Source organism: Struthio camelus, chromosome 8 (assembly GCF_040807025.1).
Source record: "Struthio camelus isolate bStrCam1 chromosome 8, bStrCam1.hap1, whole genome shotgun sequence".
In the NCBI taxonomy this organism is placed as follows: domain Eukaryota; kingdom Metazoa; phylum Chordata; class Aves; order Struthioniformes; family Struthionidae; genus Struthio; species Struthio camelus.
The window spans coordinates 14,006,513-14,150,691 of record NC_090949.1 but is presented as its reverse complement, the minus strand read 5'-3'; positions in this window follow the sequence as shown (position 1 = coordinate 14,150,691).

The window sequence follows — 144,179 nt, the reverse complement described above, 5'->3', positions numbered from 1 at the left end:
TTTGGTTTGGTTTGGTTTGGTTTGTTTGTTTAGGTCTAAGCCCTGGAAAATCAATTATGAAAAAATATAGCAGTGATGTTAATTACATTCAGCTAAGTCTAGTCTAGAAGTGGCTAACACACCAGTTATGAAGTTGTTCTATGAAGTTTCTTTGAAATGCACCCTAATTATAGCCAATGGACACCTTGTTTATTATATTATCCATTGCTGCTAGCACTATGTATCGTGCTAAATTTTATAACCTGATAGCGTGAAGTCAAAGTAGGGAGAAGAAAGGTTAAAAATAATTCACCTAAATAAAATTAACATTTCCGTTTCTGAGATAAAAAAACTCAGCATTTTGCCTGAAAAATTATATAAATTTGCACATTATTCTAGTCATTTGAAAACTACAAATTCCAAGTAGCTTCTACAAATCTAGAGTTCAAGTGAGAGAAGCACCAAATGGTTCTAGGGATTATCTGAATACTTTTGGATATTCTCACACATCAGCTAGGCCTATGATTAAGGCTTTTCTTCTTCTACACCTTCCCCTCCTTTAGTGAAAGCAAAATCAGCAGCTGACCCAATTGCTTATATCTTTGGTAGATGACTTACTACCTTTTCTCTAACAAATGTTTTCCAGGATTATCGCAGCCTTTTAATCAACAAAATAGAACAAATACCTTTGAAACAGGCGATAAGCCTGTTTCAGAACATTCATTCACATGTCTTTCAGGTCCAGTCCACTGTTCCCATAAGGCTCGTAAATGCTATTCATAGCATTTTTTCTACACAAACCTTTTCACTGTTTTCATTCACCCTCAAAGGCCTATCTTGAGAATTATATCTCAAGAGCCTTAGCAGCCCCTCACCTTCCAAATTCTTTGCGCACGTCACTTTTTCATCGCTATTACTGCAGGATATTCCCTCACCACGCTCCAACACAGGCAGAGTAACTTTGAAATTCACTCAACACGATATAAGATGACCCGCGACAATATGACATATGTGAGTTTTACCTATGAGCCTGGCAAATAATTATATGGCTAATAAGAAGTGAAATAAAATATGTGGCCTCTCATGATCACAAAAGGTTCAGCCAGTAAAGACATTGTTTCTGTAACCTTAGATTTCTCAGAGAATGAAATACAATATGAAAGACAACCAGGTGATCTTTACACTGAGCCTCCCAGAAAGCCTGCAAAAAGTTTACACTCAAGGTTTTTCCAAAAAGCTACTTTTCATTAAGTAAGAAAAAGTGTTCTGTTTACAGAGTATGTGGAAGCAGTGCAAGCAGTGATTTAAACTGCTTGCAAGCAAGGTGTTTTTCTGCTCCAGGCCCAAAACAAGCCAATGAAAATGCTTCCAAACAGCACATCTTCCCACCAACTGAATACGTGCACTGCTGTGATGGTGAAGGCTTACCTTTTTTGAAAGGGCTAATTGTTTAGAACTTTGGAATATTTCGCCTCTTTTACTTTAAAAATTCTCTTGGAAACCCGTCAGCAACTTACTGTGGAGGGAAAAGAGAAGCAAATTACCAGTGCTAAAATAATGCCTGCCAAGCAGGCTATAAGATGAAATGCTTGGTCATGTAATTGGTGCTCTTGATCCCAAAGCTTAAGCTGGAATCACTTGTCAGTGATTTCATAGCCATGGTCAGTGCATCAAAACAGATGGAGAGAAAAGATATGAAAAGTAGGATTACTGGTGACTTTTAATCATGGTAAAAGCAGACAGACATTCTAAGTTTATTGTTCCATCATATTTTGTAGATTTCTTAATGGTCTAGATAAAGGCATGAATAGAGATATACCCAATTTTCCCAAAGTTATTTGTAAAGGGAACAAAAAATTCAGCCTTTCAAATCGTTTTACAAGTTCCAAAAATGGTCTGAATCAGAACAAAATCTCAGAAAAGTCAAATTCTCTGCTAAATCAAAATACTTGCAAAAATGCTCAGGGTGTCACGTTCCCCCTGCTCCTGCCTCAAGGTACCTGGCCAGTTTTCTAGTTTGGCTAGTATCCTAATGCCTGGAAAGCTGGGATACCTCCACCAGGCAGGCAGGAAAGATGCTGGGCAATCCAACTTCTGCTCTCCATTGGAAGGCAACACAAGAAGCAGGTCCATAAGGGAGTCTGCTGCCTGCTTGCTTCACAGCTTGGCCAGCCGAATGGCTAAAGAGTCACTTGTGCAGCTAGGGGACTTGGGAGATGAGGGCTCACAACCTGCTATCCCAAAGGAAAAGTTCTTAGGAACAAAACAGCTTGGGAAGTGGCACCTGGCACAGTCACCACTGAAAAGGCTGCCTAGGAACCATGCAATCTAGCCAGCCTTCCTGCCAGGCCTGGTTTCCATCAAATGTTTTGATATAATCTGTATTCCTGAGAAATGTTTTGATTACATAGAATCCAGGGAAAGACCACATGATAGAAGTGAAATTCAAAGTCCATAAACACAAACTAAGAGAGAGAGAATTTAAAATTCATTGTATACCTTTTAGGATTCTCAGGTCACAAAGATCAACACAAGGAAAGGACATAAGTGTCTCTGTGAACAGTTCAATGAAAATTTCTCTCTAATACATAAAGAAATCATAAATCAAAGAAACCTTAGGATGACCAAAGAATGGGACAGAATATAATATCGAAACTTAAGCATACTTTTTGATAAAATCAGTGGTCTTGGCACCACCTGAAACATTCTTCTGGTCACTTTATCTAAGAAAGGTTATTGCAAAACTGAAGGAACCACAGATTTGGAAAGATGTTCACCTGGTCAAACATTAAGGGATTAAAATGATTTATTATAGAGAGCACAGCAAGCTGATGTGGCAATACATCAATGCATGCAAATTATTGAGTGTCAAAGAGAATCACTCACTAAATGAAATTAAATAGTGATAGTTTCTGGTAAAAGCTTGTAAACAGCAGATGAAGAAACAGCAACCTAAACACATACCACCAGAAGTTTGTTCTCTTTGTACTTCCACCCTCTTCACATGGAAAGTTTTTGGCTGCTACAGGAGGAATCATTCGGATCTGAGTCTCAAATCTAAAACTAAATCTCATCTTAAACAAACAAACAAGTTAGCAAAAATCACCCACCAACAGTCACCAGAGAGAGGCCTTTGGGAGTTAGAGCTAAATTTTCCAATCTCTAATGCTGCTTCTTATTCGATTCATGCCACCTTTTAGTCTTTACTTAAGCTGTAGTTTCCAAAGGCCCAATTCAATGAAAAATCCCTAACAACCAGTCAGGTAACAAAAATTGCATGGTTTCTTGAATGCAAGGCAAATGGAAAAATTCACATGTAATCTGAAATGCTCATCCAAATCCAATAAGCTATAAAAATAGAAGAGCTGATAAGAAACTAAACTGGCATTGGCCAGCTAGAGGAAGCTGAGACTGAATACTGACATTTACTGCTACTGAAAGGACAGCAAAAGCAGCCTTTTCAAACTTTCAGACTGAAAGTTTTCTGTTTCATAGCCTATGGGTTATAGAAGTTACTCCAAAGACCATTTAAACCATATTTTCAGAAGAGCTCAGCATCTAAGAAAGCAGTAAAATAAGTAGTGAGATTTGCAAAATAGTTCAGTATGACTGGGGATCAATTCTAGCTTTCATTTATGTACTGAAATTAGGCGTTATTGCTTCTGAAAATTTGTTACTATTCGTGGTGTGGAACATTTGAAACTTTGAATTTGGAATTGTTTGCCCTTCTTCATATTTTACTCACATTGGCATCAATGTCAAAATCTTTTAAAATGGCTACAGTCTTTGTGTCCAATGTTTTACTTTATCAAAAAGACTAAAAACATACGATGATCTGTCTCCCTTTTTCTATGCTTGCACACACATCTGTGCAAATTGACGGCAGTTCAGAGAGGCTAACGCGTTAGAAATAAAGAATGGTAATACCTAACACCTAATAGGCAGCGATAACTACCATCTGGCTGGGTGCTCAGGAGGGCTGTGGGCAGGTGATGGGGCACTGCTCAGGCCCTGGTCTGTGGCACACATGACCAAAGAAGACATGCGAAATTAGTGGACTTGGCATGAAAAATCACTGGACATGGCAGATAACATAGTGAGAAGCTGACAGAAGTTACAGATAGTGCTGGGGGAGATGGTAGCATTTTACCCATGGTTAAGGGGCAGCTGTGTGTGAAATGGCCAAAATTCACAGATAACTGAAAGGGAGAACTGGGGACCGTTTGGAGAGTAAAAGCTTGTAAGGCTAACAACATCTGCATAACCTTGCCAGTAATGCTATATGAGACCACAATTACCTAGGTAATGGCACCAAATTTGGGTACAAACATAGCAAACTGGGACTAATGGGGAAAAAGTAATTAGTGACAAGTTATTTATCTGGGAAGAAACCAGGGAGGAGAAAAGGAGGGACAAGGGTGGTGATAAGGAGGGCTGAGAAACAGAGATATATACGATATGCAAATGATGTAAACAGAGCTGTCCATGGGTACTTGTAGGGCAGCCCTGCGCTTCGTTGCCACAGCTGGAACAGGATAATAAACCAAACCACTTGGTCTGATCTTTCCTCATGAGTCAAACCCGCTTCTATGGTCGGGAGGATCAGGAAGAGGCAGTTTTCCCTTGTGGGCACAGGAACATCTCGGACAGACAGGTCAAGCATCCAGGTATCACCCTGCTGATGTCTGTTCTAGGTGTGACAGCATCAGGATCTTCCCAAGCATTTCCTAGCATGCTCAGCAATCTGGAATTTTACACAAAGCATAGGATTTTATGTAGGTGCCGGACATTTTTCATCAAAATTCATTGTAATTGAAATTTCATCACATTGTAAAGTGGGAAGCAGTGAGCTACACCCAAAGTATTCCAGTTCAGAAAAAAAATCTACTGTAGCATCTTGCAGTCTGTGTGTTTCACATTTTCCTTAGACAAACCTTCTCTCTGAAAAAGAGTAACTGTGTTATATGAAGGAAAACACAGCATGGGAAATACTCCTCAGCTAGGAGCTCAATCTATAGGTGAGAACAGCGATACAAAGCCCAAATTGTCCTATGGGATATAGCAGCGGCATTTTCCACACTTTTTCTTTCTTTTTCCTATCTGATAGGGAGAGTAAGGAACAGAATGGGGAAAGAGTGGGAAAAATTACGCCCAAACCCACCACAAGAAACAAAACCCCTTTATAGGATCACCCCTTAACTAGACAGAAGGTTCACAAAATAAAGCAGGGGCTGGTGCTATTTGTTAACCTCCTTGTGCTTACAACATAGTTCTTGGTAAAGGATTTGACAAAATGAGCCTTCCAATAGTAGCACCGCTATTAGCTGAGGTAACTATAATAAATGGCTATTTTCCTTCACCAACACTTGTCATAAATGCAAAGAGTGATTTATAGCAAAGGAATAAAAAAGTTTGGTTCAAGATCAGCCATAAAGTTCCCTAGATATGTAAACCTGCGACTGGCCCTTTGGCTCTGATGCACATGATTACAAAAGAATCAAGAATAAAACCTTGCTATAGGGTTAAGTGAAGCCCTATTAGCATAAAAAAACTCCTTATCTCATAAACCGTCACACATTAAACTGTTTGCTCTTGAACTGCTCTATATTTGCTCCAAGATGAAGAATTTCTGATTCTGTTTCTAAGTAATGAAGTGCTGACTGCTACCATCCTCCTGTCAGTTGCTTTACATGACCATGACTGCCCTCCTTGACACCATTCAATTAACCGATCAAAGTCTACAATCAGAGCAGACACACAGCAATACACGTTATAAATGGCTCTCCTGCATGCTCGCTCAGCTGCTGCAGAAGTAACAGGCAGACCTCACGTACTAAGGGCACACATAAGGACTTTATTTCTTTATCCTTTTTTATATGCTTAAAACCCTCTCTGTAATAACATTCGTTATGCCTTCTCAGCTCCAGCAATTCCTCTTCAATCAAAACAAGTGACCATACAAAAAGCATATTACAGTTTTACACAACAGGTAGCGGACATGTTTGCTGCTATTGCTTCAAGGGAAACTCTGAAAATGATCATTCAGTTAACATGAATACAAATCATTTCTCTGCCCTTTTCTTACCATAAAATGAATATTCGCTTAACCATTTTGTTCATATAGCATCATGCAGTTTACACAGATTTCTAAATATTAATGAAATCAGCTCTGTTCATTGTGACAGTACAATTTACAGTAATAAAACATTTGAACCTACTAATGATCTTGACATTCAATTTCTTTCTAACTTGTAACTGTAAAAGGAAAAATTTCATTTAAGTTAGATTTTAGGTCTGTCACCCTACCAGCTCTCAAAAATACTTGCCAGACACAGATATTTCAAAGGAGAATGGGGACACATTCCTGGATGGCTTCAAGGACATTTGTGGGTCCATCTTCCTTGCTACCCAAGACTGACATTAGAGATGTTACCACTCAGTCACAACACCCTTATGCTTCCTCAAAAAGTCTAAGATACAAATTAAAATGGTTTACACTATAAACTATGGTTTATACTATCCAAAGAATAGTATCCAGTGGGTGTTTGGAGATAACAAAACTGTTCATTAAGGGAGAGTATTAATCATCTGATTATAGGGAAAAAAAATCACATCCTGAATTTGGAGAAACATGAACCAGGTTTTCCTATTGAAAAGACCATACCTTCTCCCTCTCTTGCAGATAACACCGATCCCTGTACGATAGCAAATATACTGGCATTTAGAAAGCGCAATTAATATCGAAACAATGCAGAAAACAATAAACTGTATTACTGAGATTTAGTGAATACATTATGAATATCACTATGCATAATAGATTAAGATAAACCACTCTGCCATGAGCCTCCTTATTTTTCTATGTTACCACCTTAACAATATGAGGTTTATTGGTCCCTCCCTTTAGAAAGAATTTACACAGAACAAGAGAGAGGATCAAATTTTTTTTAACCAAATTATCTTATGACAATGAACTCTAGGAGCGTTAGCCTCAAAAGTTACCAAAGCTTTCTGTTCTGATGATGCTCATCTCCGATTCTGCAATGCTATAATTCATTACTTTCTTCTAAAAATACTCTCTAGCAGCAAATTTGTAGAAGCAAATTTGTACAATTGCCCCTGAAATTGATAATCAGTGATAGGGGTACAAATCCCTTAAAAAGGGTCCACAGAAAGCTTTGCAGCCACACAAGAAAGCTCTGAAAGATATTGCTTCTCTTCACGTTGTTCTTCTTATTTCACAAAACTAGACACAAACTACACTCCAAAACTTTGTTCCCAAAGGGCCTTATCAGTGTTGTAAAAGTCTGCAGACTGCTGAAATGATTCAGCCAAAAAATTTCTCACAAGAACAGTCCCCAAAAGTCTTTTCTCACAGGATTTATGCTCAACGAGAAACAGCACTAATTAATGCCAACCTTCCAGCGGCCAGGAGGTGCCATTGCAAAGAGACAGGAAAAGTGCAGCAGAGATTCAGTAACACACCCCATTGACGTCTGAAGACATATTCCATGTCCAGAAGAGCAAAGATACCATAGATACTGTAACAGTACAAACCTCAATGATTAGCCCAGGAGATTAGGTTTTTGGAAATCAAAATCCTTTTTCAAGATCCTATTTTATTCAGTATTATATCATTAGGTTAACTTCTAATACAATTAGTTTCATACGCACATGGCCCAATAAAACTGGTACAGTTTTCATATAAACATGTACACATCCATTATATTTACAAGGGAAAATGTTTGATTTATGTACACAGTAAATCAAAACTTTTTATTGAATAAGCTGAACTCAATTTTTAAAATGAATACATTAGAATTCCAGGATTCTGAAGAATTCATCATTTCTAGCTCTTCATAACGTATTGCTATGTGGAATAGACCATCACATCAGCCAGTAACATCTGTGAACTACAAACAGTGATGTATTACTTGTTCCTCTCTGTGACAGTTAGCAGATAATGTAATTGGTAACCACTCCTAACAGCAGAATGTAACAGGAAGAGTTAATTGTAGCAGTTCATGATTTTCTGTTCTGATGATGCTTTGCCCAGTCTCCAAAGTTTGGGCAAGATGGTTTCTATCAGATGATTATGTAAAATATTAATGGATAGGAGCAGAAGGAATATAATATGTTAAATCTCAGAGATTTGGAAGAATATAGAGAACTTAAAACAACATCTTTTAAAACAATCAGTGTACAAGAATCACCAATTAAAGAAAGAAGAGAGATCTAAATGCAAAGAGAAATTTTGGACTCACATATCCAGACAGCTGCACATCCCTACAAAGATTTTTCTAATCAGCAGGAGAGAGCTGTGAGTATTACCTAATGATGGGGCTATCAAGAGACACAGTATTAACAATCCATTACCTATACCAAACAAGTTTTAAGCAATTATGTTTATCAGTCCATTCTTTCCAGAAAATTTGTGACCAGGAAACTGCAAATGCTGCTCTCAGATTGGATAGGATAGTTCTGATGTAAGGAAAAATATAAAGTTTCTTTCTGGAATATTTATTCAATGAAAACACTCACAGTTTAAATATGAATTTCAGTTCAGCTTTTCTTTCACATTGTAAAGGAATCATTTCCTAACAGAAAATAGTTTGCTTTAGTGTGAGAGATAGTCGCAGACTATGGCCAAAGGCCTTGCCTAAGAAACAGGAAAACAACTAAGTTTTGTTATCATCGAGAGAGAGAGAGAGAGACAGAGACAGAGAGAGAGTTAAGCTATCACAAGGTGCACTGATACATAACGTACAGAACTGTTACGATACACCGAATTTTTGAAAAGTAAAATTTTGATGAAATGCAGTCTAACTTGTAACAGGCTTTTGACAAAATTCTCATTTACCTTTGAACTAATTTAATTCAGTTAGGTCAACACCTTCTGGCACAGAACAGTCCCATCTTCCAGAATTTCTCCGTGACGCTACTTTCCTCCTGGATGCAACGTAACGTATTTGTGAAAATGATGTTAATGTAGTTATAATCATGCCTCATGGATGTGTTTACTACCTGATTAGGCTATAACCATTCCCCCAGCTGTAGCAGACAGGAAACACTTTCACCACATTATTCAATTTGATGCAAGGAGGCTAGGAACAAAAGTCATGTACAGAGTTTTAAAAAATACTTCAGTTTTAATGTCATTGGTAGCCACTAAAAGATTTTGGTTTAACAGATTCATAGTTTGCAATACACATACATAAGATCACAGGATATTAGAAAGCTGACATCATGCAAAGCAGACTAAAATCTGAGGCCCTATAAAAATTCTTATTTTCTGAACTGGTTTTGTATACAAAAAGGTTATGCAAATTCCTAAATGTATCTGAAGAACATACTTGGACTATAGGAGAATTTTCAAGGAGAGCGTCAGGTTGTTAGGACCATTATCTGTGTGGTAAGATGGATTCAGAAGTAATATGGTGATGTCACTGTGTTGAGAACATCCTCCTGAGAGAGCCTGCTGGCAAAATGGCCTGACACTATAGTCAATGTTCAAATGAATAGTTTATTTGCTAAGAAACATAGCTGTGAATACATTATTCTCCTAATTCAGTAAATACTCAAATTCAGTAGCAAGTTTTATCAGAAAAAGGGAAATATTTTAAAAAGTAAAAAAAAAAAAAAACTACTTTCAAAACATAATATTTCATTCCATTGTTCAGTCTTCAAATGAAAGTAGCAGTTGTTCATATGGGAAATATTCTAATCGTTCTACAGGAGGAAGAAAAACCTATAGCAAGAAAATAGACTTGCATTCCACGCTACCAAACCAGAGAGAACATAAAAAGTAATTCCAGACCTCTCTTTTATCCATCAAGGGCCACAACCACTGAAAACATTAAAAATTATATCACAGTTTTCACCTGAAACAAACTTTGCACTTCATCCACTGAATTATTACGAGGAAAACACTTTGGATGAAATCCATAGCACCACTACAACATTACATTTCAGACACAAGATGTTGTAAACCCTCATTTTATCCTGAAATCCATTAAACTATACTTTACTTGTTCCTTGCAGCATCTGACCAAAATGAGGAACAAGGCAGAGCAATTAATGCCAATTAACATTGTCTGTAGCACAGAATGATTATTAATCTTGGCTGACACTAGCCAGAAATTCATATGCTCACCACAGGTGGAACAAGTCCACAGGCACAGTGGGGAACCTCCAGGCATTGCTGGTATTTTTAACTTCAAACATTTTAATTAAAGAGTGGTGCCTTTACCATAAATATTTAGCAACAGTGCACCAGAGCCTACTTTCTGCTTAAAAATGAACACATTTTGGTTATTAGCATTCATCCTTGAAGTTTAATTGCCTTCCTTCATTCCACTTACATTTCTGTAAGCCAAGCACTTTTGGTTTGCATCCAAATTCTCAAATATCTGGACAAAAGTAAGGTTAACTAAGGCTGAAGTCAAAATATTCCATCTCATTCCCTATGATTCCTAGGAAAAATCTCACAATGGCTTACCATGAACTGCTTTTGGCTCCTCAGCCTCACGTTCTTCTATAACTGCATTAACTAAGAGTAACATGAATTTGTTCCTTTGTCTTTTCTATAGCCTGAATAGATGTAGATGTAATAAAATACTACCAAATCTTTGTGAAAAGAGATCAATTTATTTTTATAGCCTCAATGTACAAATGCACTTATAGCCCATTACAGTGTTAAAGATAAAAAAACCCCTATATATTCATAACAACCAATATCACAAGCACAAATTCAATCCATAAAACACATTTTTATCTTTGCATAGTATTTTATTCTCTGTTCTTTAAGTGTTTTCACAGTGACTGCAGATCACTGGAAAAAATGAACATCAATTCACAGTCACCAAGCACCAACTGAAAGAAGTGCTCCTGCTATTTTCCTAAATGATTAATAAATTGCCCTATATGTCTGCCAAGGTTTAGGAAGAAATGTTAAATGCGTATTCTTACAAGTTCAAAGACATGCAAAGCTGATTCATCAAAGCTGAGCTGTGGAATTGGCCTGCACTGGAGTTTAGGAAAGTGACATTCTTCCTCTATAAAAATTGGTAAAGCATAATAGATGTCAGAAAGTTTTAGAGCATCAAACCTCGGCCATCAAAAATTATTTGAGACAAGGGCTTGGACTGCAAACAGTAACTTCTAGAAAGACTGAGCTGATAGACACTGCTAAGCATTTTATGAAGCAAGCAATAACATGGCCAGAAGACTGCTTCCAGAAAGCTGCAACTTTGGGCTTCATCAATCCTGCAGTTTTAATGCCTAGTGTTAGCTGTGAATATGACCCACTCAAGGCATAATCCTCTTTCCTCCACACACAGACGAGTGTACCTCACATGGGCGTCTAATCCTCTGATGAATTAGTATAAAAGCATCTGAGACCACAGTTAAATTTTCTTATTAAACTGAAAATTTGATGAAAAATGGATGCAGGTGGTCTCTGAAATCTGTTCTAAACTGATAATCTTGTAAATGGGAGACTGATGATGCGATAGGTGATATCAGGTTAGAAGAAATGGACGTGCCTTTCCCTTTCTTATTCTAGACTTCTACATTTTCTAGACTTCTACATCTAGTAATAGCAATATCCTACCTTAAATTCCACCTGATACAATTTCTGTTTATTAATAGCATTTCATCTTCCCTGGAAAGATTCACATCAAAGCATGCTTTCTGACCACATGGTCAGACCAATTTTGAAATTTTATGATTGGAATTACCCTAATTACTTTCTTTTGAAATGAGTTTCTGCTATGGCAAATTTTACCACAGAATAGCTACAAGATATAAATACATCTAAAAATATTTAACAAGATGCTGCTTAAGTTTGAATTCAAACTGAACCCTTCTGGAAACTGCGAAGATTTAACGCTTGAAATAAGCCAGTACATTAAACAGCTCACAGAAAGAGTACTATATTTTCATTAAAAACATACTTTTATTAAATATGCATTTCTGTCTCCCTCAGAAAGAAAGCCTAATAAAAAGATTTCTAAAGTTTTTCTAAATGAAGTATTATACAAAACATTTAAGAAATACAGAGTTTGTAACAGACCACAGTCTGTGATACACACGAACATTCAACCCAAATGTAATCATAGGCTGAAATAAGGACAAGGAAAAAGATATGGGAGTGCCCTCCCCTCTACTAACAGCACTTAGCTCCCAAGGAATCACTTCTCCTTCCTCCTCTTCTTCATCCTCATCGTGGCTGGGAGACTGGGAACGCCTGAGGCAGAGGGAGGCCATGCTCTTTTCTCTCCTTGCTCTGTAACATGAGTACTAGGCACAGGTGATATCAACACCAGAAACATGCTCCAGTCTGATATATCCCTGGCACTAACGTTTTCCACTCCACACCAACACATGGATTGGGTCCATGTGTGCACACATCTCCCCCTCCTGCAGAAGTCAGAGGATCCTGCCTGCCACGTTAAGAGGGGGAAGTCGAGGGCAGATTGAAAAAAGGGGAGAATGAATCACGCTGTGGATACACTCTCAGCAGGACCACAGGAGTGTTTTGAATACAGCATTTAGATTGAGACTGTGAGAACTTTTCATAGTGGCTCACAACAGACTCAACAGCTGCAGCCATCAGTAGGCGATTTCCTTTGTACAACGTCAGCATAGCAATTATTACTTTCAGGCTGGCTAACACAAGTGTGCTGTTAAAAATACCTGCTTCCTGGGGAAGCTAGTATAATTATTTTTGGTCTTTTTCCCTTAAATTTGGTACAGTTTGTTTGTTTTGGTTTGTTTTTTTTTAAACATATTTCCAGTCACATCACTACGTATCATCTACAATTTGTGATCATTTTTCAGTCCTCGTCACCTGTACCTATGTTTCTGTCTCTTCCATGTACCCTTGACTGGGGTCAAGCAGTCATTAGTGAGCTGAGGGCTGTATCCAGATCTCACAGACTTATGCCATGGTACATCAGTGTGACCTAACAGAGAGCATCTGAGTGACAATATATTGACCATTACGCACAACGCAAAATTAACTCTTCATAAGCACAGAATCCAAGAATTACTTTTAGAGGCAGATTTTAAGTCAAAATATTGGCCTTTTGCACTATGCAGATTACAGTAAGAGTTTGCCTAAGTCACCTGTACAAGAATTGCCTGTGATAAAATAAAACTACATACTGCAGTAGCGTTTTGGGTGAGCTAGGAGTCTTGGCCTTCTCCGCTCCCAACAAGATAGTCACTCACCGCATTCAGGGGAACACAAAGGACATAGTGTTGTAGCACAACTGGTATACCCAGTTAAAGTATGGGCACAAACAGGAAACTGCAGCAAGGCTGGAGACTGACTTGAGAATTAGGGAACCAAAACAAGCCCCATAACAACTCTCCTCCGGCATCAGTGGAGAATAAAGAGTTTGGTATTTTATTGGGAATCTCAAGAAAGAGAATTGCTAAGCAAGCTACTGAGTTGCATCTAAAGTTTTCAACCTCATCAGACTACACTGGCACGATGCAAAAAGAATCCAGTATAGAAGGAGGAGCATACAGTGCATTACTTTAAAACCTCCCATAGGCTCTTGCTAATCATGCCAGACTACTGCTCCTAACTTAAATTATTCATTGGGGAAGAATAAAAGTTCAATCAATAAAACCAGGGTCACGTCACCCATACTAGAGGCTCAGAAAAAGAAGATGCCTTGAAACTCAACGCTAGAATGTTGTGTGTTTTGAATGAAACTGTAATATCTTCTCATGTTCCTATGTTCATTAATAATAATAAACCACAACCTCACCTGACCTTTGCCTTCACAGATTTGAAAGAGAGTTTATGAAAACCCTTAGTGCTACTGGAGCTCTTTACCACTGCTTCGGCCCTTAAGGTACCTTCAAGAATACTTAATGTTACAAAGACAGCTCTTGATCTCCCTGCCGAGCTATTTGTAAAACATCAGCTATAAGAGACAAGCTTCAAAAGAGAGTAACATACATGTAAACCTGGTCACCACTGTTTACGTTTTTGCCCTCTGTATTGATACCAAATGATACAGCACCAGATTGCAATATGTATTGATACTACATCCTGTCATAATTGACAGGGCCATAGGCAAGTGTTAAGTTATTCTATGTTGCTGTAATCATAGTGCAGACCGATCTTCCTCCAAGCCTGCAGGAAAAGCTGGCAGTTAAAGTCACTGCATACAGCAATCATAACAGCACTGACAGGCTGCTGTCAAATACGCAGGGGCATTCTGGAGACAGATAGCAGGAATGCCAAATCTAAGACAAATGCTCTTGGAATATGTAATAAATCATATTAGCTGTCTGGTGCTTCTCCTTGGTGTATTGACTGTGATTAAAATAAACTAATTAGAATCGTAATCATCATGCACTGAAACAGAAAACAAAGATGCAAGTTATGTAACATAATCATGAAGCATTTTTTTTTTTAAACAATCAAGCAGGATCAAGCCCAGGCTTCTTCACCTGTTTGCCAATTATAGGCACTTGTACGCTCTGCATCGGGTTACGGAAGTGTCACACAGCAGCGTCGATACATAACACTTGCCTGACAGCCTATATGTGGATGCTATATTAAGGTCTCCAATTGGGCTGCAGTTTTGGGGAGGAGCTACCCCAGCTGTTTTGACACCAACTGGAACAAAGCAGATGACACAGACAGACCTGCTGCGTCCTTGCTGCCAGGGCGAAGGCAGGAGGCACGGACATGGCCACGGCCTCTCTCACATCCCACAGCGCCCTGTGCCAGGAGCAGCAAACTCAAACAGTAGATAGCAGCCAAACCTGTAGAGAAGGCGCAGGAGTCCTCTCCAGTGCAAGGAACCCGTGAGAAGTCACAGTGTCTTGCAACAGAGGTTTGCCTCTGCTAGTTGACTAGTTAGTTATACATATGTGTAAAGTCATGTTAACCAGTGTAAAAAAGTACCAGTCATGCAATCTGACACGCAGGTGCTTGTCCTTTCTTACCTTAAAATCTGTTAATTTATATTTTAATATATTGTGATGTATTTGACAGCTTTGTGACTTCATATATTCATCCTCTAAAAAACAAAATATTTAACACTTTCCCACACGGCATTGTGGAGAGGACTATATAGCATAAGCATATTAAAACGCTATGTATAATCAGCTAACCAAATATACTTACGCATATTGGGAATATCGTGATAAGTCCAGATCGACTTTTAGAACTCCTAAGACAACTCCCAAGAGCTGCTAACCCTTTCGAATTTCTAGCGCTCAGATATTTTCAGTCCCTCAGCATGAATATTCAACATACACAAAACACAAGGGTGTCCCAATGGAAGGCTGAACAGAACCAAGGAGCACCTTGCATCTGGAAACAGGTGCCACGCAGCAGCCCTGAGAATTCTGGCATTTAATGGAGTTTATATTTTGCTCTGTACCAGTGACTCAGTATTACATCGTCATCCCTTCATGCCAATTTTACACTGGCTTAACTCTATTAATTTCCCCTTTACCTTTAAATGGCTTATTTCAGATTCTCAGTACAGTAGATGACACAGCATTCAGGTCCTTCCTGGGCACGGTTCCTAACACACTGTTGATGCTGACACCAACAGCTTAGAATAAATATTTTATAATTTCATTTGACTTGACTCTTCATGTTATCTACCAAAAGCAGAATACGAAAAATATCCAGATTAACACTCAGATTTACCAAAACGTTTTAGAAGATCTGTAATACAAGTTTAATCTGTGGTAAATGTACATGCAGGAGAATGGTAATATTAATGTTAATCCATTCAAACATCTTTAGCTATGAAATTCTGAAAAAAAAATCATGTATACTAATTTTCCAGCAATTGTCTGTTTTTATAGGGTCACAGAATTTCATCTCTGTCTCTCTGACTTAGCCTCATTGTATCAATGAAGACAATGTGACTTACACAACACCTTAGAGCCAGAGAAGATAAATTAATGTGCAGTCATTTTGTAGGCAAATATTGGTAGCTAATGTATTTTGTATGCTTGGCCAAAATACTCTAATTCATCTGCCTTCAGGAAGGAATATTCTACCTATAATCCACATTTAGACACCCTCAAAAGCTGCTGACCAGTTAAGTGATTAATATTAATGTCACTTACTTAAATTGCTAAATTGGATATAAGTGACTAAGTGAAGACAACTGTATTTGAACTGCTTGGGTCCAAATCTAACTCCAGAATAACTGGCAACAGAGTGGAAGATAACTGCAACTAAAGAAACCTGTAAGGACCTAAGACGCTGTGCAATTAAGACAGTGGTAACATTCCGCATAACTCGTCTAGGCATCACATGCAGATAAAATTGAACCTTAAGGGTATAATTATGGGTCCTAAGACAGCGTAACACTGGGAAGGAGTACAAGTAATCCTACCTGATTAGGGTGCACAGAAAGCCTAAATGTCCCCGAAGAAAGGATGCTTTTTGCCATCCTTTCTATCCGCTCCTGACAACAGCCCTCCTGGAATACCGCGTGGCAGGCTCATGGCTCCGTCCTCACCCTCACCCCTTTTGGGGTCCTGCCAGTGCCGCTTGCACGGGGAATTCAGCTCCCAGTGCTGAAAAGTCAGATGCCCTGATGTGTCGGAGAATAAAGGAGTTTACTATGTGAATATAATTTAGCCCTAAGAATACTGACACTGACACTAATCTTAATGTTGTTTGTGGTAGTTAGTGATGGTTCAACTGACATAAGAAAAATCTGTGACAAGGGTAATGAGGTTGATTAACTCGGTGCAAAATGACTCTGTGTGGAATACACATGGTTTCATATATATCGCAGGTTCCTCACGATCATAAAATGAGCTGTCCCGTGTGTCATGGGAAGCACCTCTCTATAAATGAGCACTATGACTTTACAATGGTGTGGAACAGAGATACAACGCAAAAATCAGTTCGGTATGGGTAATTTATTAGGATCATGTAATAAATTTAACTAACGTAAAGACCTACACTTTGACCTTCATCTATCATATGGTGAATAAAGGAAACTGGGAAGATATAAGAAGAAATGAGAAAAATGAAATTAAATTTATATCTGCTTCTTTAGCATTTAAAAGACAAATTTTTCTGATACACTTTCCTTTTGTAACTGTAGACTTTATATTTGACATCAGATTCATAGGTGGCAAGGTTGAGGTCAGTGAAGCTATGCTGCCTTATACCAGTTAAACAGCTGCCTATAAGTCAAGATAACCACAAGGGCATAATTCTACAAGCAATTACAACGAAATTTGAACCTTGCGTCTTCAAGGTTTGGTGGTTTGGTTTGTTTGCTTGCTTTTATCCCCCAGAACATATGAAAATTCCATAGATAAACATGCAGCTAATTAATTTCAGCTAGCAGATCAAATTTGAAACTTGAAAATCAATTTTCATTTGAGAACGAAAACACTTTCTGGAACATCTCTGGGGCTTCTTTTGCATAACTGTCCTTTAAACATAACCAAACTCCAGTTCCAAAGAGTCAACAGGAAGATTTGGACAAACACTGACAAGCGTAATTCTCCAATTGTATATTGAAGTGCACTAATACTGAGGTATTAGAGTCTGAGTAAATTAAATACATACTATTTTGCTTTGTTCTGTAACTTTCCCCTTAAGCCTTATTGGCTATATTGAAATGAGAACTAACATTCCTCATTTATTACTTATGGTGAGAAGGACAATACGCTTCATGGGATACTTCAGAAAAGCTTGTGTTAGGGAAGCTTAGCAATTCTGTTTGAAGACTAGGACATCGGTCACTACAAGACGCAGAATTATTACACCAAAACCTGTGCCCCTAAGAATGGCTTAAAAGCTTCAAGTACCATACAAGTTAACTGTTTTTTAAAAAGAAAGTTCTTGATAGATGGATTATTCTCTAATAAAGAAGCAAATATGTCAGGTGTTAGAAAACATCTGCAAATTGATATACCTATACGACCAAAATATTATTTCCATTTTTCACTCTCTGATACCCTTTTTTTCCACTTGCTGAACTGTCGACCCAGCATTTAATTTTCTGTTTATGTTTTGGAGTGTGTTAAGCACTGATATTATAAGGAGGAGAGGAGATGGATTTCCTTTCAACTTAATCAATTATTTTCCTTGCCCTTTTTTCCCTTTTAATCTTTCCCTTCACCTTTCTTTCCTCACCCTTTAATATGCTATTAAGAAGAAATTTCAAAGAAATCAATGACGCTGTCCTTGCCAATTGCTTCTTTTTGCTCTGGTCATTTAGGAAACAGCTGTGTTAAAATAAGTAATGCCCATCAGTGCATAAGAAAACCAGACACTAGCTGAGCAACAGCCATGCTCTAGGATGGCTCTTAAGACTCGAGAGTTTTGATTGCCAGCTACAGATTCCAAATAAATGCAGGTATTCCCAGCTTCAAAATCACCGTGAACAATATCAGCTGGCTACAGAGACACTTTACTTCAAAGACTGCAGCTGGGCACGCGGAGGATGGAGGAGAGAGGCAAAAGGAGCAAACGTTAAGAGAAAGTAATGGTACAAACAGCAGCAAGGCAATGCAAAATTTTCACTTCAAGGATCCCACTAGAGTATGTTTCAAAATATTATAACTTAAAAATCTATGACATATGCATGATATCACAAATCACACATGTTCCAAATGCATCCACAGCACCTGAACCTTATTTATTTAAGCATCTGCATTTTTCATTGGCCATTATGAGATGATTATCCCCAGTGTAACTGTTAACTACTGTATTATTACATAGTGAAAATTTAACAAAAGAATCCTAGATCACACATGGAGATGTTCACTCCCCCATCTCAGAGTTTTAAAAAAAAAAAAAAAAAAAAAAGCACTCTTTTGATTACAAAAGGCTTTTTGGCAGAGAAACTGAATCAATAATCAGACAGTAGGTGGGCCAAAACACATCCTTACTCCTAACTCAGCTTCCTGGCTCCCTACAAAAATATGCACAGTGGAAAAAACTCAGATGTATACATCCTAAACCATTGCATGTGCAGGGTTTTTGTCCAGAGTTTTTCTACATTTCCTTAATGTACAGGCTAGTGTTTACTGCAGATTTCTTTTCCAAAGCAAAACCGAAGAATTACAAGAGTATATGTATCAATAAACTGCATCAGGATCCAGGTATATGCCAGAGGAAATCAAATATATATGGGAAAACATCCATTTTTGTGCATTAGTGGGCTAATTGCACGGTCAAGGTAGTAAATTATACAGGGCTGTTTTCAATAAAATATTAATACACTTTCATAAAAGTCCATTCACAGCTAAAATAAAATGCAGCACAGAGCTGACAAATGCTTTTTACCTATGCAATATTTCTCCTCCCTCAGTGTAGCTTTTTACCTAATTTTTCTTTTAAAACATTTTAATAACCTTTCAAATAGAAAAATTAAGGGACATAACATAGTTTGCACGTAGAAAATGGGTAAAATGTTTCAATCAATTTATGGGAGAATAATTAGAACATACATGACACTCGAGTCATGTTCTTCAGCTCATCGCTAACAGGGTCTCAATATAATGATAGTTCGCAAGTACAGAGAATTGCAGATGTAAGTTAGCATCAGGAAAGATGCATATATATGATTTATGGCATTTAGGTATCGTATACCATACGTGGAAATGACCTATATTGCATCTAGAAATAGTCAGAGATACAAAGAGACAAAAATTACAAGCACAAAAGGGAGTATCTGATAGAAGTTAAGCTTGTGTTTGTGAACAAGTGAAACTTTCTGACAGCAACACCTCACTTGAGAAAATATGCCCTATATAATAGACAATGTGAAAAAATGCTTACTGTTAAATACACTTAATCACTAACATGATTAAATATTTATATCCAAATATTCCATATAGTGTACACACACGATCAGCTTCAAAGAAAAAGCATTTCAGAATCAGCCAGATTTGCCATTTCTCTCATTGTTTCTTTCCATGCAACCACATTCTTTTGCATATAATTTTAACATTAATCTTAATATTTTTTTTAAGACAACCTTTGTATTAAAGGGAAGAGAACAAAGAGAGGCAGAGAACTTGGTGTGGCCCCTGGCTGTGATTTTCAGAGCCAGGTACCCAATTTTATTAACATTCTTTAGCAGTTGGATATCCAGCTGCTCTTTGTGCCTCAAAATGTGAATATAAAGTTACTTTTACTAAGAGTATAAATATTTATTTTAGCAAATATATACTAAAGATATCCTTGAAGACTAAAATGAACTTGTAAAATCATAATCACAGGCTAACAGAAATTAGTCTGCCTTTTCACAATGCTCGCTGAATAAGTCACACTATTAAAAAAGCATACATTTAAATACTAAGCTGTGATAATTTCTGCATGAGAAATTATGGTAGAACCAGTCATCTGATATTCTATTTGCTTTCTTTTTAGTGGTTCCAAATGCTTTTATGAAGACCAGTTTCCTTCCATCAGCAGATCTGGAATACACAACTTGTGGATGCAATGCCACTTTTTCCCCCCATCCAAAGATGGCAGAGCAATAAAAAAAGAAATTAGTAGCACTATTTTCTAGCTTTACACTGATCATCCAAATATAATTTAAAAAAATTATGTTTTTTTCCAGTGATCCCAAAAATACATCATTCAGCACTTTCTGAGAGTAGAGAAAAATATTAGCTTGTTGCAATTGAAAAGATCTAGCATTTTCACTCAGCCATGGAAACGTTACGTGAATAACCAAAAACATACATTCCTGAAAAAAGTAGGCCATTATGAATATTCTGTATGTTGCAATATGTCCATAAACAATATACCACAACATGAGATATTATGGTAACTATTTGGGTTTGAGATCACTGAGATTTTCTTCCACTAAATTACAAAATAAATATTTACGTAAAATATACATTTTTAACTTTATCAGCTAAGACTGATGAAAACCTGTTTTTTTCTTTTTTTTTAAGATTTTGTTCCCTTCTCCCATATGACATATTTGGATGAAGCACTTCCTTTTGACTCAGCATGCTTTTCTTAAGTCACTTACTCCATAATGTATAAACAAACAGGTATAATTTAGCACAAAAAGCTGAATTTAGGAACCACTGAAGCAGATCCTCTACTTGGAACAAGCTCAGGATGGGCTTGTTTTGCTGAATAAAACAAACAAATCATGCATAAATGACACTAACATTTCTGAAGGAACAGGTCCTGCTTCAATCCACAATATATTCAGAATGATTTTGCATTAAACATTTGCTAGTGTCAAAGGCAAGATGGTTCCTAAAGTACTGGTGGAAGAGGCGATAGCTACAGTGTTCCAACATTCATCTCTTGACAAGCATGCAAAATATAAATAAAAATATGTAGATTATTGCCTTAGCTAAAGAAGAGAGCAGAGAAATTGCTGATTTGTTTTGAACTTAAGAAGAGAAAAGGAGGCAACAAAATGTTAACATAAATAAATAATTGTATAATGGGAAAAAAGTTAGGTTTTTGTATTGGTCCATATAATTGAAATTTATTTTTAAATACCAGGCCTATGAAAGAAGATAATCCACAAAAATGACTTTTAAAAAGTATTACTATTCAAAAACTATATTTTCGAGGTAACAGTCAACTGTATTTGAGAAGTTCTCTTTGAAACAACACTAATTCAGTAAGGTTGCTTTAGTTACATAGTGCCACAAACACTAGACGTTTCTGAACCTACTTGCAGAAAGCAGACATAACGTGTTTATGAGGAAATACTATTATAGAGGAAACCAATAAAGAAATTGGTCAAAGTCAACAAACTATTATCGACTCTTGAGTGCCTCTGCATATAGCACGTACACACTCGCAGATACAGACACATCAAAATAAAAAAAGAGATGAAAGACAGACAAACTACCCACGCCATTCAGCAAACTTTTTCTCTTACTGTTAGTTAATTCGTTAAAATGCACTGTGTTCAAACAGGAAAAACAACATTAAAATTAACTTCTCTCACTGTTCTCTGATGAATACTTTGAGTTTCACACCTATCTTTCAGGCTGACCAAGCACAAACTAGCTTATAAAGAGGAAAAATGTGGCAAAGATTTTTGAAATAGTCTGGTAGGTTTAGATGTACATTCTCCCTTAGAAATGCTGAAAGATATATTTTGATTCCATTAACGAGTAGAACATTTTAATTGATGGGTGTCACGGAACTATCCGGCAGTAAAAGCTTTAACAAATCTACAACTTTTCAGCATTCCAGACCAGAAAGGTTGGCACATTTTCTCCCAAATTAGCGTACTGAATCTCATTTCGTGCTCTTTCACTTGACCATAAAACGCTGAATGCTTTTTTCTCTGTATGAAACAGGATACTTTTCTACACAGGATAACTTTTGTTTAGTCAGCCTCCATTATCCCCAGTGGTTTCAGAAAACGTTCAGGTGTTCTTTCAATAGTTCTTACTCCTTGTAGTCTGTCTTTTTAAAAATGAAGCAAACAGTTAAACAGGGGCTGATCTTGTAGAAAGCCTACGTGTGATTTTTGCAGCACACGTTTCCAGCTGCATTTCTTGCTTTTCCACGAAGGTTATGCGGCCCAAGAACTCACGGGCCCAGAAGCCACAATCGCTTGCTGCGTTACAGACTTACTTTTCAAGGTAAAATTGACCAGGGCTCATGTATATGAAAACAACAATTCAAGACTTCACAATTCACTGTCTCAATAGTTTAAGGCTTAAGCGGCATGCCACGCTGCCCCTCAGCACAAGGCAGAACATCATCCACACAAGATTTAACATATTTCTATGTTTCATATTTCTACAGTTTGCATTCTGTCTCATATAGAATATACAATATACTTTTTTGATATTTTAAATGATCATTGATATGCATAATAAAGGGCAGTTACTGCTAAGATTTTTTAGGAGAATTATCAGAAGACTTGATGCCTCATTTGCTGGATAATAAATGTTTCATCATGGTAATAATTCCAGGGAAGAGTATGTTTCTGAAACACTTTTCTGGCTGGAGAAATGGATTAGAGAGATTACCATTTCATCAAAGTGGCAGAACAGTTGAGAGGAAATATGGAAGGAAATTTTTGTATAATTTCTGCAGAGTTGCTATTTGTCAGACCCCACTAGCATCAATCATGCTGTATCTTTTCTTCTGATGCAATCACATCAAAAAAGCGTGAAGTTTCTCTTTAATATGCATGTGTTAGAGTTAAAGAAGAAGAGATATACCATGGCAAGATGTGGATGTTTCTTTGAAATATACTATTATCTAGATAGGAAGAAAGGTCCAATATGCTAAGCAGATGATACTATAATTTTAATTTTAGTTTATAAACAAGTCCTGGGAGAGTCTTTGCCAGCGTTAAGGAATTGTTTTTTTTTTTTACCGAATTTTTTGTAGCACATCTTAAGCTAAAGATGTACTACAATTTCCACAAAGGTACCAGATCCTATGTATTAAAAAGGAAACATATCCATCCTCAGACATGAAATTCACATACAGAAAACTGAAGTAGTTTGAAAAATTTCAAGAATAATAGCGATCAGCATGCCTGGATGGAATTCATTCAAGAATAACGTCAATGAACTTTGGAGAAGGCACCGCTATATCAACCCACACAGCCCCGTTGAGAAGTCACTAAAAGAACAAGAACTATCCAATTAAAAGATTTGCCTCAAGTAGAACAATAGCTGCTGAATTAGAACAGGGGAGCAAAAAAGCCAGATCACAAGTTTTTTTGGTACATATCTTTCCCTATGTTTTGTTATGTTCTATTTCTACTTAATCTCCTCTCCCCTCAAGTTTCAAAAAGAACACTTTAGAAAATATTTAAAAAAAAAAGCTCAAAATACATATCCAATAAAATACAGCTAGCTGCAGGATGATTCTATATGTTGCTCAAATGAGATTTGAGACACATAGAGAAGCTTCACATGATGGAAATCTTGCCTGCTCTCAGTGGTTTTATGTCTATTAGGACACGTAACATCTGTGGCTGGAATGTAGCATCAAAATAGCCAAGAAGTCTAGAGTATAAGAGGGGAAACATGAAAAGAAAATAAAGCATAGAAAATCAAAAGCTTAGCTCTTCAGTGAAAGTTCTGAAAAATCAACATATAAAATAGCTTACCTGAAGAATCACAGCTCTCACATGCGTTTTGGATTCTCCATGCAGAAATTTGTATGCATACTTCTGAAAACTGGACATCAAAGAACAAAGACTGCAGTTTCTTTGAAATATTCTTAATCATAAAAAGGATTCAAAAAATTGTAGCATGGGGCAAAGTTACCTCTAAATAGTGTTTTTCAGAGTTTTCTGTGAGGTGACATAGGTCTTTAATTCCTCACCAAAAGGCTACAGTGCATTTGTTCTTAGTTTATTTACATAATGTAAAGATTCTACATAGCATTTAACGTACGTAGATTACATCTTAGCGACACTTCTCTGAAGTGAACTAATTCTGTGTTCCCCTGCAGATGTGTTTGTTATTGTGTCTATAATTAAGCAGTTATTCTATTTTTTTTTTCCTGAGGCATCTAGGTGACTGTCTACAGGCTTTAGACCTGTATGCTTTCCTCCTTAGAGAGGATGTTCCATACTCCACAGCTGCAGTTTTCCATTTCTCTCCGTTACTCGCAACCTAAGCACAGAAGAATAAAACCCAGACGGACCCCACTGCACAGGGTTATCAGCAGGTAACACCATTACCTCCCAGTCCCATGCCATTACCAGGATTCCAGGGGAGTTATCACACATCTAACATGCAATATTATCGTGCTTTATATTTTTATGATTGTAGATTATGCCCAATAGGAGGGGACTGCATTTTGATCCCTATTCCACGCACTACCTTCAGTGACAGATTTGCAGCAGTTATAAGCAGGACTAGCCTGGAAAATGATATGTTTTTGACTGCTGATAGTCAGATGAAAAGGTTAGATGACTAACAATGAAATTCATGTCACTGTATCTGACCTCCCCCCAGTATTACCAGATAACGTCCAATCTTAAAATCCTCAAACTGTCAGAAGGCCTTTATCTTATGTTGTAAATGCATGCTTTCTCAGAAAACATCCAGCCTAAATGAACTTGTAAGAGGACACAATTTTTTTCTTCTATGTGCCATACAACAGATGAGTATTTTAAGGGATGAAATTATAGCAACTTGATACTATAGCTGACGGTGCTATAGAATATATGTATATTTTTTAACTACAGGACTTCCCATCAAAAAATCCTAACAGTGGAGATCACATTGTGTTACATTCTTGGGATAGTTTTACAACAGTGCAGTCATCCATGCAAAGTCATTGAGTTGAGGTGGGCTCAGCTGGCCCCATAGGTCTCTGGGACAGGAACAGAAAAGAAGCCGCCATTATCCAGGTGTGGGAAGTTCAGCCTCAGTCCCTTTGAGAGACTGCTTATTTGGTGCCCAGTAGTTCACCCCCAAATGAGCTGGTTATCAAAATAATCACTGATTTTGGACTGTCAATACAGACTTTCCTTTGAAACCAGTTGTAATGTATCAGTAATTTATGGTGTCTTCTGTGCCAGAAGACATGCACCTAGATGGTTCCATATTTTCATTGTCCATATAATTTTTGTTGTCAAATTACCTTAAGTTTTTAAATCATAAAATGAAATCAGAAAAAAAAAAAACTGAATGCAATGTATAACTCAAGCCAAATTTTCTTGTTCAAGTAAGAACTTTGGAAAGCACCTAGGTTTTTTTTATGTAGCTGTAGTAACAGCTACTAGATTTTCAGATCTCTCTAAAAAGGAAATTAGCTCTAACAAAATTAAGAAAAAGGGTTATTAGAAAAAAGCAGGTGAAAAATCAGACATTTTACACAGCTTTGAGACCATAATTCCTCATAGCTTTGAGAAAAAAATGTGTTTCATCATATACTTTTCATAATTTGCTAACATTACGTATTTACCATGTTCCTTCTTCATTCCTTTTGAATCCACAGCTTTATACAAGTGTCTAGAAAAACGGGCAGTTTTGTTCTTAATAAAACCAATGCTTTTTTCCTTGATGTTAACACTCACTTGGGAAAATATGTTTTTGCTTCCATTAACCAGCTGTATGTTCCAATAAGCTTTATAGAAGGGGAATGCACTATGCCAGGCATATGCAGAAAACATTTCAGCAGACATGCAGAAAACATTTCAGCAGATATTCATTTCAGCTTTTGCCAAAGTATATTATCTAATTTTTTTATCTTGTGCTTTACTTCCTATAATCATATCCTAGAAAACTCAAACTTATTTCAGAGTGCATTCAGGTGTATGGATTTCAGGGTTCTGTGCTGAACATGACACCTTTGGATCTTCAAGAGCAGAAAACTTCTGCAACCCAATTGCAACCTCATTTTATAAACCACCTGTGTCAACAGCTTGGAGCTAGAGGAGTGGGGAGCACACAGGGCACTCCTAGCACGTCCCAGAGTAGCCCCTATTCATGAAATCCTCCACAACCACAGTTATAGCTCAAGATATTTTTCTAGGAAATAGAAAACTCCTCGGAGAGAACGGTCATGCAAAGCCTGCCAGGCCCTCCCCGGCTCCTTCCACTGCATGGACGTGCCACCTGCCTCGAGAACAGCATATGAGCACTCAACTACCAGGGCGGATTCAAACATTGATCTCATTTTCCAAGATGAGACCTATGAAACATGACTGAAGCACATAAAAAACACTTACTATTGCTGCATATCATTAATCTATCACTGGTCCACTGAGGCATGCAAACACTTTTGAATTCTTTGCCAAGACAGCAAAATTGCAATAAATATAACACTACCAACAGCCTGCATGCTAGAAAAGGGGAAAAGAGCAAAGCTTGAAATTTTATAACGGATTTCTTGGAAAAAATACTCCATTTAGAAAGACCCACAGCACAGGTTGTGGCGGCCGGCAGCTGCCTGCCTGGAGAGCTCCTGTCAGCTTCACTTCCTTCCTCCAGGCAGAAACGCCACTGACAACGGCTTCCTAGCTCAGCTGGCAGACAGGCATCGGTTCTGCTTTCCTAATGTAAAGTCAGTTTGCCATGCAAAATGTTTCATTTTTTCTTGTATGAAATTTCTATTCTTTGGTAGGATATTTGCAGTCAGCATGTTATTCAGCAGAATTGCTCATTACTTAAACTATTACTTGCAACACTTAATACCTCCTCCGGAACCCGTTCAGACTGTGGCTGTCTCAAAAGGAGATTATGCCTTATTGAATGAAAGTATTTTTAACCAAGAGCCGGAGATTTTGGAATATCTTTGCTTCCCCAAATTTGCCCCTCGCAGATGATAGTTATAAAGAATTTCACAGTTCCTAAGCTGCAGTTATTCTGTCTGTAACAGATCTGGACTAAGAGGTCACAACACTCAACCATTTATTCCTGTCCTCCCCACCCCGCAGTACTGACTGCACTATGTGTGTGACAGCATTTCAAAGATATTAACTGATACAGTTAAAAATAACCAAAGACAACTTCGTTTCTATTAAGCTACTTTTAAAGCCAGATAATTTCAAAATTTAGATTACAGAGCAGTGCAGAGGACATTAGCTTCACTAAGAAGCTGGGAGCCTTTACTTGGATCTACTGTCACCAAAGAAGTCATATGTAAACATGGCCTCTTCTAAAATCCTCTAGTTCTGATATTTTGCTTTGCTTTCTCTCTGCGAAAAGGTTTCCAAGTCCTCCTTTAAAGTATAGACTTCCTGTAACTGGAAATGTAAACATGTGGCTTATGGGAGCAATCACGAGGAAGCCATACAGAACGGCTTTAAAATGTTGAGTTTATATTGATCATTAGTCTACAGAAAAAGTAAAATTTGAAGTGAAATTCCTTTAATTGCTGCCTCTGTAGTTAGCTAAAAATTAACCATATTTTTAAGGCTAGTAACCACTCAAGAAGAATTGAACACCAGCTGAGAGAAGAAAAGGAAAACAAATTTGCCCAAAGGGATTATGAGGACCTCAGCTTCTAACATAAGCTATGAATAGGATTAAAGGATTAGTTAAGCAAACTAGCAATGGTGACAAAATGGTTGAACCAGCTTTTAAGCAACTCCCTAAGGAAAGATGGGACAAATTGGCTAGAAATATTACAGCCTTAATGACAAGGGCTGAAACACAGAACACTGCTATCTGTCAGCTCTGGAGAAGGCAGACCTGGTTAGGATGTCCAGGAAAGGAGAGTAACAAATGTCCCAGTCTTGTTTGCACAAATTAAATGCCTGAACGACCATTTGAGATTGTTTTAATATTGTGGTGACTGACTGTAATCTCTTCCTGCATGCATATAGAGAGTCAATAAATGGTTAATCATCTGCTTCTCTTCTTTGGGGCGCATCAGGTCATGAACACAAAAACATAGAAGTATCTATGAAGAACTAGTCGACCTCATTACATGATCAAACACATGAACCTTTGAAAAGAGATCATAATAGACGGTTTCTTCCTCAGCAAAACCAGGGACACATATGCATTGTTGGGAAACTGAGTAGTCCCTGGAGCTTCTATAAACAGAAGAAAAGCTAAGGGAGCTTGGTATTAGGGCAGGTGGGAAAAAAAAGCCCAGAAAATAATCGTAAGAACATTTGAAATATCATTAGAAAAACAATCTCCTTCTAAAAAAAAGTAAAAGAACAAAAAATACACTGGTTATTAACATATTATTTCCTTTTTACTTCAGCATTGAATCACCAAGAAACACACCACAGATTCGGTAATTTTTCTGATATGCTTTCCTTTATGCACTAAAAGCCAAATAATTCTGCCTGTAGTTCCACCCATCTGGATGGCTGCACAAAATAACATGACCCTAAAATACAGTACTAAAAAGGAGCAACCCTAACATAGAATAATAAAACCAGCACCCTAGCAGAAAGTCAGACTAAAGAAAAAAAAAAAAGAGAGATTTAAAAATATCATAAATAAAACCAATGTTAATACTTCAAACACATTAATGCACGAAACTAGTAACATGGCTAGTTATCAAGGGTGCCCTCGTTGTGCCAACTAATCACATTGTGACTGCAATGCCTTTTGGTCCTGCCAGTAGTAGTTTAAAGTTTGTCAGCATGTTTTCCATCTGGCTGATGATGACAGAATTAAATCATACCCAACATGCTTAAAACAAAGACATTCTTCCGATTTCACCTTCTGGCAGGCCAGACAGTATCTCACTCACCTTCTCCAGGGAAATCTTCAGATCATAGTTGTCCTTTGTGTTCTTTTCCTGTTCCTCCTCTTACTACCACAGTTTAATGACAAAGATGCCAAAAGACAGTGGACTTTTACAGAATTAAAATATAGGCACTTGATGGGGAACAATGTATCCAGTTAGATTTTCTGACTTTCACTCCACAGCAAAGTTGGAAAGTATTAACTTTATGGCAATAACACCAAACAATACAGTTGCAAAGATCTCGCTCAGTTTTGCAAAGTTACAAAAACCTAGCAGATTTAAATAAGCGATGAAATAGTTTCCCCACGCGTAACTATCAACGTCTTACAGTATAAAAGTGGGCCATTTTACATAGAATCTCAAGCTATTAAAACAGTGATGAAAGACTCTTGAAGGAATTGATTGTACTCTTTTTAAACAGGTATTGTGCTGGTCTAATTTTCATTTCCACAAATATTAATTAAGGAAGAATTATGATGTAATTGTATACATACTCTAACAGTACACAGGACTATCTCACTGCCAGCAGATTTCGTGCTACTGCCCACTGCTGTAGTATCTTAACACTTTCCATCTACAACTGACAACTATGTGACCTTAACTGAGTTGCATGAATGAGCTCCCCCCTACATAACGCTATGAAAAAGTCTCTTTGCCATACTGTAGCTTGGATTTTTCGTAGGGTCAGGTGAATATCTTCGGTCCTTCCCCCCCACCTCGTATATGGCTCCAAAACCCACAGGCTAATATGCATCAAAAGTGAAGCATCCTTATTTCATGCTGATCAGTAGTAGCTAGATTCCTCCTTTAGAATTATTTAAAGTTTCTAAAAGCTGTCAAGGACACTTCACAGACTCCAAAATCAAGTATGGGGAGTCATTATCAGATCTGGCTAATATTAGACTTACTGCCCTGACCTCTGCTGTTTTCCTCTTTTCTAATATGCTCCACTTTCAGCACTTCCCTCCTAAGCAGAGGCAAGGAAATTACATTTTTCATTATAAAGATATATATTAAAATAATTATTCTTATTATGTTAATTAGAAGTTTTCCTCTGCCTTGATTGGGTTATTTGATATTTTCAGATATAACTGTAAAATATAAGAATATATGCTTATATTTTAGCAGCTTATTTTATTAATTGGGATGCGCAAATGAATTGAATATATTGATGAACTTACTTCCCTGTTATACATAGGAATGTCCCCAGTCTTAATGTCAAAAAACAGTGTTTATTCAGACAACAAACATATTTATTCAGAATGTTAAGAGACAGCATAGAGTTAATCACTCCATCTTGCTTTAACTCAGTTTTACAGCATCTTTCAAGTTATATTTTGAAAAATACAGATAAGCATTGATTGCTGGAGTATGTACTTTGTAGAATATATTTAACAGGTATCTTCAGTCCCATGCTGTAAACATAGCACACATGGGAATTTGTCAGATCAGTAATAAGCTGTTAAAAGGGTAAAACCTCTAAGATATATGCTTGTCTAATATGCTTATATCAAACAAAGTAACCTTGTTAATGTTTTTGTCTTAAGGACAGTTCCAAACATAGGAGAATATACACATCTTGTATTTAGGATCAAAAACAAATATATGGCTCAGAAGATACCTATAAAGTAGGTCATAAAGTGGACCTTTTCCTATTTCCACTCCTTTTACAAGGCAGATGTTCTAGCTTACAGCTTTGAAAACGTTAAAAGTTTTCTTAGTACACACAAGTACTCTAGAGGTTATCACGTAAAGAGAAATATTCCCAGCTGGAAACAGCTGCTTGCACATCTTCCAAGGGTATCATCTTTACACCCACGGAATGAAAATTGTACAGTGAGGTGCATCATTGCAAAAATCTCATAACTTTAATGCAAACCGTGCAGGACAAGAGATTCTGTACAAGTAGAAGCCATATCTCCACAAGGATTTCAAGATGAGCATGTATTATGATTTGGCCTATCATTTCTTCTTCATCTTAAAAAAGACTGAAAATTCACCACAAAAACAAAACAGCATTGTTGTGAATTTGAAATACCTCTTCTTCAGTGATTTGCATAGCACATAGGACTGTAATTATTATGCTTTCCTGTTTATTGCTTATTGTCAGAGAAGAAAACCTTTTTCTGTTCCATTTTTGGGATCTTTCATGTCCACCGAAAGATGACAAAAAGGATCTCAGGATGCAGGATTTATCAGGTGCTGTCTACCTTTGAGGTTCAACCATTAAGCCAGAAGGAAGCTTGAACATAAGAGGCTTGGATTTACTGGTCACCAGGTTTGCAATCAAATCCTGGGAACATAGTGCTCCCACTAGGCTCCACCTGGAGGTCTCAGCAGTTTCACGAAGTTAGCCTGCACAGTGTTTTTAGATGCTGTTCACCTAAACAACTGTTTCTATTAGTACTTCAGTCTTCTGTGGACTAGGACTATTAATTCCATTCTAAAGCATTCCTAAGGTTATGTTTTTAGAAGCATTTCATCTCTTTCAATTCAGTCAGCCCAGAAAACGTTACATTGCAGCTCTTGTAGGTTTCAAAGCAAACCTGATTTTTGTCAGTGCTGACCAAAGACACTAAAGCTAAGTTTACTTGTCTTTTTTCTTTTTTTTCTTTTTCATTTTGCCATATCCCCAATGGAAGTCAGCTAGTTAGAGATTTCCAAACCATGAGCAAGAAGTCTGAGGGACATAGGAAGGAATATGAATGCTTTCTGAAACAAAGAGAGGTGGTGACAAATGCACTCTCCTAACAAAAGCGGCTCTAATTCCTCCTCTTTATTCTGCCTAGGAAAACTACTTGCTCCCTCTCTTTTCACCTCTTTCTCACTATTGCAGCAAAAGCTCTGTAAGTGAAGACGCTTGCTGGATACAAAACATCCAAAAGACCACTGAATAAGCTTTAAAAAAATAACATAAAGTAATACCATCAGTTAATGTATGTTCAACTCCTGAAACACTTTGGATTACACTCCCTTCTTTAATATAACAAAGACTTCCCATTTTTCAACATACAAAGTCTCTTTTTGCCCTGTAGAGTCTCAAAGGACATCTAATGTCCTTGCAGATATTCCACATAACCTTAATTCAGCTCAGAGATATGAGGAGCCTGACTCTATCAGAATCAGAAACTATACTATCTTCCAAAAAAAATGTCAAGTTTATGACCTTATGCATTTTCTTCAAGAGTCAACAAGTCAACAAAAGCTCTTTGTTGAAACACTGAAGCTCAATAATGCACGGACAAGCTGGACGATGGACTCAGTTTGTTCTCTGCCTGTGGTGATGTAAATCAAAACAAAACCCAAATTTAAGAACATCTTCAGTTTCATCCAGGTATCACTAACAGTTTTCAATTAGCAAAACTTTAAGAAATGAGATTTGCTTTCATCGTGTTCAGATTCACTTTCATCACTTCAAAGATCTATTTGAAAAATCTCATCTTCAGCCAATTCTATTCCACAGAAAAAGTCATGAAAGCTTCCATACCAACTAACTCCCCGTGTGTGCAATAGCTATGTGTTTATAGCTATACAGCAAGTGGTTGCTGTCTAGACTCTCAAACCAGTTTAGAGAAAAATCTCGACAATGTTTCAGCTGTAGACTACCAAGTCCCTAAGGTTTTTCATTTTCTTCTTTGAGATTCAGATTCCTGATAGGTCCAGTGCGTTTGATCTAAAGCAACCCGATAGGCCATCTCTACATTTATGTCGCTAAGTCCGTTTAAGCAGACTCTACAGTTACTTTATCAAAGTGTGGGTACTCTTCTGAAATCAAAATTTCAATTACCATACAGCAACCAGTTTCTCAGCTCCACCTCTCTGCCGCTAACCCAAATCCTCCTCTTAGGTGGCTCCTGCTGTACAGAGTGCCTGTATTGCCCTGGCTCCTCTCACTCAGCAGCATATACAAATTCTTAATCATTTTACTAGTTCAGTGCTATTACATGCATTATATCTTGCTTTGGTTTCAGAACTATCTTCATCTGTGTCCAGTCCGTGGATCTTTCCCTTCCTGTTTCTCTCAGGCAACCCTGCACGCCTACATATCTTTGATTAGGGTTCTACCCTAAAATAATCATGCTCCTGCCCAGCTCCTCACCTAGTTACCTTCATTATCTCTGTCATTCTCTGGGTTTTCCCCCTTATTCTCACAGTTGTCAACTTCCGTATTCTTGCAAAGAACAAATTACACCAAAATTCCCTTTCAAAACTCAGAAAACTTCCCCTATTTCCTCTTTCCTGTTCCAACTCCCAGAGGCTGCTGTTTGTTTTTAAAGGGTTTTACTGCAAGTCAGCCCTAGCTATCTAATTAGTCTCTACTGTGATCAGAAGGATGAGCCTCCTCAGCAAAACTTTTGTCTCTCACTAAGACCACAGAAGATAGTGACACACAGACACAAATTTACCAGTCCCTAGTACACATAAATTTCCTTCATCACTAGAGGACTGACAGATCTCAGAAGTAATGATGGATAATCTTCTTAGCAAAAAAGAATAATATCCTTCCACCTTCCACTGGTGTCATTTCAAGTTTAAAATATAAATAAGAGGAAGTCCCAAAAAAATCTTCATTTTTTGAAATCACACAGATGAATCAGAAAATGGAAATACTGTATATTGAAGGAAATAAATTAAAGGAACCATCTGTTTCCACAGGAAAGAAATAAGCTATATTTAATATTTAAGATAGAATATGCTTCTTAATAGAAATATCACAAATTATGGTATGTAAAGCATAGAGAGCAAAAACATCAAAGGTTTCATTGTGTCCAGAATACAAATATCATTAATGGTACCACAGGTGTCTCAAAGAAAGGCCAAAAATAGTTAAAAATCCTAAATAATAATCAGTCTCTTATATGTTAAGAACTACAAAAAAGAATGAGAACATATACTTCGTCCAGCTAAATGCTTTCTAATGAGAAAAATAGATAGAGCACGAGAAATTAATTACTTCTTGCTGCAAACCAGGGAAGAAGTAGAGATCACAGCCCTAAAGAAATGTCTACTGTGTACATGTATTTCATATCTTCACTTCTCCATGGCTGTGATGATGAAATTTACATTTTCTATAGACTTATATAGTCATTTGAGATGAGGTGACATTTTTGGAAAGATTCATTACTAGTTGATTACGGGACAGCACAGTACCCCATCATAGTATACCACACAAACATGTATTTCAAGAAATAGTTGTGGGGCTTGCTCGCGTTTTTGGAAGGGTTATACTTAAAAATGATGAGAACTTGAAAGAGTACACACACACACAAAAAAAGCTTTCTATACTTTTTGAATATTTTATACCTTTATACTTCCAGGGGCAGATTCATAAGTGCTAGGCACATAAAATCCTGGCCAGATTTTCATTACTGCTCAGCATTCAATTGTTGCTATTTATGGCACTTACAAACAGATTTTCAGACTGCAAAATAACTAACTTATTTTTGACCATCAATAAAAGCTGTTCAAAATCCTGACCCCAACAAGCATCACAATTCTGAATGAAAAATTTAATTATTTGTGTTATTTGAAAAACAGTGGGGGAAGAAAACTGCCAGATAACAGAACTGTTTCTGTTCCCTGTTTTTTTAATGAAAGTTAATTTTAGCTGAAAACTTCAGACTAGTTCTTCTCATTATTCTTACTGGTGAAAGGCACAACACTATTCTCTTTCGTTTCAAGTGTATTTCTTGGAGACAAGTTCTAACAGGACGGCTGACTCAAAACTTTGGTCTCATTTGTTTTACTTTATACTAAAAGCTTGTTTTTATTTTTAGAATGAATTACGCAGCTACTCTTCATTTCACATTAGCGGGCAATAGATCAGGTCGTAAATATGTGATGAGCACATATAATAGTAAATAAACTAGCATTATAAGGTACAGAATCGTTGATATTTTCAGCTTCACAGTTCTTCTTAAAAAAATTGATCAACACACATTGGCTGAAACACTGAAGACTTGGGAAAAACATCCAATTACAGTGAGTGATATTTAAAGTATCCCTAAAGTAATAACGTTAATTTCATTGCACTGCACTACAAATGAGCTTAGCCTCTTTTATTTTTAGACAATTTAATACCCAAGTCGCTTCAGTCAAAAAGCCCATTTCCTTTCTTTACTTGGTTAATGAGACCCATTCTACGACAGCCTCCTATGACATGAAAACAAAAGATTTTGGTGGGATTTTATAGAGTTGCATGCAAAGTAAGGCCTTAAATCTTGCAAATAGTTATATAAACTAATAAAGATGCAAATAGTCCAACTGAAGTTGAAACTAGTGACTTAAGGTTCATTCCTGTTTCCAGTGAACTCTGATCATCTCTGCTGTAAGTCTATAATTATCTATATCCAGTCTTGGATACCCTTTGGTCTCTTCCTGGATAGCCTGTCATTACCTTCAACTCTACATACTGATTGCTTAAGTTCAGCTTTAGTACTAGTTACCATCCTCATCACATTTCTCAGCCAGATCCATAATTTGATAACCTTCCCCATATTCCAGATCTTCATCAAAACCCACAGTGTACCATGCATATAAATACATACCCTTAAAAATTTCCTGACTGAGTGAAATTCTCCCTTGCCACCATAAAAAAATCTATATACCAATTAAATTTCCAAAATAGGATACTGATATTACTGAAAGCTGTACATGTTTCTGCTAGCCTTTCCCGCACGTAGGTGAATTTCTCCCTTTCATGAGTTTTTCCCCTCATCCTTAATCTTAGCTATAGCCTGTCTAGCCTACTTATATCTCAGCTTGTACCCAACCAGTCTATTCAAAAAGCTGCTGCTAAAATTATCCCTTTCATGCTGCTCAGACATTCATATTCAAATCATCAAACCCTTCATCCTCTACTTCAAGTTCAAGGTTCTTCTCTTAAATTCAAGGCCCAGAAAAGACACAACACACACCAACAGCTTTGCTCTCAAATTTCTCTGCTCATTTTAAAACCTCCCTTCTCCTCATTATGTTCTTTGTGCTCGCATTCACATCTGTTTTGTTTTCTATGCTCTCCCTGAAGTTTAGTAATCTCCCTTGCTGCCTGGATAGAAGAATTCCTCTGTCCCTAACTTTAACTCCTTCCGTAAAATGCACTTATTTGAAGGGGGGGGGGGGGGGGGGGAAGGGGGGAGTGCACGTACATATGTGCGTGTGCATGTGTGTTGGAGAAAGTGTTAAACCACCATCTCTCTTTGAGCCTACAAAAAAATACAGAGAACGAGTCACAATTACATTGTCTTATAGATTTCACTTCACTTCTGAATGTTTTAACTTTATAAAAGGGAATTTTACCATAAATCAGGATAACAGCCACTTACACACCCAAAATCCAAGTGATCCTACTTAAAAGAGAAACAAAATCCAAACAACTTCAGTCTAAGATGGTTCTGCGTTACAGTCTTAATTTTCTAAAATATTGCAAATCTTTTGCAAAGCTGTCTTGTAACATAAGGAGAGGTGGCTCTTTGCCTTGCAGGGTATGTCCTTTGCTTGCTTTTTTTTTTTTTTTTCTAATTGACTGAACAAGGTCCTTATTCTGGCAATCCACGGAGAGAGCTGTTAAAAACTGAAATGACAATCCCTATTTTGGGCCTAATTTTATACTGTTCTTCTCTCATCTCCCATATCTCCGAACTCAATTAGCTTGCATCTATTTTCATTTAATCTATCTAATCTCTCAGCACTCAGCTGAGACCAGCACAGGGCACTGTTGCCATTACCCTGCAACTGCCACTTGCTCACCCACCACTTTTTATCCTTTCCATTTCATACCCATCAACAACACAGACATCAGGACAAAAAAAGAAAAGAGACAAAGATCAATTTAAAAAAAAAACAAAACAGTTTTATGAAACTCCCCACCTGCTAATGTTTGTTCTCAGGCGCTGACTTACATGTCAGAAAGGCTCTGGCTGACTGCTTCCCAGAGTTACCACAACAGCACGGAGAGAGCCCACAGGTGGTACTCATCATGATTTTAACACTAAAAGCCAGAAGGATGTCTGTTCCTTGACTACGCTTCACTTTAATTATCAGGTCTCAATTAACACCCTGCCACTCTTTGTTTGCTCTGCTTTACTCCATTTCCTGCAACCTGATAAAAAAAGAGAATAAGACTCTCAGAAACTTAGCTTATCCAATCACAGGACTCTGTATTTGAAAGGAGATTTTTCTCTTTTAATTCTTTTTCTAATTAGTTTCTGTGCCCTGCATTCAGCATTCCCCACAAGTTGCCTATCAATGACATAAAAAAGATTATCTTTTTCTTGTTGCCAGAAGAGTTAGGGACCTTAGAGTTAAATCCAAACTCTAAAATGACGCTTAAGCCTCCAACTCATTTCCCCCACCCTTTTTTTCCCTCCTCTTACTGCCTGATTTCTGATCCCTCTGCATTACAATGCTGTTCCTGAATGCCTCATGTGAATAGTTAGTTCCAGATATTGAAAGCAATTTAATACTTAAGTAAAATTATCACATATCATTAGATTTCTACCTTAGAGAAAACCTTTAAAGATCTTAAGTTGAAATCTTTAAAGTGTTAACAAATGTGTTATCTAAGGATCAAACATCTTTTGAAAAATGATAGGTAAAGCACAGCAGAATCTCTGTTGGCATCAGTTTGCAGAATTTCTCTTTAACGTGTCATATTTTCCTGCATAAAATGAAGGCTTATAAACTCTCAAAACCACAGACAGCAGGGCAATGTAATTCACTAAGCTTCTACAGCTTCTACAGCAGGATGAAGTTTTCAGAGGTCTGCAAATCCTTGGGAATTGTTCCATAATTCTTATCCTTATGGATCATAGGCAGGAAGTAATAGACAGTTTAAAGAAGCACTACTGGAGAGAGTCCAGCAAAGGGCTACAAAGATGATTAGGGGACTGCAGCATCTCTCCTATGAAGAAAGGCTGAGAGAGCTGGGACTGACCGTTCAGCCTGGAGAAGAGAAGACTGAGAGGGGATCTCATCAACGTATACAAATATCTAAAGGGAGGGTGTCAAGAGGATGGGGCCAGACTCTTCTTCATGGTGCCCAGTGACAGGACAAGAGGCAATGGGCAGAAACTGAAACAAACACAAGCAGTTCCACCTGAACATGAGGACAAACTTCTTTCCTGTGAGGGTGACTGAGCATTGGAACAGGTTGCCCAGAGAGGTAGTGGAGTCTCCTTCCCCGGAGATATTCAAAACCTGTCTGGATGCGATCCTGTGCAATGTGCTCTAGAGGACCCTGCTTGAGCAGGGAGTTTGGACTAGATGATCTCCAGAGGTCCCTTCCAACCTCAACCATTCTGTGATTCTGTGAAGGCTGGTACACAGTAAAAAAGTCCATATATAAAACCGATACATTAGACAAAAAACAGATACACAAACACATGTGCATATAATAGATATATTCTATATGTATGAGAAAAAGCTACAGCAAACTACACCTCTTAATCAAGTACAATATTGGCTCGTCATGTAGCCAGTTCTATTTCCCTGCAAGGTAGGAATTACAACTGCCGTGTACTAATCAGTGCTCCCTGGTTCACTTCACATCAGCATGTTCTACTTTCTGAATATGGTCTAGAAATTGGTCCTAAATGACTCACTCTAAATAACAGTGGTAGACAAGACTACTTTAAATAGGTAGAAATAGTGCCATCAGGATAGGAAACTAATAGATTCATGGTGGACAATGGTCCAGTGAGAAGAAATTCGGTTTAACTGTTTTGTTAAAAAATTTGTAGCATCCAAACAGAGGGAATATCTTATTCAGCTCCCCTTTCTCAGGTCAGTTGTCCCTCAACGTGTTTAAAGACTTTATTGGACATAGATAATCAGCTCAATAACTAGAAGCATCAGTAGAAATTTCCACTCAGAGCAAATATATCTTCCTTGAATGTGTTTTCAGAATTTCATTGTGTCTATATATTTGACCAAAACCTGTAAGATGGTTGTTAGCCTTTCAGCTACATTTGGTGCTGAAATGGACTGAATAATGCAGAAAGCCAACAACCAGTTAGTCTTTCACAGGGTAGGGTATAGCTGAGATATTAACGTTTGGGCTCAAACACCCACATTAGCTTTGTCCCAGTACAAGTCTTTACTGAAATCCCTCCCTCAGGTATTTTATCTTTACTGTTTCTGTACTTGACAGTGAAGAGGCACCTCTCCTGGCTCCTCCTGCCAAGACACCTCCTAGTTCTTCCCCAGCTGGGCACTACCGAGCCCAGCTGCCCTCCAAGGCACGTCACTGGAAACCCTCCAGTAGATGATTAGCACACGAGGGTTTTAGGCCACAGTGCGCCCAGAAACAGGATGGATATCAGACCTTGTAAAAGCAAAATCTGCATTGTAAGTCATTCTGGGTTTAAAGCATCTCAAACTCAAGCCACAAACTGTTCTGGGGGTTAAGACTAAGACCAGGTTGACAGCCCAAGTTATCTGCGCTATGTAGACATCCCCTGTGATGCCAGGTTCATTGCACGTATCGTTTCCTTGTCTCATCACTCCTATTCACTCACAGCTGATTTTTGACACGAATGTCATTTTTCTGACATGTTTTTATGTACAATTTCATTTGCAAGGCATCCTGTGAGAATTCTTGCCATTTAAAGAAAAGGTAGTACTACTGTTTCTTATTACAAGTCAGATGTTTATGATAATAAGTGAGTAACTACCATACTTTAGAAATATCCAGGGGTGAGTTAGCTGGCCAGAGACGGAAAGTGGCACTTGTTTTAACGGTGTAATTCATTCACAGAAGTAGGTAACAGGAGGACACCATTTGCAACTGTAATCTTCAGAGAAATTAAGTTGAAAGGACCATTAGCATAACAATACTTTTCATGTTCTGTGACAATAAGAAATGACAACAGGGAGACTGTCTTAAAACATTATGTTGGCAGAATAGAAAGGGCAGGGAATAATTGCAAACTCCAAATGAGAGTATGATTTTTCCGCTTCCTCCATGATGGAACACTACACCAAGACATGATGTGAAATTATACTCACTATTTACACAACTTCATCAAAATTCATTAAAACCAATTATTGTTTTGAAAAGTAGGTTTCACATTTAATCTACACCTGCTAAGAAAAAAAAAGATCTGAAGTTACTCACTTGTAAGGAAAAGTCGGTTACCGTCTTCAAAAAAAAGTTAAAATATCTGTAAATACAAAATATATTATTCTGGAATGGCATCTCACTTGCCATTGCTGCTTTGGGATCCATAGTATGAAAAGCAATACATCCCTAGAGAAAGCACAGCATATTTTCCATGTAGATAGGCACCGCAGACTCACAGATCCAAAGACTAGCATATATTGTGATCATTTAGGTTTTACTTGGCTCCACCAGCTTGTATCTTTCAGCAGAGCCGACCAAAACATTTGCCTTTCATGTACCACGCACTTTAACATATCATTTCATTAGGTAGTTTCCTGTGCAGCCTTCTCTGTGCTCTAAGCTGCAATAGAGATTTACTAAAGACCACATTCATTTTGTAAAGTGCTCCTTAATCATTAAAGTCAAAACTAAATGCTGAGTAATAAGTAACAAGAGCTGGGCTTCCCAATGGAAGCCTGGAAGAACAGAAACACCCCTTGAGACATCAGTGCATGAGCCATGACAAGAGGCATCTCCTCATACTACTCAGGGCTGGCTGGCAAACCTGTGCAGTCAGTGCTCCCCAGCAGCTTCCCAGTGCTCCAGTTCGGCCCCCTGCCATATGCATTAATGTACGGGAGGGCATGTTTAAATCCACTTTGTCAAACACAGGGAATGCAGAGCTATCTTGAGCCACCTCCTGAGGGCCTGTCTGTCAGAGTACACCTCTGTGCTGAAGGTCATCCAGCATATACAGGGACAGAGCCAGACTTCAATTTTGTTCATAAATCAGATCAGCAGTATTTGTCCCATGTAACTTTCCAGTATTCATACACATAAACGTGGATGGGTTGGTATGCCAAAGCCTTGTTGGACGTAACGTAATTTATGTTTCAGCTGATGAAAAAGCCAGTCTGCTCCAGAACTCCCAGAAACTGCTATTCTGACAAGCTAGATGACACCAGAACATTCAGGAATTGGAACTTCACAGTTTGCATCAATCTTCCTATAAGTAGATGCCTTTAAAAGTAGAGCCTTGGGGCATGAGGAAACAAGAATGAGACCAGTCTCCACAGTCCAGTGGTTGGACTGTAAATCAGAAAACTCCTACTCCACTTGATCACTGGACTTCCCCTTTTTCCAAACTTCACTCTGAATTAGAGCATCTTTTCTGTTATAACGTTCAAGATATATTTTAAGCAGGAAAGAAAATCAGGATTCATAGTGCCTATTTGATCCATACTTTAACTTTTGCCATATATTATCTGAAATGTGGCAAAGAAATTGTTTAAATTTTCCATTAGAAACCCTTCTTCAGTAGTTTATGACTTTTCATGTTGAATAGTTCAAGAAAACTTCAGATAATTTAATTCATTATCAAGAACATGGCTGAGGAAGAATCATTCGTTTTGTCCCTCCTCAATTGATCTTTGAATAGGAAATTTGACACTGGATGAGGCAGTAAAAGGCCTTTCCTTCTGCCTAGAATACTCCTCTTGCCATCCGCGTAAAAATGCATCCAACTACAGTCACATTACAAGCTTCAAAAAACAATCCTGTTTGCACAGAATCACTGCAACTCTGCACTCCTGCAAAAGCAAGGCTCACTTTGCAAGAGCTGCAGCTCCAGCAGCCGGGCACGGCCTCCTCTGTACTTACTCCTCCCTGCTGCAGGGGCACCTGTGGCGGCAGGGACCTGCGGTCTTCAGAGCTGGTCAGTCCCCCAGCCACATTACTGATTCACAGCAAGATAATAAGAGAAAGAGAAAGCACACTGACTGGAATAAGGGAATAAAGGTAATGGAGCAGAAACAAAATAGAGAATATGAGACATTTTATTGTTGTTCCAATTGCCTCTTTCCAGCCTTTTTGGCCCCACACTTGTCTTTCCCAAATTTAGACCTCTTCTACATTAACAGAACTTAATCTCCAGTAAATTTCAGGGTGTATGTGTCTCCTTTCCTCTAGGGAGCACTGTCCTCTTTCTAAGAAGAAAAAGATAACCTAATGTCAGTGTGACAGAAACTTGGGAACTCAGCTCCGTCTTAGCCAAATCCCCAGCTGAGATTAGAACTGAGTTTGAACCTCTAAGCAAGGGTAAATCTGAATCTGTATCCTTAGCTTATACTGAAGCTCAGTGCAGACAGCAAAAAAATCAATGCACTAAAGCTAAAAGCTTCAGTATACTGACTCCCCCCCAATCACCTTGCTCCTGATTTTTTCGTCTCTTTTTTGCTCTGAGCAGTGCTTTTCGATCACTAACATACTGGTGTCACAGGAGGCTATATATCCTGACAAACAACCCTGAGGACCCTCATTAACCTGTGGAACTCATTTTAGATCTTGTCCATTATGCAAATGAGAGGTACAATTTGTTCTCTCTTTTTATATAGCATTATTGATTTATGCAACTCCAGGTTAGACTAAACAACATACTTTCTAATTAGCAACCAAACTGAGGTTGAAGAGTTTTCTTTGAAAAAAAGAAGAACGGAAAACTTAAGCATACTTTTTAATATAAAAGAAAAATCATGCACAGCTGCACCTAACAGCGTGACCTGTTTATTATATGGACCACACAACTTGTACTCCATGCTAATTACTGAAATAAATTAGTTGTAATGGATAATGAAGTACATACTGTCCTAGGATTGATTATATAAGCAAAATACACTTATTTCGATATTCCAAAAACAGATTGTTCACTGGGAATTTTATTTAGTGATAGAGTTTTAAATACTACAAACTGTAGCCCTTCCAAACCCCATTGTGACAGGTCCTTCCAAACAGATTAGTTTTCACCAGTCCATTCCTGCCCCTCAGACACAGATGTGACTCAGCTGCCACACGGTAAATGGTGAACAGTCTCCAGCTACACTCACCAAGTCAGGCTCCTGTTGGGTCTGCCAAGGTAGCTCAGCGACTCAGTAGGCATCTCCAGTACCTGCTGCAGTACTACTCCAGACTCCTCCCATTTCCTTCAGATAACATGAACAATCAGCTGAGGAACATGTTAAAAATCAGATATGTAAGGTCAGACTTCCTTGCAGCTCATAAACGTTGACATTCGCACATGGTGTGCCAGTTAGTCAATGGCACACCTACAAGATCTGGGACTTCTCCCTGCTGCTGTCCAAGGAGCAGGGCATGCAGGCAGAGACAGGAGGGGGAGACCAGAAAATATGGAAAGGTAGAGGGAGAAAGAATCCTTGAACATAAAAAAAGAGCTAGCGTAGTCACCGAGGAGAGGACAGGGCTGAATACTAACATGAGACAAGAGAAGGGCTTATTCCACTACTAACACAGAAAATGCATCCCAGCTTCCCCTTATTTTTATCTTCACACAAATGCGTTTCACAAAGGCATGCTTTGTATACAGCGGTTATGCAGAAGATTTTACTCTATGTTTTCATGAAGATTTCACATTCTGGATAGTAAGTAGACAGTAAGTAGTAGTGCTCACGACTGTGGTTACCATGAAGTTTCCTCAGAAACCACATTGAAAAAAGGCAAGAAAGACATATAAGACCACCAACTAAAACAGATAAAAACGTACCCTCATCTAAGAGAGATTAATGATTTGGTATGTCTTCTCTTACTAACAGAAACAACTCCCTCTGAAAAGACTTGGAGTAACTAGAAAAGGAAGATGTTTTAACAAAGATGATAGTTCAAAAAAAAATTTAAACAGGAAAAAAGTTAGCAATTTTAAAAATGCAGAAGAGTGCAATTCAGTCTCAGTTCTGAGCAATCTATGAGTGCCTGTTGTCAACGTGCAGACCTGTCTTTTTTTTTTCTGAGTAACGTTTCTTTCCTACTGCCATACCCCCAGTATTGCGCAATGTGGCCCAAATTCAGTGTGCAGGGGAAGGTGATAGAGAAGGAGTGAAGACCAAAGCCAGGGCTGGAGTTTAGTGCAAGGACATAAAAAGATGGGACCAGGAGGGAACAGTAGCAAGGCTGCATCAAAGCCAGAGGAGATCATCAGAGAATGAAGTGGGGAATGGTACATCCTGTTAACAACAGGTACTGTCCCACGTGATGAACTCTTTTCGTAGTAGCAGAAACAACGGAGGTGGGCCTTGCTTCTGTTGTTAAATCAGCTAGTTCCTATTTCCTTTACTGCAGGCAAGAGAAGCAATCTATCACCTTGGACAGCTGCCTGCCTCACTTGATTGGGTTCTGTCCACAAGCCCTTAATGTTCTTCCAGCCTTTCAGAAAAATCATCAAAATCTCTGTAAGTCACTGCAGATCATCCATTTAGTTCAGCAAATGGGAAGCCTACATGCAAAGGAACTCCAGTGCGTCTGCTGCATGAGTTAACTCTGTTAGTTTGATCCCTGCTGTGTACTGATCCAGAAAACTTTGTAAATCCAAGGTGCATTCAATTTCAGTTTGCCAAAAAGCCTTTGAAAGTCATACAAACGGCAATTGCGGGCATGCAAGTTAGATGTTTGCATTCACTTCTCCAGAGTCTGGGTAGCTTAAAAAGCCAAGCCTCTTGTTTTCCAGACGGGACTTCAGACTCATTCGTAACCTCCATATCTCATCACACACTTCAGTAAATGTGGGTGGCTTCCTTTTCAAGTATGTTGATTGATATGATTACCAGGCTCATGTAACCGGTTTGAGAATTATTACACACTCTTCAAGAGAGAAACAATTGTCATCAACAAGCCCGTATTTCTGATGAGAAATGAAAAAATCTGGAAAAGATCGATTTATTGTTTGCTTTGCAATATAAAGTCAGATATCAGGGCCTTTTAGTCTTTCTGTAACAAATTCAAAGGTGTCATATTTTCTAATGAGACAAATCACACCATTGCAGCTAGAATTGAGTTTGGTTTTTTCCCCCCTAAGTGCCTATTGTAGACTTAAAATACTTCATTTTTGACTCCTCAACAGGAAAAATGGAAATCTTGAATTGGCTAACATACAGCAGTTACATTTGGCGTAATTAAGCTTCAAACAAAGTAGATATAGTTTTTTCCTGTAGTTAATTTGAACAAATATTTTATTATTATTTTCGTTAACCACTGCAGAAAGTGTTCAGCGCTTATCTGTAGCTTCATATAATTGTCATGTGAGTATATCAGCCATCTTACTAGGAAAAAAGATGTTTTTAATTAACCTCAAGTTGAGTTAAATAGACGAAGAAAGAAAAAAAAAGACAAGCTAAAACCATATAAATCATTTAAGGCCTGATCATATTTCCCGTTATGATCTCAAATATTCTCCATGCAGTACTGCTTGTTCTGAAATCGTTCTGTGCTTTTTGACAAGGACATTCCAGTTCATTAGCAAATAAATATGGTTGGAGTCATCCAGGTCACTGTATGTAAATTCAGCTGTTGATATTGTATCATTCCAACAGAATGCTACGCAAATACTACTGCATGCATACACGCATCAGTTCTTCATTTTCAATGTGCTGGCCAGATTCTGACCACTAAAAATTTGGCTTTCAATATATTTTTAATAGATTTTTTTATAGATTTATATATATATACACACATACACATATAAAAATATGTGTGTGTGTATATAAGTAAAAAAGCCTGATGTATATTAAGATATCTAGAAACCGATCATTTTTCAAAATCAAGTTATTTGGCCTTCTTAAAAATGACTTTTTTTAATGCAGAATTGATATTTATGGCCAATTTATCCTGAATCCTGATGAAGCTATGAGAAGTTCATTTACAGTAGCTTAGATAAGAAAATACAAACAGCTACCATAGGGTTATGAAATAACTTACGAAATAAGAAATGTCTCATATTGAAATGGGAAAGATACAGTGTATATGATCTATTTATAATATCCTGCTAAGCCCAGGTTACAGTCCCATTGCAGAACCCCTTTGCTCTCTGTCAGTTTTGCTTAACTTCTCGGGTGACCAAGAAAGGGCACTGGAATGGACAGATGAGCATAGGTATACAGGCAGAGTGATGGGAATGCTTCACTTCTGGGGTAATGCAACTGTGGTTTAATTAAACTTTTCGCAATGAAAATTTTCATTCTTTTCTCCACAGTGAAAAAGCCCAGAGGGGCTGTGAAATCTCCATCCCCAGAGATATTCAGAATTTGTCTGGACACAGCCCTAAGCAACTTAATCTATGTTGAACCTGCTTTGAGGTGAGGAATAAATCAGATGACCTCCAAAGATCCTTCCACACTAAATTATTCTGTGATTCTATGAACTTTGGATGTTATAATGTAATAAAGCAATTGACTCAAGCATTCATACTTGTCTGTAGCTTTAGAAGATTATATTCTAGACAGAGTAACTCTGCATGTTATCAGCCACACTGAACTTGGAGCACCTCTCAAGAGACAGGCTGGCTCAAGGCCAAAACTGCACTTCACCTGCCTGCAGCAGGACAAAATGGTTTGCACCAACAGGAATTTTGCTGAGGCACCCAGAGCTCCTCTTAAAAGTCTGTCGCCTGTTCTCCTGCATGTGGTTTCAAGTTTAAACACCTCTTAAATATAATTTTTCACCACAAGAAAACACAATGCAAAAATGTGATATTTCCCTTCCCTGCAGTTTTGAAAACGCAATGATTGTTTTTTAACTCACTGAAAGCTCTGAATGTTTCCCATAGCATTTTATGTCTAATGTCACTGGGAGTTCACTTGACCCACAAGTTCAACAGTTCATTTTAGAGAGGTTTCACATATTAAGTGGTTACTGTTAGATCAGTTAGCTAATGGGTATATCAGCCCAGAAGGATGACATACAAGATGCTGCTACCCACCCATCTGGAAATTATTTGGACAAGTAAAACTGTCCCACACATGTGCCTCCAAACCACATTAGGCACAGAGGCGTATGGATCAGCTGGGCAGATCTCCAGCAGTGATCTCAGAAAGCACCAGCCAGGGAGCAGGAAAAGGGCCAAACGCATGAAGCAGTTCCCTTTGGCAGCATCCCCAGAAATATTTTACTGACGTTTCATGCACTAAGATGCTGGCAGGTTTACAAATGATAGATACTGAAGAACGCACCATTCTGATACAGTGTGACAGCAAAGAGCTGGACTAATAGGCTCCCAATCACCATCTGATTACTTTAGCTATCAGAGTCATCTCCATGGATCACGAGCTCTAAGAAGGCAAATCTCAACTTCTCAAAATGTGCGTGTCAAACTATTTTAAATTTAAAAAAAACATATAAAGCTACTGAAACCAAACCTTTCCTTCAAGTAACTAATAAGATGAAGCAGATCTTTGCTGAAGAAGATTGCTTAACTCTTGGGCACTTTGATTGGGCAGGAATAGTGCTTACCTATGTTGAAAATTACACAATAGTGTTCTCTAACATGTAAATCTCTTTTGTCACAAGACTTACTATGGAAAGCTGTTCAGTCACAACAAGGAACTGCTAGTGTTTAAAAAAAGGCAGCTGAAAGTTCAAAAAGAGTTATAAGGTATGTCAAACACAGCCAGTGCATTAACCAGTCACTTCCCTTACCCTCTTTGAGGGCTGTTTTACTGCAGGAAGAAAGAGACTAGCAATACAATCTTTTCATCTGCCTTTGCTTTTTGTCTGGGATTTAATCCTGCATATAGATGCACAATACTATTCCCAACCAAGCTATCTGTTTTGCATCACAAAATGAACCATTCCCTATTTGAAGGGGCTGTCAGTTATCAGTGTTTTGTTAAGCACAAAGCAATACTTGCTATTTCAAATCCTGAACTGCTGACAGTGACTTCTTAGGAATCTGAATAAAGTAACTTGAATTATTTAGAATAGCAAATAGATTGGATTATTCCATTGTTCTATTTCTACAATTAAATCAAGATACGAAATGAGCTTTCAGTTAAGTAGATGCTAGTATTTGACCTTGATTAAGAATCAAGCAGATTCAACCCTTACTTCTTCAAGGAATGAAATATGATATTCTAGAGTGAGAGAGGTGAAATATAGGGTAATATGAAAAGAATTTTAGGAACAAGAGATGAGAAGTTGCAAGCAAATGGGACATGTTTAAGCAGAACATGAAACGTAGCTGAAGCAGAATTTTATTGGTACAGGCCTGCCCAAGAATCCATCTCTCAGGTAGTACTGATAGTAAATGTTAACAACTGCTGCTTACTTAGTACAGAATTAATATAAGCCTTTCCAGAAAGCAATTCAGTAAGCTGAGAGATAAACTGTTGTTTTAATCAGGTGTTTATTCTTTTCATTCAGAAGTCAAGAGACATAAGATATCCCTATATTCTTCTACAGCACAATACTTCATTTCATGTTACATTCTTCTTTTGCCATAGTCAGCGTGGCTGATTCACTGAACTATGGGATGCTTTGTGTATACTCCAAGTAGGAGTAATCGTTTATGAGGGTTTTTTTCCCCAACTTTCTTATTTTTAAAAGAACAATATATTCTGTTTTTCAGAGAAAAAAAAATGTCCTAGAACCATTAGTAATTAAATGTAAAGAGTTAAAGAAAGCCAGAGTAAAACCTGTCCATATGTGCCCCAAGATGTAAAAGTAACAAATTCTCAAGAGAAAGCATCATAGCACTACAAAATGCTTCAAGGCAGTTCTGAAACTCTCCATTAGTTGAAATTGTGTTTAAATGGAGCAATACTGTGAACGAGAAAGCTGTACAACCTGTGCACAAGTTCTGTTCCATTAAATCATTAATCTATTCAGATATATTTACCTCTAAAGCATCCTTCTTTCTGACAGCAAAAGCAATTTTTTTGCTTTATATGTTACCACCAATGATGGAGGAAGTATATAATATAAGCATCTCAAAAGCTAGAGTGAAGACTTACAAAATAACCACTGCATCTGGAATCATATTTGATGGGTAACTTCTCACTGATTATTTTGAAGTATTCAAAGGATTACATCAAGATATACCGAATTTGCTGAAGTCGCTTTTACTAGATAACTTAATTTGACTGGGGTTTTTGGCTACCTTCAGATAATTGTATTGTGAGTCAAGATGAGTCTTTGTCTTGCCACCTGTTATTGTTCAAAGGTAATTTTGTGCAACGTTCCAAAAAAGATCAGTGGAAACACCAAACTTCAATGAAGTCATCAGATCTTATCTTCAAAGCACCTGTTGGGCCTGAGTCTTAAAATACACTAAAAAACAATCTTTGAAAGCACGGACAATTGTGTTCAGTAATTCTGCTTTTCAGGAACAATGGAATTTTCTATGATAAAGATGATTTTGGCAGCAAATGAGATTCCTTAGAGTATAACAACAGTACCCTCAGATTGAATTCTCAGAACAACTGAGATCCACAAGACACAAGCTTGTTCTTTCTTAAAGCCACCTTCTCTAACACATCCATAAATAACATATACATTTACAAGCATAAACCAAATAACAGTATCTTACCAAAAGAAAGCATTGCAATGTTTATACAAATTTCTCATCAAGGAGAACATGAGCGAGAGAACATGAGAGAGAGAACAAACTGTAAGTAACAGATTAGTCACAGTGCTAAGTGGAACACTCTTGGGCCACTGGGGAACACTCTTGGCCACTGTTAGAAGAATTAGATATAATAGTCCAGGTATACTGCTTATCTAATAAAACACAACTTCAGGATTTTTAAAATATATTTTTTCTGATTGCAAGAAAAAAAGCCCCTAAAAACACACAAAAAAAGGGATAGACAGAGAGTGTAAGTAAATATAGTATGATAACAGCCAAGTGAAGTAAATCTTGACCACCAGGGAGCTGAAGAGGAAGCTGAGTGGCAATGAATATCAAATTTCCCTAACTTATCCCAATTACAGAGATAAAAATAAACTCTGCCAGTCCAGAAAACTGCAGTGTGTCCTATGTTATTACTTCTTATACGCAGGTGTGACAGTTTGGAGACTATGCCTACGTCAACTTATAAATTCCGTAATTCCATTCTATTTTGAAAATAATCTTCAGTATGGATTTAAGCATTCATTCTTTAGCAGTAGTTTGACACTCTGGCAGAGACTATGTCTGGAAAGCTCTGACAGAGAGATGAGTAGCCCCAATTACTGAATGGCTTAACCCCAGTAAAAAAATGGAATTACTACCAGAAAAGCCGTTAGCTTTTTGGCTAGTTTCTTCATAGAGACTTGCATGAGAAATCTAAGGGACTGCAACTCCTGCTATACATGCATAAGTGTGAAAACTGCAATTTCTCCTATTGCCAGTCCAAAATCAACACTGCAGAATCTGTTTTAAAGGCTCCCTTTGAGGCAAAGAAGGCAGTTCCTTGCTAAAAACAAAAGCATGGCAGGGGGAAATGTGGAGAGAACCAAACCCAGGATCCTACTCTGAGGAATATGCAGCTTTTTCTGAGAGTATAAACAGTAAAGTCAGGACATGGGACATCACAACCAAAAGAGTAGGTGGTCTCTGAGGGAGTGATCTCAGCAGCAAAGGAAATCAAGAAAGCTAAAGCGCTGGCTCTAGAGCATCTGCAGCCACGTGTAAAATCCCCAGAAGGACGGTAGACATAAAAAAAGGCTCGTCAGTTCATGCATCACGCATCTTGGAGAACCAGAACTAGAAACAGTGACTAGGTTGGGAGTACGTGCTCAGCAGCTGGATTCAGCTGCTGCCTTTCCAGACAACAGGATGGAGTTAGTTGTAAAAATCATCCAGAAGGCTACGTTTTGGAAGAAGAGCCTTGCCTCCTTCACTTACACAGGGAAAAAGTTCCCTGAAACTCATTTTCACTGGAGCTTTCACGATTTCCATACAAGTGCATAGTTTCTACTATTATGTATGCTTGCCTACATTTTCTCCATCCTCCTCAAAGCAAACAACGTTGTACTCAATTTCTCCCAAAGAACTGGAATCTGCAAAAACAATTAGCTTTCATTTTGTTGTTCAGCCAAAGTAGCAGTTACTGTTTAGTATTTTAATACCATGTTGTTTTCTTCTTTTTCTAGAAGTTTGAAATGATTCTTTTAGATCACAGCTCTTAGCAGATTGACCAATATGACTAAGTATTCTATTTTAACAATTTCAAAAGTCGGTGCCAGGTCCTTTAACACATATTAAGTAAATCTGTCTACTATGCATCTCTCATAAAAATTTAAGCATTTGAGCTTGAAAAGTATAAGCCCTTAAAAAAAAAAAAGGAGGGGGGCACCTACAGGATAAAAATGATAACAGCTGTAAGAATTCAGGCAATTCTTAATCTCTCTTGGCTTTTTCAGTTATGGCAGGTTTGGGAACAAGGGATTCAACTATTCCTCCAGCAGTCCACTCTGCACGTAAGGCAGACACAGAAAGTCATTAATACTGAGAGGAACAGAATTTATATCTACAACATGCTCTCATACACTTGGCAAGGAACTATGTTTTGCTTAATGCTTAACCTCTTATGCAACTGTGTATCACTTGCAATAATATGCCCCAACCTTACTCTCTGTTCTGTACAAAGGCTTGGCAAGTCCATGGCCAAGTGTTGACTTGGATGTTTATTGTGAAAATTACAGTAATAATTATTTTAAAAATAGTAATAATCAGGTTTTCCTCTTACCTTAATTTACAGAGTACAGTTTCCCAGGCAACAGACTAGTCCAGGGAGTTTATAGACCTGTGAAAAATTTCCACTGAAAATATGAACCGTTATATGGACTTATGTCAACCGATAACAGGCTTGCTTTTCTTAGACACCCTGTACATTCTGCTTAGTAGTAAGTCACCTCGCACGTTCTGCTTAGCAGCAACCTTTGTAAGCCCAAGGATCTACACCTTATATGTTGCAAAACCAGTACGCTAGTTGACTTTGACTTCCCAAGTCAGTAGCAACCTTTGATTGGTTAAAAGAGTACAAAAACGGGCATACACAGCTTTGAAATCCACCCCACAGGTACAACTTTCCCAACCACACACCAAAAAAAAAAGATCTTTCACAAAGCCCAGATTTGACATCTCTTAAGAAAACTTTGGACTGCACTGCATAGTTTCTTCTGTCCCATAAGATCAAAGACTACCTATAACACTGTGAAAGAAAAAAAGTTGAGAAAAATGGATATTTCAGGAATTTAGAATCTTCAGATCACTTAGGCTTTTCTAAGCATTGCAAAAGAAGCGATGGCTCTAGAATTGTTATGCTTAATTAGGACCAGCAACAATGTTAAAAAGGGGAAATATACCAATTTTGTTATTTGTGCTTTCAGCTCTGCAGAACATAACTGAGGAGAAAGCTATTTGTGAATCGCAAAAAAATACATAAACATCTATCTTTGCTTCCAAATTGTTTTTTGTGGAGAGTTTGAGATGATAAACCAGATCTACAGTATTGGATTTCACTGCTATTTGTCCATTCCTCAGCCGAGCCAAATAAGCATCACAGACAGAAAATACGGAACAACAAAAGAGCCAGTTAGGTCTTCCTATCCTCAGGAAATTTTTATCTCTTAGGACTGATGCAAACTACGCCCTCTTGAAGCCTCAGGTGTGTAATAACCTGGAATAATAAGCAAATGTTGGTCATGTGTCTTCTTCACAGTCTTGTCAGTGCGGCACTGCAAGAGCCAGAATGTCAGAGGTTCCTCAAAGGAGTTAAATTCCCATTGGGCTCCATAGGCTGCTGCCTGTCTCCACACACTAAGCTTGAAAGTCAATTCACAAACTGTAAATAGTTTACTAAGATCTAAGTTCAGCTAAAGACTAAACTTGGATTTCTCCTACAAATCATTCACACGCACAGTCTTTGGCATAAAATATTCACATTTACTAAATGTTCCCTACGGAAAATTGTCATCAATAGCACGACTGAGTACTCGCATTTTGATTGCAAGTCTATCCTACACAACACTCACCTTTTCGTGGCAGTCAGCAATGCCTATTTACAAATTACAAGTTATAATTAAATAACTTGTAATTTAATTGCAAGTTAAATTTATTGTTGTTGCAAAATTTATTTACAAGTTACAAATAAAATCCCAGAAAAAGACAATAGAAAACAGGTCAAATAACTATTTTTTCTTATTTGTTCAGTTTACCAGTGTAAAAATAAGGATTCTTGTCATTACTTTTATATTTTCCTTTATCTCTGTAAATTCAACCTCAGATCTGATAGTCACCTGGGATCCTATCGGCCTTCATCATCACCGTCCCAATGTAAAACCTTTAGGCTAAGTTTGGCCTCAAAACGCATTCAGATTCCTGAAGCAAAAACCTGAGGAGAAACTTTATGCATCTCAGGATAAGTTTGTATGGATTCACTGGACGTAAATCAGAGCACTACTTAATTTTTATTTAACAATTTTGATTGTGCTGTATGAGGTAGAGAAAATCTAGCTAATGTTCTCTCTTTTTTTTTTTTTCCTGTCTTTGTAAGGATAACAGAAATCAAAACTTTCCCTTCTCACCTGCCTCACCCCCAGGTCAGTCTCTCACACTGCATATACTGAAGGAGTCTTGTGGAGGAGGAAGGCATCTTATGGACTCAGTTACTTTTTAGAAGTGACTGCTGTTCAACTACACCGAAATTCAGCATGAGAGAGGTTTAGAGTAGGGTAACCTCCATCTTTTGGGTATAAAAGAGAACAGCAATAGAAGACAATGTGGTATTTCCCTCACCCCTTTTATAATTAGCAGTGGGTTTTCCCAGTGTAATAGACACCTCAGAACAATGGTTGCCAAAGAGTTAAAGGCATGAGAGCAATTAACAGTTTAAATCAGATGTGTTAGCACACAAAGGTAGAAGAAGTGTGAACTTCTGCTGTGCATCCTGAGTTTCTACAGCTGCAGAGTTTCTGTTTTCCCACTTCCTTTTTTCTCACCTTCATATTTCAACTGCAGGGAGACAAAGGATGAAAAATTTAGCATGTGATCACACCACACTGTTCCTAATCAAAGCACTTATCTACATCATGGCCATCTATGTTTTCCAACAATAATGTTAATATTAAGAAAATATCTGTTTGGATTACCAATGACCAAATTTATTCTAAATTCACAGATTACTATGTGGAGTCCACTTTATTATTGAGAGGCATTTTATGAAAAACAAAATAACAATGCATTGAGAATTTGTGGAAGAATTCTTGACTCTAAATTTCTTTCATTAGCATCCTGGGTAAGCTGAGAGTATAAAGCAATACTGAAATGAAAGGGAAGGGAGTCCTACGCACAGTTACAATTGTATGCAACACCTACTACTCTTTACAGAAGTTGGAGCTACTGAGAAATGCTCTCATTTGAGAAAATGACAAAAAAGATGCGCAAAGGCTAGTCTTTCAGGAACTAAAAAAGAATGGTGAGAGGCAACCCTGAAAGACCACTGAGGTAAAAGAACTAAGCAAGACAAAATGCAAAGCATGAAATAAGTGGTTTGCTTGTCAGAAGAGCTCTATGTGGCAGTACGCCGCTAGTCTGGGAACCCCAGGACAGTGTGAAGCATGGACCAAATCCATGGTCTGAGCAGCCTGACTGGGAGATTCACAGAAGTTCTGAATATCCACAAAGTCATGGGTCAGCAATTGTTTTTCTTACTTTCCTTTCAGCACCTGTCATCTCATGGGTATATCAGCCATCCCTCTAGGAGAGGGCCGACATCCTTATTAATTACGATATGCTCTCTTTTAGGTCTTATTCAGATCTGTTTTACTATCTGCAGTATATGAGATGACGCTAACGGTAGTAATCTCAGTCCAAGATTGTAAACTGTCTTCATGTACTATGGCTGTTTCAACATGTTCATGACCTCTGCAAAAACGCTAATATAGCAAATGCAGTCATGACTGCTCAGCACTCTCAGAGGAACCTCACAGGCACCCATGTCCTGAAAATTTGACAGGCAGGGAGACAATCTGGTGTTCATACCACATGACACATGTATGAAACACTTCCACATTGGTGACAAAGCTGGCAAGCAAGAAAGATCCCAGCTGTTTAATAAACAACTAGTATCTGTCCTGCTTGTCAAAACCTGTATTCATCTGCATGTCTTTGACTAAGCATATTAACACACTTCCCTAGGCATTCATAGATTTCAGTGGATTGTCTGAGACTGTTTTCAGACTACTACTTCTCATTCTTTTAAAGAGTTGACCATTCTTCTCCAGGGAAATAATAGTTATGAACTAGGCACAGGAACTGTAAAAAATAGTTTCATGACTTCAAGACATGCATACAGACGCAGTACCAGATGCATCAGTGATAACCCTGACTATGTTGTCTAGGCACTGCAGCCTTTCTCCCCCAAACTGTTTCTGCTCCATGTTCAGTAAGCATAGATTGCGTGATGTCAGTCTACCTTCAGTGCATCATACACTTCAGCAATATAGAGATGTAAATGGTAGCAGTCACATCTGATTAAGAAATCAAGATTTTTATCCAAAATATTTCAAGAAAAAATAAAATTGTATTGTTCCATGTTTCTTTTCATCTAAGAGAGAAGGCAAATTTTAGTAAGTCCTTTAAAAACTCTCTAAGGAGTTCTGTGTTAGTAGTTGCCACTTCTGCTTAGGCATCGAATAAAAAGACTTACTAGTAGAGCTATTTGGAACCCAAATTTCAATTTTTTGTTGAGATTTTGATATTCTGAAAAATATCAAAATCTCAACAAAAATATTTACAGTGAAAGCACAGTGCAGATTTCTGATTACAACAGAGTATTTCCCAAAATACACAAGAAATTTATATATTCACCAATAGCCCTTTTGCCCTCTGTATTCACATAAGATATGAAAGATCTATTTCTCCAAAACTCTATCTAAATTTCTATTTCATTGACCAATATCAAGCGGAACTTTTATAACAGGATAATTGAGGCAGAGCCTCAACTAAAAGCAAGATATATAAAGCCCATCTAGGATAGAGAAGAATGTTAGAGAATTGAACTTGTCTCATTCATGCCCTAAGAAAAAGCTTTAGTCACTTAGCTTAAATCTGACACTTACTGAAAAGAAAGCATAGTAATTCCAGGACAACGAATGAGACACCTCCACTACAGGAATATGAATCTTGAACTCCCACATCTTTTCCAATAAGCGCAGTGTTGGGAAATAATCCAGATTCATTCTCTCCTTTTTTCTGGAGGGGGTGGGTGGGGAGGAATGGAGGAAGGGAAGGAAATAATGATTCAAATTCAATTTCACACTAAGATGAAAAAGGAAGCATTTTGATGCACTGAAGATTTTAAATAAGACAAGAAAAATGTTATCAACCATTTACACTAATCAGCATTCATAAAGCTAACCTGCAACAAAGAACTAAAAATTAGCAGATGCGCTAAGGCCGCTACCTTTCTTAACATAAGCTACTGTCTTGAAATAAGAGGTAATTTTAAGCTTTTATCTGTAGTTCATTTCCTGTCAGTTGCTTAAACAGTTCCTATTACTTCAAGGCATTTCACTGATGATTCAAAAGGATTCTTTAAGCTGATGCTTGATCAAATGACATGAAAGATTGCTTCACTCTTCCCTCCACTCCTTTTGCCCCTCCAAAGGCACTCGCAGCTCCCCTGGGCTTCCCCAATATCTGTCTCACTCTTCTTGGGAATTTGCAAAGTAAAAATAACAAGCTACAGTCTGCTAATAGTTTGCCTGCCCAGCTCTTAACAACCACTTCTGGCTCTCCTCGCACGCTGTCTCCCTGTGGCTCATGAGATCCAATGAGTCATTGCTCAGAAACATATACTCTTCCTATAATACAGACTGCTCTTCAAATCAACAAGAATCTGCACACTGCAAATAAGAGAAGCTCTCTTCCATAAGATGTAAGAGTATTTTCTGCCCAGTCCCACTGGTTACTTTTTTCCAGTTTTATTGCTGTTTCTACTGTGTCATTCCCTCTTCCTCATCCCTGAAAATTATGAACATAATTAAACCTCATTTCAAATATCTGCAAGCGAAATTTCATTTTTATAATATCAACAGGCAAGTTTTACAGTTTGGGCAAAATAAAGCAAAAAAAAAAAAAAAAAAAAAACACACCTACATACATACAAATTTTCTGCTTAATCCATGTACACTCCTGCCACCCCATACCTTAAAAATGTAAGTTATGCTCTTAATGTTTTGGTAGAAATAATTGCCTCTGCACTGACAACTTGTCAAGTTTCAGGATGATGCAATATGAAAAGGCTGAGATATAATCTCACAGTTTTATAACAGAAATACTCCTCACAGACCCTTAACTAGTGCAGTGGCACTCAGTACACTATACATTGATAGTAAAAGTTATACTATCTAAAGTAAAAGATTTTTTTCCCATAGAAAATAACTTTAAAAATGATCCATAACAGAAAAAAATAGAAAATCTAATTCCATACAAAATAAATGATTCTCAGAGGGATCTTCTATATTTATTCATGACTTCAAGATATGCAAACAGATGATTTCTGTTGTGGCAACGTTTGCTTTTTTTCCCTTTATCTCCCTCTTTCCCTGGCCTTCACCAGGACTTCTCTACAAACCTTTCATCCTCATTATACCAAATAAATAAGCAGGTTGCTATAAACTGAGCATTTAAAATATACATATATATTATATACATTTCAGTATATACCTATAATTGATACTTCCTAAGGTATACTTCCAATTGTGAGAGTATGCAGAATCCACCAAGTCCCGGTAAGTCTTTGTAAGGAAAGAACTCAAAACTGAGTACAGACAACTGAAGATTCCTACACGAAATATTCTGCCGTCCCGTCGGCTCTCCTGGGCAGAGGGTGGACATGCAGCCTGGTCAGACACCATTAGCAAATGTTACCATAAGCCACTGCTGAGCACATCCGAATGTTTGCAGTGGGCGTTATAAAGCCTCCTGTACCACGCAGAACGCTCTGCCCAAGAAAATCAGTGCTAGCGACAATTACACGGAGGCACGCATGTCTTCTAGAGTACAACACAGATGGCTCCATAGAACAGGAGCGAGAAAGGAAATCTATCATCGTGCTTTGCATCTCTGAAGGCAGACTTCACACAGTTCAGCAAAGCCTTTTGCCAGCAGTAGAAATGACTCATATTCCATGGCTAGCTAGATCAAAAATGCCACAGAAGGTTAATCCCTGTTTCCAGAAGGCCATGTGCACAAAGGGATTAAGCAGTAATCGCAGCAGATTTTTAAAATAATATAATGAAACAGATTCAGGTGTTGAGGCATGCTAGAAACAAAGCCAGTACTAATGCCCAGCTTAAAAAAAATACGTGAAATATGAGAGACTATGTGCAGATGATGAAGTATTCAGCAATTGGAGGAAATGCTGCAAGCTCCTAAAAACTCAGCTCAGTCTCAGAAAAGAATGAATCAGATCTGCTCATTTTTAATGCTAGGAATTAGATAATAAAGACCTAGTCTTGCTTCAGTTACTGAGGGCTGGCCTATGTGACTTACCAAGAAACTGAAAGAACATTTTTCCCAAGTCAGGATACGTAAGAGATGAGGCAAAAACGTTCAAGGGTCAGTGCAGAAGAATTCAGGTGATTGACTAATAAACAGGAATTTGAACACAAACATCTTTTCCTGCCTACCCACAAAGTAACAGTAAGGCAGAGCTGACAGTACATAACACAGTGCACCAAGAAAAGCTGATTAAGTTACTGACATTTTCTCTCAAAAATATCCCTTCATTAAATATCAGAAACATGACTCTTTCCACAACAAGGTCAGTTTCAATGTATCTCACAGCTAAAAAAAATAATTAGTTAAAAAAAATATTACATATCTCAACCAAACTTTTTCATGCTTTATTAAATAAATACAATGACAGTATCTTTCATTCAGGAAATGCCTGACCCCTTATTACCAGATCACAGGAGGATATTTAGGGCAAATACACGTCTTTTTTCCTATAGTTTTTCCTAAGTGCCTGCTTATGATCTCTGTTGGAGAGATGGAGGTTTGATCTGAGCAAGCACAGAGACATAGTGATGTTTGGTTAGAAAGTGCCTCCAAAGGCCCTTAGTCTAACATCTCACTTGAAGGATGACTACCAACACCTGATTAGGTCAGCCATAGCTTTATGCTAAGCCCTGAAAACTTCCAGGGATGATAAAAGATGCCACAACCACACTGAAAAACCTCTTCAAGGGCTGTACTACCCACCTTGTGAAGAAGCTTCTCCTAATGTCCCATCTGAACCTCCCAACTTGCACCTTGTGCCTGTCATCCCTTGTGTTGCCATCTAACATTACTAAGATTAATTTGGCTCCATCATCTCTGTAACTCCCTTCCTGCTTAGACTAAGCCAGGCTCCAGTTGCTGGAGAGGCAATGAGGGATGAGTATATTCTACATCGCCTAAATTCAAAGCAGGCAGAAACTCCCTTTGCTTGCATGCACCTCTGGCTGCACTGCTGGTGTAACTGTGTTTATGAATTCTCAGCCTCTACAAAAAAGCTCAGCGGGGTATGGGAGCATGCTAACATCCCTGTACATCTTTTTGGCTCAGAATTAGCTCCAGTCCAGCTGACCGAGTACACAGGCAAAAGATGCACATATGCACTTCAAAAATGCTTCATGGGAAAATCCTGAGAAAGAGTTGCTGTTTTGCTTCTCTGTCAGACAAATTCAAAGAGAGATGAGATCTACCCTTGGGAGCCTGAATGGTTACTATTGGAAGTCGTTAGCACAGAGTACACACAGAGCAGGGAGGTAACAAAAAGGGAATTACAGTCCCCTTAGCTTCGCAAGAAACTGAACCCACTAATGGATATACCAAACTGCAAAACTGATCTTTGTAACTATACAGCTGTACCAGAATGTGAAAACTAGCTTCTGAATGCCTGCTCCTTTCAATTACTGTCCATACAGTTAGGCTTATGTCCAAGTAATCCAAGAAGGGGGCTACGTACACTGCTTACAGCTGCGCACAAACTTGGTCTTTGCTAGACCAAGTGTCAGGTGTCTCCTTTAATATCGCCATATCTGAAAATTATGATTACCAAATCAGAATATTCAGTTTCTCTGCACTATTGTATTCCCCGTTACACAGAATGCAACTTTTACTAATTTTAGCCAGTGTTTTTATTCCTAATACTAGATTTTATTATTGCCTATCACAGTGCCATTCAGGCAGACGGCCAAACTCAAAAACAAACTTTTATTGAGGGATTAAAAGAACAGTCAAGAAAACGGGTTCTTCAACAGCTGGGAACCTGTTACTGTATGACATATTTATAGTATATAAAAGATACTTGTGAACGGAACAGATGGTAACTTAAGAATTTACCTGAATTTGGAGTTTGTCCTTAATTTCAATAGGTCCTTGTGAGTTGGACATTTGGTAGTTTTATTCTTTTGATCTCTTCATTTCCTTTTCTAATATTGCTCACTATCAGGTTTTGTGTAAAGAGATGCATTTACAAACTCTTCAAAAAATCTTTTAAAAAGGTTAAACAATTGCTCTAAACTGTGAATCTGGCAGGTCAGTAGATTTCTCATAGGCAAAGTTAGAAGCAACTGCAGTCTCTCCCACAGAGGTGATACAACACCTTATAAACACATGGCTTCAAAATATACTAGTGTGACAAACATATCAGCTCTTCACCGATATATTTCCTAAGTTATTTGAAAATAATCTCTTGATTTAAAAACCTTTGAAGTTACACTAGCTTTGCAAATTGAGAACAGCTTCCTAATCAACTGTACCCAAGATACAGTTTACTGTTCCTTTGCGAGGTGACTAGTGGTTTCTACAGAAACCCATCAAAGCCTTTCAGGGCTTGCATCATGATTTTTAAACATACATAGTATGTACCAGCTCTTTACACAAAACGATGCATGACTGGCAACATGAAACTCAAAGGAGAGATTTCCAGATGGACATGAGGCTTTCCGATTACTTCCAGGCAGAAAGATAGGCACTGAAAACTGAAAATCTCCTTCACAAGAATTACATTTATTCAGAGTCTGGTGAACACTCATGGAAGAGGTCTATACCGCAAGGTCTTTTCACCTAGAATAGCATTGCTTGAAGATTATCAGTTCTACCTATAGCAGCATTTTAAGGACCATATTGTGGAAATTCCAAGTTAACGTAAACCTTCATTACATTTGACGTCTACTAAAATGTGCTATATTCTACATATACATAAAATACAGAAAATAATCTTAGGCTCAAAATCAAATTTAAACACAAAAGGCAAAATGCTTTTATAAAAATTATCTTAGTTGCATAGAAAATTTTTAATCTGTCAGCTTTGGTCGAGTCTGTAGTTAAATTTTACGGTTCAATACCCTAAACGAGTCTACCATGGCTTTTTACGCAAGCATAAATACAAATCAGTGTATTGGAAATCACATAACATTTGTTTGCTCTGTTTTGCATATAGCCACAATCCTTTATATTAATAAACTGAAATATTTATTATAAATTTGCTCCTCAGGGACCCATGGGCCTTTGCTGTGGAGCCGCAGAGTCTGATTAAATGTGAGAAGGAAGTACATTGTATTTATCCTTTGATTCTCAGAGGGCTACAAATCCAGTGAGTTCCCCCTCACAGCACAGCTCTTAACTTCTACAATTTGGCCCTTGTTTTCTTGAATTTCAACACTGCCATTAAGGCAACCACTATATGTTACCAGTCAAATCTGGCTTGAACACACAACAGTTGAAGTATGAAGTCTTTCGTCAGGAAACATCTCGTACGTGCAAGTCCAGGAGAGAATACAAGGCAACCAAACAGAAATAACTCAGTGACTTCCAGGCCCTTCCCAAAAATTATGCTTTAGCTTGCAATAAAGTTGTATCAGAAAGATGAAGTTGAGAACCGGAGCTGAATTATTCCTTAAGCTTGGTTCTATTTAGATTCTAAATTAATTTCAGACTTTTCCTTTATCATTTAAAGACTAGCCTTCTAAATCCTGATGTTTTCAGAATTAATCAACCCTCTTTTACTAAACAGGAAATTGCTATCTGGAAAACCTATGAAACTGTCTCACCTTTCTCTCCTTCCCTGACTCACATACTGAGATTTTTAGCACCGATGAAAACAATTTCTCCTCAGTGTCGATGAAAGAAATATTAAAAAAAAAGTACAACATCTCAGTTCCACTGAAATCACTGTGCACCAGTTTCTACAAAGGGTTTAAGTACTTAAAAGGTAGGCGCTTCAGGGCTTTTCTTTTCAGCATCTGACCGTGATGTGAACGTAGTGCGCTTTGTTAGGCACCATGCAGTCCGTGCAGTGCAGTAGGGAGTTGGGTGCCTCACGGGGGTTCAGAGCAGCCAGGCCACTGAGCAAGAAGTTGCCAAAAACCCACCGCTAGGCTTTGGGAGGCACTTTGGGACAAGCACTTTCACCAGTCAGATGGTTTGCCCAGGGCCACACCAAAGATCGCAACAAGCTTCTCTTCCCACACTCACCAGGTCACGCGACAGTTAGACTAGTGCCCACGAAGCCCTAGCTCCATCTCTCTCCCTTCCCTGCAAGGATCTGGCTTTCCCCTTCATATCCCAGAGAGTGCCCCGCAGTGCCCTACGGCTGGAGCCGCTCACCATGCACCCTGGGGCAGCTCTGCCTCTCTTCAGGGAGGCTCGCTGTAGCATGACCCTCTTTAATCTGGGGGTCCACAAACATGGTGTGGAGAGAAGTTTCCTGCGCCTTTGACCCTGACTAGCTGTAGGGTGCATAGACCCCGGTATTTGACCTGCATTTGACCCCTGTATCTCTGACTGCTACATCTGCCTCAGATGCGACGCTTTGGGGCGTGCACAGATGCACGACTGGATGTGCCTGAGAACGCCACAGCTCAACTGGAGGAGCTTCATGAAACTCGAGTATCTCAAAACTAGGGAGTAACTGGGGCCTAAATTCAAACAAGAGTCCTGGAAATCCCAGTTTGATTAGTCCCTCGTCTTCAAATCCAGTGCCACAACAGGCTTCTCAGATCTTTCCCGACACTGGTCCCAGAAGCCAGACTCTAATCACCTTTGCTCATCTTGAGAATACTTTTCATGAGGGGAGTTCACTATATTTAGACTATCTGCAGCGGCAGGTATTGCTCAAAGTGAGCAATGGAAGCAGAATCTATTCCAGAAAAAAGTGCAATGGCAAACGCTATAAAAAACGTAACTTGGGCATTTTTTAGCATCAGAAAATTTTGGAGGCTTCTGAATAAACTCATAATTCAGAAGCATTTGAGAGACAGCAATGCATCAATAATAGATTTTTAGTAGGTTATATCCTTGGAAAAGGTAGAAGGTATAGCGGGCAAAATAAAGTTGTTGGTGGCCTAATATGTTGCAAGTGGTTTGTCACCTAGAGCACTGCATTCTTTAAAGATATCTAACATACATACAGAAAAAAAGAATCTCTCAAGTGAATTTATTGACTAAAACCAGTTCCACAGAACCAATTAGTATCTTACACAGGCTGCCCTGCAAGGCTTATGAGGCCATCCATCACTTGTCCATTTAACTATTTAGCATTTGTTCCAGCAATTCGTCACGCTGTCAGAATGGTAGCATTTCAGAATAGGAGTTTTTGGCTGAAAGAAATCTAACTCAGATAGTGCAGATATTTCTTTTTTAATAAGACTTACACAAGATTTATGTTTCTATTATTTTTAACCTTAAGCATCTTGTCTGGAGGGTGAGGTTAATTCTTTGTATTTCAGATGTTCCATGCTTAAATCAATTGTTTTATATGAGAATTTAAAAATATCATGCAAAATGGAATTACTTCAAAATTCATCAACAATTCAAAGCTCTGACATCATACAGTACCTTATCTTACAGCTGCAGTGATTACATTTTTATCACTTTTCCCATCTAGTCATTTGATTTTTACATTCATTTCTGGTGACTTTCTTAATTTCACAGCACTAAATGAATTGCAAAAAATTACCTTTCCATTTAATGAAAGGCACAGTATCTACATAATATTAGGTTGTCTGCTTCTAAGGTATTTTAGATTTTTCAAACTCTGTAAATCTAAAAGGAAAAAGGATTATGGCAGAGCTGCAGTTAGCCACCTACAGATATTTATAAATATAAATTAATATGAATTTAGAAAAAAATAAAATGCAAAAGAAACCCTCAAGCTTGGCTTTTCCCTACAGTGTGCTTAATATCTATAGCACAGGTACTGGGAATTGTTTCAAAATGATGGTATTCAGCTTACAAAAAAAAGGCCAGGGCGTCTTGATTGAACAACATGTAGGAATTAGACTTAACACAGTTTCTACATTAAATGCAAACAGCTACACTGAGTGTGTCAGGCAACCTGTTAACACATTGTCAGAGGAACTCTTGCAGTCCTAATGTACACAGTTGTACATCCAGGCACCTGCTATTTTGCCACTTCATGGATTTCATGGAAATGAAAGCTATTCAATAACCTTTAAATTTGTTTATTGTTTCAGAAGCAGGACTCAGTTTTTAAATGCAAGACCGTGCAGATCAGAGGTCTGTTTTCCTGATACCCTGCAGGGTTTCCTGATTTAGATTTCTTATAAAGCGGATGCAGCAAAGATGCCTGGGAATCAAATGCCATCTCTGCATCTGAATGCTGTTAAGCAGCTCCCATGGCATTTCTCACCGACTTTCAGTGTGCATCTGTCACTAAGCTCACTCCCAGAGATAAAACAGCAAATGTGAACTCCTGGGGGAAAGAGCGTTGAGTAAAAACCTTTCTTGAAGCCCTCCAAATGCTACAGCTCAGTCACTCATCCGGCCTTCAATCAGTGGGCCCATTTCACCTTGTATATAGAAGGTTTTGCAACATACAAGTGTTAGGTAGGCATAACTACATATTTAATATATAGAAAGCACTATATAGCACTAGATTATTTGGTTTTGCTAAAAAAAAAAAATTTGCTGAGTAATCTTAGTCTTAAATGCCTGAAAATATTTGAAGTATATATGTCAATTATTTTTTCTACTCATTTGTGTCTATTATTTATTGCTTCCGTCAATTATGTTGTTATCTGTTATCACTGTTATTTTAGCTTGTCTGTAGAGGATGAATCTACCTTATTTCTAGGTTTTGCTGTCCTGCAAAAAATGTTATTCCTAGTTACATTGAAAGATTACTATATCAATTCTTTCAAGATCGAAGAAACAACAGACAAATGGCCAGAAAGAAAGAACCCGAAGGACAGACCACAGGTTAACAACAATTGCCTAGCATTAGTTATTTGGCTATCGTAGCCCAGTGGAGAACGAGAACAGAAAAAAAAAGTCCAGAAGGCAAAGGGAGATATGGAGCTCAGGAGGCAAGAGCTTCCACTTACAGAATTTGGGTCTATGCAATAGTTACTTATTTATTTGTCTTTGGAAAAGGGATGATTTGCTTTTCCAAATATACCTATAACTAACATGACAAAGCATAAAATAAACAAGAGGAATTATTCCAGAAAGCGACACTGACATAGAAAAAAAAATCCCGAAAACAAAACTTTACTGGTGTTAAACAAAAGCCTCTAGGGAGAACTGCCCACAACTAACAATGGATTAAATAAAAAAAAAAAAAAAGTGCCTGCAACTTCTGATTTGATTTTCACTCCTTTTTGTAAAGGAAGTCCCATAAGTTGAAGAAGCATTTTGGGTTTAGTAGTCTAGAGCTGATTCTCATTCATTTGGCAGGTTTGGTACAGAAGGCAGGTCAGAATTAATTTCCCACTTAACCAAGGCTGAAATTCACATTTACAGTATAAAAAACTATTGCTGCTACTGAAGTCTCATTCAGAATGAGATGATCGCATCAAGAACTTGGCCTGAATATAAAAAGCATTCAGAAACATGTACTGTCTCAGGAAGTGGGAAGGAAAAAAAGGAAAGAAAGAAAGAAAAGAAATAACCCAGATTCATCACAAACGGCCAAACACACCTCTGCCTCCCTGTGCAAAGCTACTGTCAATGACGAGCAACGAGCTCTCAATCGCTACTTCTCTCTCAGTCGGCACTCTGGGCAACTCAGTGCTCAACTGATTGAAATCACATAATCAGGTCACAAAGGTTTCACAATGGCCCTAAATATGGTCGCTAGCAGAAAGGATCTCAGAGGTGTAAAGATCAATTACTATGTAAGTAACATTCAGTGATATATGTTGATGCTACTATTAAGATGTAGAAAGGAAAGTAGGACTGAGGAAACAGTGGCAGGATTTCAAAGTGGATATAGCAGAGCTTTCCATTTTAACCTTTGTGGAGAAAGAAAACACTGGAAATAAACAGGACAGAATCTGTAAATATTGCATTAAGGATTACACTTTCCTGAAAAGAGAACATGAAACTATGAAGTTCATTTAAAACAAAGCAAAACGAAAATACTGAGCAAAAAAATGCCCTATCCTAGGTGTAATTCCACAGGCTACAGGTGCTTTCCAACAGCACCATTGGATACTGAGCCAAGGAAGAAGCTAAACATATATGAGATGCTATTTAATAAGAAAATAGTTCCATATGATTTGCATCTGAGGTTGGGCAGGACCTAACATATCTATATGCAAAGACAGGTCGACACGTATTTGCTGTTTGCAGGTGATTGCTCCCTATCAGCTTTGTTGAAGCAATGCACAATATTTTACTAGGTAACATGCAAACTATTAGCCTAAGATACAAAGCTTCACATTTTTCCTTTCAAACTCTGCTTTCTCCTTCTGATGTTTGTGGGGGTTGATGTTGCTCTGAGGGTTGTCGAGAGCATGCTACACGAGAGCTTTCATCTTGCATGTACTATCCCAACACAAACTATGTAATAAAATCCATGCTTTCCAGTGTTCAAACTGACCTCAGGGATGCATTGTTATGGCTACAGCCCAATACAGCTCAAAAAAATAAAATAAAATGCAGCTGGAATTCTAAAGAATAACCAGGTATCTACACGTTTAACAAGTATTTGTTCAATTATATTGGAAAACGGGAATAGATTCCCCAAAAGTGAAAGATTTCAGAGCTGTTAAAAACAAGTGCTAGATTCACAAACACAAGGGATTTTTTCCCCCCATACTTGCTAGCATAAATGCACAGAAGCACCTTGGTGCATAATCACTGGGGAGCACTCTGCCTTCTTGTGATTTAACACCTCTTTCACTTAACTCAGCGAGCTACACTACCCCAGAAATCTGCAACGTGTTTGGCAGCCTGCAACACAAAGCATGAACCACACCTACCCGCATCTGCCAGTTATCATGATAAAATATTGTTCATTTTACAAGCCAGACAAGTGTTATTCAGTGCTTCCAATTCAATGTAAACATACTCAACCAAAATCCAAATACCACAGTTAATGAAGAATTTTTAAGAATGAAAAAAGTAAAGGATCAGTTTGGGAAGAGAATCCCATAAACATCAGCAAACCTACCCAAAGGTCTACCTACAAATCTTTACCCTCCCACTCATTTTTGTTCTGATGCCTTTGAAAAGAAAACCAGACAACAGCTAGAAACTTCCTTGAAAATGGGAATGCCCAATTTCAATGAAAATGCTCCTTGCTTTCCTTTTACTACCTCACCTGCCCATTTCCATCTGTTGTTTCTTCTCCCAGTGCTGGATTTTTAAGGCACTAGGAGGAAGAAGCTACTCTTTCCCATTTCCCATTATGTCAGATTTAAAGGAGTGTGCACAAAGTAGAAATGTTAATTATGCATTTCCATCCTAAAATGTCATTCTGAAAATCCTCATTTATTTCATGCCTGAACCTAAAGATACTTAAACATATAGGCAAGTTGTTTCGACTTTCAAGTTCTCCAAGCACTTCTCATTACCTAGTCCTTGTTGGGATCAGCTATTTCAGCACTTCTTTGCCTGTCTCTCCAAGAGGGCCCATTTAATAACAGTCCTGGATCACACCCACTACCAAGCCAGACATGCATAAATCGTCCTTTTGTGAATGCAGGCAATGCTTCTGCTTGTTCTTACCCACCAGCATCCTCCCATTCAGGTATGCAAAAAGTAAGTGGAAAAGCTAACCCTGAAGCCAATAGCGGCGTATTTACCTACAGACAGCTTGTGTTTAAGCAGGTCCTCAAGTTTAGGGTCAAAGGAACGCCTGAAAAAGATTAAAGTGGATCAGCAGCGATGCTTGACGCATATGTCAAGAACAAAGCTGAAAGTGTTCTGCCATTCCTCATGGACATGGAGGAACGCTCTTAAAAAGGAAATGCTAGTGGTCATGTTACCATTCTCCTGTTTTTTCCCCTATTCTTCTTCTCTCGCTCACTCTAACCCCAAACTACATAGAGCTCACTGACTTCTTGACATAAGATGGAGAGAAAATCCTGAGTGGAACAGGAAAACCCACAAAACCACTAATGTAGGCAACCACAAGAGAAGCTAACTGGAGTTCATGCTATTTCCAAGGACTTGTTAAAGGCATATGACACTACTTAATCTGGAAGCAGATAAACTACGTAAAATGTGGCTAAAGGGGAGAGTTGTGTTCACTCAGGAAGCAAAATATACTGCTACAGGCATTCTTAGACTGGTTTAATTGCATCCATACTCACGAGTTGTATTTTTATCAATGCTTCTATAAAGCAATAGGAAAAAAAAATGTATAGACAAAACTGTATTTGGCATCACTTTGACCAAGACAACCTGTATGTGTAGTCCACCTGCCTCATTACTGATGGAAAAAAAATTGTCCTACACTGAAAGGTCATTGGCTATCAGTGAAGATCTCAAAGCTGCAAAGTCCAATGTTACCACTTTTCCTCACACTGTTCTCATTTTCCGGGCTGTCAATGGCACTCTTACTAGCAGATGGATCTTTCTATGGCTGCTGTTGAACTTTCCAAGCTTTAATGCTTGCCTTTACAACAGAGAAGGGGGTTGTTTTCCAAGTATTACTAAAGTACCAAATATATTCTAACAGGATTGAAAATGTTACATGCACATATTCAGTAAATACAGTCAGTTTACACCATCTGAAAAGTCCCAAACATGCATCTATAAAAGCCTAGTCGAATTTTGACCAAACATTGTTACACAAATCAAATGAAATAAGTGGCATTATTCCAAAATCATAATATTTTATCTGATAAGCATACGTTTTGGTTACCCAAAACAACATTTTATGAACATTATACTGAAGACGAATACCGGCCTCCATGAAAAACCTGGGCAAAGTACAATGGTCTATAAAATGCTTTTCTTCTAAAGTAGTTTTCTCTTCTACAGGGTTATTCTGGCACATAAAAGTGGATGAAGCTATGCAGTGGGGCAGCTGTGTTTTCTTACGTCACAAAAATTATTCTTCTCTATACTCTTTTTCCTTAAAAAACTCCAAAGAAAATCAAACGTTGGCATCCAGTATAAAATGAGATTAGTTAGAATTTTTAAATTGTGTTGAAATTATTGAAAGTGCTTGGACTTTTATTTTATAGTTCTTTAACTGAAAACCAAACATGTTGTTCAAAGACAAAGCCTTAAAAAAAACCCCACACACATACTTTCCATTTAAAGTCTAGGGACGTAGCCAATCTTTTCTCTATGTTCTCAAAGAGAGATTTTTTTTTTTTTTAATACGTGCAAAATTGTTCTCATTTTCTTTATACGTTGTCATGGACGACAAGTCTTCATGAGGAAAAATGTAACATTTCACATTTCTTTGGGTCACTTTTCAGCAATAATAGTAACACTACAGTTTTTCTGGAGCTAATGCAGACTCTGATCTCCTAACGGTTTACCCAGAGGAAATACTATCTACTAAATGCTTCATGTAAGGCTACTTAGGGGGGAGAAGAGATTGAAAAGAAATTGTGCAGCAAATGAGTGAATAAAATAAGCACAACTATTTTATTACTCCTGCATTTTCTGATTTCCTTCACAACCTATCATCATCTTTAATTAAACTCACTGCAAGTTTGGAAGCCTAGTAAAGCTAGGAACTTGTTTTTAACGCGGTTTATCAAAGCTCTGAACAGCTTCTGTTATATGGCTCTGGATTTAATAATTTTCCTTTAATAACCTGTGTAGCTAGAAGCATTTTTGCCAATATGACTGATTTAGTACTAGCCTCAGAATCTCCCTGCAAGCCTCCCTCAAAGCTCATGATTAGTTGATGCTGGTAACAATATTAATGGTTTCAATGGATTCTTGAAATAAAACATTATATAAGTCTTATCTTTGCATGTTATTGGTATCCAGTCTTCTCTTATGTAGAATGCTACAAATTTATAAGGGACTTTGTCCAGTTGACGACTACTGCATTTAGCTAGACAAATATAAAACTCATTAGATACAAAGAACCACATGGATTAGATATGGATACGCTATTCATTGCAAATTTTATCTGCCACATTCCATTCATTTGTAGACAAACTGTAGAAATACATTTGGTTTTTCAAAGTCTTTGACTAATGCTTAAAGCAAAACAAACTGAAACCATGGATTCCTTATAAATTATGTGCATTACTTGTTGATGTATTTGTTAAACCAGCTGAGAGATTATAAGTGTTTCAGGATTGGACTATCTTTTTGCTCTATGATTTTACAGTGCCTAGTTCAAAGGAGTGTTGATCAATGACTGAAATGACCCTAATGCATGAATATTTGTATTGTTTCTGTTCTTTGATCACATAAGAAACTATGATAAAAAGGAGAATAGAATGGCTCGCTTCATAGCTGACTACAGGTTATTTGTAAAATTAAGAACGGTTATATTGTTAGGATGAAAAGATGTGAAAATATTTTTCTTTAGGAAACCTAATTGAATAAAGCGTCCCCTACAACTTAAGATATTTTTCTACCAATGGCAAGACCTTCTATCTTAAATTTAGTTTTCACTAATCACATTCACATAAACTGTACGCATGCTGCAAACTATGCCACAAAATCATTCTGTTTAATAGTCATTGTACCCAGGCACTAGAAGGAGTTTTACAGGCTTCTTGACAGGAAAGAGAAAATAATCTAGTAATTTTGTTTCTTTGAACTATGTAACTAGGTATTTGGGGAAAAGCTCATATTAGAGCTTAAAAATAAAGTACTAAGACTGCAAGTTGAAAATACTGCTCCTCCATCCAATGCCTTTTCCCAAAACACGGTAAATTATCAGAACCTTTGTGCACATAGCTGGCATGCACCGGTGGAAAAGATCCTCAAAGTAAAGAGCCTTTTGTTTCATGTCACAAGTCTGCTTGCCCATTGCATCAGTTCTAGTTTGTCTTGCTTGTAACTGCGTTTTGAAGCCGGTGCTTGCCATGAGGAATAAGTAGCAGCGATGAGGGACAGGAAACTAGCCAACAACCCACGTAGTACGTTTACAAGTTCATTCACACAGTGAGGCAAATGAAACACCTGGCCAAATCTGCTTCATTTATCATTCCAGCCTACTACTCCTGCCAGTTCATAATGACGTGCTCTGCTACATTAGCCTACTTTGCATATTGTAACTGGGAAAAGCTACCTGTCACAGACCAGTTTTATGTAATACTGCCAGTGTGGCATGCCCATTTGCGTGTATGGAGAGGAAGCTAATACTACTTCACAGGCTATCAAGATGTTCTGCAGTGGCTGAGTAAGTATTGGCCATCCTGTCAAATAATCCTGTCATTCTTCACATGCTGAGCTGGGCTGTCTGTCAGCTAGGCTTTGTCTGGGAACCCGGACGAGTACACACGCACTGTGGGACCTTAGGATCGCAGCGACCAAACTGCCCTCCTCCAACTTCTGGTAGATGAAAGAGAGGAGCTGTAGAACGGAATTCCCTTTCAACTTCTGTGGCATTACCACTTCCTTGAAAGGCAAGATTGCACAGTCTGTCCACAACTTGACATAAGGCCCACAATAAAAATATCAAGCATGGACGATGCTTCCTCTTTTGAAACGTTTTTCTACAGCTTAAATCTCCATGTTTTGAGAAAAACGTCACATGCATTAAATAAGCTTGCAAAAATGAGTCTAGATGTCTACATTTAAATACTTTTTTTCTACTCTGTAAAAGATATTTGCATTCTTAAGCTGTTTTGAATAATTTTAGCAAATATAAAATTATACATTAATTAGCTAGTTAACTAATTAGTTTCCATCCATTGAATCTGCAGAAGCACAGCAAGTTGCTGTGCGAACTAATAGCCATTTCACTTCTGTAGAAAAAAGCCATAGAAGTGCCATACCGATATTATTCTAGTTTGGAAAATTTCTTGATACGTGCCAAAATGCCTTCCTCCACGCAATATTTACAAGACGACCTTAACATGTTTATTGGCGTTTCACAACAATCAGAGGTCTAAACTCTTTTTGCCAAGTGAAAAGTGGTGCTATTTACCTGCTGCTTCTCCCGCTCCACTCTCATTTCTTTCACATTTTCTCTTCTTTTTCTCACCGGTGTCCCTTTCACATTGTTTGTGGCTAAAATTTATCCTTCTTCATCAAACCCACAGATGAAATTCCAAGATGTTGCATTCCTGTCCTTTAATAAGTCTCGGCTATTCGTTTGAAATATTGTTTCTACAAATATTCACCTGAACTAAAACTTCACTTTCTATGTGCATGCATATGAGCATGTACAGACCACTCAAAAAGGGCTAATTTGCCAAACTGTTTTTGCCCCGCACTGTCAGGGGTCCATTTCACAAACTGAAAGAAATCTGAGGAAAATATATTAGATCATGAAAGATATTAAAAAACATGAGGAACTCAAGCAGCAATGTGGTAAGGGAAGAGAAAGGAGTACTACTGTTTTTAAGAAGCACAGGCATTTATAAGAAATGTACACTACATATTTACCAAAGCAAAGTGAAAAACCTTGAGAATATTTTTAAACAGAATAATGTTTCTATGAACTGAAGACTGCTTACTACGGTGGTGAACGTAGAACTAAAATAATTCTCAGTGAATGTGATTAACCAAATGAGTTAACGGATAAGTGCTATTTCTCCACCTAAACTAAATGCAAAATTCTCTTCAGGTATGACACAAAATAGATACCTTACAGAAGGGAACATGAAAAGAGCTAGAGGTTTCTTCTGTTCATTTTTCCACTGATTTCAGTGAAGTTGCTTGCACTGAGATAACACCCCAATCCTAAAAGCCTGAAAAAGGAGATGATGCTCTTAGAGTTTAATTTTGCAAACTTTTATGCACATTGGGAGCTTTACTTATGTTAATAGCACCTCTGAAGCAAAAGGAACTTCATCTCTGATGTTACTAAAACAGAGGTTTTTACAGCATATGGACCTCCAGGGTCTATTGTCTAATAGTACTCACTAGCCATTTTGATATTTTATCTTTTAAAGTTGCCCAGGCGTGGAAACAGAAATAAGGCACTGCATATCTCACTCTGATCCCTCTCTCTACAACCTGGCAGGCTCCAGATCATTGGAAGTAACAATGTTTTTCTAGGAAGCCCGTTTCAGCTAGCATAGCTTCCTCCTACTCTTAAAAGCAATGCTCCAGTCAAAGTAAAATAAATAAGTTACTCCCTTATACAGAATGCCTTTTTTCCCTTTGGCTGTGTAAAGGATGCTATCCATCTTTGTCCATGAGAATCTAAAAAGCAAATCTGCTTTCCCGCATAGACCCAAGAGTTTGGGAACAAGCTGGCTGATAAAATGCTTATGGTTGGCTGCCAGCTTAATCCTCAAAATCCCAAAAGCTTAAGCATGCTTGGAACCACTTTGGTTTTCCAGGATTTTTAAAGCATGCACAGAAAACAGATTCCTTTAAAACAAAAATAAAAAAAACACCACTCACCTGTTATGCTGTTTCAGAAGGTTTCACCTATCAACACCTAATCCAAACCTCTCTGAGGTATGTCCTCCTTGCCAGAGTCCTTCTCTTGCCATTTCCTTTGACTGCATTTGAGAAATCTATGCCAAGCACACATACCAATTCACATATGCAAGTTTTAAAGTAGCTATTCATTGATTTTTAGCCATTCCTCCTTATTACAGAAGTCATCACACACAGCCAGGAATCAAAGAAATAGAAGGTAGATTCATATTGAGACCTAACACAACTAAGACATCAGGCTTTCTATTAAGTATCTGTTTAGCATCTTAGAGCAAACACGTATGTTGGCAATACATAATTCCACTTTGCATATCCAGCTGTACAATTAAAGGATGGTTAATGGACATCACTGAGATCCAGAGATAAGCACAAACAAAAAAATTATTCTTTGACTGGACAAAAAGAAATGATTACTCTGTTCATTGACAATTTCCCCTAGGAACCAGGGCTTAAAAACACAATAACACGTCCCCTGCCCCCTCTCCCCGCTAAAGAAAACCACAGTGGAAATTGATGTCCACTTAACTGACTGATTTCTGTGATGGCTTTCTTAGCCCCTAATTTCTGTTAGTATTCTAAAGTAATTCCCACGTTCAGTTCATTGCATAACAAGAAACATTTCCTCATCCCCATCACAACCAGGGATTCATTTCCCTTTGGCATTTGACCCTCCTTTATTACTTCCCCAGATGACTTTCAGCCAGTAAGTTCAGGCACAAGACTGAAGCACTGGGGAAGTCTGGGCTTGAATCTCAGCTACAAGTGAGCAGTTCTCTAACGAAATGAGTTTTCATCAGGAAACACTAATCAAACACAATTCCTGAAAAGTATTTCTTTTAAAAACACCTCTTAATTGCTGTTGGAAATTTGCTTGGTTTCCCAAAAGCTCATATAGTAAAACACCCAGGTTCCCAGGGTCTACAAACTGCTCCTACACTGTAGAGCCAAACCTCACTCACTCATCTCTTGCACAGCTACCTCTGCCTCTGCTCTAGCCTCCCTCAGTGCTGCTGGGTACTTGGACCTCAGAGTCCATAGCTCAGCTTGCTTTAAATTTGTTAAGAAAAAAAATTAAACATTTACAAAATTAAAAGTATTAACGTTCTGCTTCAAAACTGCTATCTTTCTTTCCACTACAGAATGTTTTTCCCAACCAAAAGCAGCTTTAGTCTCAACTCAACCTGACGTATCTCAGAGCAATGGGTTTCAAGCCATTTCAAGTCCACAAAGCACTCAGGGTGTGCAGGTATGTGTAAGGCTAACTTGAAAAGAAAACATTAAAAATTCAAGTCAATTGTCAGTGGGGCTTTTACTCACTATTCAGAGGTCTGTATCTTCAGTGGAAAACGTTTAGAGGTTTGCAGATCAAAAAAGGTTGAAAATTACAGTTCCACAGAGCAAAACACAAGAATGTTCAATCTTGATAAATTCAGACCCAGATCTGAATATTATTCTTCTAGCCACAAATGCAATGAGCTTCTCTCTCATGTTTCCCCTTTGAGCTACACATACAGCTATACTACAGCAAAGAAATGACTTCAACTCATATATAGACAACCTATGAAACCAGTACCTCTAATCATATGGAGTGGGATCCTTGTCCAGATGACGTTACAAAAATCTATCAAGATTCCTTCGTCTTTGCTCTCTCCTGCAATTCTTGTCCAGAAGCAGAAATAACATCAGAAAATTTGAAATGCACTGCATTTTCTGATTCAGGATGACCTCTTTTGATGTCAGGAGCAGCATCACAGCAGACCATTCTCTCCAAAAGCTGTGCAGGTTGCCTCAGTCACCTGCCCACTGCCACAAAATCCCTGTGACTTTCTGTTCTGGAAAACAAAATACTTACAGCTCAGGCGTGCATCATCTAGCTCCAGATGACAAGCCAGGGGAGGAGGGCGTTTGTATTAGACCATATATAGGGGGTGGGGGGCAGAATTCTTAGGAAACTATTGCTCTGGTAGAAGCAAAAGCTTCTTTCCTCTCATTAACAACTTCAGGCACTCTCTGCCTGTATTTCTGCTGTTTCTATTTCCTTCCTCTAATAGCAGTGATGTTGAATTACGACGAGCCTCAGCGCTACAAGTCCAAACCCAGGCCCTTGCATTCATTTATATAGCAGGATTCCAGCACCTGGCTCCATATTTTAGACATAAATGTTACCAATAGTCAGGTAACATTCTGGGAACTGTGCGCAGCTGTAGGGATTTTAGTGTCAGCTATGGACTCTAATAAACACAGTAAAGATGGAAATGGAAACTTTTCCTACCAGTAGAAACTAGAATGTTGAATTCAAAGAAAAAAAGCCTATGAAGAATCAGTATCCACAAATGACATATATATTTGAAATAAATATTACAGAAGTTTATGGAAAGCAATTTACTGATATTCCTCTGATAATATTATTGTCCAGTATAATCGAAATTACATTTGTTTTTTGATGATGCAGACTAGCAGCCCTGTCTGTGGAGAAAACTTTCTCCTGCAATGATGTTTTGCGTCACTACATTCAATAACACAACCTTAAATTGTAATAAATATTGAAGTGGGTTTTCAGCACATGGGAAAGTCAGCCTGCATCCAAAACTGTAAAGCATTTCTCTAACGTGAAGATTTAAAACAGACCCCCCCCCCCCCCCCCCCCGCCACAAACACACACACGCATTTACCTGGAATAGGGGAAATGTTTTGGTTTTTACCACTGTTTTCAGGCTATAGTTGTAACGCTAATTCTATAAACAAACCTGCTTTCTAAAGCATTTTGCAACCTCCCCCTTCCCTTTTAACATACCAAGAAAACAATAACGGCTACTAAAGAATTGTGCTGTATAGATTGAGCTAAGCAGTGTTCTGGCACTGTCAACTCCCTGGGTCATCACCTCTCTTCTTCTGATTGGCATCTCTGATCTGTCACAGCTCTGCTCGTCCCAGGACCAGCCACTTCCCTCCCTCAGACCTCCCAAAGGCAAACCCTTGGACTGCGCTTTGTCCGACAGTTGTGCTCCTCAGGAGCAGCTAAGCATTTTCATGAGGAGAGGACAAAGAGGTGAAAGAAAACGTCAGTCATCACTAGAAGTATTGGAGTCCCAGCTGCACTGACAATGAAGGAAGAATATCATTTATGTGACTTCTGCATAAATACTTTTATTTTATTCTTCCTATTTTCTAGGGGGAATAAAAAGTGCAGAAAGGCAAGGGCAGCTCTGACCACTGTATTCACTGAGTTTAGTTACTGCTCCAGTGACCCAATTTTCCAGTAGTAAAGAGACTGAAAAACAAAACCTTTACTTTTCAAAAACAAGACAACATATAGGGGATAAATACATTCAATGTGATTATCGAAACACTTAGAAAAACATACTTCAAAAATACAAGCTTCCCTGCCTGTTAGCATCTCATCTTTAGGTTGTTAAATGTCAAGAAATTTTCTTCCTTTTTTTATTGAACATAAAAGTCCTTTTTCTCCAAAGTATATATTATCCATAGTATATATTACTGAATCCAAAGTATATATTATCCATTACATTCCTTAGCAGCCAACTAGAAGAAACCAGAGAAAGGAACCTTCCCATGACCACCCAGGGCAACGGCAGAGCTTTTCTGAGGGCAACGTTTCAGCCAAATAGGGAGCAGAGGAGAAACGCAGGGAGGACATCTCTTCCCACCTTCTGTTCTTTTGCATACCAGTGGCCCAAGAGACAGAATAGCTCTGAGCAACTGGATACCATCACCATAATGACATCTACAAAATTTCTCTTCCTTTCCCATGACTATGCAATTGCTCTCCCAAAAGAAGACCCTGTGAACCAGTGACAGAAGAGAAAGGACATGCTGCTTAACCCATTAAGCCTTTCAAATGTTAATGTTACAAATCAGAAAAGAGCAGAAACATCAGACAATTTAATTCTTCCATGGTACAGCAACCAGGTCTACAACCACCACTCTGCAACAACAACAACACTTATTCCTCCACATAATTTTATTCATTTTCTGCTGGAATTTGATGTTTTATTAAATGGTTTGAAGCCATAGAATAACTTAGATCATAACTTTTAATCAGTGTTATCATCATTAAGAAATTATAACTCAGGGAAGAGAAGGAAACAGTTATTGCTTTTTTTTTTTTTTTTTTGCAATGTTCCTCTGTAGTTGCTATCTGTTTTATTTTGAGCATTATCCGTATAAAGTGGTTGTATAATATACAGAAGACAGCAGGTAGAGTGATTGACTGAAAGTCAGATGTTAAATTGTCACATAGCTGTTGAAAGGATAAAAATATTTCTCTACCTCGATTCATTCCATGGGGAAAAATCCTCTCAGATCTTATATCCTGTTATCATTTTTATATTTAAAGGTTTCAAAGTGAAAAGAAAGTTTAAAGGGTATTGTTTAAAAATAAACATACATATTTTCACAGCTTTGGGTTTTGGGTGGGGGGGTTAAAGAGGAATATAATATTGAAGGAGAAAAGTCTTCTTGCTCTCAGTTAGGTTTACTAAATCAGTCATGAAGGCAGCTGATCTAAAATGCATCAGCTGTCACCTGTTCAGTCTCAGCTTGACAGTTCAATACCTCCTCATCTTCTGAGAATGGCAGCGCAGAGACCTGAGTAAACTGCGTCTGTATGCAAACTGTCAAAGAGTTCTTGGCATATCATTAGGCCTGACCTCCATGGCTGCAGCGACAACAGGGAACATTACAGCCAATTGTCATCAGAGCTAAAATGAATGTACAGATCTCCACATTCAGCAACATGCAAAGCAAGCCCCACAAGCGGTGGCCAGCTGATGAACTACATAATTATGGTGAGGTAATCTTCACCTTTGGAGAATGCAAATGTATGCCTCAAATTCGAGACACATCTCTCTACACAACTGTTGGTGTATCTCTCCCTCAGTATTTATTTGGACTGAATATGACATATAAATGTCAGTGCACTATAGTTATCAGCTTTGGGCAGTAAAAAATAGTATCATTCAGGGTCATGAAAAGACGGTCTAAGGCACATTCCCTGTGTGACAATCAGGGTCACACAGGTAGTGGTTAAAAAAGTTATACCCCATCAATTCAATAGCGTAAATCAAACACATTAACATGGTATCTAGTGGTAGATCACAAGACATCTTCTCACTCGGAGATTCTGCTTTCTGCCCTCGCCCTGGCCAATGACAGGGACTGACACAGCTGCAAAGCAGTACTTCTGGCAGCAAAGGAGCCCTGGGAGGAGTGAGGGCAAGCCAGCAGCTGTGTCCCTATATCCCCAGTCCTTACTTGCCTAGTTAGGCTTCTTAACAGGTAGGAAAACATGTTTTGAATAAACAGAAAATGGGCTTGCAAAAGATCAAAATGTATATTCAGACCCCTTCTCACTCACTGGTATTATTTACAACGTTAACTTTGCTTGCAAACACTAGTAAAGGTAGAATTACTTCTCTGTTTCGTATTACCCTGTGAATTTCTCTGCATGACTTCATTCAGATCACCACCTCTTAACTTGTTTTAAATTACCAAATCTGAGTGCAAAAGACCCCGATTCTCACATGCTGCTGAAGTGTCTACAACCTTTCACTAACCTAGGAATATACGCTTTAACTGTCAAATATAAATAACCTGGCTGAACACACTGATTTAGAGTCCCTTTGGCTAACGCAATCATGAAAAGCAGCACACAACATCAAAACCTAATCAGCCAGAAAAGCTACCAGACATTTTTCCATGCTGGAAGAACCCAGATTTAGGGAACAGAATCCATACTTACATCTCCTGAATATATAGCACACTTTTCAGAAGAACCACCAGAGGTGTAGGATAGTCATCAGAAGAACAATTACGTTTGTGTTTATGGCCCAGTATTGATCCTTTTATCCACTTTTCTTTTCCCCATAACCTGAAAAAAAAAGATGACAGTTTAAAGAGCTATACGGTCTTTGCCATTCTTTTCCCATTTTCTCCAGCCATCCATGGCATAAGCCTTGTCAGTTTTGGGAATGTTTTTGATCTCTTAAGAAATACTGCTGATGCTTATCTGACTTCCTCCCCTGAGGCTCTCATGAAAGAAGCTTGCATCCCATGAGGTTATCCTAGAGAGCAAACAATTTCACATAAAACATTACATATTTCTGCAGTAAATTCCAAGGGTTTTTCATTGTCTTTATTATGAAGAAAAGCTGTATTTACATAACAGTTTTCCTTTTCAGTGCTTCACTGGGTACACGCCTGGAAGAAATAAAATGCTGCAGTGAAAATACTGAAGTACTACTTCCAATCAACAGAGAGGCTTGTGGAAGTAGTCATGTCAGAGTCTAATAAAAGCCTTAATTAAAAGGTAGGTTTTGCGTACCCTACTCTTTCTTTCCACAGTGGAAGAATTCCTGGTAGAAAATGACAAATTCATACTTAGCCTTTGCATTTTGGTGGCCTTATGAAGAAGAAATTTTGAACATCGTTCAAACTGATTAATTGTATGAGTGTTAATAAAAGTCACAGGAAAAGATCTCCTTATGTCACCCATGAGGAAAAGAACAGTAATAAAGGTTGGATTTTATGAAATGACTTCTTTTACATAAGCAGTTTCAAGGTACTTACATCCAGCTTGGTATAAGAACCATGTTGCAGAGATCTGTCTGACAGATACAACAGAAAAAGTACTGTTTTCTCTTCTCTGCAGAGCTCTCCCCAGGAGATAAAACACTGCAGATCATCCGAAAGAAGTTTGCACTTGCTAATCTTTTTTTTTTATATATATATATTTTATATCCGCTAGTCATCTGGCTTGTGCATAGACAAAAAGTCTTTAAAGAACTTTTTCAGAAGCTAAACCCTGACTATGCAATTGTTTAACTACAGATCTTACCACATTTCTTAACAAAGATTCAACTATGACTTCTATTGGCTTCATCAGGCCTATGGAAATGCAATTGAAAAATATCAAAAGCATTAAATATGCTTGTATTAAAAACCAGATCTTGCCCTCAAGAAAAGAATTTATGTTTTAGAGCAGTTAATTGTCTAAAGTTACAGCAAGGACAAAGTGTGAATGCTCATGAGCATCACCTGATAATTTGAGTGCCATGGTGGTATTTGATCCACTGTGCCAAACATCATTATTGCCTTACAGATTACTTTCTTCAAATAACAGTAAAGCAGCCTGTACCTCCACCTACACATGGTTACTCTATTTTTGTTCTTGTACAGTGAACTACAATACATTTCTTCTAATCTTAGAAATTTTGCTGTGGATAGAACCTGGTGAAAAACAACCCTACTTGTTAGGATGTCCCCGCATAATTCATTCATAGCTCTACTTCATACTGCCATTCATGATTTAAAGGTCATTTCTAACTGGAAAAATATTTCATCTCATGTCATCTCTCTGTCATATTTCTCTATACTAGACTTCTCCACTGGTCAATCAATAGTAAAAGCAGACACAAAGACCAGCAGTTCAGCAGATATTTGAGCTTTTCTACAGCTTGGATTCCCTTATGAGTTTGGTCATTTTCTATTGAAGTGAACTTTGCAAATAGCCCTGGGCCCCACTTGCATGGTTTGTATAGCTTGGAAACAAAACATTTCCAGCAGAGGGCCTTTTGTTAAGCCCCTTCAGAAGTCGCCACCATTTCCAGCAACAGCTTTCACGCACGCACCCAGCCCCATTTCACCGCAAGACCGTACCACTCCTCGCAGGATGCTCGGGTTCCTAGCAACCACACTTCCCCAGGCTTGATACTTTCTTAATGACACACCATTACAAGGGAGGCAACAGAAGCTGAGGTAACAAAAACAAACAAACAAATAAAAAACAACCTGAGATTCAACACAGTCGAAAACAGCATTTTTAAAAGGAAAATGAGTATTTACATGCATACATCTCAAAAGAGGTATGGTTAGGCTAAGGCAGGTTATTCTTTTAACTTTGATTTGATTTGCAACAAAGTATATTGTGAAAATGTAAACCAGAGGCACGTATGGCAAACGTCTAGATTTGGGAAATGTTTTTATCCAATTCCTAAGAGAAATACCTGACAAGGTGAATGCTCTTTTAGCACTACAGTCTCCATTTCTGGTCAGCTTACAGCCCTGGCCCTGGCTTACAGCCTTGGCAGTTAGCGGCTTTCAACTTACATAATGGCAAACTGATATGTCTTCTCGCTTTGCTTGTGTTTTCCCCAAACAACAAACATTTTTTTCTTAGTAATATAGTAAAATAATTGGCTGATACATACTGAGTATTAAATCCACATATAATAAGGATCACAAAAAGAAATAAAATTGCAATAATTTTAATAGCTTACAACTTTCTCTTCTCTCTGTTTGAAGTATCCAGTCTTCAACACTGATGGGGAGGGAAGGAATTCCTGAAAAACTACCATAACTCTTATTTAACACCAGCATCAGGAGACTCAGACGCGTTTTACATTGATGCGACAAGCAATTAACAAAAGATTAATAGTTTATTAATAGCTGGTTTACTAAAAAGTGAATCAACAGATTGTTTGACAAGTTGCTTACAGACACGTTGTCTAACCATTGTTAACGCCTTCTACTGGTACTGATGAGCACTATCCACCAAACATAGTACTCCTCTATGTCTGAAAACCTGCATACCTGTTGATCACTGATAATCCTTTATCAAATATTTATAAATGGACTCTCCCCAGCAGGCAGTTTATGGGGCAAAGGGCCCCCAGCCCCAACCGATCACGATGACAGCGGAGCAGATGTACCCGTCACCGCACATGCTCCACAGCCAGCGTCAAGCATAACCAGCCACAAAATCCTTAAGAGAAACATAGCACTGACTCATCTACAGCTGGATATTGAGAAGTCATTGGCCAATAATGCAATTCACAGTAGGGGAAAGGCATGGAACAGACACAGGCCACTACTCAAGGACCAAGGAAACATCCCAAAGTACCCCGTGAGCCAAAGCAGCTGCTAACGCTTTTGGGACTCTACTCAGCTGTTAGCAATGAGCCTGAAACTTTAATTATGCATCATGAAAAATAAATTCTTTCCCTTTGTGATTTACAATCCTTTTTCTTTCTCCTTTTAGAAAAGTTTATAGAAGAAAGCGTTCACCTTTTCCTGCTACATATGTATCCTGGTTTCTCTTTTGCAACTTTAAAAACCTCTGTTGATCAATCTCCCTTCAGTTTCTCAGGCCTTTTTTGGTATGAAATAATTTTCATGCCTTTTGGGGACTTATTTCAGTTTCCTTCTTCTACTTCAGCTTTTCTTTTTAGAAATATAGTGCGCTCTGTACTGAACAAAGGACTTCAGCTGAAAGCAAACCATCAATTTACATATGTAATGCAAATATATCAAAATATTTTAGATCCCTTTTTGACTGAAGCTGGTGACTGAGCAGACTCTTTAATAATAATGTACCATTTCTTTTTGCTTATTTGTTTTTACAGATTTTAAAATCCTTTCAGGCTCCACTAAAGTTTTCTTTGTTCCCTTCACAATACTCATTACATTTTAACTGCTACTCTGATTCCTATTACTTTTTATTCTGCTAGGTCCCTCTTCATTCAGTCTCCTTTAACCTCATGTGAACAAATACTTTTATGACAAAAAATGTTACCGTTTTCCTGTCTTAGAAGATAATTAAGAATAACTGTCCTAGAACCTAATTTCACTTTTTCATTTCTGTAATGGGTATGACAATCATCAGTGAAGCCCCCATACCGAGAAGGGCTATCCTGTAAGTTTCATCATTAAAGCAAAGAGAAAAATTCAGAGCCATTGACTTGTATCGTTAGGCCTAACATATAATTCCCCCTCCCCCTTTTTCTTTTTCATCATGATGTTTTGGACAACTCGTGATGAATGAACACTGCATAGATAAAGTTTTTATCATTGTGAATATTTACCAGTTCTAAAAAAATGTAGATCACTAAATGAATGCTATTCCAAGTATGTCAAAACTTTACATAATTTTCAGACACGAACAACTTTGGAAAATGTCACATGAGCTATAGACTGAAAAGATAATTACAGGGTACTGAAATGCAAAGTTGAATGCAGTTAAATGCAAAGTTAAATATATGCAATGAGAAATCAGTATTGTTTTTATGTTTCAGCTGGTTACAAAATCACCACTTGAGGCAGCTGTAGTAATGTGCTGGTTATATCATCTCCGTGGTGCTTGGGCATACAGTCATCAAAAAAGCTTTTAACTAAACTTTGGACATGTGTCAGTTTCTACCACGAAGCTTGTGTAATATTTTTCGTGTTATTAGATCTCCAGTAGAAGCAATCTAACACTTTATATACAAAATAAACGCATATGCGGTTATCAATACTTTGCAGTGTGATGGGTGTAGATTTGTTATACTCATGCATCTTCTAAGTTGGGACGTCACATCTTCCAACTCTTCAGACCAACTCAGCTTCTAGCCTCTGGCTTTATTTACACTCTTTCTCTTAAGGGCTGGACGATGCAGCTGCTATGGTAAAAACCCTGGCTCGCACACAGCCTCAGTGTTTTACTTGGACTCTCGGGCCTCAGCTTCAGCTGCGCTTGTCAGGAGCTGCACCGACACAAAAGGCACAGGGCAATTCTAGCCTTTCTTCCGCCTTTTTCATATTTCAAACTTGGTTTTGCAAGCTACACAATTGCACCGATGCTGCTAAAACCTCCTTTTTCATATTAATCCCTTATTTCATATCTGTCTGTTTTTCCTGGGATTCATTAGCACCCAGATAGCCATTAAAAACTATTATGCAAACACCTTAGCAAATTTATGCTATTCCACTTCATCAAAAATAGATACATACACCATTCACAGTTTCAAGAACAGTCAATAAATAATTTGTAGCATGTACATTATTTATGCACCTATTAAGATACAGTTAAAAATGCACAGATTAGGAAACATATTTGGAAGATAATTTTAAGTTCTGGAAAAGTATTTGATACTGGAAAACATTTTAGAAATGGACAGCAGTAGGCTTTAACAAAAAAATTTAAATAAATCATACAACGGCAAGATAAAAATCTTCAATAGCCTGACAGTTTTTTAAAGCAACGCGCCTTTCACTGAGAACTCCACAGGGAAAATTTTGGCCCCACTGCAGATAACACTCCATGCCCTCAGCTGAATGCAAACGTTTATATTGTTATTACTGCCAGTAACAAAATTTCACTGTAGAACTGTTAACAAATGGATCTATTTCACTATAATTATGTACTGTCATTTTCTGTTTTGTTTTAGATTTTTCATAACAGAAGTAGCAGGGAGGCTATCTGCAGGTTTTTTCCAGCTCTTCTCCGTGAATTTAGATTTCAGCCTTCATAGTGCAATTGTTTTCAGGAGCCTTGGTTTTCCAATAATTCTTAAATAATCACATATATTATTTCAAGACATTCATCTGATTGCAAAATTTTGATCTGTATTAGAATTTTAAAACAGCTTATAAATTATTAATAACAATTAACAGATTTAAAAAAATGCTCCAAGAATTTTGGAATGGAAAATAATACAAGTCCTTTCCCAAACATAAAAGTGTGTATGCTTGAAGCCAAGGTTCTGGTTACCATTCAGAGGCGGACACAGAACAGTAGCTGAGGCTCTACCCAGTGAAGAGCGGAGAAGAAGAATTGCTTTCATGTTTCTTATCTATATTTCCATTTACACCTAGCAGTATGAGATCTGCCTTTTTCAGACCAGCATGACACCATTGATTCTTACCAGGAAAAAAGGCAACCCAAAGGAAGCCCTTGTCAGGATGCACTCTCCTCCCCAGTAAGGCAAAATTTGTTTTAAGCTGCTACTACAATAACATGAGTTTTTAATGTTATTGTTAAATGGAAGAATGGCATTCTCTAGAATGAGTTGCATCTCCTTGTCCAGATCCATCTTCTCCCAAATTCCATGTAATAAATTAAGACTATGCCTTCAATGTTTTTGTTCATCTATCACCATGTCCACGATTATTACACTGTTACAAAACAAACAACAAGAAAGCTTAATTTCAAGGAAGATTTATGGTGAGTGAAACACATACAGACTCGACTGAGATGAGAGCAACCAAACAAATCTGAAGCTTCCTCAAATAAAAAGATTTTACAGCAAGAAGCAATCAAAATACAAGTTTCAGATATCAGTGCTGAAATATTTGAATGTAATTGCCAGCGTAGGAAGAAATAAACAGTGGTTAATAAGATCAGAATGAGATACTTCAGCTAGATAAAAAGACTATCATCCAGACTATCCAGCTGTCATTATAGGTTAGCTGTCTGCAGTATGACCTTCAATACTGTCCAGCCAAATTCTACATACCTGCAATGTCTTATATGCTCTGCAATTCAAAAGCAATAAGCTTAAAATAACCTGCAGTGTAAGAATAGTAGGTTAGAAAAAAACAAAATCACAGTAAAAAATCTGAAGGCTCACGTTGAATTAAGACTTGGTCATTGTCTCTTGAAAAGAGGAAAACTGCAACATCAAAACTATTTTTTCGTCCGAGGTTTTTGAATTCTCTTTTCCTGCTTTAATATATAAAATAGTTCTTTTTAGTTAAGTATCACAATATCAGCATGATGGTGAAAAGGTGCCAAATATAAAGAAATGCCCGAAACGTGAATCTGTGCTCTAAAAACACAGGGGGTGTCCACACCAGGGCCTTAGTTCAGCATCTCTGTGTGTTTTAGTACATCCGCACACAAAGCTGGGTCTTTACTTCAGCCCTCTGTGGATGCTGCCCATATTCCAGTGAGGACACAGGCAAGGTCATATGAGTGCTGATTTTTTTAATAGCTTTTCTGTAATTTCTTCTGAGAGCAATATGCTCTCCCACAACTCAGTAGTGTAATAGAAAGCAGGGAGGGACCTGGCTGCACAAGGGCAGCTGCAGCACCGACAAGAGTTCGCAGTGTGAGCTTAGCAATGGGAGATGCTCACCTGGCGCAGACGAAAAGTATGGCCAGGTGGAGGTCTCAGTCACTACAGCTAGCTGTCAAGCAAATATATATGGTTAGTAGCATAATGCAATGCCACTGCAGACAAAGTTGTATTAGAATTAATACCTGTTTTCAGCTACGAAAACCAGATTTCCCAAGCTACAGAACTATAATGATGGTGCTTAACCTATGCTTCCTACAGCACAAAATGTCTGTAAAGCAGTGTGAGATTTACTGTTTGTGATGAAGAGCTTCACACCTCTGTAAAACTAGCTCTGCTGTCTACTTTTACCTTTCTTTTTCATAAAAGTAAAGTCAAAGGGACAGCAGAGAGAGACAAGCTACAGCCTACATAGTAGAAAGCCACTTCTGAAAGTGAAAGCCTGTATCTTTTGTCAGTGGCATAATAGAAAGTTGTCTGAAGGTTGTGAAAAGACCACAAATGCTTTCCCTTTCTCCACTGAGCAGAAGCAGAATTCAGGTGCTGTCAGAAGAACTAAGCCCTAGATTTAGGCTCCTTCATCCTCATTCAGTCATAGGCATACAGATTCTAAGCCTGGCAAGGAAGCTTTTTAGGAACCTGAAAATCAAATCTTAAACCCTGCACTGGTTTTCAAACCGCATTGACCCATGCACTGTGCATTCACCTGCATTAGAATTCACCTGCACTCTCTCTTCAGTTTAATACCTTGTCAACAAGGTACAAAAACTGAACAATATCTCACTTTTGATTCTGAATCTCTTAAGGACTAAGCTACTCCAGAAATCCCTTTTCACAGAGAACAAAACCAATATTGCATCATCTCTGCAATCAGTTAGCCCACGTAGTTTGTCATTCCTTGGTAAGGGGTCTTAAATCTGTCTGCAAAGTGGGTTAGACTGCCCTTAGAGCAAGAAATTTTTGTTGGCTGAGATATAATGAACAAGACTTCAACCCAGTAGGGTTTTTCTTGTAATGCATTTTGCAAGTCCTCTGCACCATAAGATAAAAAGCAGAAAAGATGAATGGGAGAAGCATGTAAGAGAGGTGGAGAACTGTTATTTATGTTTCTTTTGTACCATTCAGACACCAACCTGTATCAGGCACATAGAGCAATGGAGAAACACAGAAAAAGCTCTAGTGCTATAAAAGCAAGACAGATACTGACATAACTGTAGGTACAACAACATAATTTTAGGCAAAACATACAAACTGTAGAAGAGAAAGTACTCTGCTACATCATCCTCCATTGCACAGACTTGCTCTAAGTTTTGAAAATTCATTACTGTTCACATGATATCATAGGGCTTGTTTTACCTGTATATAGATCTTTTCTGACTCCAGCAGTGTTGAAGAGGTATAAGAGATGCTCAGTCTAGAACATTGCAATGTTATTTAAAAAAAAAGAGGAGAATTTTTAAAGCCAGAATTATCTGCATTTACTTAATAGATTGTCAAAGAGCTTTGAAGGGCAATGATCCGTGAACTAAAACTTTAAGGCCTTAATGTATTATATGACAATGAATCCAAGGATGCAATAATGGACTATTGAGCAGATAATTACACATTCATAATAGGCAGTAATGGGGATTATGGTCTATTATGTCAATGTGGAAATTTATATAGCAGAGGTTTTGTTTTTTTTTAATCATAGAAATAACAGAGGATAAAACAGGTCCCATGCTACCTTCTGCTTCCATAAGAAAATAAGACAGCACAGTGAATGCTATTCAGTGACAAAACTGCCACCCTCACAACATCCCTCTTCGTTCCAGCATCCACAATGGCCCTTTGAGAGGTTATGAATGTGGGCAGATATGAACAAAAGAAGCAGCACCACAGAGATCATTAGCCCCAAACCTTCACACGAGTATTACCTGATGACACATCATGCAACATGCCTCAATTAAATACGCTCCTACTTTGAGAAAACTTCTTGAGAATCACAAGATTTCCAAGTTTCCACAAGAGCCATGTTCCCCAGGATTTCTATACCTGGAAACACCACAGGTAAACTTGTAGAGTTGCTGTTTCAGGAGGTCACAATGCTTACTAAAGCCAGCCTTTGCCTTTTCTTCTGTAATATAATAATAAAGCAACACAACATTTCAAAAGCATGAAATATTACTCCATCTTCATTGGAGAACTGACCTCAATGTTTAATTTTCAAGATTAATTTAAAACCCCCTCTATTTCATTCAAAAACAGGAAAGTATTAGAAAAATCTAGATATTTCATGTTAATATCATCTATCCTTTATTGAAAATGTTTTGGTTTATTTGTCTGGTTTGCTTCCTATGAATTCAGGAAAATAATAGGAAATTCATAAGCAATCAAATATACAGGAATGTGTTTTTTTTCCAGCCACAAGAAAATCATAGCAGAGAAAAATTTCTTATATATGAAAAATACCCATACTAAACAAGGTTACCTGATAGGACACACTCAGACAAGTAAATGATATAAGGCAGTTTCTGCAAGCGTTTTATTCACATAATACATTCATTAGTGAGAAGACAGCCTGTTTTTAAAACCTGAATCATTTTGCATTTCTATTTGTGAGGGGAGGATCAACATCGGTTTTCTACCGTCTTAGCATTAATCATCCTGCTAAGTAAATCCTTTATATTTTAAGAACTATGAAAGTGTGATTTTAGAAAAGTAAAATCACGTATGATATTGAAAATTTGTATTTTTAATAACTTTCTACTTGTGACAAAATTGCAATTACAACTAACTGTAGCCTTCTTTTAAAGCATTATAGAAGTTGTCATTGTTTATTTAACCAATTCAGATTCAGTAAACGTGACCTACCATATCCTAAGGGAGAGACCTATTGTAGCAGTAAGCAATACATCTCTACACACTTGTAATTCAAAGGCACTGAGGCAAAAACTGTCAAAACATTACTAAAGTCGACAAGGATATATGGTTCATTAGTCTAGGAACTGATGTGTTATGGACCTGTTTGTGATCAGCCTGATAATTTAAATCAAGTTGCAAGTTTATGTAAAACTACTAGAACTCTATTATTAAATTTCAGATCATGCCTTTAACAAAGGCACCCATAATTGTAGACATTTATCACAAGGCCATAACCAGCCCCCTATCATGTCAACTTAATCAATAATCAATTCATAAAATATCATTACTTTAATTGAAAATCTCTAGCTATTTCCCTTGTATTGACTTTGAAGATAAAACTGCAGTGCAACACCAGTAAGCCAGTCTTTGTTCATTAACACAGAATTAGACTGTAAATGATTCAATAGTTACAAGTGGTTATATGCTACAGAAAAGAGTAATCTAGGGTTGCAAACATAGCTGACTTCTCAGCAATCTTTCCCATGCTGCCTTAAGCCCAACCAAGCATGCATGAGGTGCCCAGCTGTGCACTCCTGACTGCTGCTCCCAGGAGGCCCTCGCTGGAGTGCACTACCTGCTAAACAATTCTCTTCATGTCACAGGGCTTTACTCCCCTCAGAGCGATATTTAAAACATACACACACTCCTCACGTGTTACTTACCTACTGCCCTTATTGCTGAAACAAAGGCTTGTTCTGTGCAACTAGCTTAAACAGAAGGTAAGGGATTACAGGGCTGGACTTAAGATTGCTGGCTCAGTATCTCATTCTTCGAATTAGGTCATTGCAAAATAGGTAAGTTCAACTCTAACGGAAATGCCTGCATATGTGATTTCAAGTGTTTAATAAAATTTTCTTTGAGACATCATCACCTGTCTTCAATGAGATGACATACCAATACCTGTTCTTATGATTTCAGCTTTTTATCTGGAGAAATTAAACAGAAGTCAAAGAGGATGACATGCTAGTTGACTGTAAACAAACACTACTACGTAATGGAAACATATAGTTAAAAAATATGCTTGATCCTCGATAAAACTGCAGTTGTGGTATAGTTCATTGCTTAACATTTAATACTATTTTTTCTGCATCTCAATAAGTATTTTATTAATACTACCTCCTGTACTTCAGACATAGAGGAACATAATTTCAAAATTTGGCTTATCTCAAGTTTACAAACTCTAGTGAAGCGATAGCCATTGCTTCCATTCTGCAGCCTCAAGAAGACAAAGAGGTGCTACATATTGAATCCTTAAAACTTTTCCCACTTCAGGTTCTCCTTATTATGATACACTGGAGCTCACTTTATTAATCACAAGTTTCTGTCTTTATACAGCTTTTTATTCATTTATGAAAGTTACTGCATGAAGATGGGAAGGAAGATTAACCTGAAAACATATTTAACCTTCAAAGAATTTTTTCAGCCAATTTATACCAACGTACAGTATAAACAATTTCTACCCAGGTACAGTATTGAGTACTAGATTTAACTATTTTACATTTGAGTGAACTTTCCAAATTGTCCTTAAACATTTATTTCCAGAAGCAAGTGACATAGCACCAGAACAAAAATTTTACAAGAACTACCACCTCCATATTATCTGGTAACCTCATGTTCTCTATTACAAAGTCAATTTCTGCAAACAAGAGCATGCCTAATGACAGAGCAGATGATGAGGGTGTGCTAGTTCGGCCATAGGACCACATTTTTCTGTCTTTCTCTTAAGACGTGCCGTGCTTCTAGACACCTTTTTGTGAAAAAATTCTCAAACAGATAAACTAGACAAACCAATAGAAATCAGGATATGTGCTGCCTCACAAAACGCTTAAATACCTCACCCAGATTTTACTCTTGTTTCAAATGTTCGGGGGGAGCACCTGACTAAGGAATAGCCCCTCTTTTATGTGCTGGGTAGATGATAACCTTTGCAGGGAAGGCGTGGTGAGGAGCAGATAGCTCGTGACCGCAGACATCTACTCCCCATCAGATCTGCTCGTGCTACGACAGAGAAGACTGTCTCTGCACAAAAGCCACATGAACAACACAACAAATTCAAGAATGGCAGCACGCTCCAACTTTCCCGAACAAAGTAACTTGCTGCAGGACGTGTATTTTCAAACTGCAACTCTCAGGGTCTATCAGTGTGTCAACATAAGATGTCTCACACTTCAAAAGGCTTATTCCAGTACATGTAATGCCAAACAACCATTAAAAAAAAAAAAACCACAGAAAAGAAAAAGCACCTCTTCCTACTTAATAGCAAAATACTGCACTTGCAACTTAACCATAAGATGAAAAGCTCAGTGGCCAGTGTTGCTTTTCCAGCTGCAAGATTCATTAGCCAAAGATCGGATGCTTGCTTGTGTCTGAAAGGTTTCAGATTGCCCCCAAAATGCCTGGGAACAAATCACATATTGTCTGGAGCATCTCGTTTTACTGAATGATGAAACTGTTTGCTAACTGCAACATTTCACAATACTATCACATAAATGACAAAACACGTTTCACTGCGGGCCACGACTGGAAAACACTGATGTAAAAGGACCTCTAGAAGATAATGGAGAAGACAAGAAAGTGAAACACTTGCTTTTGCTGAAGGGTTTCCATCTATTAAAGTCCTCGTATTTCTACCTCTTTCTATCAAATGAGATTGTTGTTCTTGGACGCTATTAGTGCATTCCTTTTTTCTTCTTTTGGAGATACTCCTCTGAATGTCAGTTATTGTGGAAAAGACATATGCATGCACAGAGTAGGAGAAAAACTAGGATTTGTTTTGAGATGTATCATCATTTCAGAAGACAATCAAAAAAGCTTGATCTTGATTTCTTTAAAGTTGTTCTATATTCTGTGCACCCATATTGGTCTTTGACGTCAATCCCCAGGAAAACAAATATAAGTAAACACTAAAAATAATAATAAAAAGTTAATAGTAGGCCTAACCCCTTTTCATAACACAGTGACAAGGCTACAATGACATAGGCTCAAGCAAAAAGTGTACCTGCATTGAAGCACAGTAGCGCATAGCAGAAGTGAGGTATTATTTAATGATACAGCTCAAGACAAAAAAAAAATACATATATATGAGAGTTTCCATATCCTTTAACGGTCATTAACGTTTTTCACTTGGGGAATTCATAAGAAAATTTCTTTTAACATATAAGTACATGTTTTTACATCAGGTTTTGATTTGAGTTCAGGGTTAAAATAAAACCAATTTTCAAAGTAAAACAGTTTAACTTTCCTTTCTCTCTATCAGAACTAGATGACACAATGAAGGGTGTAAGGAAGCTTGTCTGAATTTCTCCAGAAGATTTGTGAGATTTCTTGCATATACTGAAAAAAACAAGAGGCAACATCATGGTTGCAATAATGCAGCATACTTGCTGAGTTTTACACAGTTACAGGTTTTGAAGCAAAAACTTCATATAGATCTATGCACATGAATACTGGTAGAGAAAGTCTAAAGGAGATAATGCTATATTATTAAACATGTCACATTGCAAGGTATCTTAATAATTAAACAACATCATCTTCTTTATGCAGAAAAGTACTGGCTGAAATTTAAATATAGGTATTCCAAACAGAAATCTAAATGAGTAAACATTTGCTGTAATTAATTGAGGACTGCAGAATCACCAGCAAAAATTTTCTTTTAATACATGTTTTTCTCCTGCTGCTTAGATAAAATCTGCAAAGTTACACATTGATCAACCTCAAACCAGAATACTGGAGAAGTGAAATCTTAAGAACAAACAACACATAAGTTTGGATTTAAATTACAGGTCTCTACTTTTTTCCTAGATCTAGTCTCCTCTTCATCCCTCCCCCCTCATAGACCAAAAAATTTAAAAGAAGATGGAGATGATCATTTTCACAAGCAAGGGATAGAATCTTTTTGTTCAGAATCCCTTTTAGGACTCCTCTGGTTTCCTGCTAATTTAATTATTTGCATTATTTCTTTTACATGAACCTAAGTATAGTGAATATACATACCAATTAAAATTGCCTACCTGACTAGCGTATGTAATTATAATTGCAAAACCGCTTACAAGAGTCTTATTTTTCTCACCAGCAAGTAGACTCCTGGTAGAAATAACACATTCAAATTAACATATTTGACTGACTCAATGAAGTGATCAACATTTTCATTCAAAATGCATGGAAAAAACCATTAGCAAAACCAGAAAGATAGAGATATTTGCAATTCTGTTCTTCTCTAGGACTTAGTCTTCAGCTGGTGGGTTTAACTTTAAAAGATACCTCAAGGGCCATGAATCTTAAGATAAGCCTTGAGAAGAGAAGGAAAAAAAAAAAAAAGGAGGAGGTCAAAAATGGATAGAAATAGTTTGTGTCCCAATAAAATAGCTGGAATACTGACACTGAAAGAAACCTTAGTTCAAGTCTCTCCTATGTTTAATTTGATCTCAGCTAGCATCTTTCTCCTTTCATTGTGCTGCCTGGTATTTTTACACCTTAAATAATCATCAGACAAGGGTGTTTTCAAAAAACTCAATGACAGTCTCTAATCTCCTGAGTGAATGTTGCAATCACTGAACTATCTACAGAAAGATGTCCATGAAGAGGTTCACCTTACTCTTTTTATGCTTTATGTAGGATTCAGTCCCACAGGAAAGGGGCAGGAGAAGGACCATGCTTAGTCAGTTAGCTGTCAGATGCCTTGGTCCTACCAGCACTGAAAAACAGCAGAATGCTATGACAGCAGAAATGTAGACTTCAAAGAACATTAGTGTTGGAAACTGAGGAGGAGCCTAGCCTGGGCATAAGCTGAGCTGAGACAGAAGAAATCCAGTTTTAAATTTAGATACTTAAGTGTCTAACAGATGCCTTTGTCCCTTTTGGAATGAAGTTTTGTGCTGTTACCACAGGATTAAGTTACGCTATTTCCACTTGATGGATAACTGTAAATACAGCATAGTTCCAGTGATCACATAGTGAAACGGTACTTGTACTGCACAAAAGGGGCTGCGTGTTTTACACCTCTTTTAAAGGACGTATTAAGCATCAGAGATTTTCATTTGTGAAAGCTCTGAGACATACGACAAAAGGATGTTTCTTCCAGGTTGTCGACTAATGTAAACAGGGCTCCCCAGAGTCCTACAGCGGAGCCAGTCAGTGGGGAGATTGCATTAAGAAAACGTGATCAAGAGCTGCGAGCGTTCACACTAAACTGTGTGCAGTTTTTAAATCAAAGTTGTTTCTACAGGGAAAAGGTTGGGACATCACTTTTCACCTGTCTCTTGCCACGCTTGCTTCCAACAGAGAACTGCAGCTCGCACCCTAGACAGGACAAAGAGGGGCCGCCCTGGTCCTGTTACCTGGCCACACGGGAAACGTCCCTCTCCTCCTCCAGCCTCAAGCTGGCTACTTGCTGTGCTGCCCTAGTTGCCCAATTCCCACATCAGGAGTTTGCAAGACCAGGGGAGCCCCAGCAGCTTTACCTGGATATTAACCCTACACAGCCAAGAATACCCAACATGCTCAAAATCTTTAGGGGAAAAGGGGAAGCACACCTCAGATATAAGGCCAAGAATTTAGTATTAGTATAACTGAAATTTTAACAGGCTAATCAAAGAATTGTTATTAGTATAGATTTATTTATTATAGAAAAAGAAGAGAGAGAAAGAAATATATTATTTAGGAATATATATTTATATTATACAGTTAAAATTGTCACAGCACACTTCCTGGCAACTCCCCCTTTGGTGTTACGCTCATCCTCTCACCACCCCAGGGGCCAATGTTGCTGGTGCCCATCCAGCGAGGGGGCGTACAGCCAGCAGCATCAGCATCCCGAGTCCTAGCCATCATGCTAGGAGGAGCATGATGGTGATCTTCATGCCAGGGTACACTTAGAGTCATTTTTAGGCATTTTCTAACATGCTTTTAAACCCTGCTCTTTCTTGTTTGGTCCACATTTACACTATACGGTGCATTTTACATGCTAGGTACCTGTTCTTCATGCCGGCCTGTGTCCCACCTCTCATCATCCCAAATCCGTTCCTTCTCCACACTGCATCCTGTGTTTCTCCTTTCAAGGCTTCTGCTGCCACACCAGGCCTGTATTTCTCTACACTACATCATTACATCAGAGTCATAAACACCTCACTCTACACAGAATAACTACTTGTTACTACTATCTTTATTAAAAAAAAAACTATTGTACAATAGGAGATTAGCAAAAGTAAAACAAATTAGGTCATTAGAAAAATTGCTGCTACAGCAAATGAAAGTATAAAAAAGGCTCCAGGCAGGTCAGGACAAGTTCATTCAAAGCAAGTGTGGCAAGCCTCAGCACAAAGCCTGTGGCCCCTTGCTAGCAATAGCAATACTGTATTTACCAGTCTACAGGGCTACATACCCCTTCCCCTCTTATGCAGATACGCTAAGCAGCCCAAGAGAAGTCCATCCAAACTTCCTAATGCAGCTCATTGCCATAAAATGATACTATCACAGTACCGGCATGCTCTAATTTGGTAGCCACGACTCCCACAAACCACATGTCAGCTAGCAGGAGTTAAAGAGCAGCAAGTGCCACTCATGCACTGTATCCTTGTGCCAGAGCACACAAGGAGAGATGGGCAAAACCCGACGGCTGGCTCAGCTGCCCCAGGCATCCCGCTGCCAGGGGACGTACAGGAGGGGAATGGGGCAACAGCAGCGGCATCGAGAATAGTGCCTCAGCATTGCCCCTTTGCTGAAGGGAGCAGACAAAAATATCCTTTATGAATTTTGTAAAGTTTAGGTTTTTTTAGTAAGTTATATAGTAATTCAACTTGACTTCATCTAAGTGCCAGCAAAGCATTAGAACCACAGGCTTTGACCAAAGCTGTCAAGGTTGCAGAGAAATAAAGTCAGGTGACAACCTGCAATGACAGTCGAGTTACTAGATTTCTGAAGAGGCTGCAATCAGCCTCTGTTCAAGAAATAGCACAATATACCAAAGAAGGAAGATGGCATAGGATGCAAACGAAGTGATAGCAAAAAAAAAAAAAAAGAAAAAAAAAGACTTAACTTTTAATTGGAGGAGGGTTTTGTGAAGGGGAAGGAGAGAGAGAGAAGGAAGGGTTTAAGAGATACTTAAGTATTAAACGGCTGCACTACACTTGAGGAAGAGGCAGACACAGAACGTCCTCCAAGAGTTTTCAAAATGCTGCTTTCTACTTCTACGCCATGCAGCAGGGGGTATTGTGCAGAGGGCACTGTTTCACCAGTACTTTCACCATGGCAGGAAACCTTTTAACTACTAAACATCACTGTGACACCCTAACTATTATGTGCACTGGCTGAGGCAGCAGCCAGTTTTTCCTCCAGTTTTTAATGCCTTCGTAGTGCAATACCAAACAGTAGCCAGCAAAGATCAGATCCTCTCCGACTCAGATGTCTACTACTTTCAAGGGCCGTGGATTAGACTTTTTGCTATTTTTTGGACACACATTTCCATATGACTGTTTTTGCTGGTATGCCACTCCATTCAGTGTAACGCAAAATGATGTTTTTAACACCTCTTTAAATATTAGGTATTCCTAATCTGTATGAAATTCAGGCCCACTTACTCATTTGCAAGGCATAACAGAATTACAAGACCGATACCTTAGCACTGCAATACTAAGAGTCCTATTGGCATTTTGAGCCTTTCAGCTATTCTGACGTTGCATCCGGTCTTTCAAAAGCTTTTTCTTAACATGCAGATTTGGCCCAGAGCCACCTTTCTCCCATTACAAGTCATAAAAACTGTGGGATTCCATATTTTCAAGACCAGTTTCTCATAGAAATAACACTTGTCACTTCCTGAAAGGTTCCAGCTTTTAGCCAAACACAGACTTCCATATCAGTCCTTTACTGCAAAGCTCAGTGTTTCAAACACTGCAAAGCTGGGGAACAGGTTGCCCAGAGAGGTAGTGGAGTCTCCTTCGCTGGAGATATTCAAAACCCGTCTGGATGTGATCCTGGGCAATATGCTCTAGGTGACCCTGCTTGAACAGGGAGGTTGGACTAGATGATCTCCAGAGGTCCCTTCCAACCTCAACCATTCTGTGATTCTGTGATTCAGAAATACATTTAAGATTCACCTGTATTTATGGTATCAGAATATAACAAAAGCCAGCTTGTGCTTCTGCTGAAGAAATTAACTTAAGCTTTCCTCTGACTCCACAGCAAAGTATATCTCAACACTTTTGGTCCTTACCTAGGTACTTTAGAGCCAAGAACTTCATATTCGGGGAGGGGGGGAAATCCACACTTTTAGCTATATATTAGCCACAGAAATAACTCAAAAAGTAAAGGATGGTCTAGAGGTCAGCCAGATAGCAACAATACTTTGAAAAAAAGCAAACGAGCCTAAAACACTCTCATTTTGAAAATAATCCAGTTTAAAAACAAAGAAACAAAACAATATGTGTATTGGTCACTTACAATTCAGATCATTTACACTTAGTATTTGTAATATTAATACTTTCATAAAGAAGGAAAAAGAACCACCCAACTTACAGCTCACCAGAACAAAAATACAATCAGAAATTGATTTTTAATTAAAGGTTTGAGTCATACACCATGCAGCAAATAAAACCGTTGATTTCAGTTGGGCTGATATCCTTCAGGGAAATACATTGTATATATCAAACTATTTGTTAGATGAGCGGGAAATATAATGTTATGGGACGCCTACTTTTGCTCATGCACTTCAGGCAAAGGAGGACAGAGATTCATAGAGACTGTGATGTCTAATTTAACCCACTGGATCAGGGAAACTCCTTTCAGGTCACTGTTTAAAGGTCACCAGAGTTCCAGTGACCATGCATAGGAGTCCTACCCTGCCCAGAGGGAGCAAGGAATATAAATGAAGTCTTTGTCACAAGGTGAAAAGGTTTCCATGTTTTTTCCTTGTCTTTTGTTCCTACGCCATTGCCTGTCCTTCATTTTTACCGTTTTCTAGTTGAGGGATATACAGGGAGAGGTTTGCCCTCTCCTCATGTTTTATTTGGAAAACAAAAGAGCTGGAAATTTCCTGCAGACACAAGGAGCACTGCAACTGAATGACTTCATGCTCAGAAAGAAGAACTTGTGCAGCAGCCCGAGATCACTGAAACACTATGAGAGCTATGAGAGCGTGAGCTGCTTGTCATCTGCTCAAGAAACGAAAGAGAGCTTTCCTAGCAATTCAAATGTAAAAATAAATAAAATACCTGGAATGATCAAAAGGGTCTGGATTGATGAGTTTCTGCTTTGATCCTGAGGTGAAGCAGAGCACGTTATTTATACCATGTTGGATTTCACTGTAACACTCCTAAATTTTATCACATTGATTAATGTAAAGAAATAATTGCACTGTTACTAGTCCAATGTATATTTTGGGACACAATCCAATATAACAGGACCTTGCAGAAAGATGGGATCTTAAACTACTTTCCTCATAAAGACTATACTTCAGTTTGCCAGCTTCTCCCAATGTGTTCAGGAGAAAAGCACACGTGGGCTAGGATAAATTTAGAGTAAACTTGCTTCAAAGCATAAAAATCTTTTTCAGGCTTCTTCAAACCTTTAAATATATAGTTGAGCATGATAGAGCACATTTAATATCCAACTGAAATGATACTTTGCACAACTAATTGGCACGCATATTTCTCTATTATATGCACTTGCCCACTGTTGCATGCCACTGCCTGCAGTTGTAACTGCCTACATTTTGAGTACTGAAAACAAATTTGAAATATGGATGGATAACTGGATATCTACTACTACTTTACTAACATTTGTTTCTTTTTAACAATTACTTTTATTAGCAAAATATAGTTAACCCCAAGTTACCTAGTTCAAAGACAAGCCTCTGACTTCAAATATAACATTTGTGTTACAACAATCATTTCTTTAATGAAAGTCAGAAAGCAACTGTGACTTAAGGGACACTTTTTCCTCTTGTAATGACTGTCATCTACAGAAAGAAAAAAAGGAAAGGAAATGGATAAACATTAAAGGAAAGGCTTATGAATGAACTAGCATGCACTTAGCAATGCCCTGCAATAGCTTTAAGATTTTTTCTCTAAATCTGTGCTCACATAAAAGTCACTTTAAAAAAAAAATCACTATATTTATACCTGTACAGACACCATATAAAAGGCAGACATATTTTAACCTATTATCAGTAGTGACTCTGAGACACAGAGGACAGAAATGATTTATTGAAACTACACAGTATCAGAATGATAAAAGTGGTATCAAGACCCAAGGAGCATAGTTGTTTTATCTACTGCATAGCCTGTTTAAAGACACTCACAGATTGTAAAAATATTGATTGTGCACATTATTGTTCTCAATAGGAAGCGTTAGCTTGCTGTGCAACAGTTCACAACACTTGGAAGACTCCTGTGCCCTATGTAACTTAATTTCCCTATTAATTAAATATAATTCTGTAACCTTGCAATGCTCATTTTCCATTCCTACAGATGAGAAAATGCATTATGGTAGAGCTACTGGAAGAATTCATAGGAATTACAAGTCCATTGTACAGAGAGAGAAACACAAACATTTCCTAGCCTTTGTAAATAAAACACAAAAAATTTTGCTGCTATGTTCCTATATCCTTTGCCTCAAGAAGCAGCTGTGTTGGATGTCTCAGTTTGCACTCAGCGAGGATTAGTTCTATAAACAAAACTGTAGTTTACATCTCATTTCCCAAAGTCACCAAAAAGTTTTTACATGGCACCAGGAGGACAAGCTGGAATAGCTGACACGAATAAGATCAAGTAAGCCCACTGCGCTGCACGATCTCAAACTTCTGTGCTACAGATGTTGCTTTGCTAAGTGATACTTGAGTACCTGTGTTTTAGAACAGTTGAACCAGCACAAGTGCCACTTCATTCCTATGTGATCTTTTCATTTGACAGGACAGGTGCTCTTGCTGCACAATGTCTCAAAAAAGAACATCTAAAATATGCATTCACCAACATCTGCCTTGCTTTGACTTAAACACATACTTGAGTAGCTTCTTTAAACACAAGCAAAAAGTTTTCTGCTTTGACCTTTTAAAGAAGCTTCATGGGGCCATATGCCAAAAAAGCACTTTCATAAAAAAGCAACCTCGACTACACAAAAATAAGGGGCACTGGAATATGAGTTGGTAGAAAAAAAACCCACTTAAGCATCTCTAAAAATAGAGAACAAATTAAAACAACATATTTTTCAACTGACAAGATTTTGGAAGTTTTTTAAAAAGGAGATATCACCAATATGTTGAGTATATTTATTTTTCAGTTATAGGCTAAAATAAAACATGAGCTTTATATGTTTATACCTATGTCAGAAATACCATAGCTTCATTTGAGGAAACTTTTTTTTTTTAATTCTATATGTAAGTACAGCTTGTACAACTTGAATTGAGCTGCAGTGTTTCACATTCTTCGTAAAAGGCTCTGTTAGAGGTGGAGAAATAAATTCCTTACTTATCTGTCAAATTTTAACAATGTAGTTTTACATTTCATTTATACAACAGTATCCACCCCAAGATCTTTTAAGAATTACATGCAAAATATTTTTCATTATTGAGCAGATGAGGAAGAAGAACTGCATAGAAGAAGATAGTACCACGACCAAATAATATTAAAGGAAAATGAAGGAAGAAGGCCATCTGAAACTGAAGAGGAACTTAATAAATGCCATAGCAGGTTATATGCTAAAACTATATATAATTTTTTATAACTGGAAACTTGGATTACACAACACAGACTAAAAATGATGCTTTAACCCCTTCAGAGCATGCTAGTATCTCAAAGAATCACCAATACTACTCTCTGCATTCATACCATCCATGTTCCTGGAAGATATTATTTTCATATCTATATAGCGAGGCAAACCCACAGAAATACATGCTTAAAGAAAAAAGCACAACCAGCCCAGCTCTACTTTGCATCTTCAGTTTGACAGAAACACAGCAGATTTACTCTCCAGAGTAAATCGATCTCTCTCATATTATTCACGTGAAAATATGAGGATTTCTCAACTTCCAGGGCTCTTTCAGTTGTTTCACTAATGCCAATATTGGAAACAATTACTGAAGAGCTATTAATTTCTAACACTGGATGCTTTTGTATATTGCTCTTTTTTTGTGAACCTAAACCATGGCCAGAGAGAGATAGGCTGCATCTGGGTATCAGTGGCAGAGAACTGTCAAGATAACAGCAATTCATACTGTTTCTATATGTGTGATTTCCTGGAATTAAATATATAGTATCTTTGCATAGCTTTATGTATTATATGACTAATGATGGTCCCATTGAAGTTCATTGCAAAATCCCTTCTTTCACTTGCACATTTTTGCTTGTTTAGACATACCACTAATGCAGTGGAAATAGAGTCATAAAGCAGAAAATGAATTAAAATCATGCCAAACTGGTCATGTTAAATTTAGCCAAAAAATGCTTTATGATCTACAACAGTCTTTCTCAATCCATTAATGTAAAATTCAGAGAGTTTTTCAAAGGTAGGATACTGTAATGCAGAATGGAAATGCTGAATTGCTGATATCACCAAGCTCTGGATAAAGAAATGCAAGGACCCTGCTCTCTCAGGAGAGTTCCTGGAAGATATAGCTTTGTTTCTATTGATTATTCATCCCACTTTACAGTGAGAATGAGAGTTAATTCATCGGTGAACTTGCTGCATCTTTGGGAGCAAAAAAGTCAAGATTTTTCTCAGCATGAAACAGTAAAGTTTAAAGTCTCGTGAGAACTTAAAGGGGCATAGTTGATTCCATAATGATATTCTGAGAGTTAGGAAATAGACATAAATATATATTCAGAGCCAAAAAGTGCCCCCCACAAAATACTAAAAGATATCATCATCTCATCGATCTAGCTTAGATGCGCTAACTACACGCTAAACGGATTGTATAATAAATGTAATGAACCTGAAGGCTATTGACCTTGTTCTAACCTAACGCCCTTGGAGCAGCAGTAACAGATTTGTTAATTATATTTGCAATCACTTCTATATTATAAGCGTTGGTTTCACCAAGATGACAAAAATAATTAAAAATATAACAAATCAGAAATACTGACAGACGTTAGGAAATTATATTCAATGAGAAATGCGAGTTAAAGCATGTAATGGAAAGCCAGATATGCAATGCAAAGGAAATTACATAGGCAATCTTACTGAAGGATGTTTAGAAGCAATAATGAATAGAAAAATTAGACAAATTCACAGTGAAATATGGCACTAACAGAGGTCTATAGGAAATAGTATGTGTTTTTTTTTAATTGTATTGAAGTATAATAGTCTTCACATCTCCAAGTGTCATGACTACCAAAAAGAGAGGAATTACTTGCATACTTAAAGATTTTTCTTCCATTATTTCTATAGGAAAAAATGGATTAAACACTAGGAAAGACAAGCCGTTAGCTAGACTTATCTACTAAAGATAGATCTAAAGACTAATCTACTGAATAGTCTTTCCAAAAATTGTTAGGAATTCCTAACTTGGATAATTTTAAAGTAGATTAGGCAAAGCACTAGAATCCATACGGTACTGTAAAACCCTATTGTGGGAGAAGAATCAGAAAACCTAGTAAGTCTTTGTCCTTCACTAAATTTTAGAGAAATTACTCAAAGTATAATATAAATAGCATAAGAAAAAACTAAACAATTACTTCCCTTACATAATCAATTTTTTGAATTCATCTTCTACGAAACATTAGCAAGTACTGGTATGCAGTATATACATTAATTGATTTTTAATACTGTTACAGACATTTGAATATTTAGAGGGCTACATTTTCATTAACAACTGCAACAACAAAATGATTTCTTGCAAATCAATCCTTAAAAGTCTCACCCTGTTACCTGGTCCCTCAATGTCTCATTCATATAAAAGTAGATACTACAAAAAGGGCTTTTTCATTAAATTCTTATCAATGTGCTCATATACAATATCATCCTCTCCATGAGTCAGCTGAGACTGAGAAGATTTTGAATCATGAGAAAGATTCTGTAACGTGAACATGGTAAAACTTTTCGTTGTTTTCACTTTGATGGCTCATTTTATCCATTTACACCACCCGGAAAAAACAGCACTGCTTTTGGCATCTGCGTGTTCTGGTGAACCTCATTCAGGTCCACAATTAATTCTGTCACAGGTAGGATAAGTCTCCAGTCTTGATTTTCAAGAATAATTCCCTTTCTGAGTGGTATCAGTCTGCTGGTGCCAGAGGTAAGAGTCAGCTGGAATTGGGACACCGCACCTGCCACTCTTGGAGGGCTCAGCACAAAGCATAAAGCCATGTGCTTCTCAGTAACTAAATTCCAGATATTTTGTCCACGGTCTGCCATGCAGTTTCCAAACTGCTGATTTTTTTGACCCCCACCATCCACAGTCAGTACCTGATACAACTATATTGGAATACCTGTGTCTGCAAACTTTTCCCTTAAACACATAGATTACCAAAGCAGTAAAAAAGAGAGGAAGAAATTAACCTGCTTGTTGTTTCTTCATAGGCTGTAGGGCTTCTTAGTTCTTTCTAATGCCTAGAGAAGAACTTCAGCTGAGAAACTGTAACAAACAAGGCTTTTGCTCTACTTTTCACCCACAGTGATTGAAAAGAATAACTGCTTTCACTTCTACCTCTAGCCAGAGCATCAAGTGCTAATTCCTCTCAAACTATTTGCATACCATACATTAAAAGGTATGGTATAAAACCAATCTAGGCTTGATTTGTAAGTCTTATTAACAATGGGGTGACTGGATATTATGCAAAGAGAGGTGCTTTTTTGTTTTGCTTCCTTCTCATCTCCAGAACAGAGGCTTCCTGGAAGGCTCATTCTGATGGTGGAGCTGTAGCCTTCTTTCCCCACCCCTGGAACCCTTGAGCAAGGGGATGCTGGTTCTTGTACTACATGGCTGACGCTCCGTTTCCCTATACGTGTTCTGACTACAACAGTACTTCAGTCACATGAGCCACGTGATAATTTGGTGGTGAGTGACTTACCGCTCATTTGTTTTCCTAATGGCAATTGAGCTGGTATTAGGAAAGCATTTGCTACCAGAAAATGGAAGCGGTGTCGGGGAGTATGGGCTTTAGATCATAGAGGACTTTTAAAGGTTTCATGTAAAGGCATAATAAATGAGACTTATTATATATAATGCACTAGCATATACAGCGTGCCAATACCCTCTAGTGGAAGCACTTGCCCGTGCTTATGCCACCCTGTATTAGCTGGCATGCGGAGTCCTATGAATCTTTCTAACAAAAGATTCTCCTGCCTCATGTGACAAATGACCGCACTTTTAGAGTGATGGTCATCATGTATTCTCCACTCTGCTTGTGAGGTTTAGTTAACATGGTCCATAGGCAGCTTCTCCCCTTCTCAACACACATAACGATAAAAATCTTAGTCAAGTTTTCTGAAACATTGTATGCATTCGTATCTGATAATAAATAGATACAACCAGAGGCAGCTTGACACTTCTGTATTTATTCCTTTCTATTCACCAGCCTAACAATATCTTCTGTTATCACAAAATGACTTATACAGCTATGTCAAGCTCATAAAGTGTTGAAAAGGCAGCTTGAATAAGCCAGACTGGGGGCGAAACAGAAGCTTCCATTATCAGCAAAGAGGAAGAATTAAAATTGATTGCCATACATACACAGCTTTCTGGTGTTGGTAACATTTCCTTCAGCTGCAAGACAGAAAAGTCCTCATGAAACAAACAGATATCCTACAGCTTATCTTTCATCATTTACTATCAGCCAGCAGAGAGGAAAACATCACCCATCTTACTGGCTTGCAAACAGGTACTTACCTGTCAACTGATGTTGTAAAGCAGGAATTCTACATAGCATTCCCTAGAACTATTGCACACATTTCTAACTTTAACAAATGTGTCTGCTTAATAGCAAGAGACTGTGCTCTTGGTTTTATTTTAAGGAATTTATAGTCTTCAGCCTGAAATCCAAATGGAAGGTTTTAGAAAGGCAACTAAACTACATGCATTTGTGTGTTCAGGACGGAAGGAAAGATATTGGGTGTGCAAAATCAAACATTTTTAATCAAACTTAAGAATGAATTCTATACCCATGAAGTATTTACAAGTTATTTATTCATATGAAAATGTTACTAAGAGAATGAATAAATGGTCCCATTGTACTAGGTGTTTTTCAAAAATATAGTAAAACAGCATTGATCATAAATAACACATAGTTTAAATGTCACCCAAGCCTTTACCAGCATTTTACTGCAAATAGTTTTTTATTAAGCACCTTAATTTCTTAAGAAAATAGACTATATGCTTAGATCTTATAACACTATTATTGCACACAGACTGTTACAAAACTATCATTTATATTGCATCAGGTTGTCTACGGTGAATAAAAACCAGTGGCCTTTTTCTGATTACTTTGTGCCCTAACTAGACAGATAAAGGTTGGGTTATCATGGAAAAAAATCACAAAGCCTCGAACAGTAAAGTTAAATGCAATATTGTATATTCCAGATCTCCCCAGACCTGAGTAAATACACTGTAATTTGAAATTGCTCATGTCATCCTGCTCTAAGGGGCTAATGCCCTCTGCAGACAAGCAACAATATTTCTTGGTGACTCACAGAATCACCAAGGTTGGAATGGGACCTCTGGAGATAATCTAGTTCAGCCCCCAAGCTCAAGCAGGGTCACCTAGAGCACATCACCCAGGACTGTGTCCAAACAGCTTTTGAATACCTCCAAGGATAGAGGCTCCACAACCTCTCTGGTCAACCTGTTCCAGTACTCTGTTACCCTCACAATAAAGAAGATTTTCCTCAGGTTCAGTTTGTGCCTCTTGCCCTAATGCTAGGCACCACTGAGAAGAGTCTTGCCCCATCTTCTTGACACTCTCCTTTCAGATACTTATACACATAGATCAGATCCCCCTGCAGTCTTCTCTTCTCCAGGTTGAACAGGCCCAGCTCCCGCAGCCTTTCCTCATAGGAGAGATGCTCCAATCCCCTCATCATCTTTGTAGCCCTCTGCTGGACTCTCTCCAGTACTGCCATGTCTCTCTTGTACTGGGGAGCCCAGAAGTGGACACAGTACTCCAGGTGAGGCCTCACCAGGGCTGAGCAGAGGGCCAGGATCACTTCCCTCCACCTGCTGGCAACACTCTGCCTAATGGCCTAGCAATGACATCCGCGAGCTCCCTCAGCACTCATGGGTGCATCCCGTCAGGGCCCACGGACTTGTGGGTGTCAGGTTTGCCTAAATGATCTCTAACCCATTCCTCCTCGACCAAGGGAAAGTCTTCCTTTCTCTAGACTTTCTCCCTGGTCTCCAGGGTCTGGGATTCCTGAGGGCTGGCCTCAGCAGTAAAGACTGAAACAAAGAAGGCATTCAGTATCTCTGCCTTCTCTGTATCCTTCTTCACCAGAGCCACTGCCCCGTTCAGTAGTGGGTCCACGTTTTCCCTAGTCTTCCTTTTGTTACTGATGCGTATGAGGAATCCCTTCTTGTTGTCCTTGACATCCCTTGCCAGATTAAACTCCAAATGGGCCTTGGCCTTCCTTGCATATCCCTGCATATTTTGACAGCATTCCTATATTCCTCCCAAGTGGCCTGTCCTTGCTTTCACCTTTTGTACACTTCCTGCTTATGTTTGTGTTTTGCCAGGAGCTCCTTGTTCATCAATGCAGAGCTCCTGCTCCTCCTTGCTTGACTTCTTCCTCATAGGGATGCACTGGTTTTGAGCTTGGAAGAAGTGGTCCTTGAATATTAACCAGCTCTCTTGGACCCCTCTTCCTCCTAGGGGGCCCAATCCCATGGGATTCTTCCAAGACGGTACCTGAGGAGGCGAAAGTTAGCTCTCCTGAAGTCCAGGGTTGCAATATTACTTATTGCCCTGCTTCCTCCTCGCAGGATCCTGAACTCCATCATCTCATGGTCACCGCACCCAAGGCTGTGCCCAACCTTACACATCTCCAATCAATCCTTCCTTGTTTGTTAGAACAAGGAAGGACTCAGCCCAACAAAATACCAGATAATTTTCTATTTCAGGGTTAAAGTCAAGTTAGAGGGAATCAGAGCAAGTTCTGGAGGGAGAACCAAGGAAATAGGGTAAGGGATGAGCTTTACTTCTGTCATGCTTCAGTATCAGTAAGGAAGCACTTAGAACTTGACACAGAAACTCCGTATATTTAAGAGTAAAAAGTGTTAAGTATACTTAAGAGTAAAGCGGTGATTTAAGAGTAAAAAGTCACTTATTAACAAATTCTGTATAATTAATTACTATTAATAACCTGAAATGAAAAAAATTATAATTTAAGAAGTTATGTCATCCTGGATTAGAGTTTTGTTTTCTTGTATTATAATCGCTTTCCCAAGCACACATATGGCCAAAAACAAAGTAAGAAAGAGTATAATGAGGCAACAAACAATCTTTCAGGACACAAATAAACCGCCTGCATTGCAGGATGACACAAAATTTGGAGTGTTAACTGAACTGACTAGAACTGAGGTTGAGATTTAATCTACTGTTTCAGTGGTGAAAACCAATATGTTTTTAAAAGGCTAAATTCCTTAATTCCTTCTCCCTTCAGAACCTGCTCCAGTTCCCTCTGACTTGACTTTAACCAAACGTCTTAATTTTATTCCCTTGGAAACAAGCAGTGTTGAGATCTATCCTCCATAGTAATAATCTCCTATCAAATGAATAGCAGAATGACATTTAAGCAGGCTTCACAGCATGAAAAAAAGCTAAGGACATAGATGAACAGGGATGAAATAGCATGGGATATTTCACAGATCTATTACACTTATTCATCATTGTTTTATTTATCATATGCTTCTCTAAGAATTCAGTACTTTCAGTTTTCTGTGCACGGGTGTTTGTACTTCAAAGAAAAGGCACCCTTAGCTAAGTTTCTATTATACATGCAATGGCATGAAGAAATACATATTTCTATCAGATTTATTCTCTCTAGTAAAGGAGTATATTAATAACAACATACCAGAAACTAGCGTAAGTCCAAAGGAAGGATTCTCGGTGATTTAAGGCCAGGTTTAGTCTCTGTACATCTATTATAAGCAGACTGTACATCACTATTTTTCACACAAGTTTTCCTCTTACCAGAAATTTCTCTTTGCCAAGCTCCCTCAGAGGAGGCAGGGAAATAAACCTATTATGAAAGTACTAAATTGGGCAATCATAAAGACATATACAAAGCTAGTACTGGTGCACCTTGCAAGCCCATTGCAGGAGGAAGAGGATCCGCTCTCAGTCAGTGCCACGCCAGTCAGTGCCATCTTTTTAGGCTGCTGGTTCAAAACTGGCTGGAGGAGAAAAGTTGCTCCCTAGCACAGTGGCTGCCTCACAGCCTGTTTGTAGCTCATAATCCGTTTTTGCTAGGCAAGTAGCCACATCACAAAGGCACAACTCACAGCATTACTTGGCAGCAGCAGGACCAAAGTTTGGCCAGAAACTGAAGGAAGCCCAAGTCCCTCAGTCTTGCCGACTCCCAGCGGTGGCTCCACGCGGGGCAGTGGCGCGGGGAAGGCTGCAGTGCCGCTGTGGCCGCATGGGGTGACAGGGGCAGTCACATGTGGCGGCATCTGTCTACAACAGCCAGGAACACTAGCAAGTTGCTCAAAGTTAATTCTGAGAGATGAGAAAAAGAAAAAAGTGCACCAAATAGGACACTTCAAGCCATCACCAAGGTGAATGAGTATAATGTGCTGAATACTACAATATATGTTTTAGAATGGCCCAACAGCAGAACTGAGAATGGAGATGATGGAGGAAAACACAAGCGCGAAGGGTGATTGAAAGGAAATTTTTTTGTTCCTCAGATAAAATTAGAGCTGCGACACCACACAGCCACTCTCAAATCTACATTCCAGCTTCAAGCACACCACTTTGTGGCCATGAATACAGGCACAGGGAAGGAAAAAAAAAACAAAAAAAAAAACACCCACACACACCTTTTCCCTCCTACATCCTGGCAGCAAACCAAAAATCAATACCAGTTGCCTAAGTAAAATCTCACCCTGACAGGGCCTCCCTGCTGGCTACGCAGCAATACTAATGGTCTTGTAGTGGTCTTTAGACAACACAGGGATGTCAATATAATTTCGTTCCACTTTTCTTGCTTGCCAGCTTCCATCTGCAACCAATTCATAACCCGAGTTACTCATACCTATGCACAAATGGGCCGGCTCTCCATCCACACATTCAGCTGTCCCTTTCCTCACTCCAGTGCTCCTCTGATCACTGTGACAGCCTTTACAGTATGTCCCTCCAAATCTGCTCTGCCTTTAATATTTCACTAAAATGCCAATGAAAACTGCTTGGCCTCCCGGGAGTACAAAATCTTCTTTTCTTCTTCAAGCACAGTAGACAAAGCCTATTCCCATCAGGCTAAACAAATAAGCAATAGAGTCAGAAAAATCAGGGACGTATATTGGAGACTTCTCAATCTTAACCTCGGAACATTTCAGAGACATTAGTTAACTCCTTAAGGGAAATATTCAACTTTATAGAAAACAAATTATGCATGTATTTAGCCAAAGTGCTAGAAAAATACAGAGTACACCTTTTGGTAAACAACAACATAAATCATTCTAACGCCTTACGTCTCAGCTATTCACATTTTCAAAGCAGGTAGCTGTGCGTAGAGAAACACAAATACATGCGCAAACAGAAACAGCCCATGTATAAATAGATAAAGTGCAAACGGACAATAAACATACCTGCAAGGCGGGATGGTGACCTTCGAGCCCGTGCGCCAGGCTCATGCTCCGGGTGCCAGCCGGGACACCCGCCGGACCTGGCAGCTCCAGGGCGCCATAACCGAAACCGTGCCTCATCCACAAGCCAGGGGCTTGCTCTTGTCAAATAATCTTAGTTACTACGCCTGCATGTGCCAGCGAGAACGAGAAGCAATATGTTATTCATTGTCCTCTCGAGGACACTGTGAGGATTAACCAGGAGGAAAAAAAAAAAAAAAAATCATTGTGTGTTATTTTCACCAGAGGTTGGTACGGTGTCAAACCCAAGGCAGGTGCCCTGTGGACAGGCCTGTGGTTTCTTCTCAGGTCAGAAGAGCCTCATATTAGCAGAGACTGCCATGAGAAGGCCTCGCTGCCCGCAGACCTCAGCGTTGCTGCCCAGAGACATTGTTACAGCTCACAAAAGATGTTTTCAGTGAACTAAAGTTAAGCATCACATTCTGACCTTGGATTCAGTATAAGAATACTGAATCCAGTATTGAGTATTCTGGATACTTGAATCCAGAGACTTCTCTTAACAAGAAGGATTACAGTTCTAGGAATCAAAGTCCAGCAGGTCCTTCACCGCCATAGGACCAACTTACTCCAGTTTCACTTTTCTTCCCTTCATCTGAAAGGTTCACACACCGGTCATAACTGAATGACTGCTTTCTGCACTACAATATCAGTATGTACTACAACAGTGCAGTGAATCAGTAACCTTAGAGTTCAAAATACACAAGAATATAGAAGATTGTGTATTCTGCATACACAATCTACACAGTTCCCAGCTCCAGATGAAATAAGTCTTTTAATTCTTCTCATCAAAAAATACGCTACAGAAACACCAGTCAAACTGCAACGTTTTCACAAACCATAACGCACTCTGACTTGCTGCTTCTTTTGACATTTTTAGCCCATACCTCATGCAATAACAAAAGTCAAACAGACACAGCATCCAGCAGCATATTTCTATGGCTGGATGGGGCAAGAAGGCTTCTGATGCTCAGCAGATGGTACAAAAGTTAGCTAGGATGACAGCAGAGGTTTTCATGGGAGAGAGGAAACGGTCAGCTCCTTTAACTCTTCTATTTGCAGAGGCAACGCTTACCAAAGAGAGGCAAAGAGTGCTAGGTCAGGCTAAAAGCAAGTTTCAGCAAGAACTCAGCTTTATTTTTGAGACGCACCCAAAGCAAAGAACGTGTTATTGGATACTGTTTTCTTAGACAAAAGTGCGCCCTGGACAACACCCTCTCTTTAGCTCAGAGGGAAACTATGCATATTCCAGAACAGAGAAACACACAAGCACCCCTCACAAACTAGCCTCCAAAGAGGCTATTTCCTGCACCTGGACGGGAGATCAGAGCTGCTCCTTAGTAATTCTCTTTGTACTGTCATCATTTGAAACTCAGACTGTCACTAAACCTGTTCCTCATCTACTCATCTGGTTAAAAGCAAAGGCTTGATTCAGTTGCTCACACATAGGCGTAAATAGCACCAGCCGAGATGCTGAAAAGGTATGTGAGACAGACACGGGACTTTTAAAGACATGGAGGAGAGAAAACCGTTGCACCCCTAAGGCAGGAGCTGGGAACCAAGAAGGAGTTTTATTACAACTGAAATGGTACAGGCAAACTGAATCCAGATTCAGTTGTTCAACAAGGAGTTACACAATTAAACCACAAGGAAATGCTGGGTCATCACTCCATAGACACTTTATGGTCTATATATCCACTTACATGAAAAAAATAAAATCTTTAAATCAAACACTTGGTTGAAGAGTACGTATTTCAACAACCAAACAATAAAGTTACTTGGTAGTCAGCCCTTCTTCCCCTCCTTTTTAGGATTTCTAACACAGCAAGAAAAAATTAGTGAGTGATCTGACCAACAGAGGTCAAAATCATGAGCTAAACTCATCCAATTTGATTACAGCTCAGCATAACTACAGGACGAATAGTCCTTTGAGAAGGATGCAGGTCTAACAGTGGAAACCTCATGTCGGTATGCCCAGAGACATAGGTAAGTAAAACAAGCTTTTAATACATTGACAAAAAGCAAATAGTAACACTTCAAAATACCAGTGTTACATGCAAAGGTTGTCTTAAAATGCCTATTCTGGAAAGTTTTCTATGCATTTTTAAAATTGCTTTATGTAAATTGGTTAAACATAACTGAATTGTGTTTAAAATTAAGTTAGAGGGTGAGCAGGTTTGCTGCACCTAACATCAGTTCAGTCACAGGACCATCTAACAAAATAACAATCGGAGCAGTGAGCACTGGACTAATCAAGATGAGACCATCTCTTTCAAGAGCTGAACTGATCACCTCTTCAGAAAACTTCTCAATTTGCTTTGTACAGAGGCTTTCCAAGAAACTCAGTTCCATGATATCCAGGAAGAGTGAACTTTCCTTCCAATTTCTTCAGTCCTTTCCTATACAAGGAAGGACAGTTTGTCATTTCCCAGTCAGCGTAGAAACTCTAAGAAAGGCAAGCAGGGTTTGCCATTAACTCACCATCCAAATGTTTGCATCTCCCAGTTCACTTCTCACTAAAAGCTCCCTCTGCCCTCTCTATCCACAGAATTCTGAACCATCACCTTTACAACATGCTCAGTTCAAAGAGCAGCAACATAATTTTGATAGACAAACCATAAGGATATGAAAAATTGACAACAGTCCATGGTACAAATGTTTGAGAGCAACCGCTCTGAAGATCTGGAGCAATAGGCTCAATTCCTCATCCCTACTCCTTCAACCTTCTCTTTTCTCTCCCTGTTCTCCATGTGCCTGCTCCAGTCTCTAATTATTCCAGCTTCCAGCTGTCCAAGCGATGTGCTCAGATTCCTGAGGCTTGAGGGTCTGATGAATGCTTATGTGTCCCCAGCAACGGCACCTTCAGATTTGATTGCTAGTCCAAAGCAAAACAGAGCCTCATATATTTCAGAATTCGTTCACAAGAACAGTCACTGCACTTGACAGAAACCTGATGCCAGTCCAGCTGTAATCAAGGCTGATGTTTTCTGTGTTTATTGCTAACTATTGTTTTGGGTCAGATGAGTTGCACCAGAAAATAAAAAAAAAAAAATCCAGATTACTGCTCTTGGTTTCAAAGGCATTACCCTGAATTCATAATGTAGCAGAAATCAGAATCTGGTATAATGCAAACAGATTAAGATGACTAGTATCTTCTCTCTCAAATCTTTTGCTCAATAGCAGCCATTTTTTTCTGTACTCCTTAAATCATTTCTTCAAAAAAATTAATATATTTATTACAAATGGTGAGGATTTGGCCATCTGGCATGGCAGCCAGAGCTCTGCAGCAGTTGCATATACATCCAGGCACGGTATACAAAAGTGGTTTGGGTTTGCATTATTTCCATAACTATGGCCAGAGTTATGGAAATAGAGTTTTATTGTCACTTTGTTTCCTACAAGATGTTTTTGACAACATGTACGTAAACAATTTCAGAATACTATTGCTACCTAAAGATATGGTAGACTTGAAGAAAATAAGGAAAATTAAAATTAGTATGTAAATGTCTCATGTGAAATAGAAGCACAGGAAAAGATTAACACCTTGCAGGGAAGAAGTGGGAGGCAAATGCACTATAAAGATGAGAAGACATTCAAGAAGATCGCAAAAGGAGCTAGAAATACCAGGAATCATAAACAGAAGCCAGAAAAAAAATTGGGGCAGATGATAGTCTTCAAGGATTCTTGTTGCTTGGATGGAAGTGATAGATATACACCACTCACAAATGGAATTCAAGACTAAAATATATGTTTGTTTTGTTAGGATGCACAATCTTATTCTGCTTCTTTACATTATTCATGGGGAACACATCTTTCAGTTCAAAGTCTCTGTTAATAATATTCATTGCGGGCCTCCTAGCAAAACTGATCATAATGCCATTTATCTACAATACTGCTTTTAGCGTGTCAGCATACAGTTAAATCATTTTGATTTGCGTTTCCTGTACAAAGGTTATTTATCTTCAAATAAGGTGCTCCAGAGAAAATTAGTAGACATCTCATTATATTAGTGCAGGACAATATGATTCAAGAAAACTATTTTTTCTGTTTAAGCTTGGTACTATAAAAAAAGACGGGACTGTGAACTGTCACTGAAATAAAAGCAAAGTATTTCATGTTTGGTCAGTTCAGAACCAACATTTTTTAATTGTTGGTAGGCAATAATAATTGGGCCAAATCCCTGACAGATGCAATTTAGTTGAATGAATTGACTCCATTCTACACTGTTTGCAGTTCTGATCTCATATCATGACCTGGCTCAGGACCTATATTCAACTCCTGATAGGACAAGCTTCCTATCAAAACTTCTTGTCTCATCACTTAACATTAAAATTATTGGCAATCCTCAATAAGCTAGAACTAGCAGACAGAAGAAAAAATCATATTGCTCAGAAATAACATAAAACTTTCACTAAAAAACCCTACTTTTTTACTCTCGCTAATTTTCTTACAAAAGTAAGATACTTTGGAATGATTAAGTAGTGCTATTTTGCAAAATAATAAAAAGTAGTATGATTCACATTGAAAATAGGGACGTTTCATTTGAAAATAGCATTAGATTCTCACTGGGATAAATTTGCTCAAAATTTGTTAATTTGCCCTGGGCAAAAGTGTCACATGGAATTCATTTGGTAAGTGTTAGAACTGCAACCTCTGTCAGACATGAGCAAGTTCTCGTGAAAAAAGCATGTGTAAAATACTTGACAGATCAGCTTTAGTAGCTCTTCACATATGTATCGACAAAATGAAAATATACAATCTTCAAATATTCTGCTGTTAATATGGCCAGCTTCATTACTGAAAAAGCCAGCTTCGCCAGAACACTTATAAAAAGATAACGTGAAAAGCATTTTATGAAATTCCTGCTTGCACTTAACGCAGGACCAGCATGTGAAGCACGTGTTTTTTTTAGTCAAAATGTGGTAGTGTATATATATATACACACAAAATAGGAATGCAATGAAAATGTTTATACTGTCTATTTACATTACGGGCAATTCTTCAGCAATCTGCTGTGTTTTGTTAGAAGCCCAGATCCTGAAATCAAAAATAGTCATGAGGCTCAGGTAAAAGGAGGAACCTAAAGTATGGTACTTGGCTCAGAAAAATCCACAGCCTAGGCCTGGTACATGCAGCAGGTACGAGGTCTGTCTAATACAGTAGCATAGCACTGGCCTCTCAGAAGCAGGAATACTCCCTTGACTCAAAGCTTAAAAAAAATCCAGTTCCTCCACAGTAGGGACACAGTAAGAGGCCTAAGGGATTTTTATTGACAAGACCATAGGCTTCAGATTTTCATTTTAAAGTGACCTGTACATTATATTACAGGAAAACAACATGCATTTTCCTATATGATCCTTCACTAGGGATTATGGTGACCTGATAGAGTATGCTTGGTATCTATGCATTTCATTTCAATCGCATTTTAGCAGAAAAAGTTAAGTATCAGCTATCTGGCCCACAGCCAAGATGACCCATCAGCAGGATCACATGCTACATTCATCCTGGAAGCGCTTTGGATCTGGCTCTGATGGGACTAGAAGACTGTGCTTAGAGCTCACACACAAGGAGTCTCTCTCCATGATGGACAAGCTGGCTGTATGCCTCACGTAAAGGCCTATCACTGCTGTTACTCCAACAGCTGGCAGAGCAGAGAAGAGCCGTCTCGTAAGAGTTTTAAAAAAGATCATAGTGAGGACTTGCTCAAGTAATCTCAATTAGATAGCAAGCATATTCTATCAGGTCACCATAACCCCTAGTGAAGGACCATATAGAAAATGGCACTGCCTGACAGAATCTAGTCTTAACGGCCTGTGAAGGAAATTACCCAATACTCTTTATTTTAATGTTATAAGGAAGATTCACATTCTCTATTATGAAGTATTAGCTTGCTCTTTTCCTGTCTGTTGTCTGCCACGGTGGCTTAAATCAGCCATTGCAGAGATAGAAATAACATCTTGCAAAGAATCATTAAAGGTTATTTCCTCAGTTTTCCTTCTGAACGATACTTTACTATCTCAGGAGTAACTACATAGTGCCTGGACCCAGAACAAAAAAACAAGCCTATTACCTGATAGAGAATCTGAAGCCAAACTGACCAAAACAGCAGTAATAATATCAGTGAAATGTGGGGGAAAAATTCACTTTTTACTTTCTAGTGCATTTGGAGATGCACTTATTTTAATTGAACAAAGACCCAAGTTCGTCAGGTTAGCTCTGGGTTTATGCATACGCAGGAATAACTGCCCTATTAAGCAAATGTAAACAAGCAGCTCAGCTCCTTGCTTTTTATTCCAGTCTTTTGAGGAAGTTAAAAAAAAAAAAAAAAGGGAAAAAGAGGAAAAAGGAGAGGATAAAGAACTACTCTCTCTTTTCTTTCTTCCACACTTAATCGTTTACAATGCAAAACCAGGAGCAGGAGGATGAGTTACAGCTACGTGGCGCTGCTCCTTCTCGGTAACTGCAGGAATATCGCAAAGGTCAGGCCCGCTGCCTCCCCAAGTGAGGACAGCTCATGGTCCTGGGGCAGCGTGAGGACTAGGAAGTGTGACCCTAAATTAACTGGGGGTCAAAGACAGTCTTGTAAGACTTGGGCCCAAATAAAAGAAATACACATCAAACAGAGTAAATAAGCCAAAAGCCTAGAAAATCAGCTGCCTGCCCTGCTTCCCTCTTCCCTGACAATAAAGAGTGGAAAAAGTTAGAAATCAGCTCAAACCATGAAGCACTTTAAATTCTCAGGACATTTGGTCCACTCTCATTCTTCTCGCTAGCGCAGTAGACGACTTCCTGCACACTTTTAAGTAGTTCAAACACTGCTGACTTTAAATCAGTTGCATCAATTTATACCAGTGTGAACACGACCCATAAACGCAATGACTTAACATATTCAGAGAAACCGATGAGCAGAGCACCACGTAAGGTGGGCCGGGTCCTGCTCGCAGCAGCTCTGCGGGCCGTTGCCCCGAGAGAAGGGCACGTTCCCACGCCTGCCGTGGTGGCTGCGCCCAGCACAGGCGCGGAAGGGCTCAGCCAAGCGCTCGCCTGCCTCTTGCATCAGCCTTGGGCATGCGAGAAGCCTCCCCAAGCAGCTGAGCAAGCCCTGGGAGCACCAAAGGGCAATTGTTTTTCCTGGACTTGCCTCAGAAACTGTTCCACCTTGAAGAAGCTAACGACCTCTAAAAGTTCAAAGTTTGCTTTCAATTTGGATGAACCTCAAAGAATTTGCAATTTTATTCAAATTACCCTGCCTGCCCAGGCTCTCACAGCAGGAACAGACTTTTTTTGATATCGTAACTTTGCTCTTCTAGGCTGAAATGCTGGGATCTGCTCCTGCCCTTTAAATGGAAGCAGCTTAATTGAGCATTTCAGACTATTAAAAAACAAACCAAAGAAAAAGAAAACTGTACGTTTCTCACCAATTCTGGAAATGGGTGCTATATGATAGTAGTCTTCCTTTTTAGATTTCTCCAAACAGTCTTAGAAGAAATAAAATAATCTCTGCACTTCAAGGATATATTCTTTTCTATATTTAGCCAGCAGCTATTTTTTTTTTTCCAGAATTAGTATTTCCCAAATGTATCTAGTTCTATCAGCAACAAGGTTTGGTTTTTTTTGTTTTTTTCTGTTTGGCTGAGTTTTTTTGCCTGCTTTACAAACATAAACCAAAAACCTTACTGGTTCAAGGAAAGCTTGATTAGAGTCACTAGAGTCTTAAGGCTTCACTTTTTATTTCACTCTGATGCCCAAAACCCCAAAAGCTATTTTAAGTGTTTTGAGTGTCACCATTCCATTTCCTCTACATCTTCAATCTTGCTATTGCTTGAAATGTTTTCCCCTCTTTTTTTGAAGGCCATGTTTCTTTCAGGTCCCCGAGAGACGAGCTTTCATTATGCACAAACATGCAATCACTAAAATGCTTTGCATGTTGAGCTCAGGCAGCAGTGTCCTACCAGTCCCAGGCCTCTCAAATCACTCTGTATTTTACTGGTTCTCCTAGATTACCTCTGAGTCACCAGAAGTAAATTCAAAATGATTCTCATTTTCACAAGTGCATGATAGCTTGCATTTCCCCAAGCACAGACTCTTGGCTGTTATTTGCATGTGTATCACAAGTCTTTAAAGATAAGACTATCCGTGCCTGCTGTGTTAAATGCACTGAATGGAAAAACAAAACAAAAAACCTCAACTCCTCCCAGAACCCCCCACCTCAGAATCAGAATTTTTGTTCCTCTGGAAATTTCTACACCACCGTTTGCTTAAATTGCAAATATAAATTCAGTAACTCTGTTTTCCAGTCTCACAGATTTAAAAGTACCTGTAGATTTATAATAATCTCAACTTCTCTGAAAACAAAATATTTCAACATTTCAGGATTTAAAACGTTGGATTCCTGCTGGGAATAGGGTTGACATACAGTCACCGAATTGCTGCTCTTACTCTTGGGATTCATATTCATCAGGTCTTGTATACTTCCAGGCTGTATCACTCTCACGATATGATATGATCAAAAGACTCCAAAATGCACTGCAGCAATTTGTGCAGCAAAAAGAAAACCACAGTACTTCTCAGGAAACGTGGGCTGAGCTGACTTTGTGGACTAGAAGGAAAAAAAAAAATGAAAGTATGGGAACAGGCAAAATACTTTGTTTTCCTAGAAATGCGCATTTTTCATTGGGGAGACGTTTTGACAGATGATTCCCAAGAATATTTACGGCACAGCTTGACAGAACCAATATAGATATCATCTCATTACATACACACCCTCAAGAAACAGACTTTACAGTAAAAGTTCACAAACAAAAACAATGGGATGGATAGGAGAAGAAAAGAAGTGCTATTATTCTTACAGGTACAAAGAGGTACAAGTTTCCTATAGAGATACATAGAGACTAAGTGACATGCTATAAGGCGTGAAAAGTATTTGACAAAGATCAGAACTAAGTCTTTTTTCTCACCTTCTGTTCTCCCCAACTAGTCTTAGCCACAAGAATGTTCATCTTTCCAAGGTAACAAGGCTGGGCATCCTCTTATGATTTTCTAATTTTAGATGCATGGACAGACTTGGAGAAGTTGAAAAATTAATTTTGAATAGCCTTGTTATATCAGCAAGTGCTTGACAACACCAGCACGATCTCAAAACACACAGGGTTTTTGCAAAGTGAGACCTGTTAGTACTTCTAGATAGATCCATATCATAGCATTATATTGCATTACAAAAAAGAAGCCTTGTGTTAAGACAGATATAGAAAGAGACCTAAAATCCACATACTCGTAAGGAGCTGGGAGAGTGCTGATGTCAGAACCTAGGAGAAGAAACAGAGGGGAAAATACGTGTAGAGGGTTTTTTTGCTGTTATACTTTTAAAAAAAAAAAAAAAAAACTACTCCACCACCACAAAAATCACCGTTAAAAAGGTCACTTATAAATTTACAATTGCAGTCGATTAAAAAAAATACCAGACTCTTTGCATGAATCTTCCAACCTCTCTGCTGTTCACAGGTGCAGGACTATCTCAAGCCAGTTCAACTCCAACCAGTTTCAAGCTCCTTTGTGTTTTAACTCTACCAAGCAGCACAGCTGCAGCAATGGCCTCCTTATGTATATTACTTACTGGTTTCACACTTCAATCCATTTTAAAGTCCTCCATGTGCCTCCCTATTAGCTTAATAATGAAGAATGTATCAAAGTGTATGTTGCTAAGTTGACTGAAAACATGCACTTCCCAGTGAGAGAGAGCTGCTGAAACCATGGAATAACAGAGGTCACTGAATTCTGTTCTCATTGTGATATTGTTAGTTATTATGCTTATGACCAAAACCTCAGCAGAGACAGGCAGAAGGGGCTGTTTTTGCATTGTTGGTGACTGTAGATTTGCTACTGAATATAAGAATCAAAAAGTTAATCTACGCAATTAGCTAGCTGAACATTATTGGCCTCAGCTGTTCTGTACTTCATCCTAAAAATCAGATAAGCTCTTATTGTACATTAATTTCAACAACCTGCCTATAGGTAAGGGAGGAAAGTAAGTAGTAATTAGAGCACAGTCCCTGAATTATTACTGTTGCAGCTACCAAGCAAAATTTGATTATAGCAAGCGCTTGGCATGTGAAGAAACTCAATTTCATTAGCACCTGTAACAATAGCTGTTAAAAATAAAACAAACAAACAAACAGGCATTTGACCAGACTTCTGTCCAAATCAACAATTTAGACTCAATTTCTGGAGCAAAGTGAAAATTTCTATACCAAAGCACAGATATTGATGCACACTGTAGTTTCTGACTAAAGTCCTTGCTGCTGCTCATCTTTACTACTGTTTTTACCCACATTAGCTAGATTGATGCTAGCATCAAAGTTTGATTTTACAGTGTAGATCTGCCCTCATATTCTAGTCTCATTCTTCCATACATCAGAGATGCTTTAATAAAAACAAATATAATTTGGGAACTCGAGCATGAGACAGCAATGACCAAAGGAGAATGGGAGTCTAAGTCATTTCCTCAAACCCTGTTTATCCAAATGGTCTGCACTATGAACTGCACTACAAAAAAAGAGCAATAGAGAGTGATTTTCAGAGCCATTAAGTGATGAAAATATAAATTCTAAATCTAAAACAAAAGACTCAACACAAGGTCTATGTTGATGTATAAGCAGAATTGGAAGTGTACAGTAGGACATCATTATTTTGTGAAAGGCCTCAGGTGCCAGGGTAAGCATGCCAAGTCCCTGAAACAGGAAACTGCTGAAAGATATCACTTTGGAGAAGCATGTCATCCAAAAGATGAAATAAAGCTGCAGGATTTTGGATGAGTTGTCACTGAGTGGGATGGAAGCTGGTGGACCAGCCAGAAGGCTATTCCAGCATGATGGTTCCACTGAGCTACTGTCAACAGATAAGACAACTGACACTAAGAAGGATATGACTGAGGTTGTGCCTTCACAAAAAAAAAAAAAAAAAACCACCCATCTGCCTTTCTAGCCATCTCAAGTTTTGTCATGCTAGTGGAGCTTGTAGAACTTGCTGCTTAAGTGTATTATTTGCCAGCAGATACCTAGTCACATGGTCTTCTAGCTTCCATTCTCCCACTATCCTTGGCTCAGCATCATGCATTAGCCAAGTTTATCCTCCTGCATATTAAGACAAATGCAAGAAGTGAAGCTCTTCATCATGGTTATTTCTTTAAGAGATAGGTATAGCTTCAAATGAATAGTGATATAGTCTTTAAGGAACTATTGTCCACAGCTGAGAGTCAACACAGTACAGTCTGGCTAAGGAAAATCTAATATAAAAGATGCACAGATAGTACAGTATCTCATTTGAATTAATATAAAAAAATTCAGGCGTTTAGCAGGAGAATGAAATAATCTTACTTGCCAACATCCTAAATGAACAAACAGAAGTGTTATAATTGGGACCAACATGTTACTTATTTGCACCAGATACTTCAGCTGATGGTGTCTACATACCCTGCAAGTTCCCATGCTATTTGCAAACTTAGGATCTCCTGTCTTTGATTTTTTTTTTTGTCTGCAGAAACTCATGAGAAGAGTTGAACTGCAGAGAGATGAAATTATTTGTGTAGCATACAGAAATGGTTGGCATCTGTTTATCATGGAAACTCAGACGACACAGCTTTGGAGAAAGCAGAACAGAAAAAAAGTAGAGAAAATTATGGTTTTAGTAGTAAGCAAACATGTAGCATTAGAAGAAAGGCACAGCACAGCTTAATACAGTTTCAGGCAACACCTAGCCTGCTGACGGAAATAGTGCATCTCAGAAGTTGCCGTAGGGTTGTCATCTCTCACATAAATAGCCGAGGTTGGTGAGAGACAGAAGAGAAAAACGATGACAAACTTAGTTCATCTTACTTCACCACAACAAATGAGAAAAATCCCAGCTGAAACAACATAGGCCCCTTTTTATTACTGAGGCAGATACAAGGCAAGAATTTCTCAGAGTTTACTTTGGGAAGAAATTATAACAATAAGCTGAAAGATTTAAATGCATAGCATGCAGTAGCAAGGAGAGTACAGGGACTAAAAATACCATTTTATTTTTTCATTCCAGTACTAGAATTCTTATCTAGTACTCTCTAGACCTCCAAGTTAATCTATTTCTAGAATACAACATTCCCTTGACATCACACAAAGAATAGGCTTCTGTTCCACCTACACATTGAGAAAAAAAGAGAAGCAGCAATGCAAGGCATCAGTTCAGCTAACGATGTCTCTCTGCTCAGTATTTGCTACTTATAGAGCTCTAGTCATATCATCAGGTCTCCCTACTTACCCAGGGCAGGAGATTCAAGAAGGAACTGAGGAGAATACGCTGCAAACAGCGAGAAGCCTGTTACAAGATACTACAGTCAGCTCAAAGAGAAGTGTCAGTCCCAATATTGCCAGTGTTCATAGGCAAGCAGCAATCATATCTCAGCCTCACTTTTGAGGCACATTCTTTCATTGCATTTATAATTTTAAAATACTTAAGTTCTTATCCCATATGACTGGGGAGAAAAGTATTACTTAAGTGCACTTTAAACATTCAAAACCCAGAAGACGACAGAACAGTTGTAATCAGAAATGGGGTTTTCTCCACCCATTTGATTTCTGCATTTTAGTTGGTAATGTTGCTGGTTCCAGCTATCCCAGCTGATGATTTTCTCCAAGATCCATACAGAATCCAAAACATCATAACAAAAAGGAATGAACAGACATCAGATATTTGCCCATATAATAACGGGGGGAAATATTAACAACGGCATAACCATTGTCCCAGTGACTGAATCTCAGAGACAGTATTTCCCAAGGAGAGGGAAAGGGGCAGGAGAGAAGAATCTTATCATACTCTAGGTATTATAGCAGAAACTCTAGATGGGATAAGAATAAAAGGAATCCACTTTTACATTTCATATTATCAGTTGGAACCAAGAGAGATATAAATAGGAAAGCTCTTGTGGATAAGAGGAGAATCAAGACCAAGACATATCATTTAAGATTCTAAAACATGTGACAATATTCTTGAGTACATACATGTAAGTAAGCTCCTTGTTAATGTCACCTAACAAGTGGTGAGTAGATTCATGTTTTCTTTTCCTGTATAGTAACAGTGAAAAATATAAATTGCATAATCCCCTTAAAACCAGCAACGTTTAAAGCCTAATTCCCATAGTCATGGAAAGGCTTGTAAATATTTTTATATACTTTAATAGCGTCTGATTATAATTTTGTGCTAATTGCTTTAATCAGCCCAACCTGAAGTCTTATAGTATTTTTCCATAATTAAGCAATACCACATGACAAGCAGTGTTTTTCAGAGCGATTATAGTACTTTCTAATGCTATAATAAACAAAGATCATGCATCTTAATTATAACCAATAAAAATTCCATACACATTTAATTATATGCTACAGTGAAATTCCCATAACTTTAAGAAAGCTCTGTCATGATTATTAAGATGTTGCTAATATGAGCTCACACTAATGGGCTGTGCCCACTATTAATGTTATTGCAAATAGTTTACATCAGGAATCTGTATCTCCAATTTAAATGTTAATGGACTGATTCTTTTTCACTTACAGCGCAAGAAAAGAATAAAGCCACTGAAGTCAATGAGATTATGTAAAACTGCTAACTGGTGTATTACCACCTCAATCTCCAAACATACAGCATAAAACAAAGAATTCTCACATATTCATACAGTGCCTGTAAAATAATTTGTCATATTATCGATTGCAATTAAAATCTGAATAATCTTATAATTCCAAAAAAATGTGAGACTCCTAAAATAATCTTTCCCTTAAATTGGATAGTTTTGCATTAAAATATGCTTATTTGGCCAATGAGTAGCTGCTCCATTTTAGGTACTTCCTATTCTATTTCAGTCCTGGACCTTCATATAATCAGAGAAAACAGAGTCCACTTTTCTTCAGTGAAATCCAGACATTAGCACATTCTCTTGAGGCCTACTAACAGCTCTCACAGCTTAGAGCAGGCTATAAATCCATAACTGGACTAACACGGGATAAATTCTACATGAAAATGTAAAGATATTCTACCCTTCCTCACCACAGCACTGTTGTACCCCAATTTATAACTACTGTCATCATGCAGCCATAACTCTCATCTGCAGTCTCCACTTCCTGGAATTTCACATGGTCCTAACTGGGGTTTAAACTGTCTCTAAAAAGATGTGTTGTGTTTTCTGCACCTCCCTTCCATAATTACATTCTTCCTCTCTTTGTCTCCTTTGCTTCTTACCATCAGTTTTGGCACAAGTCTTTAGTATTAAGAGACAAATACAGGCATTAATTAAGCATGCTGGTGCACTAAGTTCTTCACAAATACATATCAACTGTCATTCCCTGCCGCAAGGAGCTTATAGAATATTTTCTCCATACTTTCTTTTGCTGTTGCCTACTTTTTTTTTTTCCACTGCTCCTTGCCCCATTTTTCTTTTCTGCCATTAAATTTTTAATACAGATTTTTGCAATACCACTTTATCATAACTGCAAGAGTGTAGAAAAACATCTGTATGAAATACTATTCTTTTAATAAAGACTCATGTTTGTAAAAAGCATTATTAAAATCATTGGAGGAATATCTAAGTCCCAACCAGCTAAGTTGAGAGCAAAATTCTGTACTTGAATTCCAGCCTTTAGTAAAGAGAAACAATCGACATCTCTTCTGCTCAGATTACACTCTTAAATAGCAGCACTGGTAATTGCTATGATTGTGATGAGCAAAGAAGCCACTTAAACAGAAGACTACATGTTCACGTCACAAGGAGATTACAGTGCTTAAAACATCTTAGACTTCTTCATATTTGGACCACTTCTTACAGCAGCTTCTTAGTGCTTTCATGGCTACCACTTCACTCAAACTCTCAGCCACAACTTAGCACATTCCCTCAGGTGACCTTACTACTGTGTTATACATCAAAGCAGATCAGTTCTACAGAGAAAAGTAGTAATGAATTCTTCTGCACTTGGTCACGTCTATGAAATTGTAATATTTATTTTTCCCTGACTACATGAATCTTCATTTATGAGTCCCATATCTCCTTAGAAGGTACCTCAGACTTTCCAGATCATGTTGAAATGCAAATATGGCCTTTCTCTGTAGTCTCTCACCTCCTCTTCCCACTTCAAAAAAATAAAAGTTGAGTTACTTGCAAAAAGGTACCAGAAAAGGAAGATATTATAGTGCAGGACAGCCAAGTGCTCCATATCTTAACCAGCAATATGAAAAATAATTGTTTCTGGAGGTTCTGCAAGTCTCTGAAACAAGTAGCAAAGCACAGTTGCCTGAAGATTAATGGATTCTTCCCTAATCCCCTTTATAGCAGAGGGACCACCGTGGACCATCAGTTTTCTATGAACCGCAGCTGGCCCATCTCATTTTAGATATTCAGGGATTAATACTGTCAAATTGCTAGTTTTCTAAGAGACTAGGACTTACCATCAAAGAATGAGCTTTCACCACGATATCATTTAAGTGTTACTAACCTACTCTCAAGGTTTTCTGGAAAATGAGCTTTCTTCCATTTTACTACATTTGCCCTCAGTTGTATTACCATTTTGACTATGAACGCCTAGTATTGCGTCTACAAACTTAGGTGTAGTTTCAGGAGCCTTTAACAGGAGTTAACTTCAAGTTTATATGTACCAAATTGGAGTTAATGATATAGTTTTGCTACTATAAGAAAAACAGTAGATTAACAATAGGTGTTAAATATACTTACATGCACACTATATTTGTCCAAACATAAGGTGATTAAGAATCCAAGGCAATCCTCATTTTACAGAGAACAGAAATAGAAGTACTAGCTGATAATTTTCTTCTCAATAAGCTAAATCTCAGCCACTGTTCCTGCTGTGCCTTCAACGGCTAAGCACATCGCTCCTCAATAAAGCCATTCAACCCAAAACCCCTCTGTACTATGATCAGATTGTATCAGACTATCTGCAAGCAAGTGTATGCAGTCTTTGGTGGGCCTAGTAAGCAAGTCAGTTGTTCTGTTCTCAAACGTGAATTTACCAGGGAGGATGAAATACAGTGACCTCCTTCTCACCTTAATACCAACGTGGCCCACAATGTGGGCCATCAATGCACCCAAAATTCTCTTTTCCAAGCCCACTACCCAGAGTCCCAGATACCAGAGGACACTTCAAGTTTGCATAAGTCAGGACTGGACCTTCTATTTGAGTATATGACACTCCCAGAAAATATTACTGGTGGGAGAGCAGGTGAGAATTTGATAGCAGTCAAAGAGAGCTATTACTTTCCCTCCTTCTTATTTGAATATCTTAGTCTGGATTGCACTTGTACTATTTGTTGTTTAAATTATTTGCTAGCATCACTAAGGAAGTTCGGTAGAACTTGCACCTAAGCAAAGTTTGCACAAGTGGGGAATATAATGAATTTCCCCATACTTGTGATAAATACTCTAACACTGGGCTCTAGTAATCCTTATTTGAGTAACTGTTGGCAGAGCTGTTATAAACTTTTTAGGGAGTTTGTAACTCCGGCGTCTCAATTGCTTTGGGATGAAATGTGACCCGTTTTCATCAGAGCTGAAGTCTTTTTGGCTGACTTCGAGAAATAGACTAGAAGCAGAAGTTGTTTCTTCATTGTAGATGCAGTTTCTCACACCAATCCTAATTTAAACCAGAAATATCACAAACAAATCTAAGAGGTGCAGACTCCAAGTCAAGATTAGTAAGTTCAACTCAGCATCTGATTGACAAGTGTAATGTGCTCCATTACAGAAGAGAAAGGAAACATCTGTTAGCATTTTCAGGAAGAGACTTCATTCAAACACGTACTCCCAAACAACAGTAACAGACCTGGCTTTGGAAACAAGCTCATTATAGCAGAGCTTGCCTAGCTTTGGAAAGCAGAGTTTGGCTGCTAAGAGACATCCCCCACATGGAAATCTTTCTATGCAAATCTCGAAACAGTTAAAAAGTTCTAAATACATAAACCAAGACTGGATTATTTCTACAGTTTTCATAGCTATCAAGCTACACGATACAATGAGCATGTTCTCAGATTCAGCAGGTGCCTCAGGTTAAAAAAAATGTGCACATAAGACATCTGCTTTACTGTGCTAAGGTTAGAAAGGAGACTAACAGCATGTGATAGCTGAAAAGCTTTGTTATTACTGGAATTCCAGTATGTGAAGAATAGGTGAAAAGTCTTGTTAAACACATGTTCCTACCCCAGTCTTGTTTGCAGTATTATATTGACCCTAAATATCAGAGCAAATCTGGGATCTTTATCAAGAGTGCACATGTTCTCCCTTCTCTCTTCACTTCCAATCACTCTGCATACTTTCATATGTCCTTTTTGCATAAAAGGGAAAAGAAACAAACACAAGACAAAAAATGGTTGGCATACAGGACCAACAAAAAAAAAAAAACCTCAAGGTTTCACTGGTCACCACATTGCTACCCATAAACTGTTCAGGGTTAGGGGGGAAGAAAAAGAAACCAAATAAAAAAAAAAAATCAACATCTGCACAGGTAAAATAGTAATTTATTCCCCATCTTCAGGGGGCTACAAGCAAGCTATAGGTTTGATATCATCTACTAGGAGGAAAGCACTGGTATTTCAATGGTTCTTTAGTATTGATGTCTGAAGCCACAACATATGTTTGCAAAAAGCCTAGACTTTAAAATCCAGTTTAGGATGATAACAAAAGCTTTTATTTTAAAACAACAAACAATATATTTTATCTGTATATGTTCACTAGCACATGACTTATCTTCGTATAGTACCATAAATTACTTTTATAGCACCATAAATAAAGATAGAAGTCATATCCACTGAGCAATTAATCACATTTCAGGATTATTGTTGGCAAGGAGATGGGTACAGACTTTCCAGCTGTATCTTAACAAGAGTATTCCATGACAATTTGCTGCAAATTTCTGGTTCTTTGTACATCTGTATGCAATACACAAATTCCAATTGCTTCTGAAAGCTATGGTTTGATTATAGGCATCTAGTTAGAAACTAAGCAGAAACACTTCACAATAAGTGGAATTATTGCAGTGAAATCTGCTCAAATAACTTAATGCGTTCCTATTTAGACCAAGAGAATTCATCATGCCCCCTGTTGACACAGTGAACACAAAGAGGCTATAAAGCAGTATCTTCAACTTTAGCAAGCAGTACATTTCTGGATCATTAGGCAGTCATCAAAGAAGATTTCTTTGCAGCCTTCCTCTTTTTTCCCCTCTCAACACTTCACCCTTTGGTGACAAACAGAGCATATGGGACCAGCCTTACTCTATGTTCCCTTTTCATCATTCAGCAAATTACAGCTTACATGCTTCCAGGCTTCTGCAAGGTCTGTATTTGTGCCACTTACTCATACAAGCAGTTATAGTTTTCAGTGTGAATGCCAGTGCCAGGAACCCGTAAAATGAGACAGTTAAAGAGGGAAAGATGAATAGAAGCTACTATCATAGTATTTTAATGTGACCTAGAAACTGGGAATTGAAACAGTCACTGACAGTGGGAACCCAAGATTCCGCAAGCAGAGGGCTTGTGATAGGTTCTGAGCACCAAGCAAAGGGGCGACTGTTTATTTTGTTGGATAGAAGCAGTTAAGAGAAATTTTTGCAGAGGAAAAAAAAAGTTTGAAACACAATGGAAGAACCATTGTGGTAAGCTTTGGGCCAAAGCTTTTCAGATAGTTTTTATAGTCAGAAAATATTTCAGCAAATCCACTAGGACCTGGCAATGAGAGCTTGTTCCATGCTAACAAAGAACAAGCACAGGATATTTGAGCATACTTTGGCATTCTCTGCATGATAGTGTTTCTTCACTGTATATAACATATATCTGGACTCAATATTACCTGTTATTTACACATACTGATATGCAAAAACAGACTCCCTGCTTTTAGCTTTAAAAGAGATTTGTCAACATTAGAACGGTCTGTCTCAGTCTGCTTATGTCTTTTCACTAGCTGTAAGGTAGCAGAGTCAGACACCTAAAGCGAGATTCAAGATCAAGGTGAACTGGACTCTTAGAATTCTGAGACACAACATAACAGCAACTGATATTTCAAATATTTTATGTTCCCCTTTATCCTCAAGCTATGCAAGTCTAAATATGAAAAAAATTAAATACTTTTAAACTTTCTTTAAATAGGTAAAACGGAGGCTTTACTCTGCAGCCACCCAAAAGGATTAAGAACAAAGATATCAAAATTATCAAGACTTGGACTTTTGAGATGATTGCAATGAAAGTGAAGCTACTAAGTTCATTTTGCATGTCTGAAAACACCAAAAACCTGAATTGTGCCAGAGAAGGAAAAACGCTGTCCCACTGTTTCACTTTAAATAGCTAAGGTATTGGCAGCTCTTGCAGCAGCATGGTGAGATAAACCATAGGTAACCATGTTTTGTTGCCACTCCTCTGTCCTCAGAATTTCATGTACTGACCAATATCAGTTAAGTGGATTTCACCCACAGCCGTTCCAGGAGCATAGCTGTAAATCAGTTTCAGGCCCAAACCCACCAGGTTTTGCATGGAGTTTACCTATTCTGAATTTAATTTCAAAGGCCAGTTCTACTTTGAACACAATCTAAGATGACCAGAAAAATAAATTAAAAAAGAGGTTTGAATATGTTACAATTTAGGTAAACATCAGTACTTAAGCCTATTGCAAATAGCTCAGACTGCTATGTTTGCTTAGACAATGATTTTATAATACAGAAGTAGGGGTTTGGGTTGGATATCACAAACTAGGTCTAACAAATGTGGCTCCAGAACTCTCTATGGGGAACAAATACAGGTATTGTGTAGCACTCAGCACTAAATTCTTCATCAGTCAGAGATAAAGACTTCCAGATAAAGACTCTAAAACTTGTCTTAAAATCAAGATCTAAGAAATTTTTAATCAAAGCCAAGATAGTTTTCCCTATGAGTTCATCTTGTATTCATTGATTATTTGATCTTTCATTCTCCTGAAATGCTAGCTTTCCAAAGAATCCTTCAAATTCAGATTAGCATGAGGTTTGGAAACTGGAGCACCTGTTAGCCATAGATTAAGGGTTGTGTGTTAGTCATGGCACGTAAGATGAACTAAGTTCTATCATTTCTAATTAGTCTGCAAAAACACTTCATGATGGCAATAAATGGATACAGTCTACCCTCCTTTAAGTAAAAATTTCATTGCAAGCCTCTGAGAAAGTCTCCTAAAACACATATACTATGTGTCTATCATACACTGCACATCCAACATCTTCTAATAGAAGAATCTGCACAGTTTTGGTGACAATTGAAGGAATTACTCTTTGTTTATTAAGAGAGTTCTCATTTCAGAAACTTCCTAATTTGGATATTTTCTGGATAAGTCATCTCTTCTATTCAAGAAACTATTTTCAGTCTAATAGCATCTCTTTTCGTATTGCTTTACTTTAGAATTATTATATTAAAAAAAAAGCCAACAGCACAAGAAACTTGCTTGTTTTTTTGTCTCCCAATCAATCACCTGCTAGTTGAAGAACCAGGGTCAGTTGTTTTCTATCACTATGGAGGAGTTTAATTTCATAGTAGTAAAACTCACCACTTCACAGCAACAATTTTGATGACACACCAGGGTAAAGCCTATGTAATATAAAGCAGAGGATACCAGCAATGAATACTCTTCTGCGGTCAAGGGAATTGAATTGCATAGAAAAATAAGCTCTCAAAAGCAGCATAATAAAGGTATTCAAGATGATGGAAGTGCTCAATAAAACAGAGCTTTAGATATTTTTTATACTGATGAATTAAAAAAATTTAAAGGATCACACAACTTTAAAAAGGAGGAATAGCAAAACTTAAGCAGCACTATTAAGCCAGGTAGTTAAAATATAATGAATAAGCTACTGGTTTAAGTTATTTTCATAAGAAATATAAGCATATACACTGCAGCTTCCCAGAGAAAGAAAAGACTCCAGAAGATGACTTCCTGAATAGCCCAGCCAGCCAATACTACAGTTCTTTTATGTCGAATTTTATGTGGTTAAAAGAGGTAGTGAAACTTCACTGAAGTCACAGCTGCTACAGACATCCATCAGGGAGGACCTAACCCTCCTCCTGCAACAGAATTGCCCCACCTAAGCCAGGCAGCACATCGCTTTGGCATTCTTAATTCTACTATTATCTTTCTGATTAATATCCACATTGCTGTTTGCTTCACTTTAATGTACAAAGGAAAGGGCTTTATGTTGTGGAAAGGGCTGGGAAAGATTTTATATTAAGGTGTTGAAACAGAAATAGCCAAATATACAGAGATCCATTTTCAAGAGAAAACCCTTTCAAGATATTTCCCCCCAGGGCCACTGTAACAGAATACTGTATTTAAATCAGCAGGTCATGCACCAGAAGATGGTTTAACTGCTAATTAACACTAGATGATATACTGAAAATTACATGCTAATTAATTCTCTGTAGATCTAAGTGCCCTTCCTTCTATGTCATTTTCAATGAACATATTAACATGAGGAATAGGATGACATTAATTACTAATTCATATGACAAACATGTGAAGCTATATTAAATAGCTGATGGAGGTTAGCTAAAAAGGAAGACGTGGGTCAAAGATGCCAACCACAGGCCATGGTATCATAAAGATACACACATTAAAGAAAAGAGGCCATATATTACCCATTCAATCTTCCTGTCAGTTTGATGTTGCTCTCTTATATTAGATTCTCTTGCAAGACAATCATTATTCAGAAAATGGGAGTCAGCTGCTCAGAATACAATAGTGAAAATCCCATAAAATGGGAGCAAGTAAATTGAAAGGAAATAATCTTGTTCTTCTAGAAAATGGCAGTGATTACAGTTTTGATAAATTAACTGTTAACTGTCCACACATCAAAACAGTCTGATAACAGCAAGGAAACTGGGCAGGCATGTGTAATGGAGGTAGCTAAAGAATCAAAATATCCCAGATACTGGTTCTGCACCATTCCCACTCCAGAAAGAAGAGCGTTTTAACTCACTTAGGTACAACTTCATTACCTAGAACTACTGCTTAGCATCTCCTAATTGTTAACAACACACCTAGATGCAAAGGCATTGTTGTAGCGCACAGAGTTCTGCTTCACCCTTCCAGCACCTTTCAAAGAAAACATCAGTGATTTATCCTGTGGGAAACATTAGCTGTAAAGGTTTATCCAACAGCTATGTTTTCTTATTACACAAACTTCATGAGTTCAAGGTCCATATGTACACACACACACAGGCATATGTTTGTATATATACATACAAATATATAGGTATATCACAAATATATGTGCGTGTATGTATGTATGAGTATGTTTATGTTGATACTATTATACCAGGGATCACCGGAGTCTTCTGAAAAGCTATGTACCAAATTAAGTTCTGATGTCAGAGCTGTTGCAGCCTTATAACATCAGTGAACAAGTTGACGACACTAGATCACAAGGCCAAAAGGGACAAGGAGTTTCACTATGAGAAGTGACTGTAGCTTTCAAAACATACACGTGAAATGAGATTTAAGACAATGAACTAACGATGGTGCTACCTTGATCATCCTGGCTGTCTCTAACAGCCTTCCCATTCAGCAAGGAAACTTTTAATTTTTCTGTGCCTCCAGTTACGTTACCTCTACAGATGTGTTCATTACCTCCCCTAGGACAGTAGGACACAGCTATTCTTTGCTTCAGAAGACACTCAGTATTTGCGCCACCACTGACAGATTGCTACTGCAAGCCAAGCCAATGCCACAGATTAACTTGAAGAAACATTTTAGTTTTTTCAGAAATAATCAAATGATCTTTATGTAGGAGTTCCACTATCTATTTGTCTACTTACTTTTTTTTTTTTCCCATACATTATTCTATTTGGTCTCCTACCTTAAAATTCTAAATATTTTACAATCATTACAGTCAACAGAATAGCTTTGAAAGCATTTATAAAAAGGAACTTCTAGAAGAACGTCCTTTCTCCAATTCAGTATTGTTAGGTCTATATATAAATAGTATCTTTTTCAATAAAGAGTCATCTCTTCAGTAAACATTATTTCTTTGAATTAAACACCAGGCAGAGGACTACTGTGCAAATCATCTTAAAAATCAAAATAGTACCTCCACAATACATATTTTCTGTGAGAACTGAGAATTCCTACTTTATATATGCACTGTAGCAAAGTCATTTGGGGCACCTACATTAGAAATTATGTTAGTACAGGCATTGCCAAACTTGCTAGGCTAATAAATTTCATTTCTAGGCAAGAGCTACAGGAAAGAACAATGTTAAGGGAATTTTGTTTGCTTTGAATAGTACAATAAATAACTGAATCAAGGAATTCAGCAGAGGGAGCCTAGTGACCGAGCCTCGTGCATTGGAGGACTAGGGTTACACTTTTATTTGCTCATGGCCCTGGGGAAAGAAAGTTATCTCAACGTTTAGCCATCCTACAAAACTCACTGATAAATTGAACTTGCCCATGCGTGCAGATGGCTAGTTATCCAAGGTAACCAGGACCATCTTTTACAAGAGAGTTGCTGATGCGGACATACAGCCTACAAGATACCTTCTCTAATATCTTACAGAGCACCAGCAAAAAACTCATGATTCATTCACGGTATCTCTTGTTGTAGGCTTCTATCTAACACGGATCTGAATAAGGCACTTTAATCCTGCAGTACAACATGGACAGGATACAAAAACTGGGAAAATAAATACAGCCAGTATTTTTCACCTCACTAGAGACAATCCCAGAATACACGCTAGATTTAGTTTGAGACAGACCCAGAGGAATCAGGAGTGAGAAGACTTACCACATCTTCTTGAAGGTTAATAATTCTATGGCCAAAGTACACATCCAACATTAAAAAAAATTTTGAGCTTTTCCAGAGATATTAGCATATGCTTGCCATATATTGGCCTAATTAACCCCTATAGAGAGGGGAAAAACCCTAGACACTCTAGTAGAATACTAAATCCACAAAGGAAGAAAGAGGAAATTGGTAGCAGGGGGGGATGGAAGAGAGAAGAGAATTTAGATTCAGCTGAATCAAGTTTAGGCTGACTATCCACCTCAAATTCAGCTCCAGCTGTTGCACTTAGTCTCACTTAGGAACTGCTTACTGCATTAACTTCATTTTATATTTTATGTTCAAGTTATCTATAGCAAAAGTAAAAATCGATTGCAGGTAGTAGTTATTATCTAGCTGGCCATAAGCCCCTGCAGTCAGAAGAACAATTACTTTTGTAGGGATAGCTTATTTGGCATGGTCATCCTCTAAAACACTGATGAGCTTTTAAAGTAAAATACAGCTTTCTAGCATGTAATTACAACTCCTGCACAGCTGGGTGAGTTCACAGGTAGGTTGAGTAAGCTTTGTAAGGTAGTTAAGGAACTGCAGGTGGGTGGGACTTGCCATTGTCACAGCAGTATTACCATAACTCATTGACAGTGCATGCTTTACCTGTTTGTCTCACTCAGTGGCTTCTGCAGATGACATATGGATTGCATTTACTAAAGATCTGTGAACATCCTTGAAATGGACAACTGAAAACATTTGTTCTCACATGCATCTTTTACATGCTTCCGCCTCCTCCATCACAACTTTCTCTTTAAGGGTCCCTGTGCAAGAAACCCAAGTTCTTGTAAGCTCTGCTTTAACAGCAAGTGACACAAAAGAGATTTTAACACAGCTTCCTCCTGCGCACTCCAACTTGCATCACGTGCACCGCTGTCAGGGACGTGGGGATTACCTGTCTGTCCACTCTGTATAGATTAGTAACTGAGAACAGTTAGCGTGATAGGATGAGGCTAACTCATCAGCTTCCTCACTAACAGTGGATAGTAGACCCCTCTACATTTTACTCCTTAATGAGGAGACAGACTGAGATATTCTGTACCTTCCCCGCAGGTGCTAGGCAGAGAGACAGAGTCGCTATTTCTGCCCTCAGGTGTTTATCACAATCAGGCTGCTATTTTTCAGGCTTGAGTAATTCCAGTAGGATCTATGGTTTCTTGAATATACTTTAGTCTCTGAGAAGGACTTACCGAGATACTTAAGTAGGATTTCTACATTTTTTTCAGCAGTTGAAAGAGATCTTTATTTCAATGAGGCACTTTTAATGACAAGTGAGCCAGTTTATAATCCAGAATTGAAGGAAGTCAGGAGGAGTTAATTCTGCTGCAGATATTTCACAGGCCTTTTTTGACTGTGCATTTGCCACTTCAAAAACAAAAACGACGTGGTTTATCTTCTGCTGGGAAAAATCTGAGGGGGGCTGGTGAGAGGAAGGGAGGAAGGAGAAACCCAGCATCCACACTGAATACAAGAATGTAAGTTACAGACAGATTAACCCAAACGTAATACATCAAACCTGATGGCACAGGAGAACCAGCTAAGCCTATTTTGGCCCTAACTACTGGGACTGGGAGGAGGATTAAAGGCCATCTTACATGATCTTTCTTAAATAGATATATATTTTCTGAAATACAAATTGCAAGACTTTCAGCATCCTCCAGTCATTTTGCGTACAATTAGGCAAGCATGAGATATATGCACTTCTGAAGTCTCCCAGCCTTTACACCTCACATAAACTGAGCTTACTTGCAAGATAACATCTCACATTTCTTAAGCTCATAGTCCTCACAGGAACAGAGATCACAGAAAAATCAACATCTACAGGCATCTTCTGAACCAGTTAAAGAGCAGGGGTTTAACCTTGAATAGGTAACATTACTGCATGCGGGGTTTTTTTACAGTTTCATCTGTAAAAGATCTAATCTTCACTCTAACTTTTTTTTTTTGTTTAAATAATGCAGTCTGTGAGAGCACATCTACATGGAAATTGCTTCTGAAGACTGTCATAATAAACACATGCCAAGTATATGCCAGGTACTGGTAGAATCTGCATTTCTTAAATATGAAAAATAGCGCTAAGATATGGAAAATTAAAAACTATTTCATATCTTGCACTGCTAAGCAGAGCACCAGCATGCTTTATTTTGTTTATTTAATGAATATTATTATCCAAACATCAAATAAACAATGGTTCAACCACAGGGCAATAAGTGATACCTTTTTAATTGTAAGTTAATACTGTTTGCTACAAGAGTGGTACCCAGTGAAAACAGGACTCCCATGAGACACCCAACCATATATTTTTATTTAAACATGCATTTTATGTTGGTTGGTGTTCAAATATTTACGGGAAAAGGTAGCATCTTCTTAGATAAACTTCCACACTCAATAAATTAGACAAGTGCTCAAGTCTCTATTAGTATCTTAACCCAGCAACACTACAACGGGCTATATCTTCAGTTATTGAGGCAGTTAATAGTAAAAGTAGAAATTATTTTCTGAACTTGAAGACTGACAGAAGAGATTATATTTATATATGTATGAATTACTATTGTCTAAAATATGCAAACATATATCGACTACTTTGATCTTAAAAATTGAAGTTATTGAATCTACTCTAACTAGGATAGTGCTATTAAACAACACAAAGTTGAACTAGCATCCTAAGAGTAGATAGATTCACAGCCATTGGGTTTATTTGCCCAAATTCAGAGCAAACAGTCAAGATACACAACGTTTATTCATATTAAGGAAAACGGATTTCCTAATAAAGATGGGTAAGTTCGCGTTTCTTTCTAAACTTTAAGATCCAGGAAAAAGATGCAAACGCTCACCTAAGTAGTGCCTCAGGGTAAACGTCGCTTTTAGGGCAGGCAGCAGTTACCTGGTAACACCCCTGCAGCCAGGGCTCGCGCAGCGCCCTTCCAGCGCGGTGCCGGCGCGGCGCACGGATCGCCCCCCTGCCCGCCAGCCCTGGGCAACGCTGCCAGCCCCTCCAGCCCGTGCGCAGCAGCCCCCCTACATCCCAGGCCAAGCCCAGGAACTAAACGCTGCAGCTTTCCTTTCCAGGAAGGAGAGGCTTTTCCAAAACGGGGAGTCCTGCTTCAAGCAACTCACCCCGTGCCCGCTGCTGCTCTGCATCGCCTGCTGCAGTGCATGCCCCCAGGCAGCTTTTCGGCCTTCCTCGGGGCAGGAGCACTTCAGGCCCCGGCACGGCGCCCCGAGGGGCTGATGCCGGCAAGTCAGGCGCGGGGGCGCTGGCCCGCACCCCTCGGCACGCGCCGGCTCTGCGCACACGGCCCTGACCGTGATCTTTTCAGGCGCTACCCCAAAAGCTCGGGGAGGCAGGCAGCGCTTGCAACTCTTCACTCGCAGAAAACCTGAGAAATTACGGAAATAGCAACGCTATTAGTTAAGCGTAACACAGGCCCAAGCTTTTGTGCTCCTTAACTGAGCAGGCCTCTCAGTGCGAGCAGCAGGAGTTCTACTCAGCTGAAGAATTTGGCTTGGAACATAAAACACCGAAAGTGGTTCATGAAAAAAGAAAAGATATTTATGAATTTATACCCTAGTGTCAATTAGAGACCTCTTAAATACTCACGATTATTACAGGGTATTTAACTTCTTTTTCTCCTTTAATTTTTGCCCTTGAGCGTGAAGACATGTTTTCCGGTGCAGCTTAACATGGAAATAAGCACCCCAATCTCCCTGGCCCGTATTTTCGCATGAAAACCAGAAGCGCAGCTGCCGCTAAGCTGTTTATTCAGGCCAAACGCGGCAGGGGCCTGCCTGGTAGCAGCCTGGCTGGGAGCGCGTGTCCTGCCGGCCTCTGAGCTTCTCTGTGCAACTTCCCTCCATCACTACTATTACTCCTTAAACTTTGGTTCCTGCAGGAACCAAAGTTTAATTTGTTTCAGTATATTTTATGCTCCACTGATTTATTCAAAGCTGAATAGAAGTATTGCAGTACTTAACACTTCTTATTTTATTTCCAGAACTATATTATTAGTAGCCCCATTCACTAACGAGAATAACTTGAGTCAAGCAGATTAAAAATCTAAGCTACACCTATGGTATTCAGTTTGCACATTAATCTTGTCCACTAAATTAAAAAAGGTCTGCATAAAAATGAGACAGATTAACCTATCGCTTGTCTCACAGAAGTGTCTTTGTGGTAAAAGAAGATCCATTCCTATTGAAAAATCTGGTAAATTTTCTTCTTCACTAGAAAATACTCTATTTCATTTAACAGAATAGCCCTTGAAATAATCCTTTTCAGATGTTTATGCAAAAAGCTAACTTTAATACATACTCAAATGAAAGGAAATCACTACATCTATTTTGTTTCATTGATGCTAAAACAAAAAGGTAAATGCTTTCCTTTTTGTTTAACTATTATCCTATAACCTATGGATTTATTATTCCATATTCCTTTTTTAATGAGATTCCTTTATTTCATTTTCTAAACACACTCTGGTGTTATCTGAGTTAGCCTTCTGGTTTTAATACCAAATAAAACTGAGTAAAGGATGAAAATAATAAATATTTTATACATATAAGAATAGCTTTAATATAACATATATATTTGTATATATACATATATGAGGTGATCAACTAGTAAATATTTTATTCTGCTCTGTATAGGGTAGATGACATCTAGATGAGCTCAGACAGATTGAACAATAAAATGAACATGACAAAATGGGTTTTAAGTCAGGAAACAGAACAGTAAAGCAATTTCCTGAGTTATTTAAATGCTTTCATTGGAGAAATGTCATTACATACTTGAATTACATTGGAATATAATTATATAAACACCACAAATAACAATGTTTTACCAAGGAAAACAGAAGTTAGGAGAGGAGAATTATTTCCTGCCATATTTCTTCATTTTAAGTTCAGATTCTGGTTGCTGTAAGAAGTAAATCAAAAGAGAGGTTCTAAATGTACTTTAGGGTTCCATGTCCTTCATACTTACGAACATACCTATCTTCAAGTGTCTTGTATGTGACTAGCTCCATATGTTTAGTCCCTCACAGGTTTAAGACGGACTTATGCAGCCCTTACTCAAAAGCCCTCTATTTAAATTATTGTGATGAACTTAATCAGAATTTTAGCTTCAAAGCACTTCTAGATTGGTCCCCAAACAGGGTCATCTCTTATTTTTCCTATTTTTGCATGGCACAGAGGATGCTTATGAAAAGACTGCTTATTAGCAATTAATTCTAATCCCCTTTTCTTTTTATGGGCCAAGTCAGAGGAGAGATTTTTCTTCTCAAGTTCTTCTCTTCTTAAATTTTGTATTATATATGTTACAAAATCATTGCATGTATCTGACAGGTGTGTCCAAGCAAAATGAAAGGCTGTGGAACAGAATATTATCCAAAAATTGAAAGACTAATAAATGATCAGAGAAGTTTGCATTTACTTAAGAATTTTAAAGTTAAGTAAGTTTTACGGGCCTGACAGTAGCCAAATTAAAAAAAAAACGATTGTAAAACATGTCACGGTCAATGTTCATTATCAATTAGAAACGTTCATATCACATTAGTTACAGCTGAACTCAGACTTACAAATTTATTAGTATCCATCTAACCCCACTGATTTCAATGGAAATCCATAGAAATGCCTAGGAGTAGAATTTTAACCCTTTTCAGCCCCAAAATATCCATCAGAATGTGAAAGCCAGCTTTGGCTCTTCTTGCTTTCTTTCTCATCATCCCACACAACCCTGATGCAAACCAAGTGTACGCATTATAGATAAATACCACTTTCCTACATATAGCGACAATATTTTTCCAGAAGGATTCTAGGCTGCTTCTTTCACACTGTGAATGAAAAAGGAGGCCTATGTGGAGATAATTTCAGTTTACATATGCGCACTTCTTTGTGAATTGTTTCATAAAAAGGTATGTTATGACAAAGCAGCTCACCTCCTGAAAGCAATTTCTTTCTTAAATGTAGCTTTTGGGAAAAACTTAAATGCAAGTAAATGATAGGAAACTTTGTCCCCAAAAGATTGTGCAATCACAACAGATCCAGCCCTCCTCTCACTCCTTCCATAATACTTACTACTAATAACTATATCCAGGGATTGAGTTGGAGACAGGAAAGACTAAGTCTCAGTGAATACATTTTAAATCCAGCCCGTTACAAATTCCTGTATGAGTGAGACATTTAGGCTCCCCTCCCACCCCTACAGGCAGCAAACACTGCGTTTCTGATAGTCTTCAGCTGGACTTACAATTGGTCAGCAGCTCTAAGAACTGACATTCCCAACATCCTCTGTGCCTCCGTGTCCCCATTTGCAAAACAGAAGTAATAGTAATACCCCTCTATCTTATTGGGACGTTACATGTGTACTAGGTTTGAACAATTATTCTAACAGTTCTATGGCAAGACAACTGTTCTAATGGGCAGCTTGTTAAAGCTAATGCAACAGAATACTTTTGGCAAAATGCAACAGATCAGTTATTTGTAGCATTATAAGGGGGATAGTATGTGTATAGACCCCTACCCTTAATATGCACACCAAGAATAGCCAGCAGCTATAAAGGATAAAATATTTAAAATATTTGTGAAGTTTTTATCTAAAAATTTAGCAGTCTAGTATCTTTAAATCATGAACAATAGATTAGGGAACTAGTCTTGTGTCCTTCATTAACATAAATTTGCTGGTCAGTATAAAACTAGCATCTCTGAAAACAAGCAATAAGTAAGCCAAAATTTCTGCTTTTAGGAATTATTTACTGTGGATTAGGTATATTTTTTCTCAAGCTCAGGAGCTATTCCAGTGCTACAATACCATGTCCAATAGTTCTGTGTCTTGTATTCCAATGTCTATCTGAATCGGATGCTCATCTTGCCTCCAAGACCCCTTTTCGTAACCTTACTGGAAGCTAACAGTGACATTCTATGCATGAAATGTCATACTGGCTCTACTGAAGATTCATTTTCTTAATGACTTGGTTTTTGGCAAATGAAAATGGAAGAAAGTTTCCATTTTTGTTTCAAATTTTTTAAATAAAAAAGTGACTTGTTTTAAAAAGTTATCTTGAGTATTTAAAATGCTATCCAAATCTATCCAAAGACTTTGGGAGCTTTATTTCCCCTTATATAGAGATGAGACACTGACATTAAAAGAAATGAAAGGAGAGTCAAGTTAGGCTACCATAATCCCTCAGGATAGGGAGAATTTCTGTTGAAGATAAATAAAGCAAGTACAGGGGGAAGGGAGGTGAAGTGTAATATCATTTAGGGAAAAAAAATTAAGGCAATAATATTCTTTCCCAAGCAATGGCATATACTCTTGGCCATCAATAGAAAAGAGCTTTTCCTTCATAGTACATTTATTTATATCCCAATATGAAAGCTATGCATGCACAGCAAGGAACAGAAATATTTGATGCATTTCTATTATGAAGAGAATCTATATTTGCTATTGTTAAGGATTATGATTGTGCCTCCTTTAAAATACAGCTTGTCCTTAAATAAACCACTCCGCTCAATCAATAACGTCAAATAAAGTAAAGACAGAATTTGTAGAGACTCAAAATGGGGGTTTGGGAGGTAATTTATTTAGCACCAGCAACATACTTGCTGCTGAAGCATGTCCCAGCTACAATCTGGATTGTGTAAGCAACGACATACCCACACCGGGCACCAAGCTCTGCGAAAATACTTTTCACCTGAACTTATTTGCAGGGGGACAACCTAAAAGATACAGAAAAACCCACAGGAAAGGACTTACATACATAATGCACTTTTTTATTAATTCCCTACCCTGTTTACATCTCAAGAAGTATACTGTCAGAAGGGATGAGAACCCGGCATGCAAAAACAGAATAGTCCAGGCAGAGCAAACAAAATTTAAAAAAAGTCATGACAGTACAATAAAACTAAAGTAACTTTTCTGGTTGAGGTTACTAGAGAATGGAGAAGTGGGTTCAGAACAAAAATATTTCTTCTTCTTCAGCAGTTTGTTAAAACAATGTGACACATTTACGTAGTGAAAGAATTGGAAAGTACAAAATTTCTCATGTACGTCTTCAGTTAACTGCAGTGGAACGCAGTAGGAGTTTATCGTTAAATTGGTTAATGACCATGTTTTTCCTTCCCAATTTTCATTTTGCCTTGTGATAGTAAAGTACAGTCTGTCTGTAACTTCCCCAGAAGTTTTTATGTTAGGCACACTGGGGCAAGAGCAAGTGGAACAACATGACAGTAGAAAAAAAGAAAGGCCACGTAAAGGTAGGATAAGGGTAGAGAAAAATCACATCAGACTCAGGGAGCTAAGGTCTCCTCAGTGAGTTTGCTCAACTTGCAAGGGCCAGAAGGACTACAGAGTCGGTTATGTAAGTGCTTATTCACCATCCCAGCTCTAGGTCAAACTGAAGTCAAAGTTGTAAACTTTCAGTATTATGGAGGATTTTCTGGAGCAGGAAAAGAGAACCCAGCAGTATGTCTACATGCAGCTCCATAAATATATATCAGCCACTTAGAGAAAAGTCTCCCTAATCTTCTGCCATTCTTGTATATTTAACCCCACCTACCTTCAAGGAATGATATAGGTTTATTTATTTGTTCAGACTAACACCATTTTTGGCTATAACATAGTCGCTCTTCTCTAGAGGTAGCAAGCTCAAGGCTAACAGTGTCTTGTATTTCAGACTAAACAAATGACCTCATATTTGACTTGTCATCAGAATGAGAGGGATTTTAAAAACAAAAAAAATCCAGCTTTTTCCTCTGTCTTCTAGCCTTCTTCATTTCACAGAATTGATTCATGAGAAAACCAATTAAGTGAGGCAAACGGAAAAAGAGAAGAATGGAAAGCAAGATAGTTTTAAAATTATTTTTTGCACACATTCTGATTTTTATTAATAGATTCTGATGGTCAGAGAGAGAATCAGATTATAAAAAAACTGGCAGACACGTTGTATATGGTATATTGATGTGCTGTCAGATTCGCAAAAGTTCCACTTCAGGCAGAAAACCTGAAGTACCTAAGCTACATCCTTTTTGTAAACGCCTTCCGCTCAGCTGCATTCAGGAATTGCAGAACGACAGCATGCAGTGTCATGCAAAAATGCCTGTGAACTTCAGAGATATGGCATGTAATGCATATACAAAAAAAGGGTCATTCTTAACTTACGAAACATATTGCTCCTACCTATAATAGAAAATAAAGCATTCTCACAAGAGCTAACAGAAGAATATGCCCACTTCTCTTTCAACCATGCTAATAGCATTAACATTATCCATGCCTTTTTCTGAAAGCTCTTGGCTTCAAGGGATGTCCCTCTTTAGTTGTGGGTACCCAGGCAAAGAGGTTAGAGTCTTGTATTGCTTTTAACATAAAGCTTAAGGAAAACGGTAAAAAAAGTGCTTCTCTAAGTCCCTTTCAGCCACTCCATTCCTTATTCTAAATGTCAAGCAGAACATTTTCTGTCAACAGAAAACGCTGGCTCACACTGCTGTCAGGCACTATCAGTTACAGCATATATAGTTCAGGATTACAGGGCGGTTATTAGCTGTGGATATAACATACCTACAGCCCTCTAGATGCAGTTGTTAGAGGCAACATCTTGTAGAGAGGCACTGTTATGAAGCAAGTTACATCCATACCGCTGAGGAAAAAGTGGTGAGGGACACCATCTCCTACAAGGAGTTGCTTGGCTGTAAGTGAACCATGCAATGGATAGAATAGCGTATGGGAGTTTTTTATACCAATTCAGCAAGATGTTTAAGCCTTTCACTCAATTTAAACGCGCTGGTAATTTCATTAATATGCTTGAAGCAAGTCCAAGTACCAGTCTCCACATCTGTACCCCATAATACAGAAACGCATTGGTTGTTTATGACCTTCTGAAGGAAACATGAACACTTACTAGTAAGAGTATAACCGTAGCATCACAGGCTGGCCGGCTCGTAACAAACATG